This window comes from Lithobates pipiens, unplaced genomic scaffold (assembly GCF_037356315.1).
Source record: "Lithobates pipiens isolate NorthernLeopardFrog02 unplaced genomic scaffold, aLitPip1_a1.2 Scaffold_28, whole genome shotgun sequence".
NCBI lineage: Eukaryota > Metazoa > Chordata > Amphibia > Anura > Ranidae > Lithobates > Lithobates pipiens.
In genome coordinates, this window is record NW_027507789.1 from 3,293,442 (window position 1) to 3,407,447 (window position 114,006).

At 49.8% G+C, this 114,006-nt stretch overlaps 1 protein-coding gene across 7 annotated transcripts; it reads left to right on the forward strand.

Annotated features, from left to right (window-relative positions):
• Positions 1 to 22,749: 22,749 nt before the first annotated feature.
• On the forward strand, positions 22,750 to 96,929 carry NDEL1 (nudE neurodevelopment protein 1 like 1). Of its 7 annotated transcripts, none has more exons than XM_077458566.1 (11): positions 22,750 to 22,835; positions 65,605 to 65,702; positions 67,322 to 67,475; positions 68,536 to 68,684; positions 72,555 to 72,691; positions 76,520 to 76,690; positions 78,856 to 78,947; positions 80,872 to 81,038; positions 83,341 to 83,375; positions 85,595 to 85,713; positions 96,335 to 96,929. In XM_077458566.1, the coding sequence occupies exons 2-10, from the start codon at positions 65,617 to 65,619 to the stop codon at positions 85,705 to 85,707; spliced, it is 1,104 nt and encodes a 367-aa protein (XP_077314692.1). In that variant the 5' UTR covers positions 22,750 to 22,835; positions 65,605 to 65,616; the 3' UTR covers positions 85,708 to 85,713; positions 96,335 to 96,929. The 7 variants fall into 7 exon arrangements, with proteins under 7 accessions (XP_077314692.1, XP_077314695.1, XP_077314691.1 ...); XM_077458569.1 differs by having other exon boundaries at positions 22,774 to 22,830; XM_077458565.1 differs by lacking the exon at positions 22,750 to 22,835 and adding an exon at positions 31,446 to 31,556.
• The last annotated feature ends 17,077 nt before the right edge of the window (positions 96,930 to 114,006 follow it).

The window sequence follows — 114,006 nt, forward strand, 5'->3', positions numbered from 1 at the left end:
ACTAGCTCATTATGCCATTTGTCTTACAGGTGTATAAAAAAAAAGGGGGGGTATACAACCGCTTTAATGGACAGTCCACCAATGGTGGCACCCCCCCCCCCCCCCCCCATGTGCCTGCATGTGAGCCAGAAACAGCCAAAAAAACATGAGTAACTCTAGAGCAGATGCATTTCCAGCATATTGCCACAAGATGGCAGTATTGTACACGTAACCAGCAAGAGAGCTGAGCTTCAGTAAGGGGCCCTGCTATGTAGACTGGGGGGCCCTCATCAATTATTACAAAACCTTCCATGGTCCAACAGAATTTATTTTTTATACCCACCCAAAACCTCATACACACCGGGCTTAAAAAAAAAAAGGCTTTTTCTTTTTACGAGCGTTCGCCATTTTTTTTCCAGCCTGTAAACGCACCTCTATGTTAGGCGATGTGTCCACACACATAGGAGTATACGGGAGTATACATGGGAGTATACAGGTATATTAGAAGAGGAGCGTTTACATGCTAAAAAATGCAATACGCAGCTTTAGGCACCTTTTTTTTTTTTGCAGCTTTTCTCCTTCTTTTTTGGTCTTTCGTGTGCGCTGTACTGCGTTGCAGTTGATTTTTTTGCGCATTTAGACGCATATGCGGTGTGGAAAAAATGCAGCTTGCTGTCCTTCTTTTTTTTTTTTTTCACTGCACTGCCGGCATTTTAAAGCCCTTAAAGGGCCAGCAGACACTGTCTCTTAGACCACTTTCACACCGAAGTGCTTTTCGGGCGCTTTCACGCTAAAAAAAAAAGCGTCTGAAACGCTTGCGAAAACTTATTTCCATTAAAATCAATGAAGGCGTTCACACTGGGGCAGTGCGCTGGCAGGGCGGTGAAGAAACGCCCCTCTCCATTGGAATGAATGGAAAGCTCGTCAAAAGCGCCTGAAAAGCTCTTCAAACGCGATCTGTGTTTCTACTGGCAGTTTAGAAGCGCCTCCGTGTTAAAGGGGCCTAAGGGGGTTAAGTGCCCATTCACAGCAGTGCGACTTCGAAGTCATGCTACTTCAGTGCGATTTCATTGAGGCTTCATTTAGCAGAGGTCAATGCAAGTCGCTGTGAAGTCGTACGGAAATAGCGCAGAAATAGCGCAGGGAGGTTTCTTTTTTCAAAGTCGCTGAGCTTCGAATGGTTCCACTGCCGCAAATGGGGTGCGACTTTGAGCTGTCAAGTCGCATGACGAGTCCCACTGATGTGAACCATGGTGAACGGTGTGATCTGTGCCCCATAGGATATGATCTGTGCCCCATAGGATAACCTGGATGGTGGGCTGTCTATACAGTCTAAACTGGTGTGAATGGGCCCTTAACCCCTTAGAGACAGCGCCTGTCGGCCCTTTAAGGACTTTAGAATGCCGGTGTGGGGCGGGGCTTATGGTCATATGACCGCCGTGATTGGCTGTCGTGGTGGTCACGTGATTGGAAAGCTCACAAGCAGCCGCCGGTGACTATCGGGATCACGCAGGAGGCCAAGAAAAAGGCACTCGTCAGCGCAGGATTCCAGCGCTGTCGTTACCAGGGGCGGTTCTTCGCTGCGATGTCCGACTGTGATCAGATTGTACATTGTAACTTTGTAAAATAGACTTTGCCCAGGCTGAGATGATGTCATCAGTCTGCTGCAGGTAGAAGGAAGCATTTCCTCAGTCTCCCCTCCCCCCCAGTGATCAGTCTGTACATTACAAGTTTATAAAAAAGACTTTGATTAGGCTGAAATCATGTTATCAGGCTGCTGCAGGCAGGAGGAAGCATTTCCTCAGTCTCCCCTCCCCCCACCAGAATGTGCATTGTAACTTCTAAAATAGACTTTGCCTAGGCTGAAATCATGTTATCAGTCTGCTGCAGATGGGGGCATTTCCTCAATCTCACCCGGTGACCAGACTGTACATTGTAACTTTATAGAAGGCAAGAAGAAGCATTTCCTCAGTCGCCCCCCCCCCTCCCACAAGTGATCAGACTGTACATTGTAACTTTGTAAAATACACTGCCTAGGCTGGGATGATGTCATCACTCTGCTGCAGTTGGGAGGAAGCATTTCCTCAGTCTCCCTTCCCTTAGTGATCAGACTGTACATTGTAACTTTGTAACAAGTCACAAGGTGAGAGTCCGGAGCAAGGGGCTGATCTGTGTCAGACAGAAAGCAAACATGGATGTCAGAATAAAGTAATCTAATTGCAATGAAGCTTTCATCATCGACTTTATTGTAGACGTTGGAAGAGTTAAATGTTTTCATCCTATAAATATATATATTTTTTGCAGTTGCCTTGTGATGGCGGATAATGACCCGGGGGGAGGGGGTGTCAGACGGATCTGCAGCATTGTTTGGGTTCCGATGTCTCTCACACCTCCAAATCACTACAATTAGGGTGTCTGTCCGCCCCTCCCCCCTCCTCGGGAACTCCCAGCAGATTTCCCCGTCTGCCAAACAGCAGCCGAGAAGGAAGAGGAAAGATACAAAATACAGAGCCTGGAAAAAGTATTCACACCCCTTGAAATTCCCCACATTTTGTCACCTTCCCTACCCCCGCCCAACAACTGTATTTTCATCTTCGGCACCAGCCCCCCCCCCAGTTATTACCTTTTGTTTCCACTTGACCCTTCCTTCTAGATTGTAAGCTCCTCTGATCCTTTCTGTATTGATTCGTATTGTAAGTGTACCATCTGCCCTCTTGTTGTAAAGCGCTGTGCAAACTGTTGGCGCTATATAAATCATATATATTATAAAATATATAATAATAATAATGATGTAATAACCGAAAATATAAATGTATTTTATTGGGATTTTATGTGAGAGACCAACACAAAGTGTCACATAATTGTGAAGTGGAAGGAAAATGATAAATGATACAAATAAATATGTGAAAAGTGTGGGGGGGGGGGGAGGGGCATTTGTATGGCGCCCCCTTTACTCCGATACCCCCAACTAAAATCTAGTGGAACCAATTGCCTTCAGAAGTCACCTAATTAGTAAATAGAGCCCACCTGTGTGTCATTTAATCTCCGTATAAATACAGCTGTTCTGTGAAGCCCTCAGAGGTTTGTTAGAGAACCTTAGTGAACAAACAGCATCATGAAGGCCAAGGAACACACCAGACAGGTCAGGGATAAAGTTGTGGAGAAGTATAAAGCAGGGTTCGGTTATAATAAAATCTCCCAAGCTTTGTTCATCTACCGGAGCTCTGTTCAATCTTTAATTGGAAAATGGAAAGAGTATGGGCACAACCGCAAACCTACCGAGACATGGCCGTCCACCTAAACTGACCGGGCCGGGCAAGGAGAGCATTCATCAGAGAAGAGCCAAGAGGTCCATGGTAACTCTGGAGGAGCTGCAGAGATCCACAGCTCAGGGGGGAGAATCTGTCCACAGGACAACTATTAGTCGTCTCTCCACAAATCTGCCCTTTATGGAAGAGTGACAAGAAGAAAGACATTGGAGAAAGAAAGTCATAAGAAGTCCTGTTTGTAGTTTGTGAGAAGCCATGTGGGGGAGGGGGCAGCAAACATGTGGAAGAAGGTGATCTGGTCAGAGGAGACCAAAATTCTACTTTATGTCCTAAAAGCAAAACGCTATGTGTGGGGGAAACTAACACCGCCCATCCCCCAAACACACCATCCCCACCGTGAGACATGGTGGTGGCAGCATCATGTGGTGGGGATGGTTTTCTTCAGCAGGGACAGGGAAGCTGGTCAGAGTTGATGGGAAGATGGATGGAGACAAATACAGGACAATCTTAGAAGAAAACCTGTTAGAGTCGGCAGAAGACTTGAGACCGGGGCGGAGGTTCAATGCCCTCTCCTGCCCCCTTCACTTCAGTAATGTACACCTCTGCCCCCTTCATCTCTCCCCCCCCCCACATTCATGCCCTCCTCTGCTCCCCTCACATCAATGTACTGCTACTGTCCCCCAGCTCTCTGCTGTGACGATTACTGCCTTCCATTCAAAATCAGCGCCAGACAGCGCCAATACACCACCGCGCACGCGCCCACCCGGCCGAAAATGGCCAATCATGTACGAGCTTTGTAGGCTTCGGCATGGCGCATGCGCGGTAACGGGAACAGCGTTCCGGCTGTGGAACAAGTACAGGAACGGCGTTCCCATGCGTTTCCGCAGGACTCGTGCCCGGATGGTAACGCAATGCTATAAACTACAAAAAAGAATCACACGCATCGATTTTTTTATTGTAATATTATTATTCCATTTTCAGCAACACAAATCTTTAACAGATTTGAACACATTGTAACAAAATACAATAAAAACAACGTTACAAAGATGAGATCCGGATTCCTGCAGTCACCGGCGTTCTGCCGATCGGCGACTGTCATTCAATGATGGAAGAACCTCGCAGATAGACGCAGCATTCCAATGAATGGGCGGCGCTAACGCAACGCACTGCAACGCACTAAACGCACCGCGATAGCGTCAGCCCCGCCTGAGTGTGGGGGGGGGGGGGAGGGGTACTTGGGGTGAAACAAAATAACATCAGCAGCTGGAATGTGAAGATCAGACGTGACGGAATGACACCTCGGCGGGAGATTTGCTGAGCCGAATTTACCTTGTAATTCTGGGAATTTTTTGGTTGCCATGGAAACAAACGCAGCGAGACCTTTCCTTCACCGAGGGCGACGCGCGGAATTTTTCTCCCTGGGAAGAAATGATGGATGATATCGCCTGACATTAAATATTACTACAAGAATATAATATAATGTACAGTATATACACACACATATATATATATATCTATCTGTATATATTAGAAACACTCACATGAGTATTCCTTCAAAAGTCAGGAAATTGTCAGTTCAGCAGTCAATGTGTTTGCCTGGAATAGGCCTTTATATTGCCAGCTGAAATTTGAAGTTAGGCTTGCAGCGGAAGTGGGGGCCCTGTAACAGGAATGAAGGAGCTCGCTGGATTTCTGGTGGATCGGGAGGATTTTTTTCTCTGTGCTTGCAATGTTTTTTTTTTTAAAGTGATAAAATGAAGACCAACTGTATCCTGGACTATAGAGACAGGCCAGGGAATAGCCGGTGTCCCTGGTTGCTAGGACGTTGTCAGCTACACAGTATCACTGGTTGCTAGAATGCTGTCAGGTACACGGAGTCACTGGTTGCTAGGATGTTGTCAACTACACAGTATTATTGGCTGCTAGGATGCTTTCAGGTACACAGTATCACTGGTTGCTAGAATGCTCTCACTTACCCAGACTTACTGGTTGCTAGGATACTGTCAGTTACACAGTGTCGCTGGTTGCTAAGATGCTTTCACCTACACAATGTCACTGGTTGCTATTACGTTTACGGCTGCACAGTGTTGCTGGTTGCCCGGATGCTGTTGGCTACAGGGCATTATTGATTGCTAGGAAGCTGTCAGCTGATTCTCATTAATGTTTGCTAGGATACTGCTGTCAGCTACAAGTGGCTCTGTGTAGCTGACAGTGTCATAACAACCAGTGATGATGCATAGCCAACTGCGCCCTAGCAACCAGTGATGATGTATAGCTGACTGCGTCTTAGCAACCAATGATGATGTATAGCCAGCTGCGTCTTAGCAACCAGTGATGATGTATAACCGACTGCGTCTTAGCAAACAGTGATGATGTATAACCAACTGCGTCATAGCAACCAGTGATGATGTATAGCCGACTGCGTCATAGCAACCAATGATGATGTATAGCTGACTGTGTCTTAGCAAACAGTGATTATGTATAGCCGACTGCGTCTTAGCAAACAGTGATTATGTATAGCCGACTGTGTCTTAGCAACCAGTGATGATGTATAACCAACTGCGTCTTAGCAACCAGTGATGATGTATAATCGACTGCGTCTTAGCAACCAGTGATGATGTAAAGCCGACTGCGTCTTAGCAACCAGTGATGCTGTGTGGCCTGGGGGGATGGAGTGAACACTACAGCCTCAGTGCTGCCCCCTAACATGCCTCCATGCAATAAATTCCAGTCCCTGTTTCCGACAGGTCCACAAATCTGTCGCTGACATTTATCATACATAGGAAGCCCACAATTCTAAAGAACGTCTACGGCTCTCTGTATGAATTCCAGGGATTATTTTGTATTAAACGAGAGTCCCGTAGTTGTCCGGCTCTGTACCGTACACAGGGGGTTTGGAGAACGGTTTCTGCCTTGTGTGCGGGTGGGATGGACAGCGCTGTCTGGTGCAGAGCGGTAAAGACGGGTGAGAACTCTCTTTTGACTGTGACAACTGCGGTGTCTCTTGTTTGGGGCGGTAGGAAAGCCGGCGGGCCGTTGTATTGAAGCGCCCCATGTAGGCACACACAGCCCCCGTCTGCCCTGAATGGTGCTATTATAAGACTTTTGTTGTACCAGCCCTGAGAACTGAGCCGGAGAACAAAGCATTCTGGGAGCGGCTCAGCCGTGGGAAACCATTTCTGCAGGCAGCGCCCGGGTGGAGCGGCCTTCTCCCCGGACAGCTTCTCATTCCTGGAATATCATAGAAAGATATTGATGATCCGGCAACAATGTCCATCTGTAGTATGAAGAGCAGCCAATTGGATCTCTTCATCACCTAACCGGGCTTCCCACCCGTGTACTGTACACATGCGCGGTACATTTGGGCAGTCCATTCATTTAAATGTTCACCAATCACACCAAGAACCCTATATTGTCAAAAGTATTGGGACGCCTGCCTTTACACACACATAAACTTTAATGGCCCCCCAGTCTTAGTCCGGAGGGTTCAATATTGAGTTGGCCCTTTGCAGCTATAACAGCTTCACCTCTTCTGGGAAGGCCGTCCACAAGGTTTAGGAGGGTGTCTATGGGAATGTTTGACCATTCTTCCAGAAGAGCATTTGTGAGGTCAGGCACTGATGTCGGACGAGAAGACCTGGCTCGCAGTAATTCATCCTAAAGGTGTTCTATGGGGCTGAGGTCAGGACTTTGTGCAGGCCAGTCAAGTTCCCCCACCCCAAACTCTCTCATCCATGTCTTTATGGACCTTGCAAGCTAGGCCTTCTCATCCAACGTAGTGTCAGTGGGGGGAATAGTGCCCCATCATTGGTGTCAGTGGGAGGAATAGTGCCCCATCATTGGTGTCAGTGGGAGGAATAGTGCCCTATCATTGGTGTCAGTGGGAGGAATAGTGCCCCATCATTGGTGTCAGTGGGAGGAATAGTGCCCCATTGTTGGTGTTAGTGGGAGGAATAGTGCCCCATCATTGGTGTCAGTGGGAGGAATAGTGTCCTATCTTGGGGTCAGTGGGAGGAATAGTGCCCCATCATTGGTGTCAGTGGGAGGAATAGTGCCCCATTGTTGGTGTTAGTGGGAGGAATAGTGCCCCATCATTGGTGTCAGTGGGAGGAATAGTGTCCCATCATTGGTGTCAGTGGGAGGAATAGTGCCCCATCATTGGTGTCAGTGGGAGGAATAGTGCCCCATCATTGGTGTCAGCGGGAGGAATAGTGCCCCATCATTGGTGTCAGTGGGAGGAATAGTGCCCCATCATTGGTGTCAGTGGGAGGAATAATGCCCCATCATTGGTGTCAGTGGGAGGAATAGTGCCCCATCATTGGTGTCAGTGGGAGGAATAGTGCCCCATCATTGGTGTCAGTGGGAGGAATAGTGCCCCATCATTGGTGTCAGTGGGAGGAATAGTGAACCATTGTTGGTGTTAGTGGAAAGAATAGTGCCCCATCATTGGTGTCATTGGTGGTAATAGCACCCAATCCTTGGTGACAGTGGTAGGAATAGTGCCCTATCATTGGTGTCATTGGGAGGAATTGTGCCCTTACTTTGGTGTCAATAGGAGGACACATGCCCAATAGTTGGTGTCAGTAGATGGAAGAGTACCCCATTGTTGGTGTCAGGGGGAGGAATAGTGCCCTGTTGTTGGTGTCATTGGGTGAAATAGTGCCCCAGCATTGGTGTCAATATCAAGAATTATGCCCCAATGTTGTTGGTGTCAGTGGGAGGAATTGTGCCCTTACTTTGGTGTCAGTGGGTGGACATATGCCCAATAGTTTGTGTTAATAGGAGGACTCATGCCCAATTGTTGGTGTCAGTAGATGGAGAAAGCAAGTGAAGGGCCACAGCCGGCCCCTGGGCCACAGTTTGGAGACCACTGCCGAAAAGCGATCTGAACATGGAACGCTCTTCAGAGACCAAAGCGCAGCTCAACCACCTGTTGTCACCCCCCGTGTCATTTAAACGAGTCCATCTAAAATGACTTGATCCATCTCATACTTCCCTGTCCACAGGGTGACAACGCTGTTGTGTGATTTCCAGGCAGAACAAACAACGTTGTCACCCCGTTACAGGAAGAGGAAAAATAACATGAACTGGCAGGATCAACAGCTAATACAAATTTGCTATGGGGGTGTGTTGGGTGGGCGGAGGAGGGGAACAGAAAACAAATATTGTGTTCTGCCTGTACTTTGCCATGCAAACTCTGAAAATGCTTCTATATTCAGGGGCACCAAGAAGAGCAATCCCGGGGTCTAGCCATGCACATATCGTCTTCTGTCACCGCCCTGCAGCCATTCATTTGGGTCACAGCCCCCCCCCCGTGTTGTATAGGAATTAACATTTCACAGGGAAGTCTTTTGTTTCCGCCTTCATGTTCAAGTATGAGGAGCGCGGTGGGAATGTGTTCAAATAATGAGACGTTCTCAATGCAAACGTCTTCTCTGGAAATTGTTTGTTTTCTGGCTGAGAATCATTTTGCTGATCTGGTAATCCCATTAACACCATTAAGACCAAACTGCGATGCTGGTGGACACCACACTTTCTCCGATCTTCTCCCTTCTTCTCCCATCTTCTTCCATCTTCTCCCTTCTTCTGCCATCTTCTTCCATCTTCTCCCAACTTCTCCGATCTTCTCCCACCTTCTCCCATCTTCTCCCATCTTCTCCCATCTTCTCCCATCTTCTCCTATCTTCTCCCAACTTCTCCGATCTTCTCCCATCTTCTCCCATCTTCTCCGATCTTCTCCCTTCTTCTCCCACCTTCTCCCATCTTCTCCGATCTTCTCCCACCTTCTCCCATCTTCTCCTATCTTCTTCCATCTTCTCCCATTTTCTCCCACCTTCTCCCATCTTCTCCGATCTTCTCCCACCTTCTCCCATCTTCTCCCATCTTCTCCCTTCTTCTCCCATCTTCTCCCTTCTTCTCCCATCTTCTCCCATCTTCTCCCATCTTCTCCCTTCTTCTCCCATCTTCTCCCTTCTTCTCCCATCTTCTGCCATCTTCTCTGATCTTCTCCCACCTTCTCCGATCTTCTCCTATCTTCTCCGATCTTCTCCCACCTTCTCCTATCTTCTCCCATCTTCTCCCACCTTCTCCCATCTTCTCCGATCTTCTCCCACCTTCTCCCATCTTCTCCCACCTTCTCCTATCTTCTCCCACCTTCTCCGACCTTCTCCGATCTTCTCCCACCTTCTCCTATCTTCTCCCATCTTCTCCGATCTTCTCCCTTCTTCTCCCATCTTCTGCCATCTTCTCCGATCTTCTCCCACCTTCTCTGATCTTCTCCCATCTTCTCCTATCTTCTCCGATCTTCTCCCATCTTCTCCTATCTCCTCCCATCTTCTCTCATCTTCTCCGATCTTCTCCCACCTTCTCCCACCTTCTCCGATCTTCTCCCATCTTCTCCTATTTTCTCCGATCTTCTCCCACCTTCTCTCATCTTCTCCGATCTTCTCCCATCTTCTCCGATCTTCTCCCACCTTCTCCGATCTTCTCCCATCTTCTCCTATCTTCTCTGATCTTCTCCTATCTTCTCCCACCTTCTCCCATCTTCTCCCACCTTCTACCATCTTCTCCTATCTTCTCCGATCTTCTCCCACCTTCTCCCATCTTCTCCGATCTTCTCCCACCTTCTCCTATCTTCTCCCACCTTCTCCGATCTTCTCCTATCTCCTCCCATCTTCTCTCATCTTCTCCCATCTTCTCCCACCTTCTCCGATCTTCTCCCATCTTCTCCTATCTTCTCCGATATTCTCCCACCTTCTCCCATCTTCTCCGATCTTCTCCCTTCTTCTCCCACCTTCTCCTATCTTCTCCCATCTTCTCCGATCTTCTCCCATCTTCTTCTATCTTCTCCCATCTTCTCCTATCTTCTCCCACCTTCTCCCATCTTCTCCCACCTTCTACCATCTTCTCCCATCTTCTCCCATCTTCTCCCACCTTCTCCGATCTTCTCCCATCTTCTCCTATCTTCTCCCATCTTCTCCTATCTTCTCCCACCTTCTCCCATCTTCTCCCACCTTCTCCCATCTTCTCCGATCTTCTCCCACCTTCTCCCATCTTCTCCCACCTTCTCCCACCTTCTACCATCTTCTCCCATCTTCTCCCATCTTCTCCCACCTTCTCCCACCTTCTCCCATCTTCTCCGATCTTCTCCCTTCTTCTCCCATCTTATCCCATCTTCTCCCACCTTCTCCGATCTTCTCCTATCTCCTCCCATCTTCTCTCATCTTCTCCGATCTTCTCCTATCTCCTCCCATCTTCTCCCACCTTCTCCGATCTTCTCCTATCTCCTCCCATCTTCTCTCATCTTCTCCGATCTTCTCCCACCTTCTCCCACCTTCTCCGATCTTCTCCCATCTTCTCCTATCTTCTCCGATCTTCTCCCACCTTCTCCGATCTTCTCCCTTCTTCTCCCATCTTCTCCCACCTTCTCCGATCTTCTCCTATCTCCTCCCATCTTCTCTCATCTTCTCCGATCTTCTCCCACCTTCTCCCACCTTCTCCGATCTTCTCCCATCTTCTCCTATCTTCTCCGATCTTCTCCCACCTTCTCCGATCTTCTCCCTTCTTCTCCCTTCTTCTCCCACCTTCTCCCACCTTCTCCGATCTTCTCCCATCTTCTCCTATCTTCTCCGATCTTCTCCCACCTTCTCCGATCTTCTCCCATCTTCTCCCACCTTCTCCCATCTTCTACCATCTTCTCCGATCTTCTCCCACCTTCTCCCATCTTCTCCCACCTTCTCCCATCTTCTCCCACCTTCTCCCATCTTCTCCCATCTTCTCCCTTCTTCTCCCATCTTCTCCCATCTTCTCCCACCTTCTCCGATCTTCTTCCATCTTCTCCTATCTTCTCCCTTCTTCTCCCACCTTCTTCCACCTTCTCCGATCTTCTCCCACCTTCTCCGATCTTCTCCCTTCTTCTCCCATCTTCTCCCATCTTCTCCCACCTTCTCCGATCTTCTCCCATCTTCTCCCATCTTCTCCCATCTTCTCCCATCTTCTCCCACCTTCTCCCACCTTCTCCCTTCTTCTCCTATCTTCTCCATCTTCTCCCACCTTCTCCCATCTTCTCCCATCTTCTCCCACCTTCTCCCATCTTCTCCCACCTTCTCCCATCTTCTCCCACCTTCTCCCATCTTCTCCCATCTTCTCCCAAGACTGGGATGCCGTTAACCCCTTCAATACCCGGGCACTTTCACCCCCTTCCTGCCCAGACCATTTTTCAGTTTTCAGCGCGGTCGCACTTTGAATGACATTTGTGGGGTCATGAAACACTGTACACATATGAATTTTGAATCCCTTTTTTTCCACACAAATAGAGTTTTCTTTTGGTGGTATTTAATCACTGCTGGGTTTTCTATTTTTACAAAAAAAAAAAAGAAAAAGACCAAAAATTTTGAAGGAAAAAAAAAGTTTTCTTAGTTTCTTAGTTTCTGTCAGTAAATTTAGTAAATAAGTAATTTTTCTCCTTTACTAATGAGCGCTGATGAGGCTGCACTGATTGACACTGATGAGGAGGCACTAATATGCAACACTGATGGGCACTGATATGCGGCACTAATGAGCACTGATAGGCAGCACTGGTGGGAACCGATGGGCAGCACTGATGGGCACTGATAGGCAGCACAGATGGGCACTAATGGGCAGCGCTGATGGCCACTGATGGGCACTAATGGGCACCGCTGATGGCCACTGATGGGCAGTGGCATTGATGGGTGGCATTGATGGGCAATGACGCTGATAGGCACTGATGGGTGGCACTGAGGGGCACTGATGGGCTCTGATGGGCGGCACTGATGGGCATTGAACGAGATAGAATGCAAGCCGCACTGCTCTCCTCTGTCATTTGACGGTGGACAGGCGGCAAGTGGTTAAAGCTCATGTGCCCTTAGATTGTAAGCTCCATGAGCAGGGCCCTCCTATTCCTTCTGTATTGAACTGTATTGTAATTGCTCTGTCCCCCTTTTTACTGTAAAGCACTGCGTAAACTGTTGGCGCTATATAAAACCTGTATAATAATAATAAAAATAATAACGTGTGTGTAAAGGCAGGCGTCCCAATACTTTTGGTAATATAGTGTAGGTTCAATTCAGAAATCCTTCAGACCAGAATAAGGATCCTTTTTTTTTTTTTTTTTTTTTTTGAGTGACAGTTGAAAGTGACAGTTGTGTGGCTGAAAATAAAGATCCTCCTAATTTTATGAACTGGTGAAGTAAGACATCACTTTTTTTTTTTTTTTTTTACTACAAAATATTGTCAAGCGGTGATAAATCATTTTCTCTACAAATTTTTTTAAACATAGCAGGATGTCAGTTGTAATCACACATCAGACAGACAAAGGAAGTTTGAGCTATTAAAGAAAATCTGACTTCATCGACTTCCTGTCTTCATCGCGTTTCCTGACATTCACCCGCAAAGCAGCTTTAACTCCTTCCTGCGAAATCCAAGCTGCCCCCCCCCCCCCCCCTTCTTCTTATGTCCTTTACAAACTTCCATCGTCCTTCATAGGAGAAATTTCACTCTGTTGTAGAAGTCTTGGGGGCCGCTTAGAAAAAAAATGTAAAATATAAATGAATAAAAAATCATATTAAAAAATTGAAATTGAAACGTTGGAAATTCACTTTGAAAAATGAAAATGAAAAAAAAAAGAAAAAGAAAACTAACTTAACAAAATGAAAATAAAAAAAATCTGTTAAGGATTGAAATGAAGACAAGTTTGAAAACTAACTAAAAATAAAAAATAAAATTATTAGAAAATAAAAATATAAATTAGAAAAATAAATAAAAAAACTAAACAAAGAAAAATGAAAGTGTTGCTAAACCCAGGAGCCTGCACTCACTATATCTGCTCTCCCCAGCAGCCTGCACTCCCTATATCTGATCTCCCCAGGAGCCTGCATTCACTATATCTGCTCCCCCCAGGAGCCTGCACTCACTATATCTGATCTCCCCAGCAGCCTGCACTCACTATATCTGCTCTCCCCAGCAGCCTGCACTCCCTATATCTGATCTCCCCAGGAGCCTGCACTCACTATATCTGCTCCCCCCAGGAGCCTGCATTCACTATATCTGATCTCCCAGGAGCCTGCACTCACTATATCTGCTCTCCCCAGGAGCCTGCACTCACTATATCTGATCTCCCAGGAGCCTGCACTCACTATATCTGATCTCCCAGGAGCCTGCATTCACTATATCTGATCTCCCCAGGAGCCTGCACTCACTATATCTGATCTCCCCAGGAGCCTGCACTCACTATATCTGATCTCCCCAGGAGCCTGCATTCACTCTATCTGGTCTCTCCAGGAGCCTGCACTCACTATATCTGATCTCCCCAGGAGCCTGCATTCACTATATCTGATCTCCCCAGGAGCCTGCATTCACTATATCTGCTCTCCCCAGGAGCCTGCATTCACTATATCTGCTCTCCCCAAGAGCCTGCATTCACTATATCTGCTCTCCCCAGGAGCCTGCACTCACTATATCTGATCTCCCCAGGAGCCTCCACTCACTATATCTGATCTCCCCAGGAGCCTGCATTCACTATATCTGCTCTCCCCAAGAGCCTGCATTCACTATATCTGCTCTCCCCAGGACTCTGCATTCACTATATCTGATCTCCCCAGGACTCTGCACTCACTATATCTGATCTCCCCAGGAGCCTGCACTCACTATATCTGATCTCCCCAGGACTCTGCATTCACTATATCTGATCTCCCAGGAGCCTGCATTCACTATATCTGATCTCCCCAGGAGCCTGCACTCACTATATCTGATCTCCCCAGGAGCCTGCATTCACTATATCTGGTCTCTCCAGGAGCCTGCACTCACTATATCTGATCTCCCCAGGAGCCTGCATTCACTATATCTGATCTCCCCAGGAGCCTGCATTCACTATATCTGATCTCCCCAGGAGCCTGCATTCACTATATCTGCTCTCCCCAAGAGCCTGCATTCACTATATCTGCTCTCCCCAGGAGCCTGCATTCACTATATCTGATCTCCCCAGGAGCCTGCATTCACTATATCTGATCTCCCCAGGAGCCTGCATTCACTATATCTGCTCTCCCCAAGAGCCTGCATTCACTATATCTGCTCTCCCCAGGACTCTGCATTCACTATATCTGATCTCCCCAGGAGCCTGCATTCACTATATCTGATCTCCCCAGGAGCCTGCATTCACTATATCTGCTCTCCCCAAGAGCCTGCATTCACTATATCTGGTCTCCCCAGGAGCCTGCATTCACTATATCTGCTCTCCCCAGGACTCTGCATTCACTATATCTGATCTCCCCAGGAGCCTGCATTCACTATATCTGATCTCCCCAAGAGCCTGCATTCACTATATCTGCTCTCCCCAGGACTCTGCATTCACTATATCTGCTCTCCCCAGGAGCCTGCACTCACTATATCTGATCTCCCCAGCAGCCTGCATTCACTATATCTGATCTCCCCAGGAGCCTGCATTCACTATATCTGATCTCCCCAGGACTCTGCACTCACTATATCTGATCTCCCCAGCAGCCTGCATTCACTATATCTGATCTCCCCAGGAGCCTGCACTCACTATATCTGATCTCCCCAGGACTCTGCATTCACTATATCTGATCTCCCCAGGAGCCTGCATTCACTATATCTGATCTCCCCAGGAGCCTGCATTCACTATATCTGATCTCCCCAGGAGCCTGCATTCACTATATCTGATCTCCCCAAGAGCCTGCATTCACTATATCTGCTCTCCCCAGGAGCCTGCATTCACTATATCTGATCTCTCCAGGAGCCTGCACTCACTATATCCAATTCATCTCAAAGGTGTTCTATGGGGGTTGAGGTCAGGACTCTGTGCTGGCCAGTCAAGTTCCTCCACCCCAACTCGCTCATCCATGTCTTTATGGACCTTTCTTTGTGCACTGGTCCAAATCATTTGGTGGAAAGGGGGGGTTATGGTGTGTGGGGGGAGGGGGGTTATGGTGTGGGTTTTTTTTTTTCAGGGGTTAGTCTTGGCCCCTTAGTTCCAGTGAAGGGAATTGTTAAGGCGTCAGCATACCAAGACATTTTGGACAATTTCATGCTCCCAACTTTGTGGGAACAGTTTGGGGACGGCCTCTTCCTGTTCCAACATGACTGCTCACCAGTGCACAAAGCAAGGTCCATAAAGACATGGATGAGCGAGTTTGCAGTGGAGGAACTTGACTGGCCTGCACAGAGTCCTGACCTCAACCCCCATAGAACGCCTTTGGGATGAATTAGAGCGGAGACTGCGAGCCAGGCCTTCTCATCCAGCATCAGTACCTGACCTCACAAAATGCTCTTCTGGAAGAACGGTCAAACATTCCCATAGACACCCTCCTAAACCTTGTGGACGGCCTTCCCAGAAGAAGTGAAGCTGTTATAGCTGCAAAGGGCGGCCAACTCAATATTGAACCCTCCGGACTAAGACTGGGGGGGGGGGGGGGGGTCATTAAAGTTCATGTAAAGGCAGGCGTCCCAATACTTTTGGTAATATAGTGTATATCTTGTTTAGTTAGCACCTTCGATATTACAGAACGGTATTGCCACATTTGTTTAGGTTGAATATTGCGTTGCACGCGGCTGCACTTCCCCTTTTTGCCGGCTTCCTCTTTTTCTTTTTTTTTTCCTTTTCTCCGGACAACAAGCATCATATGACATGCCGAGCGACGATAAAATTTCACCCGCCATGACTCACCCCCTTGTTAGGCTGCCAGGCAGATCAGACTACACAGCAGTCAGCAACAAAAGATGCCGGCAAAAATGTTTTATTCATCTCGCCGTGTGTGTGTGCTAATATATTCCTCTCCTGACACTATTCTCCGGGGACGGGAATAAAACACCGCACTGTACAAAAAGAGCAAATTGTACACCCCGGACAGAGCCTTCTATTATTGGACGCTTCTTTTGTGCTATGCTGACTGTAAGCGGCACCCCCCCCCCCCCCCCCGGGATCTCAATCCCTCCACATGGGATCGGCTCTGAGAACTTTCTGTGAAAGAGGACCTGTCATGTACAGATATTGGAAGGGCTAAGGCCATACATGTTATATATCATCCATGCTAAACGGTATAGAATACCCAACTGACTGGCTGCAGTCAGGGCCAAGCTGCCAATGGGAATAATTGAGGAGGCCCCTTAGAAAGCACTGGGGGGGGGGGGGGGGGACTGAGGCCAGAATTTCCATACCAGTGTATGTTCAGCCCCTGGGCCGGCAGCACTCCAGCAACCAATGATGCTGGACAGTCTAGTTGGCCAGTGTCCAAGCAACCAATGACGCTTTACAGCCTGGGCTGCTAGAATGCTAGCAACCAATGACACTGTAAGTTCTGGTTGTCCAGAACCAATGATGCTGGACAGTCTGGGCTGCCAGTGCCCTGGCAACCAATGAAGACATGGGGCCTGGGACTCCAGAAACCAATAGTGCTGTAGAACCTAGACTGCTGGTGTTCTAGCAAACAATGGCACTGTATGGTCTGGGCTGCCAGTGCCCTGGCAACCAATGAAGACATGAGGCCTGGGACTCCAGAAACCAATAGTGCTGTAGAGCCTGGGCTGCTAGTGTTCTAGCAACCAATTAGGCTTTGCTGCTTGGGCTGCCAGCATCCTAGCAACCAATTATGCTGTATGGTCTGGGCTGCCAGTGTCCTGCCAACCAAGGAAGACGAGGTGCCAATGGTGGTCTACAGCCTGGGCTGCATGTGTTCTAACAACCAATGATGCTTTGCTGCTTGGGCTTCCAGCATCCTAGCAACCAAGGATGCTGTATGGTCTGGGCTGTCAGTGTCCTAGCAACCAATGATGCTGTACAGTCTGGGCTGCCAGTTTCCTGGCAACCAAGGAAGATGTGGAGCATGGGACTCCAGAAACCAATGATGCTGTAGGGCCTGGACTGCTAGTGTTCTAGCAACCAATGAGGCTTTGCTGCTTGGTCTGCCAGCATCCTAGCAACTAACCAATGATGTTGTACAGTTTGGGCTGTCAGTGTCCTGGCAACCAAGGAAGATGGGGGACCTGGGACTCCAGAAACCAATTGTGGTCTACGGCCTGGGCTGCATGTGTTCTAGCAACCAATGATGCTTTGCTGCTTGGGCTGCCAACGCCCTAGCAACCAATGATGTTTTACAGTCTGAGCTGTCAGTGTCCTGGCAACCAAGGAAGACCAGGGACCTAGGACTCCAGAAACCAACGGTGGTCTACGGCCTGGGCTGCATGTGTTCTAGCAACCAATGATGCTTTGCTGTTTGGGCTGCCAGCGTCCTAGCAACCAAGGATGCTGTATGGTCTGGTCTGCTATGGTATGGTCTTCCAGCATCCTAGCAACTAGTTACACTGTCCCGCCTCAACTGCCAGCCTCCTAGATACCAAGATGGCATCCACCTCCGACACAACCCATTCCGCAGTTGCTGTTAGGGCAATATATTTTCATCCAGCTACTTTGATTTTCAAACAGAATTTGGTCAAGCCAGTTGCCATCAGGGCCACCCATAGCTTAAATTTAAGGCCCGGCGCATGCTGGGGCTGTGACATCATAAGGGACGGGGTCACCGGGTGACATCACCCGGTGACCACGTCCCATGCTCATATAAGTCGTTGCGCACCGCTCACATGGCATTACAGCGGGGGAGAGAGCACTGTGTCAACATCGGAGGAAGAGAAGAGGGAAGAAGACAACTCAGAAGACCGGGCCACAGCTACCAAAAGGGCTGGAAGAAGATAGCGGAGGAGCCCGGCAGAAGAACTGGAGAGCGGGAGAAGAACCGGACATCGGTAGAAGAGGCCGAAGAGAGCGGAGAAGTCGGAAGAGACCCCCCAGAGCTGCCTAATAAATTTCTTTAAAAAAACTGTGTAGTGTGTTTTTTTTATTGACAATTTTTTCCCCTCAGGTAAATGGGTAGGGGTACGATGTACCACATACTCATTCACATACGGTGGGGGGGGGGCGGGATCTGGGGGCCCCCTTATTAAAGGGGGCTCCCGGATTCCGATGAGCCTCCCGTCCGCAGACCCCGACAACCAATGGCCAGGGTTGTCGGGAAGAGGCCCTTGTCCTCATCAACATGGGGACAAGGTGCTTTGGTGTTCAGGAGGGGGGGGGGGGGGGGTGCTCGCTCGTCCCCATCCCCTTTCCTGACCGGCCGGGCTGCGTGCTCGGATAGGGGTCTGGTATGGATTTTGGGGGGACCCCCACGCCGGAACCCATGCTGGTTTTTATCATTAGAGAGGCAACTTTTCCTGTAAAGTCACTTCAATATAGATAGAGATCCGACTTCCATTGAATTCTATGGGTACAAGTCACCTAGAAGTCGGATTGAAGTAGTTCAGGAACCTTTTCTGAAGTCGGAGCGACTGCTGTAGTGTGCATTAAGACGGATCCATTCACTTACATCGATTTTTTCATGTAGCGCGACTTGAGGCGACTTGAAGTCGGGTCCAAAGTTTCCCCTGTGTGAATGGACTCTTACTATGTTGTGTGTTCATAAAATGCTACAATGTTGTTGAATTGTGACAACCTACATGAGACATGTAGGTTGTCCAACAGACATGAGAAGAACTTTGACTCGGTCCTGCCATTGACGTTCCTGGCTCTGTAGGACTTCTCCATGTCTCTTGGTCAAACCTGTTTTAGAAAGAATGAATTGGCCAGACTGGATTTTTCCAATCATCGTTGTATCCCTGAGACAAGAAAATGCCTGCAACTGTCTTCCTCCTCTCTGTCGCCACAAACAACCAAGTTCACAACGTTCTCTTTGATGTGATTGGACGGTCATTCTGCTGCAGGGCCCCTCCAGACATAGTTACACCCCTGACTGTAAACGCACTAGACAAAAAGCCTGTTGTGTTTGTTGGTAACACCTGGGGCAAAAATTAAACCGTCACCCACCCTACTCTACATACAAACAACCCTAAAATGCTACGCCAGTGTACATAGAACTATGAACTGAGATCTTCTTTTAAGTAGTGGAAATTTCATTAGATGGAAAGGGCAACGGGGCTCAATTAGGGCTTCTGCCATCATCAAAGGGCCACACAAAGTATTCAGTTAATGCAATGCCACAGGAGATGGTCAGAGATTTAAGGCATGATACAGGAGATGGTCAGAGAATGCAGACATGTTGCAGATGGTAAGAGACGTCAGACATGCTACAGGAGATGGTCAGAGACTGCAGGCTTGTTACAGGAGATGGTCAGAGACTGCAGGCTTGTTACAGGAGATGGTCAGAGACTGCAGGCATGTTGCAGGAGATGGTCAGAAACTGCAGACATAGTAAAGGAGATGATCAGAGACTGCAGACATGATACAGGAGATGGTCAGAGACTGCAGACATGTCACAGGAGATGGTCAGAGACTGCAGACAAAGTACAAGAGATGATCAGAGACTGCAGGCATGTCACAGGAGATGGTCAGAGACTGCAGACATGTCACAGGAGATGGTCAGAGACTGCAGACATGTCACAGGAGATGGTCAGAGACTGGGGACATGCTACAGAAGATAGTCAGAGACTGCAGGCATGCTACAGGAGATAGAAACTGCATGCATATTGAAGAAGACTTTACAAGTCAGTATGCCTAGAAAATAGTTTTCAGATTTAGGGTTCCCCACAGCCAGATCCATAATAGCTAAACTATTATTAGCAGATACGGATGTAATAAATATTCTGATTCGTCCTAAATTCTGGTTCTGGCAGTGCAGGTGTTGTAGCACCATCTGGCAGTGCGGGTACCATTGTGCAGTTCTGGCAGTGCGGGTACCATTGTGCAGTTCTGGCAGTGCGGGTGCTGTTGCTGTAGTACCATCTGCCGGTTCTGGTGGATATTTGCATTGCAGAGCAACAATCCAGGGACACTTCCCTTCATACTGCTCCAGGTCATCATCTGATCAGGTCTGAGGGGCGCCTCTTGGATCCTAGGAGGCCAGGGGGTGCTTTGGGCACACAGATTAAAATGTTGAGGGTCTGCTCGGACATTATGGGACATTAATACGACCACTTTGAATTTAAAACTAATAAAATCTTTTTATATGAACAAAAATGATTTGGTCCAAAAGTATAATGTCACATTATGATAACAATATCATTTATAAAGTGATTACAAAATAAATAAACGCTTCAGTACAATGTAAGACCAGGGACCCTCAGTAGAAGACTTGGATCACTCAGTAGAAGACCCAGGCTACTCAGGGGAAAATCTGGAGCAATCAGTAGAAGAGCTGAAGTACTCAGTAGAAGAAAAAAGGGCAGTCAGTAGAAGACCAGGGACACTGAGAAGAAGACCCGAAGCGCTCAGTAGAAGACTTGGAGCAATCAGTAGAAGACCTGGGGAGCTCAGAAGACTTGGGGCACTCAGTAGAAGACATGAAGCACTTGGTAGAAGACTCGGGGCAGTCAGTAGAAGACCCGGATCACTCAGTAGAAGATTAGGGTCACTGTGTAGAAGACCTGGAGCACTCAGTAGAAGACCCGGGCTACTCAGTAGAAGACCTGGGGAGCGCAGAAGACTTGGGGCACTTAGTAGAAGACCTGAAGCACTTGGTAGAAGACCCGGGGCAGTCAGTAGAAGACCTGGATCACTCAGTAGGAGACCCGGATTCAGTAGAAGACCCGGAGCACTCAGTAGAAGACCCAGGCTACTCAGCAGAAGACCTGGGGAGCGCAGAAGACTTGGGGCACTTAGTAGAAGACCTGAAGCACTTGGTAGAAGACCCGGGGCAGTCAGTAGAAGACCTGGATCACTCAGTAGGAGACCCAGAGTACTCAGTAGAAGACCTGGATCACTCTGTAGAAGACCCGGAGTACACAGTAGAAGACCCGGAGTACACAGTAGAAGACTAGGGACACTGGGTAGAAGACCTGGAGCACTCAGAAGACCCAAGGTACCCAGCAGAATATCTGGAGCAATCAGTAGAAGACCTGTAGAACTAAGCAGAAGACCCAGGCACTCAGTAGAAAACTCAGAGCACTCAGTAGGAAAGCTGGGGCACTAAATAAAAGACCTGGGATATTCAGTAGAAGACGGGTGTAATTCTCGATATCTGTTCCTAATCTGCTAGTCCATCTAACACTCCCCTCCCCCCCCTCAACCTGACAATGCTGCTGTCCAAAGGTGTCCCCTGCCCTCCTTCATCCAGAGTGAGGGGCGCTCTCTAATACAAGAGGTGTGTTACTGGTCAGATCACCAGGTGAAAATAGAGGCGGAAAAAAAGAAAACGAATGCAGCCACCACATCTAATGATTGATAAGCTGCAATATATACAATTTTTGGTTTTGGGTTTAATATCGCTTTAATAATTATAATAAAAATGTATTAATATTTATAATAACAATAATATTCATATCAGAAATAATAATTAAAATAATAAAATATTTTGATGTAACTATTGTTATTACTGATTGTCATCGTCTATTTTTGTTGTGTATTAGTGAAAACTCATTAAAAAATTTGATAAAGTTGAAAAAAAAAAAAAAGTAAAATATTTAAGTAGAGTGATAAAAGTAAAAAGTTGTACTAATAATAATAACAATGTAATTTATTGCAATTAAATTACCTAAAAGGATCTGTTAAGTTCACCTACTTTCGAAATGGTCTATACTGATGTGTCTAATTTAATAATAGGAAAAAAATAATAAGAGTACATAATAAAAAATATAAATAATAGCAAATTAATATTTACAGGAGTAATTTTAAGAGTATAATAATTAACTAAGAATGAATAATACATTATAATAAATAAGCAAAAAATTATAATAAAATAGTCATAATAGTAGAATACTACTACCAAAACGAATAATATTAAATATTATTAAATTAATAACAACAGCACAATAATATTAATAATACTAATAATAATAAAAAAAACAATAGAACTAATAATACATTAAAAATATATATAGATTATTAGATCATTTAAAAACTAGTAATAATAATTCAATGATAACAATGGAAAAATAATAATAATAATAAAACACACATTTATTAATAATAAAATAACAGCAATAAATAATAATAATAATAATAATAATAATATGTGTACTTAGATTTATTTATAAATAATCATCATCGTCAATTTAATAATAGGTAAATAATAAAAGTTATAATAATGATAATACTAATAAATAGTTTAAAAAGACTAATAGTAAATATTAACAATAGGTATTAATAAAATATTAATAACAATAATTGCAACAAAAAAAAAAATTATAACAATTCTAATAATAAAAATGATTTATATCAATATATATTTTTTTTAATTCATCTTATTTTTTCTGGTTAAAAAATGTCCACACAAAGAATATTAAACCCTGACATCGAGATAAGATCTCCCATTATCATTATACTGCATGTGGTTGTATTCTGTCTCATAGTATACCTTCTCTCCTCCAGACTCTATGTCCGGGGGTTTCGCAGGCTCTGGAGGTCTCAGGCTCTATGATAGGAATTAGGGGCGGGGTAAGAGGACGCCGGTCCCGGCCCCGCCCCTCGCTCGTGTCAGGTGGGCGGTGACGCCGTTGATGACGTAGGACGTTGCGTGTGTGACGAACGGCTGACAGGAGTGGACAGCCGGGAACGTCCGCCGTCTGGGTGAGGTGAGAGGAATCCGGGGACGGGGATGACAGACCAAGGAGGCCTCTGTGTGAGGGGAGGAGGGGCATACCGGGAATAGACTGGTATCAGACTGGGGCGGGTGTCATACTGGGAATAGACTGGTATCAGACTGGGGCGGGTGTCATACTGGGAATAGACTGGTATCAGACTGGGGGGGGGGGTCATACTGGGAATAGACTGGTATCAGACTGGGGGGGGGTCATACTGGGAATAGACTGGTATCAGACTGGGGGGGGGGTCATACTGGGAATAGACTGGTATCAGACTGGGGGGGGGGGGTGTCATACTGGGAATAGACTGGTATCAGACTGGGGGGGGGTCATACTGGGAATAGACTGGTATCAGACTGGGGGGGGGGGGTCATACTGGGAATAGACTGGTATCAGACTGGGGGGGGGGGGTCATACTGGGAATAGACTGGTATCAGACTGGGGGGGGGGTCATACTGGGAATAGACTGGTATCAGACTGGGGGGGGGGGGTCATACTGGGAATAGACTGGTATCAGACTGGGGGGGGGGGGTCATACTGGGAATAGACTGGTATCAGACTGGGGGGGTCATACTGGGAATAGACTGGTATCAGACTGGGGGGGGTGTCATACTGGGAATAGACTGGTATCAGACTGGGGGGGGGGAGGGTCATACTGGGAATAGACTGGTATCAGACTGGGGGGGGGGTCATACTGGGAATAGACTGGTATCAGACTGGGGGGGGGGTGTCATACCGGGAATAGACTGGTATCAGACTGGGGGGGGGGGGTGTCATACTGGGAATAGACTGGTATCAGACTGGGGGGGGTGTCATACTGGGAATAGACTGGTATCAGACTGGGGGGGGGGGTCATACTGGGAATAGACTGGTATCAGACTGGGGGGGGGGGTCATACTGGGAATAGACTGGTATCAGACTGGGGGGGGGGGTCATACTGGGAATAGACTGGTATCAGACTGGGGGGGGGGTCATACTGGGAATAGACTGGCATCAGACTGGGGGGGGGGGGGGGTGTCATACTGGGAATAGACTGGTATAAGACTGGGGGGGGGGGTCATACTGGGAATAGACTGGTATAAGACTGGGGGGGGGGGTCATACTGGGAATAGACTGGTATCAGACTGGGGGGGGGGGTCATACTGGGAATAGACTGGTATCAGACTGGGGGGGGGGGGGTCATACTGGGAATAGACTGGTATCAGACTGGGGGGGGGGGGGTCATACTGGGAATAGACTGGTATCAGACTGGGGGGGGGGGTCATACTGGGAATAGACTGGTATCAGACTGGGGGGGGGGGGGTCATACCGGGAATAGACTGGTATCAGACTGGGGGGGGTGTCATACCGGGAATAGACTGGTATCAGACTGGGGGGGGGGGTGTCATACTGGGAATAGACTGGTATCAGACTGGGGGGGGGGTCATACTGGGAATAGACTGGTATCAGACTGGGGGGGGGGTCATACTGGGAATAGACTGGTATCAGACTGGGGGGGGGGGGGTCATGCTGGGAGTAGACTGGGGGGTTGTGCTGGGAGTAGACTGGTATCTGATTGGGGGGGACAGACCTGAGATTTTGGGTGACATGATGGAGTTTGGCATGGAAGTGTGGAGCAGTTTGTGGGGTGACATGATGGATATTGGGGGAGGTGAAGAGTTTGGGGGTGACAAGGCAGAGTCTGGACCCCGGAATGTGTGTGGGGGAGGGGGGTTTGGACCCCGGAATGTGTGTGGGGGAGGGGGGTTTGGACCCCGGAATGTGTGTGGGGGAGGGGGGTTTGGACCCCGGAATGTGTGTGGGGGAGGGGGGTTTGGACCCCGGAATGTGTGTGTGGGGGGGGGGGGGTTTGGAACCGGAATGTGTGTGTGGGGGGGGGGGGGGGTTTGGACCCCGGAATGTGTGTGGGGGGGGTTTGGACCCCGGAATGTGTGTGGGGGGGGTTTGGACCCCGGAATGTGTGTGTGGGGGGTTTGGACCCCGGAATGTGTGTGGGGGTTTGGACCCCGGAATGTGTGTGGGGGAGGGGGGTTTGGACCCCGGAATGTGTGTGGGGGAGGGGGGTTTGGACCCCGGAATGTGTGTGGGGGAGGGGGGTTTGGACCCCGGAATGTGTGTGGGGGAGGGGGGTTTGGACCCCGGAATGTGTGTGGGGGAGGGGGTTTGGACCCCGGAATGTGTGTGTGGGGGGGGGGGGGGTTTGGAACCGGAATGTGTGTGTGGGGGGGCGGGGTTTGGACCCCGGAATGTGTGTGTGGGGGGGGGGGGGTTTGGACCCCGGAATGTGTGTGTGTGTGGGGGGGGGGGTTTGGACCCCGGAATGTGTGTGTGGGGGGGGTTTGGACCCCGGAATGTGTGGGGGGGGGGGTTTGGACCCCGGTGTGTGTGTGTGTGTGTGTGTGTGTGGGGGGGGGGGGGGGGTTTGGACCCCGGAATGTGTGTGTGTGTGGGGGGGGGGGGGGGTTTGGACCCCGGAATGTGTGTGTGTGTGGGGGGGGGTTTGGACCCCGGAATGTGTGTGGGGGGGGGGTTTGGACCCCGGAATGTATGTGTGTGTGTGTGTGTGTGGGGGGGGGGGGGTTTGGACCCCGGAATGTGTGTGTGTGTGGGGGGGGGGGGTTGGACCCCAGAATGTGTGTGGGGGGGGGGGGGGGGTTGGACCCCGGAATGTGTGTGTGTGTGTGTGGGGGGGGGTTTGGACCCCGGAATGTGTGTGTGTGTGTGTGTGTGTGGGGGGGGGGGGGGTTTGTACCCCGGAATGTGTGTGTGGGGGGGGGGGTTGTACCCCGGAATGTGTGTGTGTGGGGGGGGGGCTTTGGACCCCGGAATGTGTGTGTGTGGGGGGGGGGCTTTGGACCCCGGAATGTGTAGAGGGGGAGGGTTTGGACCCTGGAATGTTTAGGGGGAGGGTTTGGACCCCGGAATGTGTGTGTGTGTGTGTGTGTGTGTGTGTGTGTGTGTGTGTGTGTGTGTGTGTGTGTGTGTGTGTGTAGGGGGGGGGGGGGTTTGGACCCTGGAATGTGTAGGGGGGGGGGGTTTGGACCCTGGAATGTGTAGGGGGGGGTTTGGACCCTGGAATGTGTAGGGGGGGGGGGCGTTTGGACCCTGGAATGTGTAGGGGGGGGTTTGGACCCTGGAATGTGTAGGGGGGGGGTTTGGACCCTGGAATGTGTAGGGGGGGGGTTTGGACCCTGGAATGTGTAGGGGGGGGGTTTGGACCCTGGAATGTGTAGGGGGGGGTTTGGACCCTGGAATGTGTAGGGGGGGGGTTTGGACCCTGGAATGTGTAGGGGGGGGGTTTGGACCCTGGAATGTGTAGGGGGGGGTTTGGACCCTGGAATGTGTAGGGGGGGGGGGTTGGACCCTGGAATGTGTAGGGGGGGGGGTTGGACCCCGGAATGTGTAGGGGGGGGTTTGGACCCCGGAATGTGTAGGGGGGGTTCGGTATTTTAGAGGGGTGTCGGATCAGTTACATGAAGAGTATGATGAAGTGAGATGTGGGAACGTGGAATCGGACTATATAGGAGGACACACACACAACCAATAATCCATAGCAATCAGTGTGCGGATAGGAGGACGGGGGGGTGATGCAGACATCGGCGAGCGTCTGATTTAATCTGAGATGACAACATTGCGGAGATCTTCATCGTACGATCCTCAGACCGGCTACAATGTGTCAGAATTTATAATGCGTATTTGAATGCCTGGGATGGGACGGGGGGATGTTTGCCGTGTCATCGGAGGACGGTGCTGAATCACGGGGGATGCCGATCGGCTTTTCCTGGCTCTGATCCCGGTGCCTGATAGGCCGGGCACGTCTGAGTTGGCATTGTTGTGTGTGATTGTAAACTTTGTGGCATCGCAAAAATCTTCGGTACTTTAAAGTAGGCACGAGGAGGATGTGCTGAAGGACCGTCTATACCGGGGGCTGTCATACTGGCGGCCCTCCAGCTGTTGCAGAACTACAAGTCCCATCATGCCTCTGCCTGTGGGAGTCGGGCTTGTAACTGTCAGCCTTGCAATGCCTCATGGGACTTGTAGTTCCGCAGCAACAGGAGGGCCACCAGTTGGACACCTGTGGTCATGGAGGCCTTTCAGAGCGGCTGTTTATACGACATGCTGGCACTTGTAGTTCTTCAGATGGAAGGTCAGCATACAGTTATGTAAGATTGGCATAGAGTGGAAATGCTGATCGCCTGGCTGCTGAGGTGCCATCCCTGTATGCTGACCTTGCGTGTTATTCATTCATTTATTTTATTTTTTTCCCAAGTCCGTTCTAATTCTTGATGATCAATAATCTTTTAGTTCGGTGATCAGATAAAAAATAAATAAAAGATTATTCCAGAATTATAATAATGCCGCTGCTCTGTGCCGACATGCCAGTTTCAACAGTTTGTAGCCAGCGGCACCTCTGCTGATTACCCCCGTGCTGCCACACCCCGACCCACCCCCACCCCCACCGGTGTGCACAGGGAGACGCCGTGCCAATTGGACACAGCTCTGCGCTTTTTTTTTTTCCTTTTTTTTAAAAAAAAAAAACTTTAATAAAATATTAGAAGTACGGTTTGATTCGGGGCCGTAGTGTTGTGATGCAATGGTTCACTTCGCTACCCGCTGTGCTGAATTAAAGTAGCGCACGCAAAACAACGCTACAATGTGAGCTGAAAGGGAAACAACGCTTTTTTGCCTTGTCCACTCCTTGGGGATACGCTGGAAACATCCCCAACGTCTTTGGTGTGAACGGCCCCCGAGGGCCAACATCAGGTGTGTGTGTGTGTGTGTGTGTGTGTGTGATCAGTGGCGGATGCCGTCCACACAGTGTTGATGTTGACAAGTCAGCAGCCAATCAGATGCATCGACGCTGTAGCATAAACATTGATTCCTGCAGATGTATTTCAAAAAAATAATATAACAAAGTGGAACTCTAATTGTGCCTCGGAGGAGTACAAAAAATTGAAAGACAATATAATTATACAAAAATAAATTTTTATTTTCTAAAAAAAAAAAAAAAAAAAAAGTCTTAAAGGGGTTGTAAAGGTTAGTTTTTTATTTTCTAAATAGGTTCCTTTAAGTTAGTGCATTGTTGGTTCACTTACTTTTTCCTTTGATTTCCCTTCTAAATGTTTTTTTTTCTTTGTCTGAATTTCTCACTTCCTGTTCCTCCTCAGTAAGCTGTTCTGGCTGACTAAACACCGCTCAGATGATGGTGTGAAGTTTACTGAGGAGAAACAGGAAGTGAGAAATTCAGACAAAGAAAAAAAAACATTTTAGAAGGGAAATCTAAAGAAAAAGTAAGTGAACCAACAATGCACTAACTTAAAGGAACCTATTTAGAATATAGAAAATGAAGCTTTGTGAAGTGGGTGTTTTTTTTATTTTTTTTATATTTTTTATTTTTTTTGTTGTTGACTAAAATAGTATTTAATTTCATCAACTAAATTAACACTTCCACATGCAGATCGCAAACACGTTGGGGGTTATTTACTAAACGCAAATCCACTTTACACTGCAAGTGCACTTAGAAGTGCAGTCGCTGTAAATCTGAGGGGGACATGCAAGGGAGAAAAAAACCTAGCATTTTAGCTTGCACATGATTGGATGATAGAAATCAGCAGAGCTTCCCCTCATTTCAGATCTTCCCCTTCTTCCGCCCAGATCTACAGCCACTGCACTTCCAAGTGCACTTGCAGTAACGAGTGGATTTGCCTTCAGTAAATCAACCCCAGCGTGTTCATGTGAACCAAATTGCACGGTACCGCGATGCCACTTGGTGTCTGCAAACGCACTGTGTTTGGGATCTGCGATCCGCAGTACCATGTGATTTGGTTCCTGCAAACGCACGGTGTTTGCGCTCTGCAGTGCTATGTGGGTTGGTGCCTGCAAACAGTGTTTGTGGTCTGCAGTACCGTGCAATTTGGTGCCTGAAAGCGCACTGTTTGTGATCTGCAGTACAATGCAACTCAGTGCCTGCAAATGCACTGGGTTTGCGGTCTGTAGTACTGTGCGATTTGGTTCCTGCAAACACACTGCGTTTGTGATCTGCGATCCGCAGTGCCATGTGGGTTGTTGCCTGCAAATGCACTATGTTTTCAATCTGCAGTACCATGAGATTCGGTGCCTGAAAGTGCACTGCGTTTGTGATTTGCAGTACAATGCAACTCGGTGCCTGCAAATGCACTGGGTTTTGCGATCTGCAGTACTGTGCGATTTGATGCCTGCAAACGTACTGTTTGCGACCTGCAATCCGCAGTGCCATTGGATTTGGTGCCCGCAAGTGCTTTGCATCTGCGATCTGCAGTACCATGTGATTTGGTGCCTGAAAACGCACTGTCTTTGCGACCTGCAGTACCATGTGATGTGGTGCTTCTTTAAAATGAGTACATTTACTACTTTTTTTTTCATGTTGAGGTGCAATTTTCAGCCTATTCAACTGAATGGACCACACGGTGGATCTGTACGGGAGGGGCGGGAATTGAACCTGTGCGATTCCCGGTATGAATCAGAATCTCCCGCATTCACATTCAGTAATTACGGCACTCGTCTGACCTCAGATCCGCGCTAATAATTAAGTGTAATTATAAGAATCGCTTTAAATGGAGGAATGTCGGATTGTTACATGCGTGGGATTCATTTCATCACTTGGGCAGATGTTCTGTGATTGGTTCCTGCGTTCGTGGTTGTGACTCATTGGCTAAATTGTTACACTTGCAAAACAGGCGGCTTATTCACAATGTATCCAGTTTGTGTGTTTTACTTCCTGATAATGAGTTTTAGCATTATACCGGAGATATCGTGTGTAATATATATCTGTATTATATACACGTCTGTATATATTCTCTCTCTCTCTCTCTCTATATCTCTCTCTCGCCCTCTCTCTCTATATCTCTCTCTCGCCCTCTCTCTCTATATTTCTCTCTCGCCCTCTCTCTCTATATTTCTCTCTCGCCCTCTCTCTCTATATATCTCTCTCTCTTGCGCTCTCTCTCTATATTTCTCTCTCGCCCTCTCTCTCTATATTTCTCTCTCGCCCTCTCTCTCTATATTTCTCTCTCGCCCTCTCTCTCTATATTTCTCTCTCGCCCTCTCTCTCTATTTCTCTCTCGCCCTCTCTCTCTATTTCTCTCTCGCCCTCTCTCTCTATTTCTCTCTCGCCCTCTCTCTCTATATTTCTCTCTCGCCCTCTCTCTATATTTCTCTCTCGCCCTCTCTCTCTATATTTCTCTCTCGCCCTCTCTCTCTATATATCTCTCTCGCCCTCTCTCTCTCTATATATCTCTCTCGCCCTCTCTCTCTCTCTATATATCTCTCTCTTGCGCTCTCTCTCTATATATCTCTCTCTTGCGCTCTCTCTCTATATATCTCTCTCTTGCGCTCTCTCTCTATATATCTCTCTTGCGCTCTCTCTATATATCTCTCTCTTGCGCTCTCTCTATATATCTCTCTCTCTCTCTATATATATCTCTCTCTCTCTATATATCTCTCTTGCGCTCTCTCCCTCTCTGTCTATATTTCTCTCTCGCCCTCTCTGTCTATATTTCTCTCTCGCCCTCTCTGTCTATATTTCTCTCTCGCCCTCTCTGTCTATATTTCTCTCTCGCCCTCTCTGTCTATATATCTCTCTCTTGCGCTCTCTCTCTATATATCTCTCTCTCTCTCTCTCTCTCTCTCTCTCTCTCTCTCTCTCTCTCTCTCTATATATCTCTCTTGCGCTCTCTCCCTCTCTGTCTATATTTCTCTCTCGCCCTCTCTGTCTATATTTCTCTCTCGCCCTCTCTGTCTATATTTCTCTCTCGCCCTCTCTGTCTATATTTCTCTCTCGCCCTCTCTGTCTATATTTCTCTCTCGCCCTCTCTGTCTATATTTCTCTCTCGCCCTCTCTGTCTATATTTCTCTCTCGCCCTCTCTGTCTATATTTCTCTCTCGCCCTCTCTGTCTATATTTCTCTCTCGCCCTCTCTGTCTATATTTCTCTCTCGCCCTCTCTGTCTATATTTCTCTCTCGCCCTCTCTGTCTATATTTCTCTCTCGCCCTCTCTGTCTATATTTCTCTCTCGCCCTCTCTGTCTATATTTCTCTCTCGCCCTCTCTGTCTATATTTCTCTCTCGCCCTCTCTGTCTATATTTCTCTCTCGCCCTCTCTGTCTATATTTCTCTCTCGCCCTCTCTGTCTATATTTCTCTCTCGCCCTCTCTCTCTATATTTCTCTCTCGCCCTCTCTCTCGCCCTCTCTCTCTATATTTCTCTCTCGCCCGCGCTCTCTATATTTCTCTATATCTCGCGCTCTCGCTCTATATCTCGCGCTCTCTATATTTCTCTATATCTCGCGCTCTCGCTCTATATCTCTTTCGCTCTCGCGCTCTCTCGCTCATATAACGCTCCTGCAATCTGGCTTTGTGCTGAGGGCTGGCGGTTGAGTGTCGGTTACCTAATGGCTCTCATTGTCACCTGTGCGGTGTGATTGTACCCGTCCCCACCAGGGAAAGTGGAGGGTGAGCCTATGTGACACTGTCACACCAGAACTGCCCACCTACCCCCTTCCGATTGGTGGCATGTTGGAAGAGGAGGGTCTTTTCCCTCAGCAGCGATTGGCTGTTTCTGGGATCTCTGTGTTGTGTCTGTGACCATAGCTATGAGCTGACACGTCTGAGCCTCATCCCTTTTTTGCCTTCTGTCCCCGGGGGAGGGGTGTGTTTGCATTCTCTTGGATAACATGGTAAGCGGAGGATGTGATCTGGCAGCTCTGAGTCCTTCCCTTCCAGCGCATGGAGGTGTTTTTTTGTTTTGTTTTACGATTTGTGCGTTTTATCGTGTTACAAATGCCGCCTTCAGAATTAGAATAGGTGTAGGATCCCTTTAAATTTCTTTACAAGTTCCCGGAAATAGGACTTGGCGTTCGGCGTTGACACATCGTGATCTCATATCGCTGGTAACATCCGTGTATTGGAGACGGGCATCGCCGTGCCGCCTCTACAGGACGCCACCCTGGAGTTTTTGTTTTGGTGGGATTTGTGAGTATTTGGGATTAACGCTCCTAATTAAAAGCCTCTTTATTTCCTCGCCGGTTTGTGAAATGTGCCGAATCCTCAGGAAGTGCCGGGAGACGGACTTCTCGGCACCCTCCGGGAGACGGACTTCTCGGCACCCTCCGGGAGACGGACTTCTCGGCACCCTCCGGGAGACGGACTTCTCGGCACCCTCAGCTGTTGTTTTTGTCTGATCTGTTCAGATTCATTATCAGGTTTGATATTTGTGCCGCATAAATTAGCAGGTTTCTTGTATCCGGCAATCTGTTTGGGGGTTAATTATTATACAGGGTTTATATAGCGCCGACAGTTTGCTCAGCCCTTTTACAACACGAGGACGGTACTGTACAGCCGCAATACAATTCAATACAGGAGGAATCGCAGGGTCAACGATTGGATTTCTATCCACTTGACCTCCGGAAAAGATTTGCCCGCCCCCCAATTCAATTCAATCCTAAATTCATAAATTTGGGCCAATCTGTATTCTTGTACATATTTTTTGGTGGAAAAAAAAACAAAAAAAATCCAGATAAGTGTATATTAATTGGTGTGTACAAAAGTTATAGCGACCACAAACTATGGGATATATTTATTTTACTAGTAATGGCGGCAAATCAGCAACTTATTGCGGGACTGTGATATTGCGAAGGACTATCGGACGCTGACACTTTTTTTATTTTTATTTTTTTTTTATTTTTTTTTTGGGGACCAGTGACACTAATAGAGTGATCAGTGCTAAAAATATGCACTGTCACTGTGCGAATGACTCTGGCTGGGAAGAGGTGAAAATTAAGGTTGATCAAAGGATTAAATGTTTGCCTAGTTGGTGTTTTCTTACTGTGGGGGGGAGGTGCTTTCACTAAGGGAAGGAATGGATCCTAGTCTCTTCTTTGCAGGCATACAGGAGCCATGCCTTCCCTACTGACAGCACGGCGATCTGCCTTGTTTACGTAGGCAGACCGCCATTCTCCCTCTTGGTGGGTGCCGAGTTCGGGGTACCCACCAATCGGCAGCTGCCGCGGATGACGCATATGCACACCCCAGACTCGGAAAGGGTTGGATCGCGTACTAGGTACATGGTCTGGCGTAGCCATGCCACTTTTCCGCACTATATATAAGTCATACAGTCAGTAAGTGGCTAGGGTTCCTCTAGAGGTTGGGATGAATTGGATCTCTAGGGTTCCTCTAGAGGTTGGGATGAATTGGATCTCTAGGGTTCCTCTAGAGGTTGGGATGAATTGGATCTCTAGGGTTCCTCTAGAGGTTGGGATGAATTGGATCTCCTAGGGTTCTTCTAGAGCAGTGATGGTGAACCTTGGCACCCCAGATGTTTTGGAACTACATTTCCCATGATGCTCAACTGCACTGCAAAATGTATTACCATTATGGGAAATGTTCCAAAACATCTGGGGTGCCAAGGTTAGTCATCACTGCTCTGGCGGTTGGGGTGAATTGGATCTCTAGGGTTCCTCTAGAGGTTGTGGTGAATTGGATCTCTTGGGTTCCTCCAGATGTTGGGGTGAATTGGATCCCTAGGGTTTCTCCAGATGTTGGAATGAATCGGATCTCTTGGGTTTCTCCAGATGTTGGGATGATTTGGACCCCTAGGGTTCCTCCAGATGTTAGGATGAATTGGACCCCTAGAGTTCCTCCAGAGGTTGGGGTGAATTGGATCCCTAGTATTCCTCCAGAGGTTGGGGTGAATTGGATCCCTAGTATTCCTCCAGAGGTTGGGGTGAATTGGATCCCTAGGGTTTCTCCAGATGTTGGGGTCAATCGGATCTCTTGGGTTTCTCCAGATGTTGGGATGAATTGGATCCCTAGAGTTCCTCCAGAGGTTGGGGTGAATTGGATCTCTAGAGTTCCTCCAGAGGTTGGGGTGAATTGGATCCCTAGGGTTTCTCCAGATGTTGGGGTGAATTGGATCCCTAGGGTTTCTCCAGATGTTGGGGTGAATTGGATCCCTAGGGTTTCTCCAGAGGTTGGGGTGAATCGGATCCCTAGGGTTTCTCCAGAGGTTGGGGTGAATTGGATCCCTAGGGTTTCTCCAGAGGTTGGGGTGAATTGGATCCCTAGGGTTTCTCCAGAGGTTGGGGTGAATTGGATCTCTTGGGTTTCTCCAGATGTTGGGATGAATCGGACCCCTAGGGTTCCTCCAGAGGTTGGGATGAATCGGACCCCCTAGGGTTCCTCCAGAGGTTGGGATGAATCGGACCCCCTAGGGTTCCTCCAGAGGTTGGGATGAATCGGACCCCCTAGGGTTCCTCCAGAGGTTGGGATGAATCGGACCCCCTAGGGTTCCTCCAGAGGTTGCTAGGTGTTCCTTGAGCAATGAGCGATTTCCCACTGGCACCATTGATCTTTTTAGCTATGGTATCTGTAAGGGGGGAGGGGGGGGGGTAATTCTTCCTGGTGACCACGAGTGTAAGCGGCATTCTTCCTACTGACCATCAGACGAATGTATCATGAGTTGTAGATCTAGTAATATTCAGCGGGGGGTTCCCTGGGACCGGAAAATTATTTTAATGGTTCCTCTGTTGCGAAGTAATGAATTGCTATTATGTTGCCTTTATATATGTGGAGTTTTGTAATATGGAACTGAAACCTTTTTTTTTGTGCTGTTTGGTGCTTTTTTGTTGTAGAAAAAACCTTGTATGATATGTGGAATGCAGATCACTGTAGTGTTACATCATGAAGGGAACTTTACTAAAGGTCATTGGATGGGATAAGTACCCGGTAGCTTGTCACATGGTGGACTTCAGGATATCTCTATTTACATTCTGCAGTATTAAACCCAAAAGCAAACATTTCTGATATTGCAGTTTACCAATTCCTAGATGTGACGGCTGCATTTGTTTCCTTTTTAAAGGCTCCTTTCACACCTGAGCGCAGAAAAAGCTGCAACCGCTCATATTTTTTATAGCTTTATTATTATTTATTTTTTGTGTGTGTGGGCGTTTTTACAGCAGCACCGCTCCAAAGAAGCTCATCAAATCTTAGCATAGAGCCAGGAGCATTTGCGGTCACGATTTTTTGCCACGATTGTAGCACGTTTTGTCACTCGACAGTCGCAGCAAATTCGCACTGCGTTTGGGGTGTCATTAAGAAATAACGGCATTGCAAATGCGCTTCGTGTTTTGCTGCGTTTCTGGAATGACGGTGATTATGACCCCCGTGATCCAGAATGCTAAGGTGTGAATGGAGCCTAAAGTGAAGCTCCCCTTCGGATGTATCAGTTAGAGGGATGCAACAAACCCTTTTTAAAACTAGTAGGGGAGCTTTACAATGATCAGCTTTTTATTTGTGTTTTTACCTTTATCCCAAAAAAATAACTGTTTGTTGTAACCGATTATAAAGTTATTAGCTGGAGTTTGGCTTCAATTTGTTAGTGTATTTAAAATCTGCTAATACATCTTACACTGCGTTACTTTAACTGACAATTTTGCGGTCGTGCGACCCTGTACCCAAATAAAATGTAAGGTTGTTTTTTTTTTTTTTTTGTTTCCCACAAATAGAGCTTTCTTTTGGTGGTATTTGATCACCTCTGCGTTTTTTTTTTTTTTTTGCACTACAAGTGCTCATGCACACGGACGTTTTAAAAAACTGGCTGCAAAGCTAGCTCCGATGCCTGGAAAAATCGGCGTTAAAAACGTGATTTTTACCGCGTTTTGCATTGGCGTTTTTGCGCGTTTTTTAGCGTTAAGTAGCGTTTTTAAAGAAACGCATCTCTTGGCTATAGCACTCAGAAAACAAAGAAAATATGTTGCGCGTTTTTGCGCGTTTTCCCGCTATTCGCGTTTTTACAGCTCTAGCTCCACGCCAGGGAACGCACTGGTCCTGGGTTTTTTTTACAGCTTAAAAACGCCTATGCCATTTGCAGCTCAAAAACGCCTAGGTGGGCATGAAGCCATAGACTAACATGGACAGGCCTTTTTAAGCTGCAAAAAACGCTCAAAAAAGCGGCTGTAAAAACGTCCGTGTGCATGAGGCCTAAACAAAAAAAAAAAAAAAAAATGCAAATTTAGGAAACAAAAATGTTTTCCTTTCTGCCATAAAACATATACAATAAAGAAAAAAAAAAAAAAAAATTAATTTCTTCATCGATTTAAAGCGGGAGTCCGCCGGGACTCCGCGTTTTTTTTATTTTTTTATTTTTTTATTTTTTAAGTCAGCAGCTACAAATACTGCAGCTGCTGACTTTTAAAATAGTGACACTTACCCGTCCAGCGCGCCCGCGATGTCGGCACCCGAAGCCGATCTCTAGATCGACACTCGAGTGCTGCCGCCGCCATCTTGGGTATGGGAATCAGGAAATGGAGCCTTTCGGCTTCATTTCCCGGTTCCCTACTGCGCATGCGCGAGCCGCGCTGCGCAATGAGGACGGTCCCCGCTGCCTCTGGGATCTGTGTGTTTCCCAGCAGGCAGCGGGGCACTTGCGGAAGGGGGCGGGCACTTGCGGAAAGGGGCGTAATGTACGCCCCTTTCCGCAGAGAGCTAGCCCGGAAGTGGGTGCAGTTACCTGGATTATCCAGGTAACTGCACCCCCCTCCCCCCTGAAAGGTGCCAATTGTGGCGCCGGAGGGGGGGAGGAATCCGATGAGTGGAAGGCCCATTTTAGGGTGGACCTCCGCTTTAAGCCAATATGTATTCTGCTACATGTTTTTGGTTTAAAAAAAAAAAAAAATCCCCAAAAACGTGTGTGTATATATGTTTGCATAAAGTTATAACATCTAAAAACTATAGGATAGATTTAGGAACTTTAAAAAAATAAAATAAAAAAAAAGTCATATTTTTTACTAGTAATGGCGGCGATCGATGAGTGGGATTGTGGTGGACAAATCTGATGCTACTGCCGCGTACACACGATCGGAATTCCGTCCAGAAAAAGACAGATGAGAGCTTTTCATCGGAAAATGCGACGGTGTGTGCGCTCCATCAGAATTTTAGCTGTCCGAATTTCCGCCAGCCAAAAATTGATAGCATGTTCTCAAAAAACTTTCTATCGGTAATTCCGATCGTGTGTATGCAATTCCGACACGCCAAAAATCACGCAATGCTCAGATTCAACTACGAGACGGAAGCTATTGGCTACTGGGTAATGAACTTCCTTTTTCTAGTCCCGTTGTACGTCACCGCGTTATAAACGATCGGAATTTGGTGTGATCTTGTGTAGGCAAGACAGCTTGAGCCGAATTCCGTCGGAATTCCCTTGGGAAAAACCATCAGAGCTTTTTCCGACGAGAATTCCGATCGTGTGTACGCGGCATAAGCCCTGGTTCACACTGGAGCATTTTGACACGTCAAATCGGCGGCACTTGCTGTTAATGGCACCGTCCTAATTGGCGCTGCACCAATTTCAAAAAAGTAATTTCTGTACTACCGTTTGCGATTTTCGGGCTGCGTTTTTTTTTTTTTTTTACATTGAAACCTGCACAGATGTCTCTGAAATCGTGGCCAAAATTGGAACTGACATGTGGGAGTGAAATTGAGCTGCGGGGGAATGAAGCCCGCGCAGTGTGGACCTGGGCTAAGTGACCGTTTTTGTGGGACTGGTAACACTAATACAGTGATCAGTGCTAAAAAAAAAAAAAAAAAAAAAATGCACTGTCACTGTACTAATGCATCCGCCGCAGAGACCGCTTTTATCTGAAAGCGGGCCGCTCACTGAAGAGGAGGATACTGGAGTTATGGTAGCTGCTGCCATAACGATATCCCTCTTGAAAGTGATGATGTCTAACGACGTGAGCCGGGCTCCAGACGTGGTTAAGCAGTTAATCAGTAACAAAAATACAATAAAAATACATGACTTCACTTCTGAATTTGTTTTTCTGTCGTATAAATTTTCATAACTTTAGTAACCCATTCAAGTTTTAAAAAGTAGACGGTCTGTGGTCCGATTTTCAGATCGCCATTAGCCGGCCATACATGGGTCAACTTCCTTGTGGAAATATTTTCTAAGAATTTTCGTTTTTGAATTTTGCCCCGTTGGTGGACGCAGCGACGCCTGATTTTCGTGCATCCATCAAATTCGAATCTGGCAGGTTGGCATTTAGAAATATTATTTTTTATATTTTTTTTTATATCAATGATGGGAGAATTGTGAGAAGTATACCTAAAAAAAAAAAAAAAAAAAGAGCGTGAGAAAATTCCCAGGAAGAAAAGATTCCCCAGACACGAGAATTTTTTTTCTGTAGCAACACGAGGGGGAATGTGAAGGGCTCGGTTGGTCGAATTTCTAAATCAATGGTGGCGCCCATTGGATCGCAAAACGTACAAAATCTCAGATTTTTTCCTTTTGGCATTTGACCCGTTTTATGGCCTGCATTAAAAATATAATCAGGCATTTTTATTTTTATTTTTTTTTGGATCGAGTGGAGTGGTTAGATCCATGTTTCTAAAACTGTTTTTTTTTTTTTTTTTTTTTGTTCATCTTGCGGCGCACCAAAAAGATCTAAAAATTTTCACGGCACACCTGAAAAGATTTTACTTTTTTTTTATGTATTTTTTTTCCCCAAACATTTTTTTTTCTTTTGGTGGTATTTAATAGCCTCCAGAGTTTTTTTTTTTTTTTTTTTGTTTGTTTTTTTGCACTATAAATGAAAAACACAGCATACATTTTGAAAAACCCAAACCATATTTTTTACTTTGTTATAAAACGCATCCAATCAAAGAATAAGATTAAGTGCCCGTTCACACTACCGCGACTTGTCAGGCGACTTAGCCGCCTGACAAGTCGCGCTCCGTTCTGTACTATGGAACCGCTCTAATAGGAGCGACTCAAGTCGCTTCGACTTAGAAAATTGTTTCGGGGCGACTTCAGGCGACTTGCATTGACTTCTATACAGAAGTCATTTTGCAAGTCGCCGCTGAAGTCGTGTGCAGGTCGCGTCTGTGAGTCGCGCTGCAAGTCGCGTCGCCCCGGTGTGAACGGGCACTTAAAATCCTATTTCTTCACCAACTTAGGCCAATGTGTATTCAGCTACATATGTTTGGTAAAAAATAAAATCCCATTAAGTGTATGTTGATTGGTTTGTGGGAAAGTTATTGTGTCTACAAACTATGGGATATATACTGTGTGTGTGTTTTATTTATTTTTTGATATATATATATATATATATATATATATATATAATAATTTTTTTTGTATAAATGCTAGTTATGGCGGTGATCAGCAATTTTATAGCCGAACAATCTGACAAATCAGAGTTCATTTATCAAAGCTGGAGAGTGCAGAATCTGGTGCAGTTCTGCATAGAAACCTTCATTTTATTTTTTTAAATTTTTTTTCTCTATGTCCAATCACAGCTGATCACGATGTAAACAGGAAGAGCTGTGTATCGGCTTTTCCTCACTCCTGTCTGACAGATGCAAGGTATAGGAGAGCCAATCTCCTGACAGGGAGGGTCTTTGCTGATTATCAGCGCAGCCACCTTGAGGATGCCCACTTCAGACCACTGATGACCAACGGGGGGTTGCCACCGCTGATGACCAACGGGGGGTTGCCACCGCTGATGACCAACGGGGGGTTGCCACCGCTGATGACCAACGGGGGGTTGCCACCGCTGATGACCAACGGGGGGTTGCCACTGCTGATGACCAACGGGGGGTTGCCACTGCTGATGACCAACGGGGGGTTGCCACTGCTGATGACCAACGGGGGGTTGCCACCGCTGATGACCAACGGGGGGTTGCCACCGCTGATGACCAGCAATGGTGCCAGTCAGTGCCCAGTAATGCCTGCTAGTGCCTCCTTATCAGTGATGCCCATCAGTTAAGGAGAAAACTTGCTTATTTACAACATTTTATAACTAAAACAAATTTTTTATTTTATGTATTTATTTTTGATTGTGATCAAATGCCACCAAAATAAAGCTCTATTTGTGGGAACAAAATGATACAAAAATGTAGTTTGTGTACAGTGTCACATGACCGCACAACTGTCATTCAAAGTGCGACATCGCTGAAAGCTGAAAATTGTCCTGGGCAGCAAGGGGGGTGAAAGTGCCCGGTATTGAAGGGGTTAAACACCTTAAGAGGCCTGACCCGTGTTGATCCCTGACGGGAGCCCCACCTGGGTGCTTATTACATACACTCTGCACCTGAGATTCCCCGGATCAGGTTTGGATTGAGGTTTAATGCCGTCCTTTTGTTGTAGGATTTCAGTGAGCCGCATTCTTACCTTTTCATACCTGGACAGTCTATTCCTCTGAATACGGCCTCTTGCATGCAGCTAGTGTGCAGCGCACTGATCTGTCCACCTTTGTGCTGGTTCTTTTGTCTGTTAGAAGAGGTGAGACTTCTTTTGGCATTTTGTGGTTCCTCCTGCGTGAAGTTCGGATCGGGTTTTACAATCGCCAACCCCAGTCTAAACCTTTTAGTAGTTTCCTATGAAGGATTACATTACTTGTCTTTTGTTTTGTCTCCATTGAGAAGATTCCCCCCCCCCCCCCCTAACTTCCTGTACGGGGGATGGGATGTGAGAAGTACAAGGCGTGACGAGATACCTCCTGAGGCTGCATTCGCACTACAGCGTTTTTGAATCGCAGGCGGTTCTGCCCGCGATTTGAGAGCGCCCCAGATGTGAATGACGAAACGCTGAACTTGCATTTGAGATGCCATTCATTTGAATGACGCCTCAAATCGCGGATGCGGCTCTGCCGCAAGATAAAACGCGCTGCAAACGCGGCAAACGGCATCGCGGAGGACCCCTTCGTCATCACATGCCTGACGAAGGGTCCTGCACAGCTTTCGAAACGTTTCACTTTTCCTTTGTGATGTGATTCTCTGCATTGAAGGGGTTGTAAAGGTTCGTTTTTTATTTTCTAAATAGGTTCCTTTAAGCTAGTGCATTGTTGGTTCACTTACCTTTTCCTTCGATTTCCCTTCTAAATGTTTTTTTTCTTTGTCTGAATTTCTCACTTCCTGTTTCTCCTCAGTAAACTTCACACCATCATCCGAGCGGTGTTTAGTCAGCCAGAACAGCTTACTGAGGAGGAACAGGAAGTGAGAAATTCAGACAAAGGAAAAAAACATTTATAAGGGATAACATTTAGACAGTGGCTCACAGGGCAAGCCACAGATCGCGGCGATATGCCACGAGTGTCGGCTCGCATGCGCGGGAGTGACGTCATCACTGCTCCGGTGAATCACAGCGCCGGAGCAGCGAGACCCACCAAGAAGATGGACGCTCGGAACTACAGGGGACAGCGGTGACTTCGCTGGCTCCTGTGTCAGGTAAGTGACACGTAATGGACTACGATGCGATGCGATGCATAGTAGTCCATTATGCTTTACCTTTGCAGGGAATCAAAGAGGAAGTAACACTCATCAGGGTTTACTTCCTCTTTAAAGGGGTTGTAAAGCTTTGTTTTTTTTTATTTTCTAAATAGGTTCCTTTAAGCTAGTGCATTGTTGATTCACATACCCTTTCCTTCGATTTCCCTTCTAAATGTTATTTTTCTTTGTCTGAATTTCTCACTTCCTGTTTCTCCTCGGTAAACTTCACACCATCATCCGAGCGGTGTTTAGTCAGCCAGAACAGCTTACTGAGGAGGAACAGGAAGTGAGAAATTCAGACAAAAAGGAAAAAAAAAACATTTAGAAGGGAAATCGAAGGAAAAGGTAAGTGAACCAACAATGCACTAGCTTAAAGGAACCTATTAAAAAAATTAAAAAAACGAACCTTTACAACCCCTTTAAACCTTTTTAGGACGAAAATTTGTTGTCCGTGGTGTGCCGGCGAATATGTATGCTTGTTTGATGCCTCCAGGACCCAACTGGTAATCGCTGCAGCGCCCGCTACTTTATGAGCCACAGATACCAGGAACGTGTGCGATAGGAATATCGGTTTAACCCGCATCACGGGGCGCATGTTGGGCAAAAATAATTCAGCAACTGCTTTGGGGGGGGGGGCCACATGCATCCCGCGATTGTAGCACGTTTTATCGCACGGCCGCGATTTGAGGCATCATTCAAATGAATGGCATCTCAAATGGAAGTTGCGAGGTTTGTCATTCACACCTCGGCGCTGGCAGATCTGCCCGCCATTCACAGCGCTGTAGTGTGAATGCAGCCCCATGGGGAGGATATTTTGATGCATGATAAAAGGAGAACTCGGTGTTGCGTGCAACGACCAATTGGCTCCTTCCTTTCAGATTTCTGATTCAGGTGAGAAAAGCGCTTTAATTTTGTGTTGTTACAAATCTTCTGAGCTGATAAAACATCTGTGCTTGGTTGCTTCTACTGGCTGCTGTAGACTACAGAACACCTCCCTCTATATTAATCCACCATGGATCACTTTTCTGAGGGCTGCCACACATGTGAACGAATCCTTAAAGCAACACTAAGCTCTGGTTTAAAAAAAAAAAACGAAATACCCGTTCCATTCCAGTGTGTATTCTTAAAGTTTTATGAAACCTTAGTTTTTTTTTTTTTTTTTTATTAAAATAACAAACCTGTTTATACTTGCCTGCTCTGTGCAACGCTTTTACACAGAGCAGCCCCGATCCTCCTCTTCTGGGGGTCCCCCATTGGCTCTCCAGGTCCCTCCCTCTTTGGGTGGCCCAGCGGAAAGCCGCTTTCAATGGGGGCACCCGTGCATGCTCGCTCCTGAGCCCCCTTATCTGTTGTCCCTATTGACACAGCAGGTGGCTCGGCCCTGGGATGTGTAGTGTGCATAGAACTAATGTGACCCGCTCGTTTGTGTCAAGTGAGGGGGGGGGGGGGGGGGGGAGGAGAGTTTCAGGAGCTGGCAGAGGAAGTTACAAGGAGGCAGAAAAACCACAGTAATGCCGCGTACACACGACCGGACTTTCCGGGCAGAAAAGGTCCGACTGTCTTTGCGACGGACTTCCGACTTGCCTACACACGAACGGACTAAAGTTCATTCGAAACGTTCATTTTGAATGTGATGACGTACGACCGACTAGAAAAGGAAGTTGTTCTTCTTCCCTCCTCCCTCCTCCTCCCTCCTCCTCCTCTCCTCTCCCTCCCTCCTCCCTCCTCCTCTCCTCCTCCTCCCTCCCAGCCTCCCTCCTCCTCCTCCCTCCCTCCCTCCTCCCCTCCTCCTCCCTCCTCCCCTCCTCCTCCCTCCTCCTCCTCCCTCCTCCTCCCTCCTCCTCCCTCTCCTCCCTCCTCCCTCTTCTCCTCCTTCTTCTCTTTCTTCTTTCTTCTTTCTTCATCCTTCTTCTTCCTTTCTTTCTTCTTTTCTTCTTCTTCTTCTTCCTTCCTTCTTCTTCTTCTCTTCTTCTTCTTCTTCTCCTTCCTTCTTCTTCTTCTTCTTCTTCTTCTTCTTCCTTCTTCTTTCTTCTTCTTCTTCTTCTTCTTCTTCTTCTTCTCCTTCCTTCTTCTTCTTCTTCTTCTTCTTCTTCTTCTTCTCCTTCCTTCTTCTTCTTCTTCTTCTTCTTCTTCTCCTTCCTTCTTCTTCTTCTTCTTCTCCTTCCTTCTTCTCCTTCCTTCTTCTTCTTCTTCTTCTTCTTCTTCTCCTTTCTTCTTCTTCTTCTTCTTCTTCTTCTTCTTCTTCTTCTTCTTCTTCTTCTTCTTCTTCTTCTTCTTCTTCTTCTTCTTCTTCTTCTTCTTCTTCTTCTTCTTCTTCTTCTTCTTCTTCTTCTTCTTCTTCTTCTTCTTCTTCTTCTCCTTCTCCTTCTTCTTCTTCTTCTTCTCCTTCCTTCTTCTTCTTCTTCTTCTCCTTCCTTCTTCTTCTTCTTCTTCTTCTTCTTCTTCTTCTTCTTCTTCTTCTTCTTCTTCTTCTCCTTCCTTCTTCTTCTTCTTCTTCTTCTCCTTCCTTCTTCTTCTTCTTCTTCTTCTTCTTCTTCTTCTTCTCCTTCCTTCTTCTTCTTCTTCTTCTTCTTCTTCTTCTTCTTCTCCTTCCTTCTTCTTCTTCTTCTTCTTCTTCTCCTTCCTTCTTCTTCTCCTTCCTTCTTCTTCTTCTTCTTCTTCTTCTTCTCCTTCCTTCTTCTTCTTCTTCTTCTTCTCCTTCCTTCTTCTTCTTCTTCTTCTTCTTCTTCTTCTCCTTCCTTCTTCTTCTTCTTCTTCTTCTTCTTCTTCTTCTTCTTCTTCTTCTTCTTCTTCTTCTCCTTCCTTCTTCTTCTTCTTCTTCTTCTCCTTCCTTCTTCTTCTTCTTCTTCTTCTCCTTCCTTCTTCCTCCTTCCTCCTTCCTCCTTCCTCCTTGCTGAGCCGGGGCTCAGCAGAACCAGGGGTTAGTATTGAGCGGAGGACCAGCTGAGCTGGGGCGTTACTACTGAGTGGGGAGGTGGGGGGGGGGGTGAATCTGCTGAACAGGGGTATTTAATGAGCTGAGGATCTGCTAAGTGGGGTTACTGAGCCCATTTAAAACGCATAGAAAATCTACACACAGAGCATTTGCAAAGCTTTATTAAAGCATTAAAAAAAAATCCATGTTGACTCCTGTAGTCGCTTTAATGTATGTTTAAAGTCGCAGCGATTGTTAATGAGCCCTCAGGTTATCATTTAGTGTGCGTGCGACTGTGCATCAGATAGAAGTTTGCTTTCATACTTTGCATTCCATCCTCCATCTTTATAGTGATTTGTTTTATGATGAGTCTCGTTATAAACGCACAGATCTTCATACAGAAGAATCCGCATAGCTCTGAGGCCCAGGAAAGGTCGGGTCTCTTCTACAGATCAGGAAGCCCGAGCCCCTCACGGGCTGTATATTCATTGCAGTCCCATCCCACCCCGAGGAACTCTCCTGTGCCCCCCCTCCCTTCCCCGAGGAACTCTCCTGTGCCCCCCCTCCCTTCCCAGAGGAACTCTCCTGTGCCCCCCCTCCCTTCCCCGAGGAACTCTCCTGTGCCCCCCCTCCCTTCCCAGAGGAACTCTCCTGTGCCCCCCCTCCCTTCCCAGAGGAACTCTCCTGTGCCCCCCCTCCCTTCCCCGAGGAACTCTCCTGTGCCCCCCCTCCCTTCCCCGAGGAACTCTCCTGTGCCCCCCCTCCCTTCCCCGAGGAACTCTCCTGTGCCCCCCCTCCCTTCCCCGAGGAACTCTCCTGTGCCCCCCCTCCCTTCCCCGAGGAACTCTCCTGTGCCCCCCCTCCCTTCCCGAGGAGCTCTCCTGTCTATTTTTCACAATAGTGGTCCTTTTTAAGGATGTATACTTGGATTTCTTCGGGGCTCGTCCATACAGCCTTGAATTGTTACAACTGTTTGCTTTTTTTTTTTTCTAAACTTTATTGAAATGTTACAAAATTATATCTTGTACATCTGTATCCATTGCAGCTCCGTTGGGATGTGAGTTCCCGGTGTGGAAAACGTGTAGCGTGTCTATTTTCGCACCTTACGTGACCCACCTCAGTGCAGCATTGTGGTGTGAGTAGGGCACATGCACCAACTTTTTTGATTTGTGTCAGGCTTTGGTCTATCCAGGTCAGGTGTGCGCAATGAATGTCCTAGTACGGGGGTGTCCAACCTTTTTGACCTTCCGGGGGGCCGCATTGGAAGAAGAGGAATGATCTTGGGCCGCACATAAAATACACCAATAATGAGGATAGCCAATGAGCGGTTCCTCCTGCAGCTCTCAGTGGGGTAGGCCGCATCTGCCGGCCCCAATCACTAGAATTGCAGGTCGCCAGCAGCCGCACCTATTCGCGGTTCTCAGTGGGGTAGGCCGCATCTGCCGGCCCCAATCACTAGAATTGCAGGTCGCCAGCAGCCGCACCTATTCGCAGCTCTCAGTGGGGTATGTCGCATCTACCGGCCCCAATCACTAGAATTGCAGGTCGCCAGCAGCCGCACCTATTCGCGGTTCTCAGTGGGGTAGGCCGCATCTGCCGGCCCCAATCACTAGAATTGCAGGTCGCCAGCAGCCGCACCTATTCGCAGCTCTCAGTGGGGTATGTCGCATCTGCTGGCCCCAATCACTAGAATTGCAGGTCGCCAGCGGCCACACCTATTCGCAGCTCACAGTGGGGTACGCCGCATCTGCCGGCCCCAATCACTAGAATTGCAGGTCGCCAGCGGCCACACCTATTCGCAGCTCACAGTGGGGTACGCCGCATCTGCCGGCCCCAATCACTAGAATTGCAGGTCGCCAGCGGCCGCACCTATTCGTGGCTCTCAGTGGGGTACGCCGCATCTGCCGGCCCCAATCGCTAGAATTGCAGGTCGCCAGCGGCCGCACTTATTCGCGGTTCTCAGTGGGGTAGGCCGCATCTGCCTGCCCCAATCACTAGAATTGCAGGTCGCCAGCGGCCGCACCTATTTGCAGCTCTCTGCACAGCCAGCGATTGCTTGTGGTGATTGCTGCTGGATGCAGGCAAAGTGTGTCCAGCGGTGATCGCCGCAGTAGAGAGTAGAGCTGCACGATTCTGGCTAAAATGAGAATCACGTTTTTTGCTTAGACGATGGATCACGATTCTCGCGGGGTAACATCTTTCACATTAAAACAAAAAAAAAATTGGGCTAAATTTATTTTATATTTTATTAATTGAAGTGTATTTTTTCCCCAAAAATTGCATTTGAAAGACCGCTGGGCAAATATAGTGTGGCATAAAATATTGCAGCAATTTACATTTTATTCCCTAGGCCAGTGATGGAGAACCTCGGCACCCCAGATGTTTTGGAACTACATTTCCCATGATGCTCAACTACACTGCAGAGTGCATGATGAGCATCATGGGAAATGTAGTTCCAAAACATCTGGGGTGCCAAGGTTCGCCATCACTGCCCTAGGGTCTCTGCTAAAATATATATAATGTTTGGGGGTTCCAAGTAATTTTCTAGCAAAAAAATAAAGATTTTATCTTAAAGGGGTTGTAAAGGTTTGTTTTTTTATTTTCTAAATCGGTTCCTTTAAGCTAGTGCATTTTTGGTTCACTTACCTTTTCCTTCCATTTCCCTTCTAAATGTTTTTCTTCTTTGTCTGAATTTCTCACTTCCCGTTTCTCCTCAGTAAACTTCACACCATCATCCGAGCCGTGTTTAGTCAGCCAGGATGATGGTGTGAAGTTTACTGAGGAGAAACGTGAAGTGAGAAATTCAGACAAAGAAGAAAAACATTTTAGAAGGGAAATCGAAGGAAAAGGTAAGTGAACCAAAAATGCACTAGCTTAACCACTTGGCGCCCACACTACGTCTATTGACGTCATGGGCTTTCAGTGGTTATATCTGAATGATGCTTGAGGCCACAGACATCATTCAGATATTGGCGTTTTCAGCCGGCGATTCCCTGCACCATAAGAACGATCATAGCGGCTGTTCCGCCGCTTGATCGTTCTTACGGGCGGCGGGAGGGGACGCCGCCCCCACCGCCCTCCGGGGCTTCTACCGACTCACCTTTTCCTTCGATTTCTCTTCTAAAATGTTTTTCTTTGTCTGAATTGCTCACTTCCCGTTTCTCCTCGGTCACAGGATCCGCCTGCCCCGCCAGTTACCATAGAGATTTTCGGTGGACCAGATCGTCCCCGGAGTCGCTATGATCGTTCGGAGGCTGGGTGCGATGTTATGACATCACGCCCGGCCTTGTTGCCCCCCATATCTCACTGTAACTAGGTCCGATCGTGCCATATTACTATTACAAAGGAAGTTTACATTCTTTGTAATAGGAATAAAAGTCATCAATTTTTTTTTTTGTGTGTCAAACTAAAAGAATAAAATTAACAATAAAAAAAAAAAATGTAAAGCGCCCCTGTTCCCGTGAGCTCGCACACAGAAGCGAACGCATACGTAAATCCCGCCCACATATAAAAACAATGTTCAAACCACACATGTGAGGTATCGCCACGAACGTTGGAGCGAGAGCAATAATTCTAGCTCTAGACCTCCTCTGTAACCCAAAACATGTAACCAGTAAAAAAAATTTAAAGCGTCGCCTATGGGGATTTTTAAATACCAAAGTTTGGTGCCATTCCACGAGCGCGTGCAATTTTGAAGCGTGACATGTTGGGTTTCTATTTACTCGGCGTATCCTCTTTCACATTATGCAAAAAAATTGGGCTAACTTTACTGTTTTTTTTTTTTTTTTTGCATGAAACAGTTTTTTTTCTGAAAAAAGCGTGTTCAAAAAATTGCTGCGCAAATACCGTGCGAGATAAAAAGTTGCAACCACTTTAAGAAACAAGTGTCAGAAAAAGATTTAGACTTTAAGTGGTTAAACCTCCTGCATTTACAGGTTGTTTATAAACTTGACAGACTGCCTGGATTTTTTTCTTTACACACAGAAGTTTCCCTTTGATCTAAGAAGGAAGTTGGTTACAATGTTTTATTTTTAAAAACTTGGCAGACTGCCCAGATGTTTTCTTTTGACAGCTGAGTGAGCAGATAAGTCTCTCCATGTGTTAAATGAAAGAATCTCCAAACTCTGCAATAGAGATGTGGGAGGGGTTGAATGGAGATCACGATTTTTTAACGATTAATTGTGCAGCTCTAGTAGAGAGCCACCAATAGGTGCCGGGCCGCTGGTGACCTGTCATTATAGTGAACGGGGCCAGCAGCCGCACCTACCCCAGGAGGAACTGCTGCTACAATTTGCATTGGTGCTAGTCGCCGCTGTGAATGTATCCTAGGTATGTAGTGTGTCTGTGCGTGTGGGGGGGGGGCGAATGTTGGCACAGAGCCCACCCCAGCATGCCCTGTAGATCCAGATATGCAGCATTTACTGATTCTTTTGGAAATGTTGCAGCCCCAGCATTCCTCTAGAGCAGGGATCTCCAAACGACGGCCCTCCAGCTGTTGCGGAACTACATTTCCCATGAGGCATTGTAAAACTCTGACATTCACAGACATGATGGGAATTGTAGTTTCTGAACAACTGGAGGGCCGTAGTTTGGAGACCACCCTGCTGTAGACATGCATTTGCCTGGCTTGTCGATGTAGGCTGTCTGCAGCTGTTTGCACGGCATCCCCAGTGTCCCTGCAGCCGTGCATGCAGCGGGCTTGTCTGTAATGACCTCTTTCGGCTGCTGTGCTTGCCTGGCATCCTTGGCGTCCCTCCAGCCAGGCCTGGGCCACTTGAAGGCTGCCGGTTAGACAACCCCCGCCCTCGCATGCAGAGGGCAGACATTGGCTCATGCGAGTTATGGTCTATTGGACCCACCTCGATCTTCTTCCCAGTGGAGCTCACAGATGCACAAAGAAACTTTGTTTCTTTTTTATTTCCCTTTTTGAAAGTCAAAAATCGGGTATAGGTTTGATTTGAATTTTTCTATCATTGTTCTAAATTCTCATTGTGTTGTGTCGGTCATCTCTGACCAGTGGGTTGTGCAGCAATCTCTGAATTGTCTCAAGCATTTGATGCACGCCATGATGGGATGATGGGGGTTCATAATTCTGGGTCCACCGTAAAGATTCTAGCCTGGCCCAGTCACTGGTTTTCCAATGGTCATCACCATCCCCCGTGGGCTGGATGGGTTCGTCTTCTGTCCAGGCACCTGAACCGCACTTTGCCAGCCGTCCCGGATTACATTCCACTTGTGCTATAAAAAAAAACGTATGACGTGAAAGAGATTAGAGGACAAAGTACAGAGCTCTGTTCTTGCAGATTCATCCTTCGTCTTCATTGATCGTGTGGTGTGATAGAGTGGAACAAAGTGCGGAGGGATGAGGGGTATTTTTGGCTGTGTAGATGCAGCATTAAGTGCTGGAAAGCTCGGCTCTAGAGGAACTTATTGCGAGATTGTGGAAGCGAGGCCTAGGAAAGGAGAAGAAGGCGGTGGATGGAGGACATCCGGGAAATGACGGGCAGCCATGAGGCAGAGCAGAACATTAACCTGGCAAAAGACGAGGCCAAATGGAGAGCGATTAATGGAAGTGTGGTGGGGATGGTAATTGCATACAGCTTAGGGAACCCGAACTCTGCATGTCCTGAGGACACGGAGGAGCAACAGTATTCTAAATTGTCTGTCTCCCCAGAAAAGTACAGAAAAGTGGGCTTGAGGTAGAATTCTCTTTATTTTGCTGGTGATCTGATGTCCAGTGCGCTCAGGATAGGATCTGGCCGTACAGGGATACCCTAGAGCCCAGGTGCACAACCTGTGGCCCTTGGGGCCCCTGCAGACACTAATCTGTGCTTCACTGTTTTCCCAGCAGCCTTATGAATTATGTTTCCAGTCTGTCTCCTGAAGCTGCATATACACCAACTCCTATAGTCATGGCTTGTAACCGTCTCCTGCTGCTGTCTACAGTCTCTGACCATGTGTCATGTCTGCAGTCTCTGGCCGTCTCTTGGGTCGTGCCTGCAGCCTCTGGCCGTCTCTTGGGTCGTGCCTGCAGCCTCTGGCCGTCTCTTGGGTCGTGCCTGCAGCCTCTGGCCGTCTCTTGGGTCGTGCCTGCAGCCTCTGGCCGTCTCTTGGGTCGTGCCTGCAGCCTCTGGCCGTCTCTTGGGTCGTGCCTGCAGCCTCTGGCCGTCTCTTGGGTCGTGCCTGCAGCCTCTGGCCGTCTCTTGGGTCGTGCCTGCAGCCTCTGGCCGTCTCTTGGGTCGTGCCTGCAGCCTCTGGCCGTCTCTTGGGTCGTGCCTGCAGCCTCTGGCCGTCTCTTGGGTCGTGCCTGCAGCCTCTGGCCGTCTCTTGGGTCGTGCCTGCAGCCTCTGGCCGTCTCTTGGGTCGTGCCTGCAGCCTCTGACCATACATGCATCCATATACTAGTTTGGACAGGAGGAATGTCTTTGGAGTGTGGGAGGAAATTGTAGTACACGGAAGAAACGCGCATAACGAGAACATGCAAACTCCATGCAGATAGTGTGCTGATTGGGATTCAAACCAAGTACACCAGTGCTAACCATAAAACCTGCATAGGTGTGATCAGAGCCCAATCCTGCCTGTCACTCTTTGGGGACATGGCGGTGGAACTCCGTCTATGGCCAGCCTATGAGAGCATTCCACATGAGATCACCTTTCATCTGTATTCTTGCTCACATTGGAGGTGTCCTTGGTGAGGACCACCCGAGGGTTTTTTCAGGATCTCTGCAGTACAAGGTCACTGGTTGCCCTCCGCTGAGGGCTCTTTCATCCCGTCGGCCCTCAGGCCCCATTGTTGGTCGCTCTCGGAGGCCTCTGATGGTGGTAACCTCGTCTCATTATGCTAAGTCCTTGTGAAAGCTTCTTTCTTACGTTTGTTCCTGGGAGGTTTATCCCTTTTATGTAACAAGTAGTTGCAAGTTATAAAACTTAAAAGAACATTCCATGTAGAAGTGCATGTGTCAGCTTTATTCCGCTGTCTTCATCAGCAGTTAGAAGGTATCTGTCAAATGTGATGGCTTATAAATGGTAAAGGTTCGACCTCCACCCTACGGTTCTGCTTTAATCTTCAGTGTGTGAGAGGTTAGTCATGGATCGAGCAATCTCCTTCCTTCTCCGTGTGGCTTGGCTTCATCCTGCCAGCTATTTACACCATTCCTTCATCTAAGGGTGTGCTTGGCAGCCATGGGTGATGCCAGCTGGGCACCCCATGTTAGTGCTTATTATTACCGTTCTTGTCATTTCGTTTTTTTTTTTCTTTTACCTAGCGGATTTCTAATTTAACCACTTAAAGACCAAGCTTCTTCTGGCACTGTGTGTGTCTGTGTGTGTGTTCGGGGCTGTGTGTGTGTCTGTGTGTGTGTTCGGGGCTGTGTGTGTGTGTGTGTGTGTGTTCGGGGCTGTGTGTGTGTTCGGGGCTGTGTGTGTGTGTTCGGGGCTGTGTGTGTGTCTGTGTGTGTGTTCGGGGCTGTGTGTGTGTGTGTGTGTGTGTTCGGGGCTGTGTGTGTGTTCGGGGCTGTGTGTGTGTGTTCGGGGCTGTGTGTGTGTGTTCGGGGCTGTGTGTGTTCGGGGCTGTGTGTGTGTGTGTGTGTTCGGGGCTGTGTGTGTGTGTGTTCGGGGCTGTGTGTGTGTGTGTGTGTGTTCGGGGCTGTGTGTGTGTGTGTGTTCGGGGCTGTGTGTGTGTGTGTTCGGGGCTGTGTGTGTGTGTGTTCGGGGCTGTGTGTGTGTGTGTTCGGGGCTGTGTGTGTGTGTGTTCGGGGCTGTGTGTGTGTGTGTTCGGGGCTGTGTGTGTGTGTGTGTGTGTGTGTTCGGGGCTGTGTGTGTGTGTGTGTGTGTGTGTTCGGGGCTGTGTGTGTGTGTGTGTGTGTGTGTGTGTTCGGGGCTGTGTGTGTGTGTGTGTGTTCGGGGCTGTGTGTGTGTCTGTGTGTGTGTCTGTGTGTGTCTGTGTGTGTTCGGGGCTGTGTGTGTGTGTGTGTGTGTGTTCGGGGCTGTGTGTGTGTGTGTGTGTGTTCGGGGCTGTGTGTGTGTGTGTGTGTGTGTGTGTGTGTGTGTGTGTGTGTGTGTGTGTGTTCGGGGCTGTGTGTGTGTGTGTGTGTGTGTTCGGGGCTGTGTGTGTGTGTGTGTTCGGGGCTGTGTGTGTGTGTGTGTTCGGGGCTGTGTGTGTGTGTGTGTGTGTGTGTGTGTGTGTGTTCGGGGCTGTGTGTGTGTGTTCGTGTGTGTGTGTGTGTGTGTTCGGGGCTGTGTGTGTGTGTTGGGGGCTGTGTGTGTGTGTGTGTGTGTGTTCGGGGCTGTGTGTGTGTGTGTGTGTGTGTGTGTTCGGTGCTGTGTGTGTGTGTGTGTGTGTTCGGGGCTGTGTGTGTGTGTGTGTTCGGGGCTGTGTGTGTGTGTGTGTGTGTGTGTGTGTGTGTGTGTTCGGGGCTGTGTGTGTGTGTGTGTTCGGGGCTGTGTGTGTGTGTGTGTTCGGGGCTGTGTGTGTGTGTGTGTTCGGGGCTGTGTGTGTGTGTGTTCGGGGCTGTGTGTGTGTGTGTGTGTTCGGGGCTGTGTGTGTGTGTGTGTTCGGGGCTGTGTGTGTGTGTGTGTTCGGGGCTGTGTGTGTGTGTGTGTTCGGGGCTGTGTGTGTGTGTGTGTTCGGGGCTGTGTGTGTGTGTGTGTGTTCGGGGCTGTGTGTGTGTGTGTGTGTTCGGGGCTGTGTGTGTGTGTGTGTTCGGGGCTGTGTGTGTGTGTGTGTGTGTTCGGGGCTGTGTGTGTGTGTGTGTGTTCGGGGCTGTGTGTGTGTGTGTGTGTTCGGGGCTGTGTGTGTGTGTGTGTGTGTTCGGGGCTGTGTGTGTGTGTGTGTGTGTGTGTTCGGGGCTGTGTGTGTGTGTGTGTTCGGGGCTGTGTGTGTGTGTGTGTTCGGGGCTGTGTGTGTGTGTGTTCGGGGCTGTGTGTGTGTGTGTTCGGGGCTGTGTGTGTGTGTGTTCGGGGCTGTGTGTGTGTGTGTTCGGGGCTGTGTGTGTGTGTCTGTGTGTGTTCGGGGCTGTGTGTGTGTGTCTGTGTGTGTTCGGGGCTGTGTGTGTGTGTGTGTGTGTGTGTGTGTGTGTGTGTGTGTGTTCGGGGCTGTGTGTGTGTGTGTGTGTGTGTGTTCGGGGCTGTGTGTGTGTGTTCGGGGCTGTGTGTGTGTGTGTTCGGGGCTGTGTGTGTGTGTGTTCGGGGCTGTGTGTGTGTGTGTTCGGGGCTGTGTGTGTGTGTGTTCGGGGCTGTGTGTGTGTGTGTTCGGGGCTGTGTGTGTGTGTGTTCGGGGCTGTGTGTGTGTGTGTTCGGGGCTGTGTGTGTGTGTTCGGGGCTGTGTGTGTGTGTGTTCGGGGCTGTGTGTGTGTGTGTGTGTTCGGGGCTGTGTGTGTGTGTGTGTTCGGGGCTGTGTGTGTGTGTGTTCGGGGCTGTGTGTGTGTGTGTTCGGGGCTGTGTGTGTGTGTGTGTGTGTGTGTGTGTGTGTGTTCGGGGCTGTGTGTGTGTCTGTGTGTGTCTGTGTGTGTGTGTGTGTGTCTGTGTGTGTTCGGGGCTGTGTGTGTGTGTGTGTGTGTGTTCGGGGCTGTGTGTGTGTGTGTGTGTGTTCGGGGCTGTGTGTGTGTGTTCGGGGCTGTGTGTGTGTGTTCGGGGCTGTGTTCGGGGCTGTGTGTGTGTGTGTTCGGGGCTGTGTGTGTGTGTGTTCGGGGCTGTGTGTGTGTGTGTGTGTTCGGGGCTGTGTGTGTGTGTGTGTGTGTGTTCGGGGCTGTGTGTGTGTGTGTGTTCGGGGCTGTGTGTGTGTGTGTTCGGGGCTGTGTGTGTGTGTGTTCGGGGCTGTGTGTGTGTGTGTTCGGGGCTGTGTGTGTGTGTGTGTGTGTGTGTGTGTGTTCGGGGCTGTGTGTGTGTGTGTGTGTGTGTTCGGGGCTGTGTGTGTGTCTGTGTGTGTGTCTGTGTGTGTGTGTGTCTGTGTGTGTTCGGGGCTGTGTGTGTGTGTGTGTGTGTCTGTGTGTGTTCGGGGCTGTGTGTGTGTGTGTGTGTGTGTGTGTGTTCGGGGCTGTGTGTGTGTGTGTGTGTGTGTGTGTGTTCGGGGCTGTGTGTGTGTGTGTGTGTGTGTGTGTGTTCGGGGCTGTGTGTGTGTGTGTGTGTGTGTTCGGGGCTGTGTGTGTGTGTGTGTTCGGGGCTGTGTGTGTGTGTGTGTGTTCGGGGCTGTGTGTGTGTGTGTGTTCGGGGCTGTGTGTGTGTGTGTGTGTGTTCGGGGCTGTGTGTGTGTGTGTGTGTTCGGGGCTGTGTGTGTGTGTGTTCGGGGCTGTGTGTGTGTGTGTGTTCGGGGCTGTGTGTGTGTGTTCGGGGCTGTGTGTGTGTGTGTGTGTTCGGGGCTGTGTGTGTGTGTGTGTGTTCGGGGCTGTGTGTGTGTGTGTGTGTTCGGGGCTGTGTGTGTGTTCGGGGCTGTGTGTGTGTGTGTTCGGGGCTGTGTGTGTGTGTGTGTGTTCGGGGCTGTGTGTGTGTGTGTGTGTTCGGGGCTGTGTGTGTGTGTGTGTGTTCGGGGCTGTGTGTGTGTGTGTGTTCGGGGCTGTGTGTGTGTGTGTGTGTGTTCGGGGCTGTGTGTGTGTGTGTGTGTGTGTGTGTGTGTGTTCGGTGCTGTGTGTGTGTGTGTTCGGGGCTGTGTGTGTGTGTGTTCGGGGCTGTGTGTGTGTGTGTTCGGGGCTGTGTGTGTGTGTGTTCGGGGCTGTGTGTGTGTGTGTCTGTGTGTGTTCGGGGCTGTGTGTGTGTGTGTGTGTGTGTGTGTGTGTTCGGGGCTGTGTGTGTGTGTGTGTGTGTGTGTGTGTGTGTGTGTGTGTTCGGGGCTGTGTGTGTGTGTGTGTGTGTGTGTGTGTGTGTGTGTGTTCGGGGCTGTGTGTGTGTGTGTGTTCGGGGCTGTGTGTGTGTGTGTTCGGGGCTGTGTGTGTGTGTGTGTGTTCGGGGCTGTGTGTGTGTGTGTTCGGGGCTGTGTGTGTGTGTGTGTGTTCGGGGCTGTGTGTGTGTGTGTGTTCGGGGCTGTGTGTGTGTGTGTTCGGGGCTGTGTGTGTGTGTGTTCGGGGCTGTGTGTGTGTGTGTTCGGGGCTGTGTGTGTGTGTGTTCGGGGCTGTGTGTGTGTGTGTGTGTGTGTGTGTGTTCGGGGCTGTGTGTGTGTGTGTGTGTGTGTGTTCGGGGCTGTGTGTGTGTGTGTGTGTTCGGGGCTGTGTGTGTGTCTGTGTGTGTGTCTGTGTGTGTCTGTGTGTGTGTGTGTGTGTGTGTGTGTGTTCGGGGCTGTGTGTGTGTGTGTGTGTGTTCGGGGCTGTGTGTGTGTGTGTGTGTGTGTGTGTGTGTGTGTGTGTGTGTGTGTGTGTTCGGGGCTGTGTGTGTGTGTGTGTGTGTGTTCGGGGCTGTGTGTGTGTGTGTGTTCGGGGCTGTGTGTGTGTGTGTGTTCGGGGCTGTGTGTGTGTGTGTGTGTGTGTGTGTGTGTGTGTTCGGGGCTGTGTGTGTGTGTTCGGGGCTGTGTGTGTGTGTGTGTGTGTGTTCGGGGCTGTGTGTGTGTGTTGGGGGCTGTGTGTGTGTGTGTGTGTGTGTTCGGGGCTGTGTGTGTGTGTGTGTGTGTGTGTGTTCGGGGCTGTGTGTGTGTGTGTGTGTGTTCGGGGCTGTGTGTGTGTGTGTGTGTGTGTGTGTGTGTGTGTGTGTTCGGGGCTGTGTGTGTGTGTGTGTTCGGGGCTGTGTGTGTGTGTGTGTTCGGGGCTGTGTGTGTGTGTGTGTTCGGGGCTGTGTGTGTGTGTGTTCGGGGCTGTGTGTGTGTGTGTGTGTTCGGGGCTGTGTGTGTGTGTGTGTTCGGGGCTGTGTGTGTGTGTGTGTTCGGGGCTGTGTGTGTGTGTGTGTTCGGGGCTGTGTGTGTGTGTGTGTTCGGGGCTGTGTGTGTGTGTGTGTGTTCGGGGCTGTGTGTGTGTGTGTGTGTTCGGGGCTGTGTGTGTGTGTGTGTTCGGGGCTGTGTGTGTGTGTGTGTGTGTTCGGGGCTGTGTGTGTGTGTGTGTGTTCGGGGCTGTGTGTGTGTGTGTGTGTTCGGGGCTGTGTGTGTGTGTGTGTGTGTTCGGGGCTGTGTGTGTGTGTGTGTGTGTGTGTTCGGGGCTGTGTGTGTGTGTGTGTTCGGGGCTGTGTGTGTGTGTGTGTTCGGGGCTGTGTGTGTGTGTGTTCGGGGCTGTGTGTGTGTGTGTTCGGGGCTGTGTGTGTGTGTGTTCGGGGCTGTGTGTGTGTGTCTGTGTGTGTTCGGGGCTGTGTGTGTGTGTCTGTGTGTGTTCGGGGCTGTGTGTGTGTGTGTGTTCGGGGCTGTGTGTGTGTGTCTGTGTGTGTTCGGGGCTGTGTGTGTGTGTGTGTGTGTGTGTGTGTGTGTGTGTTCGGGGCTGTGTGTGTGTGTGTGTGTTCGGGGCTGTGTGTGTGTGTTCGGGGCTGTGTGTGTGTGTGTTCGGGGCTGTGTGTGTGTGTGTTCGGGGCTGTGTGTGTGTGTGTTCGGGGCTGTGTGTGTGTGTGTGTTCGGGGCTGTGTGTGTGTGTGTTCGGGGCTGTGTGTGTGTGTGTTCGGGGCTGTGTGTGTGTGTGTTCGGGGCTGTGTGTGTGTGTGTTCGGGGCTGTGTGTGTGTGTGTTCGGGGCTGTGTGTGTGTGTGTGTGTTCGGGGCTGTGTGTGTGTGTGTGTTCGGGGCTGTGTGTGTGTGTGTTCGGGGCTGTGTGTGTGTGTGTTCGGGGCTGTGTGTGTGTGTGTGTGTGTGTGTGTGTGTGTGTTCGGGGCTGTGTGTGTGTCTGTGTGTGTCTGTGTGTGTGTGTGTGTGTCTGTGTGTGTTCGGGGCTGTGTGTGTGTGTGTGTGTGTGTGTGTTCGGGGCTGTGTGTGTGTGTGTGTGTGTGTGTGTGTGTTCGGGGCTGTGTGTGTGTGTGTGTGTGTTCGGGGCTGTGTGTGTGTGTTCGGGGCTGTGTGTGTGTGTTCGGGGCTGTGTGTGTGTGTGTTCGGGGCTGTGTGTGTGTGTGTGTGTTCGGGGCTGTGTGTGTGTGTGTGTGTGTTCGGGGCTGTGTGTGTGTGTGTGTTCGGGGCTGTGTGTGTGTGTGTTCGGGGCTGTGTGTGTGTGTGTTCGGGGCTGTGTGTGTGTGTGTTCGGGGCTGTGTGTGTGTGTGTGTGTGTGTGTTCGGGGCTGTGTGTGTGTGTGTGTGTGTGTGTTCGGGGCTGTGTGTGTGTCTGTGTGTGTGTCTGTGTGTGTGTGTCTGTGTGTGTTCGGGGCTGTGTGTGTGTGTGTGTGTGTCTGTGTGTGTTCGGGGCTGTGTGTGTGTGTGTGTGTGTGTGTGTGTTCGGGGCTGTGTGTGTGTGTGTGTGTGTGTGTGTGTGTTCGGGGCTGTGTGTGTGTGTGTGTGTGTGTGTGTGTTCGGGGCTGTGTGTGTGTGTGTGTGTGTGTGTTCGGGGCTGTGTGTGTGTGTGTGTTCGGGGCTGTGTGTGTGTGTGTGTGTTCGGGGCTGTGTGTGTGTGTGTGTGTGTTCGGGGCTGTGTGTGTGTGTGTGTGTGTTCGGGGCTGTGTGTGTGTGTGTGTGTTCGGGGCTGTGTGTGTGTGTGTTCGGGGCTGTGTGTGTGTGTGTGTTCGGGGCTGTGTGTGTGTGTTCGGGGCTGTGTGTGTGTGTGTGTGTTCGGGGCTGTGTGTGTGTGTGTGTGTTCGGGGCTGTGTGTGTGTGTGTGTGTTCGGGGCTGTGTGTGTGTGTGTGTGTTCGGGGCTGTGTGTGTGTGTGTTCGGGGCTGTGTGTGTGTGTGTGTTCGGGGCTGTGTGTGTGTGTGTGTGTTCGGGGCTGTGTGTGTGTGTGTGTGTTCGGGGCTGTGTGTGTGTGTGTGTGTTCGGGGCTGTGTGTGTGTGTGTGTTCGGGGCTGTGTGTGTGTGTGTGTGTGTTCGGGGCTGTGTGTGTGTGTGTGTGTGTGTGTGTGTGTGTTCGGGGCTGTGTGTGTGTGTGTGTGTGTGTTCGGGGCTGTGTGTGTGTGTGTGTGTGTGTTCGGGGCTGTGTGTGTGTGTGTGTTCGGGGCTGTGTGTGTGTGTGTGTGTTCGGGGCTGTGTGTGTGTGTGTGTGTTCGGGGCTGTGTGTGTGTGTGTGTTCGGGGCTGTGTGTGTGTGTGTTCGGGGCTGTGTGTGTGTGTGTTCGGGGCTGTGTGTGTGTGTGTTCGGGGCTGTGTGTGTGTGTGTGTGTGTTCGGGGCTGTGTGTGTGTGTGTGTGTTCGGGGCTGTGTGTGTGTGTGTGTGTTCGGGGCTGTGTGTGTGTGTGTGTGTTCGGGGCTGTGTGTGTGTGTGTGTTCGGGGCTGTGTGTGTGTGTGTTCGGGGCTGTGTGTGTGTGTGTTCGGGGCTGTGTGTGTGTGTGTGTGTGTGTTCGGGGCTGTGTGTGTGTGTGTGTGTGTGTGTTCGGGGCTGTGTGTGTGTGTGTGTTCGGGGCTGTGTGTGTGTGTGTGTTCGGGGCTGTGTGTGTGTGTGTTCGGGGCTGTGTGTGTGTGTGTGTGTTCGGGGCTGTGTGTGTGTGTGTGTGTTCGGGGCTGTGTGTGTGTGTGTGTGTGTGTGTGTGTGTGTGTGTAAAGTCAGATTTAGGACAGTAAACTTGGGCAGTTGAGCTCCAGTTTTACCCCCCAGCTGAAAGAGGGCATGCAACCGCTGAACACAACCCATTTACATAAACAGAGGGGGGGTCACACCACACCTGCATGCAATGTGAGTGCGGCGCGGTAGGTTGGAATTTTGAGGGTTAAGAGATGGTGAGGAGGCTGGCCGGCCAAACTCCTCTGAAAAGCAATGGATTATTTTTCAGAGAAGTGGAAAGGCCTCACACCTGTGTGCACGCGCAGTCCTCCAGGTCTTGTATGTTATATATATATTATGTGTGTGTGTGTGTATATAGGAGGAGAGTTCTGCCTGTGATCCGGACATTCGCAGATTTGCTGGTTTCATCGTCTTTCACATACAAGTGATGTGATCTCGTGGTGAATAGTCGTCCTTGTGTCGGGCTTGTGTCGTGCTTGTGTCGGGCTTCTCTCGGGTGACGTCATCACGTCACAGAACACTCAGCATTGTGTGAGACTTTCCTTACAGCACATTCCAGTCCTCTGAGGTCACCGCACCGCAAATCTTTACCAAGAGGAAGTGGATGGACTAGAAATAAGACCCGGGATTGTCCGGGTTTTAAAAAAAAAAAAAAACAATCCTCTTTCCTTTCAGGAAATGAGTCTTTTATCATCATCATCATCGGCCCGATTCCCACCCCGACCCGACTCATTGTTTTCAGGAATCGCTGGACAGATCTTTACTAATTAGTATGTATACTATGGGCACATCTGTACTGTATACTGTGTGTATACTATGGGCACATCTGTACTGTATACTGTGTGTATACTATGGGCACATCTGTACTGTATACTGTGTGTATACTATGGGCACATCTGTACTGTATACTGTGTGTATACTATGGGCACATCTGTACTGTATACAGTGTGTATACTATGGGCACATCTGTACTGTATACTGTGTGTATACTATGGGCAGATCTGTACTGTATACAGTGTGTATACTATGGGCACATCTGTACTGTATACAGTGTGTATACTATGGGCACATCTGTACTGTATACAGTGTGTATACTATGGGCACATCTGTACTCTATACAGTGTGTATACTATGGGCACATCTGTACTGTATACAGTGTGTATACTATGGGCACATCTGTACTCTATACAGTGTGTATACTATGGGCACATCTGTACTGTATACAGTGTGTATACTATGGGCACATCTGTACTCTATACAGTGTGTATACTATGGGCACATCTGTACTCTATACAGTGTGTATACTATGGGCACATCTGTACTCTATACAGTGTGTATACTATGGGCACATCTGTACTCTATACAGTGTGTATACTATGGGCACATCTGTACCGTATACAGTGTGTATACAATGGGCACATCTGTACCGTATACAGTGTGTATACAATGGGCAGATCTGTACCGTATACAGTGTGGGTATACAATGGGCAGATCTGTACCGTATACAGTGTGGGTATACTATGGGCAGATCTGTACCGTATACAGTGTGGGTATACTATGGGCAGATCTGTACCGTATACAGTGTGGGTAAACTATGGGCAGATCTGTACCGTATACAGTGTGGGTATACTATGGGCAGATCTGTACCGTATACAGTGTGGGTATACTATGGGCAGATCTGTACTGTATACAGTGTGGGTATACTATGGGCAGATCTGTACTGTATACAGTGTGGGTATACTATGGGCAGATCTGTACTGTATACAGTGTGGGTATACTATGGGCAGATCTGTACTGTATACAGTGTGGGTATACTATGGGCAGATCTGTACTGTATACAGTGTGGGTATACTATGGGCAGATCTGTACTGTATACAGTGTGGGTATACTATGGGCAGATCTGTACTGTATACAGTGTGGGTATACTATGGGCAGATCTGTACTGTATACAGTGTGGGTATACTATGGGCAGATCTGTACTGTATACAGTGTGTGTGCACTATGGGCAGATCTGTACTGTATACAGTGTGGGTATACAATGGGCAGATCTGTACTGTATACAGTGTGGGTATACAATGGGCAGATCTGTACTGTATACAGTGTGGGTATACAATGGGCAGATCTGTACCGTATACAGTGTGGGTATACAATGGGCAGATCTGTACCGTATACAGTGTGGGTATACAATGGGCAGATCTGTACTGTATACAGTGTGGGTATACTATGGGCAGATCTGTACTGTATACAGTGTGGGTATACAATGGGCAGATCTGTACTGTATACAGTGTGGGTATACAATGGGCAGATCTGTACTGTATACAGTGTGGGTATACAATGGGCAGATCTGTACTGTATACAGTGTGGGTATACAATGGGCAGATCTGTACTGTATACAGTGTGGGTATACAATGGGCAGATCTGTACTGTATACAGTGTGGGTATACAATGGGCAGATCTGTACTGTATACAGTGTGGGTATACAATGGGCAGATCTGTACTGTATACAGTGTGGGTATACTATGGGCAGATCTGTACCGTATACAGTGTGGGTATACTATGGGCAGATCTGTACTGTATACAGTGTGTGTGCACTATGGGCAGATCTGTACTGTATACAGTGTGGGTATACTATGGGCAGATCTGTACTGTATACAGTGTGGGTATACTATGGGCAGATCTGTACTGTATACAGTGTGGGTATACTATGGGCAGATCTGTACTGTATACAGTGTGTGTGCACTATGGGCAGATCTGTACTGTATACAGTGTGGGTATACTATGGGCAGATCTGTACTGTATACAGTGTGGGTATACTATGGGCAGATCTGTACTGTATACAGTGTGGGTATACTATGGGCAGATCTGTACTGTATACAGTGTGTGTGCACTATGGGCAGATCTGTACTGTATACAGTGTGGGTATACTATGGGCAGATCTGTACTGTATACAGTGTGTGTGCACTATGGGCAGATCTGTACTGTATACAGTGTGGGTATACTATGGGCAGATCTGTACTGTATACAGTGTGTGTGCACTATGGGCAGATCTGTACTGTATACAGTGTGGGTATACTATGGGCAGATCTGTACTGTATACAGTGTGTGTGCACTATGGGCAGATCTGTACTGTATACAGTGTGGGTATACTATGGGCAGATCTGTACTGTATACAGTGTGTGTGCACTATGGGCAGATCTGTACTGTATACAGTGTGGGTATACTATGGGCAGATCTGTACTGTATACAGTGTGTGTGCACTATGGGCAGATCTGTACTGTATACAGTGTGGGTATACTATGGGCAGATCTGTACTGTATACAGTGTGTGTGCACTATGGGCAGATCTGTACTGTATACAGTGTGGGTATACTATGGGCAGATCTGTACTGTATACAGTGTGTGTGCACTATGGGCAGATCTGTACTGTATACAGTGTGGGTATACTATGGGCAGATCTGTACTGTATACAGTGTGGGTATACTATGGGCAGATCTGTACTGTATACAGTGTGTGTGCACTATGGGCAGATCTGTACTGTATACAGTGTGTGTGCACTATGGGCAGATCTGTACTGTATACAGTGTGTGTGCACTATGGGCAGATCTGTACTGTATACAGTGTGTGTGCACTATGGGCAGATCTGTACTGTATACAGTGTGGGTATACTATGGGCAGATCTGTACTGTATACAGTGTGGGTGCTGACAGCTGTCACCCATCATGGACTCTGTGATGATCCACTTTAGCCCCGGGAAGGATTTTCCTGGCTCTCTGCGGAGTGGTGGTGGGTGGCGGGTGGTGGGTGGCGGGTGGGCTTCGCATCGGCTGTGACTGCACGCCCCCATCGCTCTTAAAGCGGTGAATGGACACCTACCGCCATGCGTGCAGCTGTGCCAACCTACCGCAGTGTAATGATGGCGGCTCTTCGACAAGCGGATAAAGTGGTTGTAAACCTCAGACATGAAATATGAACAAAGCACATCCCTGTATAGTGTGCACTTGTCTCATTCCAGAGCACTAAGTGGTATTTCTGTCTGCTGCCTCCTTCCTCTGTTACCGGCACCAGTCGCTTCTCACAAGTTTTCTTGACACCAAAATAAAAAAGGTGCCAGGGAGGGTGAGCTCCAGCACACAGCCTGCCATTGACAGCCCTATCTCTGTTGCTGTGTGAAGGTAGGTGTGTCTTCCCTCCAATCGGCGCTCAGAGCTCTCCTCGCTGAGCTCTGCTGTGTGTCATTTCAGCTCTCCGCTCCGTCTTCTGAACTCTCAGACACGCTTTATAAATTCAGCATAGAGAAGACTGCAGATAAACGGGTACAACTTTATAGAGGAGGAATTGTTCCATTTCTGTGAGGTCAGTCCCTTCGCTGGCTATGTGGGGTGGGGGGAGGGGGGGGGGTTGCAGCCACATTCTTCTGCAGCCTTCCATGTCATAGATGGCAGTTTTTGCAATTCTAAAGAGATTCTGACGCGTTTTGGACCTTTGCGTCCTGAAGTACAGCCGGTTGCAGATGCCGCTCGTGTTCTCTCTTCTCAGAAATAGTTTGCTGTGAGCCTCCGATGATTGCATCACATTGTTTTGGTGAACGGTCTCCGCCGCCGTAACAGAACTGTGTGTGCCGGCAGAGCTGGGGGGGGAGGGGAGGGTATGTCATCTGTGTGCCACATGTTCACACAAGTCTCCCATGACGTCCCGTGTAATGGAAGGGCCTGAGAGTGGCAAATCTTCAATGCGTTGTGGTGTGTGTGTGTGTGTGTGTGTATATATATATATTATACACACACACTCAAAAAAAATATATATGTATGATATACACAATATATTGGTATACATATCTAAATATATAGATATTGTGTGTGTGTTTTTGTGTGTGTGTGTATATATATATACACACACACACAAATAATTTTTTATTTTTTGTTTTTATTATCATTTTTGACATGACCATAAACCCCGCCCCACCATCCTAAACCCCCTTAAAGCGGAGGTCCACCCTAAAGTGGACCTTCCGCACATCGGAATCCTCCCCCCCTCCGGTGCCACAATCGGCACCTTTCAGGGGGGAGGGGGGTGCAGTTACCTGGATAATACAGGTAACTGCACCCACTTCCGGGATAGCTCTCTGCGGAAAGGGGTGTAACTTACGCCCCTTTCCGCAACTGCCCGCCCCTTCCCGCAAGTGCCCCGCTGCCTGCTGGGAAACACACAGATCCCAGAGGCAGCGGGGTCCGTCCTTATTGCGCCGCGCGATTTGCGCATGCGCAGTAGGGAACCGGGAAATGAAGCCGAAAGGCTCCATTTCCTGATTCCCATACCCAAGATGGCGGCGGCAGGACCCGACAGATGACCGAGCGATCGGCTTCGGGTGCCGACATCGCGGGCGCGCTGGGCGGGTAAGTGTCACTATTTTAAAAGTCAGCAGCTGCAGTATTTGTAGCTGCTGGCTTTTAAAAAAAAAAAAAAAACGCGGAGTCCCGGCGGACTCCCGCTTTAACTTAAGGACCGCCGACCACATATACACTGCAGCAGGGCGATGACCCTATTGCGTGAAACAATGTACCTGTATGTCGTTTTTGTGCACGAGTCACTGTAGGCGCGCGCGCGTCCCCGCTGTACAGCTGGGGGGGGGGGCGGGAACCGATGTGCAGGTCCTGCGGCCATGATGGCCACCCGCGATCGCATCTCAGAGAGGCAGACCGGGGAATCTGCCTTTTTGTAAACAAAGCAGATCCCCGGTTTTGACAGGAGAGTACAGCGCGATCGTCTTCCCAGTGATCTCTCTTTACTCCTAATCAGTCCCCATCCCCCCCCATACAGTTAGAAACACCTCCCAGGGAACGCATTTAATCCCTTGACCCCCCCCCGTGTTAACACCTTCCCTGGCAGTGACATTTATAAAGTAATCGGCGTGTCTGCCGCAATGTTGCAGTCCCGCTAAAAGTCATCTCCGCCATTACTAGTACAAAAAAAAAAAAAAAAATGGCATAAACCTATCCCATAGATTTTAGACAAAATAACTTTTGCGCAAACCAGTCCAATATACGTTTATTGCAATACTTTATTTTTTTTTGCCAAAAATACATAGCAGAACACATATTGGCCTAAATTGATGACTTTTTTTTTTTTTTTTTGGATATGTTTTATAGCAGAAAGTAAAAAAAAAAAATATATATATATTTATAATTTTTTATTTAATTTTTTCCAAAATTGTTGGGCTATTGGAAGCCGCTGTCGTTGTGCATATGAATGAGCAGGTGTGACGGCACCTCTTTAAAAACCAGCTCTGTAGAAGTGGTCACGTGACTTGTCGCCGCCTCCCTCATACTCTGGCTTCCAGCAGTAGACCACGGGGGAGGGGTAAAGCGGCACACAGCCAGGTTGACCTGGTAATGACGTCTCCTGCTCTTGGGCTGCGTACCTCTCAAAATGCATTGCTTCTGCACAACACACTGGGAGGCTGCTGACTCCTGCCTGTGGGGCGGGACACGTGTCAGGTAGTCCAAAGGAGGCGTGTCCTTGACTCCCAGGCGGAGGGGAGAGGAAGTGGTTTAGTAATGGGCGTCATTCAGTCTGCAAATGAGGCACAAACTTTGGACTGAAGCCTCTTTATCACTATAATGCACAACACAATGTGGATGTTCAGGGAAATAAATAACTGCGGTCGGAGTTGGGCTTTAATCCTTTATTCTTTTTGTATGAACTTGCTGAAGGCGCAGCGTGCAGTAAAGGCGATCCGGCACACCAGGCTCCCCCCCCCCCCCCCCCCCCCCCCCAATGCATTTTTGTAACCTGCACAGTCTGGAGAAGCAGGAGGCCTTCATAATTGGGTTTGACTTTGTGGTTTTCTTGTGCCGGCACAAAGGAACAATCACCGCCGCCCTTCTCATTAGGAAGAGAGGACAAGTTTATGACCCAAGAAACCAGCCGGCTCCTTTCCTTCCTATAATCCCGACCTGTCTGTGTGATTCACCCGGGGAAAGAGGATTGTACTCATTACTCGTCTTTTATTCTCTCTCCAGATTTCCCTTAACATGGACAATGAAGACGTCCCGGAGTTCCTGAGCCCGAAGGAGGAAATATTGTATTGGAAGAAACTGTCACAGACGTATAAACAGAGGTGAGGCGCTGTGTGTGTGTGTGTGATCCTGTGTGTGATCCTGTGTGCTGTGTGCAAAAGGATTCCACTGGAGGGAATTTTGTTTTGTGTGTTTTTTTGTTTGTTTTGTTTTGTTTTTTTGTTTTGTTTAAGACCAGGAATATTTTAAAGTAGAAGTCCATGTGATCAGCGGTGTCCAATCAGTGTAAATGGGAAATGCCAGTTATCAACATTCCTCTCCTCACAGTGCATGAGTAGAGCCGATGAGCGGCATTCCTCACAAGAGATCTGCATTAAGCCTGTCATTGCAGCCTCATCAGTGCTGCATATTGGTGCAGCCTATCAGTGCAGCCTCATCAGTGCTGCATATTGGTGCAGCCTATCCGTGCCAGTCAGTGCAGCCTCACCAGTGCTGCATATTGGTGCAGCCTATCCGTGCCCGTCAGTGAAGCCTCATCAGTGCTGCATATTGGTGCAGCCTATCCGTGCCAGTCAGTGCAGCCTCATCAGTGCTGCATATTGGTGCAGCCTATCCGTGCCCGTCAGTGAAGCCTCATCAGTGCTGCATATTGGTGCAGCCTATCCGTGCCCATCAGTGCAGCCTCATCAGTGCTGAATGTTGGTGCAGCCTGTCAGTGCAGCCTCATCAGTGCTGCATATTGGTGCAGACTATCAGTGCCCGTGAGTGCAGCCTCATCAGTGCGGCCCGTCAGTGCAGCCTTATCACTAATGCATATCAGTGCTGCATATTGGTGCAGCCTATCAGTGGCCGTCAGTGCAGCCTCATCAGTAGGGATGAGCTCAGGCGTGTTTGAATGGAACACGTGTTGAGCCCGCCAGGAAGTCGGCAGGGTGCTGCCCTAATCACAGGCAGTGAGACATTGCCCCGATGTGCGGCTGCAGAGATCGGGCAATGTCTCATTGCCTGTGATTAGCGCAGAGCTGCACCGACTTCCTGCCGGGCTCTGCACGTGTTCCATTCGAACGCGCCTGAGCTCATCCCTACTCATCAGTGCTGCATATTAGTGCAGCCTATCAGTGCCCATCAGTGAAGGAGAAAAACTACTGATTTACAAAATTTTATAACAGAAACTGAGTTTTTTTTTTTTCATTTTCAACATTTTTGCTCTTCTTTCCATTTGATTAGCAAAAAAATAAAACCCCTCAGTAGTTATTAAATACCACCAAAAGAAATCTCTATTTGTGTGTTATGTGTACAGTGTTACATGATGGTGCAATTGTCATTCAAAGTGTGACAGCGCTGAAAGTTGGCCTGGGGGGGGGGGGGGGGGGGGGCAGGGTGGTGCCCGGTATTGAAGCGTTTTATTTATATATGTGTGTGTGTGTCGGAAAGGTCAGTAAAAATTTTTTCCGGGAGATCTTCGCACTGATGTCCAAGCGATGAAGGCAATCTTCTTCTAGACCTACTACTTGTACCCACTGAAAGCTTGAACACCGGTCATGGGCTGGGTTGGCTTGTAACAAAAAAAAAAAAGTGTGTTGGAGTTGCAACCAGTCAGATGTTTCATTCGCTCTCTGCCTTTTGTGAAGAACTGAAAGAATGTGTCTTTTATGAGATACTAAATATCCGTCATTCCATTAAGTAACTTTTTTTTTTTTTTTCCTTTTTTCTGTTTTAGTTTCCAGGAAGCGCGGGACGAGTTGGTGGAGTTTCAGGAAGGAAGCCGGGAATTGGAAGCAGAGCTGGAGACTCAACTTGTGCAGGCAGAGCAAAGGAACCGCGATTTGTTAGCGGACAACCAAAGGCTGAAATACGAGGTGGAAAGTTTAAAAGTAAGACGCCCCTTTTGTCTAATAAATATGTATACCTTCCTGTAACCTTGGCATACCTACACTGTTTGCGTTCCTGATTTAGTTATGACAAGGGAGTGGTAAATTGTAACATAATGCACTAATCAGACGGGACTTCACTGAAGTCTTTATTCAAACAATTTTCTGTTTATTCTTGCTACACCTTGGTCTTTGGGGGGTTGCTGTGCCGCCATAAATTCAGATTCTATAAATTTAATCACAGATTTGCTTTCCTTTTTTCAACTTGCATCCCCTTACATCCGCTAACCTAGTTCCCAGTGATCAATTCTGATCCATCTGAACAGACTTTCATCTGTTAGGGTTTTATCTAACATTATGCACAGAAACTGCACCTGTGCCCCACTTTAGGTTTAAAACGAGCCCTCAATCATCTCGCTACATATACTGTAAAGTAATTTGTCCTCAATAATTCTTAAAGACCACCACAGTCAGCACTCTAAAGAAGTGGTGGTCAACTTTGTTGAAATAGGGGGCCTCAAGTATGGTCCCCGACTTCTCACAGAGACTGTTAGCTTGCCGCCTGGGCTGGCCAGAGGCTGCGGGCTTGCCGCCTGGGCTGGCCAGAGGCTGCGGGCTTGCCGCCCGGGCTGGCCAGAGGCTGCGGGCCTGCCGCAGGCTTGCATGTAAAGCCACATCTGCATGTCTTACCAATACTGTATCTTGTGGTCCTTCTCTAATCTATGGGGGTACTTAGACTGGGAGAGGGTTAGGGCAGCAGTAGAAGGCAACCAGACATTCTCCATGCATATCTGCTGACAGGATGAGAGAGCAGAAGGATGAGCTCATCAGTCTGCTGCTGCTTCCTTCACTGTGCACTCAGACAGGGGGTGGGTTGGTGACAAGTTGCATGACTCTAGTAAAGAAAAATAAGGTCTCCTGCGTCATTTTCAGGACTGGATGGACAAATCCTTTTTGACAAGTAAAATCTCTCATGTACATGCATTTAACAACTGTACATCGATTTTTTTTTTTTTTGCCTTGAGTTCAGCTTTGAGACTTTTTGATGTTTTTCAAATTTCAGGAGAAGCTCGAGCATCATTACTCGCAGAGCTACAAGCAGGTGTCCCTCCTGGAGGACGAGCTGAGCCGCGCTCGCAATATCAAGGACCAGCTTCACAAGTATGTGAGGGAGCTGGAACAGGCCAACGATGACCTGGAAAGAGCCAAACGGTGAGCCGTGCAAAGATTTCTTGTGGGTTTTCATTGCAAAGTGATTGTAAACACTAAATTCATTTTTTTTCTATCATGTTAATTACTTCCATACCAGGCGAATTCCGGCATTCCTCTCCTACATGTAAAAATCATGATAGTCTTGTGGACTACCAATGTACTGCAGACGGTTGGCCCGTGCAGGCAAAGCCACATATTGGTACCCCCGGGTTTAGGGCAGCAGGTCCCGCCAATTATTCACGGCTGCGACCTGCTGATTGGCTGTGTCTAATCACCGCCCAGAGCTCTTTGTTGACAATCAACACAGGGCTCTGTACAGAGGGAATGAACTTTCTTATCCTTGATTTCCTAAGATGTTAACCCCTTTCTTGCCAATGTCATTAGTACAATGAGAGTATATAGCAGTGATGGTGAACCTTGCCCCCCCCCCCCCCCTGATTTTGGGAACTTCATTTCCCATGATGCTCATGCACTCTGCAGTGGGGAAATGTAGTCCCAAAACATCTGAGGTGCCCAGGTTCATATACATATGTAGTATGATCACTGTAGTAGTGTTGCTGGTGATATTGGCATCAGTTAGTTCCCACTCAGTGTCCGTGTCAGTTTGACCGCCACACTATCGCAGTCACATTATAAGCCGCTGATCACCGGCATTAGCAGTATTTAAAAAAATAAAATAAAAATCAGTATATATATCATAGTTATAACTTTCACGCACTTATTGGGATATTGTTTTATTTTCTTAATCAAAAACATGACAGCAAAATACATTTTGGACTACATTTATGAATGTGTTTTTTTTTTTTTTTTTTTTTTTTTTTTGGATATTTTTTATAGCAAAAAGATAGCAGAGCTAGCTATATATTTTTATGCTAAAAACAAAACAAAAAACAAAAAGATAGCAAAGAGCTGTCCTATCTATCTATCTATCTATCGCCATATAGTCATAGTCAGGTTGAATAAAGACACCAGTCTATCGGCGTGTCTATCTATCTATCTATCGGCGTATCTATCTGTCTATCGGCGTATCTATATCCAGTGGCGATCAAATACCATCAAAAGAAAGCTCTATTTGTGCATAAAGTGGGTTTTGGTACTGCGTTGCATGGTGGCACAATTGCCAGTTAAAGTAGCGCAGCGCAGTGCAGAATAGCAAAAAAAAAAGGCCTGGTCACAAAGAGGGTAAAATCTTCTGGGGATGAGGTGGTTAGTTAAGCTTCATCTACACTGCTGTAAATGGCCATATAGCGTACAATGCGACTGTATTTTCTCTCTGCTGGGGGTGACATACGGGGTATAACTGTGAGCCTGTAACACACACACACACACACACACACACACACACACACACACACACACACACACACACACACACACACACACACACACCGACGATAATCACATAGAATGCCATACTGTAATACCATTATAAATGGGTACACCCAAAACCCCTGATGCCAAAAACGCCACACCCAGATATCTGCCCCTAGGGCTAAAGATTTGCTAAAGACAGAAGCAAGAATCAGTCTGGTGAAAAAAATAAAGCGCACAACAAATGCTTAAAGTAGACGTACCTTCTATAAACATACCGGCACCACAACTATGTAGATAGAAGAAATATGCAATACACCACACCTTTCCCAGGAGACACCACTCCTATTATATTATACGGGTGTTTTGTATATTTAGGAGCTGTAAATGTTCAGTATGTTGTGTTCTATTTGTGTCGTTTTGTTGCAGTGCTGCCCCCTATATGATTATGCAACTAGGATGTGTGATCGCCCCCTGGTCAGTACAGCACAGGACTCCTAGTGAATCCTTGGGCAGCTGCAATATATATATGCACTTAGTTTTAGTAAATCCTCCTCCAAGCTGGATCAATGTAACTGTAAAATGTGACCATGCCTGCAATTCTTTTTTATTTATTTATTTTTTTAATCGCTTAAAAAAAAACACACACATTTTTTTAATTAATATATATATAATTTAAATTTAAAAAATAAAAATAATAAATAATAAAATAATTTAAAAAAATTGTGTGGTTTTATTTTTTTTTTTTTTTTTTTTTTTGCGATAAAAAAAAAAAAATTGCAGGCATGGTCACATTTTACAGTTACATTTATCCAGCTTGGAGGAGGATTTACTAAAACTAAGTGCAAAATCTGGTGCAGCTGTGCATGGGAGCCAATTGTGCTTCCAACTTCAGCTTGTTCAATTGAGCTTTGACCAGAAGCCCCCCGTTCACATTGGCACGGTTTGACGTGCAATTTGACAGGTCAAATCGCTTTTGCAATTAGAGCCTATTGCCGGCAATAGGAGTGTCCCAATTGGTCCGACGATTTTTCAAAAGTAGTTCCTGCACTAGTTTTGGTGACTTTGGTGATTTTTCAATAGACATCTGTGCATGAAGATTTCTTTCAAGTCGCCCCCAAAGTCAGACTGAAATGCGGCTTTGAAATCATGCGAGTTCAGATGAATTCACACAATTTCAAAGCCGTGTTCAATGTGAACGGGGGCCTTAAGGTTTGACAATAAAACCCGGATAAATCAAACCCACTGTACTCTATACCATACCTGGCTGATGCTCCTGAAAGCTGGTGTTCTGTCAGAATCGGCGACCCGTCGGATTAGGTAATGGAAGTGTGTTCCACCGCTGACAGAACCTCACTTTTGTTACCTAATCAGATGAGTCGCTGATTCTGACAAAACACCGGACAATCGCTGCTACTTCATTGAACGCAACTTGCTTCCGAGTCCTGTGTTGAGCATTCGGCCTGATGCATTGTGAACACAGGGGGTCGGCTGCTTGGAAAGGGCACCATTTAGAGAATGCTTTGTATACCCTAAATCGACACAAGGCATTTTCTGATTGGATGAGGTGGGGCAGTGATACGTTTTTGCGATCAGAGAACGCTTTGTATCCATTCAGAAAAATGCTTTCTCTGCGTGTTGACAGTGATGGGAGGCCAACCTCCTTTGTTGGGAGTGCATAAAACTGACTGCTCAGCACAAGACCCAGAAGCTAGTGGAGATCACTGGAGTAGCGATGTAGCAGTGATTTCCAGCTCCCAGATCCAAGCTTGACCAGTGTAACGATTGTAAAAATTTACCATACCTGGAATTATTCATTAACCACCTGCTGACCAATCATAGTAATACTGCGAGTGGATGGCAGGTGTAGGGCATGATCACATACCTGTGTGTAAAACCTGTCTTCCGGGTTGGGCGGCGCACTTGCGCGCTCCCCTTGTCCGACCTGTGCTGTGTTTGGAGAGCGGCCGAGTTTGGCAGCTGATTTTAGCCAATGATTTTGGCTGAACTCAGCTGATCATCTGTGAATGAATGAATGAAATACTTGTATAGCGCACAATGCGAACTGAATCGCCTCTAGGCACTGTGGCGAGCTTTGATCATCTGCTAAAAGAGGAAGGTCTTGAGTTTTTTTCCTAAAAGCCAGGTGATTTTCTTCCAGGCGGATGTTGATTGGTAGAGCATCTGTTTACAAACGCACAGCTCGGCGTTTACAAATGCACAGCAATCTGCGCATAAGAACAGTGATCTGGCTGTTTCTTCTCCCTGCAATGCAGGGGAAAAAACAGCCAGATACAAAACATGATATTTAAAAAAAAAAAATCTTTTTTCTTTTTTTATTGTGCTTCATCATGTGACAGTATTACTCTCTCATAAATGTATTTATATTTAGTATATCCACATGAAAGTGGTGCGGATATGTTTATAGAGGGTATCCGGTATGGTAAAGAAATCTCATAGCGGGCAGAGGAATGGCTTTGCTCACAATGTAATCTCATTCTTTTGTATAAAATGTTTTGTAAATTGCTAAGGTAACATTCGATCTCCTCCTTTTCTCAGGGCGACAATCGTGTCTCTGGAAGACTTTGAGCAGAGGCTGAACCAGGCCATCGAGAGGAACGCTTTCCTGGAGAGCGAGCTCGACGAAAAAGAGTCTTTGTTGGTGTCTGTACAAAGATTAAAGGACGAGGCGCGAGGTAGGATCTCTACTTGTCTCGCAATATTTATTCTCTTGCCGTGGACACAATGGTTTATTCAACACGTTCATATTTTATTTTCCCGCACACACCCAAAGGTGTCACCTGAGATTAACTTCTTCGCGTGCTTCTAAAAATACACTTTTGGAAACGCTTTAAAGAAAAAAAAAAAAATTTAAAAATAACACAAGAACAACAAGACTAAGAAAAGACGAGGAGATGGTGCAATTCATTTCCCTAAAGGAGGGGCAAATCTCCGGCATTAACCCTCCATTGTTTAAAGCCCAGCTGAACTTTTGTTCAAATCCATGTAATACATTCCGGGTGCATCAAAACAAAAGACTTTCCTTTAGAAAGCCGCCACATGTCTCCTGCCAGCATACGGCAATGAAGGGGGGGGGGCTCTGCTTCTTGTGGGTCCAAAAGCCCCCCCGCAACGTCAAACTTTTATAATTCTGCTGACAGCAAAAGTCATACTCCGTGCTTATTGGAGAACTTGGTGCATGGCACTCAATGTACTTATGCCATGAGTGCCAATGTCATAAATCCAACATCGCTCTCTGCAACATAAACCCTTTCACTGCCAAGGCTGTTTTTGCAGGGTTTTTTTCTTTTTGTTTGTTTTGCGCACGTGCTTAAAAAATCATTTTAGGCATTAAGCCCCTCCCGCCCCCCAAAATATATATTTTCTGATAACAGGCACTATAGAGAATAAAATGGTGCTGGTTCAAATGTTATAGGTTGTGTCACAATCAGTGGCGGCTCGTGGTTTCCACATAGCCCATCTAGGCGGTGGGGATCGGGCAGACATCGGGCAGACATCGGGGATCGGGCAGACATCGGGGATCGGGCAGACATCGGGGAGCGGGCAGACATCGGGGAGCGGGCAGACATCGGGGAGCGGGCAGACATCGGGGAGCGGGCAGACATCGGGGAGCGGGCAGACATCGGGGAGCGGGCAGACATCGGGGAGCGGGCAGACATCGGGCAGACATCGGGGAGCGGGCAGACATCGGGGATCGGGCAGACATCGGGCAGACATCGGGGATCGGGCAGACATCGGGGAGACATCGGGGATCGGGCAGACATCGGGGATCGGGCAGACATCGGGGATCGGGCAGACATCGGGGAGCGGGCAGACATCGGGGATCGGGCAGACATCGGGGATCGGGCAGACATCGGGCAGACATCGGGGAGCGGGCAGACATCGGGCAGACATCGGGGAGCGGGCAGACATCGGGCAGACATCGGGGAGCGGGCAGACATCGGGCAGACATCGGGGAGCGGGCAGACATCGGGCAGACATCGGGGAGCGGGCAGACATCGGGCAGACATCGGGGAGCGGGCAGACATCGGGCAGCCGGCGCGCAGCGGTCAGGCGGCGGGGAGCGGGCAGACATCGGGGATCGGGCAGCCGGCGCGCAGCGGTCAGGCGGCGGGGAGCGGGCAGACATCGGGGATCGGGCAGCCGGCGCGCAGCGGTCAGGCGGCGGGGAGCGGCGGGCATCAGGTAGTGGTTCCTGTGTCTTCTACTCCTCCTCCTTGCTTCCGCCGCGCATCTCCTCTCCTCCTCCTAGGCATCCAATAGGATCGCCTGTCCTTTCAGTCAATCGGGTGATGGGTATCAGACCCGCTTCTCTATTGGCCGGGAGGAAGGTCAGTGTTGCAACAGCGAATATTCATTCGCTATTATAACACCTGGATAGGCTCGTAGTGCAATTCACTGCACCACGAGCCCACCCTATTTTGAAGCCTATTAGAGCTCTAATCAGGTGCTTCAAAGAAAACACCCCCCGTCGCAGTAATCCATAAGCCTGGTGTCCTGAAAGGAGCCGGACGCATGAATAGGGAGGTGACAGCGGTGATGGATAAAGCATGAATAGGGGACGGCTCTCGGGCACCCCTAATGGACGGGGCCGCCAGTGGTCCTGTACATTTTTCAATACCTAATCAATATCCAGCTGTCACATGACCCGGCTCTGTTCCAGCCTGTCTGAAGGGAAACGTAAGCAGGAGGAGCTCTGCTGCTGGTCACATGATCAAAAAAAGCCTATTAAAGTGATTGTAAACCCTTACAACACACTTTGACCTACAGGTAAGCCTAGATTAAGGCTTACCTGTAGGTCCAAGAAATATCTCCTAAACCTACACGGTTTAGGAGATATTTGCTGAAAGACAGGCACCGCTGTCTACGGCGCGCAGGTGCACTGAGCACGGCACCCGTCAACGGCGATATGCCGCGTGTGGAGGCTCCCATGTGCATGCGCGGGAGTGACGTCCTCGCGGCTTTGCCGAATGACAGCGGCGGAGCGGCGAGACCCACCGAGAAGATGGATGCGCCGGACTACAGGGGACAGTGGTGACTTCGCTGGCTCCTGTGTCAGGTAAGTGACACATAATGGGCTACTATGCGATGCGATGCATAGTAGTCCATTATGCTTTGCCTTTGCAGGGAATGAAAGAGGAAGTAACACCCATCAGGATTTACTTCCTCTTTTTAAAGCTCGCTTTTGTGTTTTTTACCTACAGGTAAGCCTATATATAACAAAGCTTACCTGTAATTAAAGTGAAAATCTCATAAACGTTCGCCATTTAGGAGATGTTCACCATGGATGCAGCCGGTGACATCACTGGTGCATGGCGTTCTGAAGGTATGCCGGACCTTCAGAGCTTCCTGCCGGAACCGAGTGATGTCCTTGCTGCTCCGGCCAGTCACACAGCAATGCATACTAGGCACAATATGCAGTTGCCTTACAGCTGAGGCACGGTTTACTTGCTGTGCTTTAATTACTGTTAATAAGCTGTTTTAAATTGTCCCACAAATATATATTTGAAATCAAATCTTTATTATTTTTTGGCAATAACACAATGTGGGCGGATTTCTTCCCGTCACAGGCTGTGTCACGCCACCTCCATCCTGTGTCTTGGAATAAGAGGGATGTGAAGCCATCATTAATCCACATGTAATATCCCCCCCCCCCCCCCCCCATTGTGTTTATCTGATTAGTGGGCATGGAGGGGGGGGGGGGGGGAGAGTGGGCTGTCATTGTGTATACGCCCACACGTGTGACTCTGTAGTCACATGGGCTGCTCAGATGTGATAGGGGGGAAATGCTCAGCATAGAAACTCACTGAGAACTGAGCATGTGCAGAGCTGCCAACACCACTCTGTAAAATCCCTAGCTGAATTGGGGACATGCACAGGAGGGGGCGATAGAGAGCAACAGGATCAACCAGGATTTTTGCAGAGTACAGAAAAGGAATCTCATAGTGATGAGTGTGTATGACCAGCATGGAATACAGCAGAGATGGGTAATTGGCGGACCTCCAGCTGTTGCAAAACTACAAGTCCCATCATGCCTCTGCCTGTGGGTGTCATGCTTGTGGCAGTCAGTCTTGCTATGCGTCATGGGACTTGTAGTTCTGCAACAGCTGGTGGTCTGCTAATGGCATATCCCTGGAATACACCATTTATTCATCGTTTTCTATGATGCAAAAGATCTTTAGCGTTGAGAATCTCATAAGCAGTGATTGTGATATAGAAGCAGAGAGTGTCTGTGATCATCCCCATGCCTGACGATCTGTTGCCCTTCTCTCTGGCGCTCCCGTTGATCACATTGCTGTCACATTCGCCGCCTCGGCTCACGCTGGGCCGCTGTCCAGACAAAGAGGATTATTTGTGTTTTCAGGAAAGTTTTAACAGATGGCTCTTTCATCATCTAAGACTCTTCAGAGAAAGCCTTCCATGTAATTACACAAGGGGGCAAGTTGTGGATCCTTTTTATTTATTTATTTATTTTTATTTTTTTTTATTTTTTTCCCCGGCAGATTTAAGGCAGGAATTAGCCGTACGTGAAAGACAGACGGACGGGAGAAAATCGGCTCCGAGTTCTCCGACTTTGGATTGCGAGAAGACTGACTCGGCCGTCCAGGCGTCCCTGTCTTTACCCGCCACTCCCGTGGGCAAAATCTCAGACAACAGTTTTACCTCTCCGAAAGGTCAGTGTACGCCGCCACCGTTGCGTAATGTCCTCTCTTCATCGCAAGGCCGAAGGACAAACACGTGAAGCAGATTTTTTATTTTTTTTGCCATCCCTTCCCCCCCCCCCCCTTAACATGTAAATAAATGTTTAAATCTTTGTTTTTGTAACCTACCTTATTTGGGACCCAGTGAGTGATGTCATCACTGGGTCTCTATGCTTTTCTATGCATATCAAAGCTAGTGGGAGGAGCCGGCAGGGTTCTGTACATAACTTCCTGAGAACATCACAGCACAGCGGCCCAGTATTCATCTCAAGAGACCTCAGCGTGATGCTGAGCTTCCATGATTGAATGAACGAAAATCCAAGAATGAAAGGGGCGGGGCCAGGGACAGTCAGGCTGGGCAGGAAAGGCTAGATGATGCCGGACTTCTTCCAGCCAGAAAAAGAGGCTTATTTTGTAAAATCTTTATTTTTAAAGGAAAAAATAAAAATGTTCTACTTGTACCTGCTCTGTTGCAGTAGATTTGCACAGACCAGCCCGGATCCTCTGCTTTTTGAGAGGTAATCTAGGTCGAGAGCCTGAGCTGGCTGCTCTTACCCCCTCCACGGCCCAGCGCTCTAGTGAGCCTGGAGTGGGGGGGCGGGAGAGCAGAGAGCCTGAGCCAGCCCCTCCCGCCACCTCCACAGCCCAGCTCTCCAGTAAGCATGAGGGGTGGGGAAAGCAGAGAACCTGGGCTCCCGCCCCCTCCACAGCCCAGTGCTCCAGTGAGCATCGGCGAGGGGATCAAGGCAGAGCCATCCGCACCCACCACCTCCACAGCCCAGCGCTCCAGTGAGCATGGGCGAGGGGATCAGGGCAGAGCCTGAGCCAGCCGCTCCCACCACCTCCACAGCCCAGCGCTCCAGTGATCATGGGCGAGGGGATCAGGGCAGAGCCTGGGCCAGCCGCTCCCACCACCTCCACAGCCCAGCGCTCCAGTGAGCATGGGCGAGGGGATCAGGGCAGAGCCTGAGCCAGCCGCTCCCACCACCTCCACAGCCCAGCGTTCCAGTGAGCATTGGCGAGGGGATCAGGGCAGAGCCTGAGCCAGCCGCTCCCACCACCTCCACAGCCCAGCGCTCCAGTGAGCATGGGCGAGGGGATCAAGGCAGAGCCATCCGCACCCACCACCTCCACAGCCCAGCGCTCCAGTGAGCATTGGCGAGGGGATCAGGGCAGAGCCTGGGCCAGCCGCTCCCACCACCTCCACAGCCCAGCGCTCCAGTGAGCATGGGCGAGGGGATCGGGCAGAGCTGGAGCCAGCCGCTCCCGCCACCTCCACAGCCCAGCGCTCCAATGGGCATGGGGGGGGGGGGGAGAGAGCAGAGAGCCTCAGCCGGCCGCTTCCGCCCCTTCCACAGCCCAGCACTCTAGTGAGCATGGGGGAGAGCAGAGAGCCTGAGCCGGCTGCTCCTGCCACCTCCATAGGCCAGCACTCTAGTGAGCTTAGGGGGGAGCAGAGAGCCTGAGCCAGCAGCTTCCGCCACCTCCATAGGCCATCGCTCCAGTGAGCATGGGGGGAGGGGTTGGGGACAGGGCCAGAGCCAGCCGCTCCCACCACTTCCACTGCCCAGCGCTCTAGTGAGCATGGGGCGGTGGGAAGCAGAGAGCCTGAGCCCACTGCTCCTGCCCCCAACACTCTAGTGAATTTGGGAGGGGCAGAGCGGAGAGCCTGTGACTGATGGTCACCAGCTCTCTACTCAGGGAGCTCCATTAATATTTCCATGCATTTAAGTTTTGACAAGGTGTGCACCAGTTTTAGTAAACCCCCCCCCCCCCCTATAATTGTTGGGGGAGGGGGCCTTCCTATACTCTGGCTTTCAGACATTAGGTAGTTCTGTAGGTTTTAGGAGTTCTGAGCAATGAAATGTTGGTCGTGTGGCTCCTTATTCACTTTAAATGATCCGGACACCTGAGATCTGCTGCGTTTATGAACATGACATATTTCCGCGTGGTTATCAGTGTGAGGTCACCCGGCTCATTGGGAATAGAAGATTCTCAGAACTCCCAGCAGGAAACCACAGATCTGAGATCTTATTTAGTGCCGGTTCCCGGAGTTCATGGCAGAGTCGGGATCTTCCCTTCCTTCCTGAGCAAAGTCCGGACTTTACTGTAAGATTGACATTTTCTTCTTCTCTTAGGTATACCCAACGGATTTGGTACCACCCCCCTGACTCCGTCCGCCAGGATATCTGCACTTAACATTGTGGGGGATCTCTTGAGGAAAGTTGGTGTGAGTATAGACCTGTCATGTCCCGGACCTTCCTCAGATAAACCGCTGACCATTTACAGTGATTGTACGCTGCTCGGTATTCTGTGCACTCTACGTCTAATGCCTGTAATGGCTTTTATGACACAAGAATGTATTTGGATTAAAAAAAGTATTTCTAAAGGATACAATTTTATTTAAAAAAAATGAAGTCCTATTTACCTTCTCTGTGTAATGGCTTTGCAAAGAGTAGCTCTGATCCTCCTCTTCTGGGATCCCTGTTGTCACTCCTGGTCCTTCCCCCCCCCCCCCCCCCCCCCTGCGATACGTGACCCCCCATATCAAGCTGCTTGTTATGAGACCACTCCTCATGTATGCTCACTCCCAAACCCCGCTTCTGTCTCTGAGCCAATGAGAAGAAAGAGAGCTGAGAGACCCTCTGCTCTTGTGCACATTGCTTGATCGAGACAAGGCTCTGGTAAGTATTTAGGGGGGACTGGGGACTGCTTGCAGAAGCTTTCTTACCTTAATGATTTCAAAAAGTGATAGCGGGTGTGGGGAGAGGATGCCCTGGCCTGCTGTCACAGAGAAGGAAGGGCAGCAGCAGGGGAAGAGCTGCAGATGCTGGAATGTGATGCATTTTCCACCCTAAAAATAGGTGGAACATGTTCCAAAAGTGAACTCTCCTTTAACCCTTTCACTGCCAGGTCGTAAGGGACCCGACAGTGGGGGGGGTTCACATAAGGGGGAACGTTTTTTGTTTCTTAACAAAAGTGGAGTTAGACCCTTTTCACACAGGCTTTCCGATCAGAAAGTCAGTCTTTCAGGCAATCCTGATGGGACGCCCCACCATTGCCCATCAATGCAGCCTGATCAATGTCATCTGCCGCCTCACAATTGCCCATCAATGCCGCCTCACAATTGCCCATCAATGCCGCCTCACAATTGCCCATCAATGCCGCCTCACAATTGCCCATCAATGCCGCCTCACAATTGCCCATCATTGCAGCTTGATAATTGCCCATCTGCAGCCTCACAATTGCCCATCTGCAGCCTCACAATTGCCCATCAATGCTGCCTCACAATTGCCCATCAATGCTGCCTCACAATTGCCCATCAATGCTGCCTCACAATTGCCCATCAATGCCGCCTCACAATTGCCCATCAATGCCGCCTCACAATTGCCCATCAATGCCGCCTCACAATTGCCCATCAATGCCGCCTCACAATTGCCCATCAATGCCGCCTCACAATTGCCCATCTGCAGCCTCACAATTGCCCATCTGCAGCCTCACAATTGCCCATCTGCAGCCTCACAATTGCCCATCTGCAGCCTCACAATTGCCCATCTGCAGCCTCACAATTGCCCATCTGCAGCCTCACAATTGCCCATCTGCAGCCTCACAATTGCCCATCTGCAGCCTCACAATTGCCCATCTGCAGCCTCACAATTGCCCATCTGCAGCCTCACAATTGCCCATCTTTGCAGCTTGATCAATGCCCATATGCAGCCTCACCATTGCCATGGATGCTGCCTCACCTCAGTTTACTGCTGCCTCGGAGGGGACAGGGAGGGGGGCGGGGCGAGCACAGTCAGATTACATACAGCGAGGATCTCCTGTTTACGTGGCGTTCTCTTTAGTACAAAGTTCTATGATAGACAGAACAGTGGTCCAATGCCTGCCCAGGAGACGGGACTTCCTATTACAGAGGCCGCTGAGTAAACAGGAGATTCTCACTGTATGTAATCTGACGGCGCTCGTCCTGCCCCCTCCCCGTTCCCTCCTAGGCAGCCCAAATTGCAGTATCGGCGTATAACACACCCACGCCATTTGCGTGTTATACGCCTATAAATCCAGTAATAATAATAATTACGCCTAATTAAAATCTGTGGAAACGTGGATCCTATGTTTTGCTGGTAACCTGCTTGCTTCTCCCTTCCCCGCAGGCCTTAGAATCCAAGCTTGCTGCATGCAGGAACTTTGCCAAGGACCAGGCCTCCCGCAAGTCCTACGTCCCCGGGAGCCTGAACAGCAGTAACAGCAGCACAAGCAGCATAGTAAACAGCGGAACAAAGTACTCCCACCCCGGGCACACATCCTTCTTCGATAAAGGGTGAGTGGAAACGTGGGGGTGTCTGCCCGCTCGGTATAATGTAAATAGAAGGTGTTCTATGATCACTGCTTCACTTGTCGGCCGGTTACCTTTCTGTCGTTAATATTGTGATTTAAAACGACTTTTCTCTGCTTCTGGATTGGCGATCACCGGCTTGGGACAAGCAATGTGTCGCAGCGGTCGCTTCAAATAAGTATTTAAACAAGTATTTCAAGAGGAACTAAACCTAAAGTTGTAGTCTGGACCACGGCAGGGCACAACTCATGTGTAGCCAATATCCTTCAACCCAAAGACGTGCATTCTCAAGGTTTCCTTCTATACTTTGCCGTTCTTCTGTATGGTGTGTATGGATTTAGGCCGGCAATAGACAGAGCGACTTTCTTTCCTTCAACTGAAAGAAAATCGTTTGATTTCTCCAACACAGTAAGTGTTTATGGGGGGAGGAGGGGGTCCCTCACTCGGAGCCATTGTGGAGGTGGGGGAAGCCGCCCCCACCAGAAGAACACAGTGATTACTGTCTACAGTAACAATCTGACATGCTGGTTGTACCCAAGCTGATCGATCAACTTGGGTACATTCAGCCTGTCCATACATGATTCGAATCTCGGCCAGTCCTTGCTGAACGGAGCCAAGATTCAAACCGTCTGGCCAGCTTTTAGAGATTTAGGGCCCATTCACGCTAGGAACTGCATGTGATTCGCACAGGGACGCCGTGTGGTTCTTGTGTGATTTCATATGCAGTTCTGTGCAGTGCGATTCTAGCCCCATTCATTTTGAATAGGCTGAAATTGCACTGAACCGCACCAAAAGTAGTGCGTGCAGTACTCTTAGAAACACACTGCAACTGGGTTGTGTAGATACTTTTTGCAACCATGTGATCTGGTGCGGGCAAATGCACTGCGTTTGCGACCTGCGTTTTGGGCTGGTGTTAACTTTGCACTGACACCCGCCGCAGATTGCAAGGGCAGTGCGATTTGGAATGCGGTGCGGGAAACTGGCACGGAGCGCAGATCGCCTGCATGGCATTCTAGTGCGAATGGGTCCTTTAAAGCGGAGATCCGCCCACCCCTGCAAAAATTAAAAGCCAGCAGCTACACACACTGCAGCCTCTGACTTTTAATATTGGGACACTTGCCTGTCCTGGAGTCCAGCGGTGTTGGCACCACAGCTGATTTTTTTTTTTTCCAGCAGCTGGTCGGGTGCTGCTGCCGCCACCATTGTTAGTAAGGGAACCTTGGCAGTGAAGCATTACGGCTTTACGCCAGGTCCCTACTACACATGCGCGAGGCACCAGGAAGGGATTAACACACAGGGGGTGCGTTTTTTTTTTTTTTTTTTATCTGCCTCTTCCTCCTCCGCAGTGATCTTCGGTCTTCTCTCCTCCGTGTGGCGTCTTCTGGGTAATGGGGCGCTGTGTGTTCTGGGAACTGTGTGTCCCAGAACACAGCGCGCCCCATTCACAAAGCGATGCGCGACTGGCGTATGCGCAGTAGGAAACGGGCAGTGAAGCCGCAAGGCTCCACTGCCTGTTTCCCTTAGTTAAAATGGCGGTGCCGGGACCCAAGAGCCAAGGGACGGGTCAGCCTCGGGGGGCCGACATCGCGGGCGCCCTGGACAGGTAAGTCTGCTTATTAAAAGTCAGCAGCTGCAAACACTGTAATTTTTTTTTTAAAGCTGGCTCTCCTCTTTAAGAACTGAAAGTTGAAATCCAGCTGCTGTAGGTAAAATATCTCCCCTTCTTTCTATAAAGAGACCACCCCCCCCCCCCCCACCCCCACCCCCATCACCTAGCCCATTCAGGGCAACATTAAAGGTTCTCTTTAAAGCGGAGTTCCACCCAAAAGTGGAACTTCTGATCATTTGTCCCCCCCCCCTCCAGTGCCATACCCCCCCCCTTTGTTTAAACAGAACCTGTAATGGGGGGTCTCTTTATAGAAAGAAGGGGATATTTTGCCTACAGCAGCCGGATTTCAACTTTCAGTTCCTAAGAAGCTCCCAAAAATCGCACCGCTGTGTGCCAATCACTTCCCGGGGCTAGTTGCCCCCCCCCCCCCCCCCATTTTTATAGTATTTTCACCTTTTTGGTTTAGTTTCTCTCTTAAATATTGTGGATTTTTATTTTATTGAAAGACACTTGTATGCACTTTTCTATGTGTCCTCGGGCAGATTTATCACTGGCTGGTGTCTTTTGGATAAGCTTTTATTTCCCTTTCAGCCTCCCTCCCTCATGATCAGGTAAGTGATGGTCGGCTGGAGGTCCAGGTGGGCCGGAATAATGTTTTCTCTCTTTTCCCCCCACTAGGCAGGAAAAGGTCATTTTCCCCACGTTGTTTATGGGTAATTGAACATAGCGATAAGGTTGCATGCTGGTGTTCTGCCTCTGGGTGACTTAACGTGAATCCCTCCTTTCTCCACATCGGCCACACTAACTGCATGGCGGGGGGAGGGTGGTGCGCCTCTCTGCCGCTTATCCTGTCCAAACTCCAGGGCATTTTTTTCTTTTTCTGTGGGGTCGGCATCTTGTGGGCATCGGGCTTTCATGGCGATGTTCAGGATGCTGAGACGACTATTAAAGGAAGTTGGAAAGTCACTAACGCGTTTCACTGTTGCGTTGTAATACTGATGTCTTTGATCGCTCGTGTAAATTTATGGCCGCAAAAGATTAAAGCCTAACCCAACGTTCAGATTAGGGGCCGGTTCGAACCACAATTTCTGTTTTACGGATGCATTTGCATTTCTACATGCATTTTTGATGTGTTTGAGGTGCAATTTATTTTTTTCAGCCCTTTTTTTTTTTTTTTTTATCTCAGTTCAGGGCGTGCACTTCTGGTGGATTTACACACCTTCTGCTATTTTCCCAATTGCCTTCCATGCAAAAAAAGCAGCATGTTTTTTTTACTTTTGTTTAACTGCACTGGAACGCCCTGCATTGGTATGAACAAGGGCCACTGGAATGCATGGAAAACGCTGTGCATGCATTTTTGAAAACGCATCTGGTGTGAACCAACCCTAAATCCATTAAACAAGTTCCAGGTGTGCAAAGTCTCACAGCTGGAGTAGAAAAGCCTTTCCCCTTCCAGCTTGATACAGAGAAGGTCATTTGCTGTGTGTGTGGAAGCAGTGTACCCTCTGCAGGATGGACTTTTTTTTTACACTGCAATCAGCATAGTTCATGCACCCTGCTGTTTGCTGAGCCCTAGCTATAACTCAGCGGGGGGGGGTGTCAGACCTGCGGGAAGACTGGGCGCGGGGGGGGGGGGGTCTGATCAGCAGGGAGACTGGGCAGAGGTGTGTGTCAGACCAGCAGGGAGACTGGGCAGAGGGGTGTGTCAGACCAGCAGGGAGACTGGGCAGAGGGGTGTGTCAGACCAGCAGGGAGACTGGGCAGAGGGGTGTGTCAGACCAGCAGGGAGACTGGGCGGGGGGAGGTGTGTCAGACCTGCAGGAGGACTGGGCATGGGGGGGGGGGGGTGTCTGACCAGCAGGGAGACTGGGCAGAGGGGTGTGTCAGACCTACAGGGAGACTGGGCAGAGGGGTGTGTCAGACCTACAGGGAGACTGGGCAGGGAGTGTGTCAGACCTGCAGGGAGACTGGGCTGGGGGGGGGGGGGTGTCAGACCTGCAGGGAGACTGGGCTGGGGGGGGGGGTGTCAGACCTGCAGGGAGACTAGGCAGGGGGTGTGTCAGATCTGCAGAGTGACTCAGGGGTGGGGGGTGTCAGACCTGCAAAATGACTTGGCAGGGGAAGAGCAGACCAGCAGAGTGACTCGGCGGGCGGCCAGATCTGCAGAGTGACTACTGCTTCCACAGAGAGCAAGTATGCATTACGACATGCTGGCAAGGGGCAGGCTTATCTACTTATGCCGTGGCTGACTTTGAAATAAAAAAAGTTTTACTGCTACAGGGTGGCACCTGTGCACCGGTTTACGTACGCGTGTATATCTGTGATCCGGGTTGGGGGCGTACATGCATGCCGGCCTCGCTCCCGCGAGTGCGCTGTGATCACACACAGCGCACGCGCAGATGATACAGCAGAACGGTGGTCTGCCTATGTAAACAAGGCAGATTTTCATTCTGACGAAGGGGAAGGAATGAATCCAGGGACTAGTTTCCATGCATTCTCCTAGTAAAAGCACCTCTCCCACTGTAATAAAACACTGGCTAGGCACAGTCAACCCTTGGATCGCCCCTAATGTTAACCCCTTCCCAGCCAGTGTCATTTCGTACAGTGACGGGTTGCGGTACCAAATCCGCTGTGGATTTGCTGTGAATTCGCACCGCATCTAACCCAGAATTAATCTGGAAAATAAAAACGTTTCTGTCCGTGTTTAATTTGCTGTCTGATCTTCCTGTGTCGTCTTTGTTGGGCAGGTGGAGGATGTGTCTTAACATTTTGCAAGTTGCAAAGGTTCTCGGCAGCCCTGTATAATACACGGGTGACGCATGTGAGGCGGCGGTGGTGGTGACGGGGATGCCTTATTGTTGGCATTTGGGTCGGCGTGTCAGTTATATAAAGTGACACAGATTTTCCCTTCTCTCTCACACGTGTGATGTAGTGGATTGTTACAGGTGGGATGCTGTGCGGTCGCTGGAGCAGCAGCACTTTCCAGGAGCTCTACCTTACCCCTATCACCCCAGACTGATAAGCGGGACGTATATGACATTGTAGGAAAGGGTAGGTCTCCGTAGTCACTTCCTTGCCACCTTCCGGCTGATGTCAAGACCCTCATTCATCTCATATGTTTTTTGTTTCTCGAGCAATAGCTGGAAGTGCAGGGTAAGCGGAGTGTTGGCTCTGCAGGGTCCAGTCTGTCTTGTGGTGTCTGGATAAATTACACGCCAACGTCTTTGTTAGAGTGCCGGGTTAGCCGCATAGCTATGTGAAGATTGTGTGCGATTTTCTTTTTTTTTTTTCTTGTGCAGTCTGCTCAGCATTAAGAATGCACAACTGACAGCTCATGCATTACCGGTCTGCTCTGCTGGACTCCTTGTGGTTGAGGAAAAGATGATCTGCACACCGGTGATTGCTCTTAAAAAATGTTACATTTATTAACAAGCCGCAGTGACCAAACGCAAATAGGAAAGGTTGGCGCGTTTCAGCCTATAAGGCCTTAGTCGTAACTACGTCACAGCGTTATGACTAAGGCCTTATAAGCTGAAACGCGCCAACCTCTCGTATTTGCGTTTGGTCACTGTGGCTTGGTAATAAATGCAACATTTTTTTAAGAGCAATCACCGGAGTGCGGATTATCTTTTCCTCATTTCTCTACTCGGCCAACGACTGTGGATCGAGCACCCGGGAGCTCTGCTTTCTATGTGATGTGTGGGGTAGTAGCACTGACTTTGTTTATACTCATTGGGGTTGATTTACTGGAAAGTGCAGAATCTGATGCAGCTCTGCATAGAAACCCAATCGGCTTCCATTTTTTATTTTTTTTTCCTTTGAAAAAGCTGAAGTTTAGAAGCTGATTGGTTTCTCTGCAGAGTTGCGCCAGCTTTTACACTCTCCAGTTTTAGTAAATCAACCTCACTGTATGTGATCAAATATGTAAGAAAAAAGTGAGAGCGCCTCGCCAATGGTCATACAGCCCAGGGAGGGACCCCTTTCACGCTGAAGCGCTGCTAAAGCCCTGGTTGTTTTTGCAGTGCTTTTCAGGTTCTTTTTTTGAGGTCGCGTGACAGTGACCTTAAAAAAAAAAAAAAAAAAAAAAAAAAAGACCCGTTTTGTGGCGCTTTTAAAGAGGAAGTAAACCCTGATGGGTTTACTTCCTCTTTCATTCCCTGCAAAGGTAAAGCATAATGGACTACTATGCATCGCATCGCATAGTAGTCCATTATGTGTCACTTACCTGACACAGGAGCCAGCGAAGTCACCGCATCTTCTCGGTGGGTCTCGCTGCTCCGCCACTGTCATTCGGCGAAGCCACGATGACGTCACTCCCGCGCATGCGCACGGGAGCCGCCACTCGCAGCATATCGCCGTTGACCGCGGCACACTCAGTGCACCTGCGCGCCGCTGTCTACGCCTCATGCGCCGTAGACAGCGGTGCCTGTCTTTCGGCAAATATCTCCTAAACCGTGTAGGTTTAGGAGATGTTTCTCGGACCTACAGGTAAGCCTTAATCTAGGCTTACCTGTAGGTCAAAGTGTGTTGTAAGGGTTTACAACCACTTTAAGGCACTTTGGAAGTGCTGCCCATTCATTTCAATGGACAGGGACGTTTTTTTACAGCGCTCCAAACATGCCCCAAAGATTCTGCTTGCAGGGCTTTTTCTACCGTCCCACAATCGCACTGCCCCGGTGTGAAAGCACCCATTCAAATGGCCTTGGCTTCCGAGGGTAATAGAGATGGCCGGGAACAATCTGGTCCACAGTCAGCTCTATGGTAAACTGCCACCATCGGCGGTTTCATTCTCTCGCCCTCCGTTCGCACAGGCGAGCCGGGAGAAATACCGGAAGGCGGCGGGAGGGGTGGAACACCTCCCACCACCTGTAAAAGCAGTCAAGTGGCTAAACGCCTGCTGAAGAAAAACCGATATCTGGATGATGCCTGCATCCACCCCTCTCGTTCACATATCGCAAAGTCCAGGACGTCATATGACTGCCTACAGAATGGAAGTGGTTTAAGAATCATACTTGCATACTAGATGGATGCATCATCAGTCCAATGCTACATCTGTAACACACCTATAACAATGAGAATCGAGCGATCGAACAGCGCCGAGTGCTTGGTTTTCACAGTTCCCAGAGCAGAGACAGCAGCTTTGTGCTCTGCGTGCACGCACACGCACACACACAGTTGCACAAAGCAAGTATGTATGAGGCCTGGTTCACACGTATGCATTTTTTTTTTAGTGCGTCTTTCAGTTTTTGCAGAAACGCACTGCAGTCCATTTAACATGGTTTCCTATGGATGTAGTTCACATCTGTGCATTTTATGGAAAGGGCCAGGGGATTTGTCTCTGGTTCCATAGACTTCAATAGATCAAAAAAAAAAAAAACGCAATATGCACCTGCGATATGCAAACTGCAACCTGCATAGGTGTGAATCAGGCCTAAGAGAGCAAAAATGTTACCTTTTTTGTTAATTATAATATATATTTTTTTTTTTATAAGGCTGGGTATAAACGGATAGTTTTTGTTCGCTCAGCTGGCAGCCTCAATAAAAGAACAAAAAAAATGAGCAGGAAAAAAAAAAGCAGGGACCTTTTTGTACCCCCCCCCCCCCCCACATCCCTTTAGAATGTAAGCTCTATGAGCCGGGCCTTCCTGTACCTTTTTATATTGAACTGTACTGTAATTGTGTCTCCCCTATACACTGTAAAGCACTGCGTAAACTGTTGGCGCTATATAAATCGTGTATAATGATAATAAAAACAAAAAGTGAGGTGGATGGAGGAATCCTTCCTGCTGTGTCATTGCATTCTGACTGCTATGCTGTCAGAATACGCTGATCAGCAGCTGCCGCTGATCAAATGAAAGTTTTCGTTCAACAACAGAAGTCGATCTACACATGGAGATCAAAATTCGGCCGGTCCGTGCCGAACCAGCCAAATTGTGATTGGTCCGTACCCACCTTAGATTTTTATTTAGATGCCGTGAGTGCAACACAAAAATGTTTTTTTTTTTTTTTTCTTAACTCCAGAATACACTCTGCACAGGAAATACAAGCCATGTAAAGGGTGTATACAGTAGCGCTAACAACGCTGGTGTGTAACTTCATACGAAATGTGATGTTATCTGCAGAGATGATTTCTCTGCAATAATAACTCGAGAATCTCTTTTATACGGCCTCGCTCCTGCGTATGAGCGCCATGTGAATAAGTCTGGGGGGGGCGGAGCGGGCCATTAATAGGATTAGCAAGTTATAACAAGGCCCGACTATGCAGGCGGCGGAGTACCGTCAACGTGACCAGCCTGTAACTTTTCTCTTTTTTTTTTTTTTTTTTTTATAATTCCAGCCGAAGTGTTTGTCACGCTCGGTCTTATTTCCACCAGGGAACAGCTGGCCTTCTATCCAGAAGCGCAGGCAGGGAGCCTTACATGTCTGATCCCATTAAAGTTATGTCATTGCCTGCAAGAAGCTCACGGGGCTATAAAAGGGCCAATGGGGGGGGGGGGAATCGCATAGCTTAAAGCAGGGCTAAATCCAATCACTAAAATCGCAGGGAAGCTTTCACATGTTTGTGCCGTTTGTTTCCAGTCTTTTAAATCTGCAGCTTTTCAAATATTTCATAAAGTTCCTTTTGTTCAGGGGGTGATTAGGGGTTGCTGTCAGAAACCATGAGACGGAAGTACAGTTTAATCACACTTGTTTAATAATAAAAAAAATAAATAGAACAAACGTAGTCAAAACATAGCCAGAGTTCAGGAACCGGAACGGATAGTCAGACAAGCCAACACGTCAGGGAGCCGGAGATGAGCGTAGTAAAACAGCAAGCAGGATCTGGAGCCAGAAGGGGATGTCGGCCAAGCAAGTCTTTTAACAGGAATGCAGGAGAAAGTCTCTGTGATGTTGACCAAGGCAAAGGCAGAGCTGCTCTGCACTGGATGGCTTAAAGCGGGAGTCTGCCGGGACTCCGCGTTTTTATTTTTATTTTTTTATTTTTTTTAAAGTCAGCAGCTACAAATACTGCAGCTGCTGACTTTAAAATAGTGACACTTACCTGTCCAGCGCGCCCGCGATGTCGGCACCCGAAGCCGATCTCTAGATCGACACTCGGGTGCTGCCGCCGCCATCTTGGGTATGGGAATCAGGAAGTGGAGCCTTTCGGCTTCATTTCCCGGGTTCCCTACTGCGCATGCGCGAGCCGCGCGGCGCAATCCGGACGGTCCCCGCTGCCTCTGAGAACTGTGTGTTTCCCAGCAGGCAGCGGGGCACTTGCGCAAAGGGGCGGGCAGTTGCGGAAAGGGGCGTAATCTACGCCCCTTTCCGCAGACAGCTATCCCGGAAGTGGGTGCAGTTACCTGGATTATCCAGGTAACTGCACCCCCCTCCCCCCTGAAAGGTGCCAATTGTGGCGCCGGAGGGGGGGGGGATTCCGATGAGCGGAGGTCCATTTTAGGGTGGACCTCCGCTTTAAGTAGGCAGGACTGACTAGCAGGATATCATCAACAGGCGAGTCACTGTGGAGAGATAGGAGCTGGCAATTAGGGGCTGAGTCCAGCCCCGACTAATGCATCAATGCCCTTTTTTTATATTTTTATTTTTTTATTTTTTTATTTTGTTGTTTTTATTTTTTATCGGCGAGTATGAGAACCTATACTACAGATCAAGTACTGGCCGTTACTTTGTGGTGCAATTTGCGTCTAATTCGCACTGCAGAGAATTGCATATGATTTTTGAACATGCGTGCAGTGCGGTTCCTATGCGAATCGCATGCAGTTTCCCGCACCGCTCCTGTGTGAACCCGGGCTTGTCGCAGGGATTTTGGAGTTCACACAGAAGCAGTGCGGGGGGGGGGGGGAACCTCCCTGGATGACGGGTTTGTTCTCCTCCTCCTCTCTCTCCAGTGGCGCTCTCTCCACCCAGGCTCCAGCGATTCCAACTATCCTCTGGACCCCCGTCTCATAACCTCCCCCGGCCCCCTGTACCAGATTGTGACCTGGGAAATGTGTGCGTGTGACACTCACGCTCGAATGTAAGGAATAAATGCTTCCGCTGTACCAGATTGCCGCATGGCGCCGCTGTCGGATGCCAAAAAGCCGCCTCACCGGTCCGGAGGGGATTTGAAATCCCTGCAGCTTTTCTCTCCTTTCCTTGCAGTGCTGACAGTATGGTCTAGAGGACTTCCGAATGGTCTGCAACGTCCATGTGATGGTGCCGGCCAATCAGAATCCCTGTTGTCTGTACTGTCACGGTTGAGGGAGCTGCTGGATATGTGGGGAACAAAGCCATAGGAGAGGCAGGAGGAGCCCAATCTGCAGATGTCGGGAGCACGAGCTGGTGGAACCCATCGTGCAGGGAGCTTTCCTCTCACTTCCTGTTTTCGCTACGGGACAGGAAGTGAAGGGAAATTTCCCCCAAGGGGACTCAGATGGCAAAAAAGAAAACGGAGAGGTGTTTTATAACCCTCCTTTTTACTCCATCGCATTCACTATAAAAAATAACCTTTCTTACTTTCGTAAGTCATAAATGCCTTCAGTCTAGAAGGGGTTAAAACCCCGCTGTAAAAACATTTGCGGCTGTAGAAGCGTCTGCAGAAAGTATGACGTCTGAAGTTCTTTCCTTCGATAATTGGCTGAGTGTTGTCCTCGTCTGTCCCTATTCTAAGCTCTGTGACCTTGCTGCTTGCTCTGTTTATTGCATGCAGCAAGGCTGAGTTGCCGAGAATAAAAGTGTAGCCGGGATTGCGGGCTTTTTTTATGCTTGTTTATTTCAACAAGTTCCTGTACTTTGTGCAGATTTGTTTTAAAAAAGGCCCTTTTCACGTAAAAAGAGTGTCTGACCTACTCCAATGCAAGGGGCGCCCCATACTTTATAAATAAAGATGGCCGGTTTATCGGGGGGCTATGGAGACCTATAGAGGAGGGGTAATGGAAGACAATTTTAGCAACTGGACCACCTTGAATTTTAATTAAACAAGGTCCAAATCTCAGCCCCTTACGTCGGCGATTGCGCCGGAGTGGTGCCCCCCCCCTTACGTCGTCGATTGCGCCGGTGTGCCGCCCCCCTCCCCCTTACGTCGTCAATTGCACCGGTGTGCCACCCCCCCCTTACGTCGTAGATTGCGCCGGTGTGCCGCCCCCCCCCCTTACGTCGTAGATTGCGCCGGTGTGCCGCCCCCCCCTTACGTCGTAGATTGCGCCGGTGTGCCGCCCCCCCTTACGTCGTAGATTGCGCCGGTGTGCCGCCCCCCCCCTTACGTCGTAGATTGCGCCGGTGTGCCGCCCCCCCTTACGTCGTAGATTGCGCCGGTGTGCCGCCCCCCCCCTTACGTCATCGATTGCGCCGGTGTGCCGCCCCCCCCTTACGTCGTCGATTGCGCCGGTGTGCCGCCCCCCCCTTACGTCGTCGATTGCGCCAGTGTGCCGCCCCCCCTTACGTCGTCGATTGCGCCGGTGTGCCGCCCCCTTACATCGTCGATTGCGCCGGTGTGCCGCCCCCCTCTTACGTCGTCGATTGCGCCGCCCCCCCCTTACGTCGTCGATTGCGCCGCCCCCCCCTTACGTCGTCAATTGCGCCGCCCCCCCCCTTACCTCGTCGATTGCGCCGCCCCCCCCCTTACCTCGTCGATTGCGCCGCCCCCCCTTACCTCGTCGATTGCGCCGGTGTGTCCCCCCCCTTGCGTCGTCGCCGGCGTGTCCCCCCCTTACGTCGTCGCCTGCGCCGGTGTGTCCCCCCCCCTTACGTCGTCGCCTGCGCCGGCGTGTCCCCCCCCCCCTTACGTCGTCGCCTGCGCCGGCGTGTCCCCCCCCTTACGTCGTCGCCTGCGCCGGCGTGTCCCCCCCTCCTTACATCGTTGCGCCGGCGTGTCCCCCCTCCCCCGTCGTTGCTTGCGCCGGCATGGCCCCCTCCCCCTTGCGCCGGCGTGTCCCCCCTCCCCCCTTACGTCGGCATCCCCCCTCCCCCTTGCGCCGGCATGGCCCCCCTCCTTACATCAGTGCCCGCGTTTTCCTATATCTGTTTAAGAAGTGCAAAAAATGACTTGTTGATCCTGTCAGAAAATCAGTGAGTTTGCAGTTTCCTCTGTGCTCTGCAGCATATTTCTCTAGCCCTGCCCAGTTCATCTGTCAACTACAGAACACCTTCCTCCATCACAGGGTCAGGGAAAGGTGTTCTGTAGTCCTAGCACACTTGCTGGCCTGGGGTGACAACGCAGTTCCTCCTTAGTAAACTGAGCGTTGTCATTCTAGCACAGAAAATGTCTTGCTGGTTGGACTAGCAAGCGAAACTATAGGAAAACTAATGCAGTCAGCACATCTAAGGACTGGTTATTGCCAATATATTCTCGTTCTTGGCTTTAGATACGTCTGTGAAAGATGAAGATGAAAGATGAATTCTGATTGGCTTTGCTGGGTACTGTGCTTCACTGAATAGACCCATTTGGTGTGGGGGAGGGGAGGGTTATAATGAGAAATTTCTGATGAATCTGAACTCTCTGCTCTCTGTGATAATTTGCATTTGTCTGCTACTTCATTCTAACAGAGCTCCTCCCCCCCCCCCCGTGTTTAGATTAAGCAGACCCCGCCCCTGAGGATGCAGCAATGAGCACAGCTTCTTCCTGCGATGTCACTGCTCCCTCCCATCCTATAAATGGTTGTATGACACCGGCCATTTATTCTGCATCCTCGTCCCTTCCATTCTTCCCTCATCCAGATACAAGATTTTATGTCTGTTTATAACGCTGTGTTAGAATGAAATTGCAGAATATTTGAACCTCTCCTTTTAGTTGGTGATCATAAGATTGGCTGTGTGGTGATTTGTTGGTGGTGTGGATAAGCACCTCCTATTCATCCTCCTCCAGTAACGGGATCGATGCCTCTCTGAAAGGTTGGGAAGAACGTTTATCGGTTCTTAGTCATCTCCCTTTTGCAGGGACACGGCTAGGGAAGTTGACCAAGGCCCATGGGGGGTGGGGGGCGGCACCACTGCCCCTCCTGTAGGGGGCCTGAGAGGGTTTGGAGCTGCGGAAGAGGTGGTGTAGTTGCATTTACAAAAAAATGTGCTGTGTGTCTCTCTCCCTGCAGCAGCTCAAAGCCAGTTTCTCCCTCCCACTGGCTTTCAACTGCTGTAGGGAGAGAGACGGACACAGGGCATCGTTCTGCTGGCTGCTGCAGGTACACGGGAATGTGACAGGATGGAGAGCTCTGGTAGGAGCCAGTAAATGTAATTTACCCGCCCCTTCCTTTTTCTGAATGGACACATTGAGTGATTGGTACTGATCACTCCTCTGACCATTCACAACTGAAAAATTGTAAAAAAAATATTTATTGTAATTGACATTAATGATGGGGCACTATTCCTCCCACTGACACCAATGACGGGGCACTATTCCTCCCACTGACACCAATGACGGGGCACTATTCCTCCCACTGACACCAGTGACGGGGCACTATTCCTCCCTTTGACGCCAATGATATGGGGCACTATTCCCCCCCCACACTGACGCCAATGATGGGGGGCACTATTCCCACCCCACTGACGCCAATGATGGGGGGCACTATTCCCATCCCACTGACGCCAATGATGGGGGGCACTATTCCCACCCCACTGACGCCAATGATGGGGGGCACTATTCCCCCCCCCCACTGACGCCAATGATGGGGGCACTATTCCCCCCCCCCCACTGACGCCAATGATGGGGGCACTATTCCCCCCCCCACTGACGCCAATGATGGGGGCACTATTCCCCCCCCCACTGACGCCAATGATGGGGGCACTATTCCCCCCCCCACTGACGCCAATGATGGGGGCACTATTCCCCCCCCCACTGACGCCAATGATGGGGGCACTATTCCCCCCCCACTGACGCCAATGATGGGGGCACTATTCCCCCCCCCCCACTGACGCCAATGATGGGGGCACTATTCCCCCCCCCCCACTGACGCCAATGATGGGGGCACTATTCCCCCCCCCCCCACTGACGCCAATGATGGGGGCACTATTCCCCCCCCCCCACTGACGCCAATGATGGGGGCACTATTCCCCCCCCCCCACTGACGCCAATGATGGGGGCACTATTCCCCCCCCCCCCCCACTGACGCCAATGATGGGGGCACTATTCCCCCCCCCTCCCCGATGCCAATGATGGGGGCACTATTCCCCCCAGCCCCCCCCCGACGCCAATGATGGGGGCACTATTCCCCCCAGCCCCCCCCGATGCCAATGATGGGGGCACTATTCCCCCCAGCCCCCCCCGATGCCAATGATGGGGGCACTATTCCCCCCCCCCCCCCGACGCCAATGATGGGGGTACTATTCCCCCCAGCCCCCCCCCCGACGCCAATGATGGGGGCACTATTCCCCCCAGCCCCCCCCGATGCCAATGATGGGGGCACTATTCCCCCCAGCCCCCCCCCCCGATGCCAATGATGGGGGCACTATTCCCCCCCCCCCCCGACGCCAATGATGGGGGCACTATTCCCCCCCCCCCCCCGACGCCAATGATGGGGGCACTATTCCCCCCCCCCCCCCGACGCCAATGATGGGGGCACTATTCCCCCCCCCCCCGACGCCAATGATGGGGGCACTATTCCCCCCCCCCCCCCCCCCGACGCCAATGATGGGGGCACTATTCCCCCCCCCCCCCCGACGCCAATGATGGGGGCACTATTCCCCCCCCTGACGCCTCTGATGGGGGCACTATTCCCCCCCCACTGACGCCACTGATGGGGGCACTATTCCCCCCCCACTGACGCCACTGATGGGGGCACTATTCCCCCCCCCCCACTGACGCCACTGATGGGGGCACTATTCCCCCCCCCCCACTGACGCCACTGATGGGGGCACTATTCCCCCCCCCACTGACGCCACTGATGGGGGCACTATTCCCCCCCCCCCACTGACGCCACTGATGGGGGCACTATTCCCCCCCCCCACTGACGCCACTGATGGGGGCACTATTCCCCCCCCCCCCACTGACGCCACTGATGGGGGCACTATTCCCCCCCCCCCCCCACTGACGCCACTGATGGGGGCACTATTCCCCCCCCCACTGACGCCACTGATGGGGGCACTATTCCCCCCCCCACTGACGCCACTGATGGGGGCACTATTCCCCCCCCCCACTGACGCCACTGATGGGGGCACTATTCCCCCCCCCACTGACGCCACTGATGGGGGCACTATTCCCCCCCCCACTGACGCCACTGATGGGGGCACTATTCCCCCCCCCCCCCCACTGACGCCACTGATGGGGGCACTATTCCCCCCCCCCCCCCCCCCACTGACGCCAATGATGGGGGCACTATTCCCCCCACTTCCTACTCCCAATGTCCGGCCCCCTCAGTCTGAAGGACAATAAATTGGCCCCTTGTTTTAGAAAGTATGGAGACCCCTGCTCTGGACTGACGGAACATCAGAGCATTTAACCCTTGCAGTGTGTGTGTGGGGGGTGGGGGGGTTAATCACATTCCCGGAGTTCAGCTTTAACTCTCCAGCATTTGTCAGATTTTTGGGGAATTGACACTTTTTAATATAAAAATGTTTTTTTCTTTTTATTGAGTCATTTGATATTTATGGGTGGATTTGCGCCGTGTCCGCTCCCCCGGTTTGTGGTTGGCGTTTCTCACCCTGTCGATTTGAGTAGTTGTGAATTCTCGGTGTAGTGACCCCCGTCTTTTTCTGTCCGCAGGGCAATGAACGGCTACGACCCTCCAGGCATCCACGGATCGCGGCCCCCGTCCCCGCCCGGGATGCTCCCGCTCAGTGTATGAACCGCAGGAGGCAGAGAGCAGACTTGCTGAACTTTTTTATTCGTTGTCGTTTCTCTGCTGAAAGTTACAAAAAGAACAAAAAAAAAGTCGCTTCGTTTTAACCTGTTCACTGCCTGAGAGAAGGGGGCGTGGCCTCCACGCAGGAAAAAAAAAAAAGAAGAGGGTTCATCTCTGTTTACTTGAGCTGAAAACCTGAGGATGCGCAATATAATCTCTGGCTGCCACCATCTTGGATGCTTCGTGACGCCGCGGACGCCGCTTTACTTACCCCCCACTCCCCCCCCCCCCCCCCCCACCTCTTCTCGTGTCCTGGTTTGCTGTTTGTGCTGTGGACTGGCTGTGGCAATCGTCTCAAAAGACAAGGGCACAATCATCATCGTTCCAAAAGCGTCCACACCTCACTGCTCCTCACGCTACGCCCGCGAGGGGGGGCTTCCGACGCAGCAGGCGGATCACGGGGACGGCGACGTGCGCCTCTCGCCTGCCAAGAAATGCAAGCAAGCTTTGGGCGGGGGGGGCGGGGTTTGGGCTTTACCAGTCCCCCCCCCCCCCCCCTTCAAAAAATATTCTTTCTATTCCTCTGGTTTCTCTTACAGGGTTCAATTTCACATCATACGAATGTGTGTTGGTTGTTTGCTTTCCCTTCCCCCTCTTCACCACCCTTTCTTTCTTTTTTTTTTTAAGGTTAAAGGCCAACTCCAACCAAAAGTGATTTTTTTTTTTTTTTTTTTTTCCCCATTTGCTGCAAATCGCACAGTTATAGTGTTGGGATCACCCAGTAGAATTCCATAGCATTGCAGCAATATATACATAGCCAAGTAATGGTGTCACCCGGGGCTGCAAGACTTACCCGCCTCTGGATGTTTATAAGAAACCCAGAGGCTCCCCCTACAGGTGGGCTCTTAAAATGTGTAAAAAATATATATATATATATATTGCTTTTGGATGGAGATGGCTCCGCCCGATACGGTTTCGTCAGTATAAGTTCTAAGGTGCCATTGATGTTTTCATGGCATATAATTATTTTGCAAGACTTACCCGCCTCTGGATGTTTATAAGAAATCCAGAGGCTCCCCCTACAGGTGGGCTCTTAAAATGTGTAAAAAAAAACAAATATCGCTTTTGGATGGAGGTGGCTCCCCCCCTCATACGGTTTCGTCAGTATAAGTTCTAAGTTGCCATTGATGTCTTCATGGCATATAATTATTCTTTAAAAGCTATTTGTTTGTGTTCTGTCCTTTTACCTCGTACTTGACACCCCTTGCTATCCCCCCCCCCTTTTCTGTGTAATTCCCATCCTAGTGACAACAAATTATTATTATTTTTTTTTTTAGTGTGCACAATCCTCAAGATTGATACTGGTGGCTGTTCTATGGGCATTCTCACACAGTGATAGCTTGCTCCACTATATATCAATTAACATATAGGGTTGCACGGATCCTGTTTTTTTAATTTATTTTTTGTTTGTTTTTTATCAGCGAATACAAGTACCGATACTTTCAGTCAAGTAATCGGCGATAATGAGTACCAATACTGTGCGGTGCAATCTGCGTCGCTGCAAAAAAAAATAATTATGCAAATTGCACTGCAAAGAATCGCTTGCGATTTTCCTCCACCGCCCCTCTGTGTGTACAAAGGGATTAAAGCGCCATCTAGTGGGCAGTTAAAAGATTAGAACTCGCGGTACATATCTGGTGGAAAATCGGGGCTGCTGGAGAAGTCCTGGGGCCCCCTGTCGGTATAGGCGCAGTGATGGTGAACCTTGGCACCCCAAGTGCTTTGGAACTACATTTCCCATGATGCTCAACTACACTGCATAGTGCATGAGCACCATGGAAAATGTAGTTCTAAAACATCTGGGGTGCCTAGGTTTGCCATCACAGCACCTATACCCACGGGGTCCCAGGACTTCTCCAGTGACCCTGATTTGCTGTGCCTAGGTTCGCCATCACAGCGCCTATACCCACGGGGTCCCAGGACTCCTCCAGTGACCCTGATTTGCTGTGCCAACGTTCGCCATCACAGCACCTATACCCACGGGGTCCCAGGACTCCTCCAGTGACCCTGATTTGCTGTGCCAAGGTTCGCCATCACAGCACCTATACCCACTGGGTCCCAGGACTCCTCCAGTGGTCCTGATTTGCTGTGCCTAGGTTCGCCATCACAGCGCCTATACCCACGCGGTCCCAGGACTCCTCCAGTGACCCTGATTTGCTGTGCCAAGGTTCGCCATCACAGCACCTATACCCAGGGGTCCCAGGACTCCTCCAGTGACCCTGATTTGCTGTGCCTAGGTTTGCTATCACAGCACCTATACCCACAGGGTCCCAGGACTCCTCCAGTGGCCCTGATTTGCTGTGCCTAGGTTTGCCATCACAGCACCTATACCCACAGGGTCCCAGGACTCCTCCAGTGGCCCTGATTTGCTGTGCCAAGGTTCGTCAGCGCTGGATAGGGCAAAAGTGATGTCGCCTTTTGGTGGTGGGACCGCCTCTACATCTCCAGCGGCCCGGATTTGCTATCAGATATGTGCTGTGGGTTCTAAAAAATAAATATGTTTTAACTGCCCACTAGATGGCGCTTTAATCCCTTTCTATACACACAGGAATGGTGGGGGAAATCGCATGCAATTCTTTGCAGTGCGATTTGTGGGCATTCATTTTGTACAGACGCAAAGCATCGGGAGCATTTGGGCCCGTACCGATACTAGCCCAAATGCTTGGTACGTCCCCTAGTCATTAATATTCATTGCTTGTTCCCTTATGCCTGTGCAGGCTCTTGAAGTATATTATGGATCCAGGTATGCATGGCTATTGCCATGAATGAACGAGTGAGGGAGAGGGAATGCTGCGTCTATGGAAGGACCCTGTAGGTGAATTAGGAGGACTAAGGCCCTTTTTTTCATACGGGTGGAGGGATCGGGTCCGCCGGTCAGTTTTTCAGGCTGAACCCGATCAGACCCTCCATTATCTCCTATGGAGCGGCAGATGTAAACGGACATGTGTCTTTTTAGACCTGCCAACATCCAATCCGCTAAAAACAGATGGATGGGGATCTGTGCCCAATCAGTCGATTGGATCGGAGTGAATGTAAGCAGACAGGCGGTTCGTTTACATCTGTCCGCCCATAGAGGAGAGCGCCCCGTGTCTGTGTCTGCTCAGCATAAGCTTAGTGGAGTTCCGTCCCGTGTGGGAGGGGCCTAAGGCTACTGTTTTCTGATGGTAATGAGGAGCAATGTTGTCATTGGACGCAGCAAATACTTCAACTCAAGAATTCCACATATGGTTACATTGGCCCAGCTTTAAAAAAAATGTAACTATGCATATAGGATACCTTTGGAAGCTGGAAAACGCACTGCTACTACTCCGCTACTACAGTGATCTCCACTAATTTCTGGGACCAGTACCAAGCGGCTGCCCTGCTGCATGGTGAACACAGGAGGTCTGTTGCCACCAGGCGCCGTTCAGAGATTGCGTTACATTTTCTGAGTGAATGCAAAGCTTTCTCTGATTGGACTAGGCAGAGAGGCGGGCCAGTGATGTCGCACTCGCCACCTCGTCCATTTTGCATTCAGAAATATTCGGTGAATGGCGTCTACGGCGCTCAGCCGTCCTCCTATGCTTAGAATGCAGCTGGCCGGCTGCTCGGCACAAACGCCATTCAGAGAATATATTTGCGTTCTCTGCATGTGTAATGGACGAAGTGGAGAGGCGTGACATCACTGCCCTCACCTCTCCACCTGGTCCAATCATTGAAAAGCTTTGCAAAGCATTCTCTGAATGGCACCCGTGCCAAGTGGCCAACCTCCTGTGCTCGCCCCTGAACCAAGCAAGTGGAGATGACTGTACTAGCGGTATCTACGTTGGTGATTTCCAACTGCTACGGGCAGGGCCGCTGATAAGGCAGTACAACCGACCCTGTTGTACTGGGCCCAGGCCCCATCCGCTAAACAGGGGCGCACAGGGCAGCTTTATTGTTTATTTCTGCCTAAATTAATAAATGGATTGTTCTAGACCACACCCCCCCCCCCCCCCCCACTTAAAGTAAACCCTCTCTAAAAAAAAAAAAAAAAAAAGACCTGCAAGACAAAGTCACAATGAGCTAGTATGCATAGCATACTAGCTCATTATGAATTACTTACCTGATATCGAAGCCCCCGCAGCGGTCCTCTGTCGCCGCCGTGTTACCCAGAGTGACTTTAGTGTATCGCGGCTCTGGTGCTGTGACTGGCCGGAGCCGTGATTACGTCACCCCCGCACATGCGCGCAGGATCCGTCAGTAACGGCATACTCAGTGCGCCTGCGTCTACGGCGCATGCACACCGTAGATATCGGTGCCATCTTTCTAGCAAATATCTCCTTAACCGTGTAGGTTAAATTCACCTTTACAGATTTTCTGTGAAGGTGAACTTATACTTTAAGTTGCACTTCACTGGGCCCCATCCAATCAACAGAGGGGCCCAGGAGGCGGGAACTGAAGAGCCTTTTTTTTTTTTTTCCGGGGGGGGGGGGGGGGGGGCAGAGGTGGATAAAATCAGTGCTGTTCCACTGCACCCCAGTCGGGGGCCCCTGTCAGGAAGGTAGTACGGGGCCCCCATGCTTTCTAATAGTGTATACATACCCTGTTTCACCAAAAATAAGACCTAGCTTGATTGTTGGTGATGGCTGCAATATAAGCCCTACCCTGAAAATAAGACCTACAAGGACTTTAACTAGGGCTTATTTGCGGGGGGGAGGGCTTATATTGCAGCCATCACCGACAATCGCGCTAGGTCTTATTTTCAGGGAAACAGGGTAGTTCCATTGTATAGAATAGACATATCTGGAATTCTTCTTTGAACTTGCACAGATTTAAAGGAATAGCAGAAGAAAAGAATATTAATGGCCGAGCTCATTATTCAGCATCCTGGCATTTCGTCAGCAACCAATCAGATACTGTATTCTAGAAGCTGATTGCAATGCAAACAACTCAGTATTTGCCATCCCCCATCCCCCCACCATTTGAGTACGGTTACCCAAACGAGGATTCCTTATATATTGGGACCATGGGTGAGGGGCAAGCTCGCTGTTATCTCTGTAGGCCGTCTGCACTTTTTAGGGGGAAAGCCTCATCCTCCACCTTTTTGGTAAATACGAGGGGTCTTCAAAAAGTTTCCGCACTTTTTGTTTTTCTATTTAATGAAGAACCCTCGTATAAAGAGACTCTCTAGATGAGGGTCACTCACACAGAGTCACAAAACGCAGCCCACTTCTAGCGTCCTCTACGTTTTTTAGGGGCTAATTGGGTCCAGACTACGGCCTGGTCAGTGATTTTACAGCCCACGACGTCCACGTGAGGCCACGGGACCTTATCTGAAATCAAATGCTGAGACAGACAGTTGGGGGAGGGGGGAGGGGTGAGAAGCGGTTATGGATATTTATTAACTCCCATTAGGGAAGGGGCCGGTTTGGTTGCACCATGGAGCGATGACTGACATATTGGCACCTTTAACAAGTCGAGGGCTGTAAATGACCTGGAATCTGGATGATCTCTACTAGTGAGGATTGGTTTAAAAATAAGGACACGTTCCTTAAAACCACGGGGGGCTGAAATGATTTGAAGGGTAACTCCAGGATTTAGACTCCCTTCACCCCACCCACTGAACCACCCTTCCCTCCTCTACATACCTTCTTGCCGGTCTGTTGATGTCATCCCTGACTCTTTTCCATATTCCAGTGGCGGCGTAGGGGAGTAAGGTGTTCCGGTGGCAGCGCAGGGGCGCGAGGTGTTTCCGGTGGCAGCGCAGGGGCGCGAGGTGTTCCGGTGGCAGCTCAGGGGCGCGAGGTGTTTCCGGTGGCAGCGCAGGGGCGCGAGGTGTTTCCGGTGGCAGCGCAGGGGCGCGAGGTGTTTCCGGTGGCAGCTCAGGGGCGCGAGGTGTTTCCGGTGGCAGTTTAGGGGCGCGAGGTGTTTCCGGTGGCAGTTTAGGGGCGCGAGGTGTTCCGGTGGCAGCGCAGGGGCGCGAGGTGTTTTCCGGTGGCAGCGCAGGGGCGCGAGGTGTTTTCCGGTGGCAGCGCAGGGGCGCGAGGTGTTTTCCGGTGGCAGCGCAGGGGCGCGAGGTGTTTTCCGGTGGCAGCGCAGGGGCGCGAGGTGTTTTCCGGTGGCAGCGCAGGGGCGCGAGGTGTTTTCCGGTGGCAGCGCAGGGACGCGAGGTGTTTTGCGGTGGCAGCGCAGGGGCGCGAGGTGTTTTGCGGTGGCAGCGCAGGGGCGCGAGGTGTTTTGCGGTGGCAGCGCAGGGGCGCGAGGTGTTTTGCGGTGGCAGCGCAGGGGCGCGAGGTGTTTTCTGGTGGTAGCGCAGGGGCGCGAGGTGTTTTCCTGAAGCAGCGTAGGGGCGCGAGGTGTATTAGTGGTAGCACAGGGGCGTGAGGTGTTCCGGTGGCGGCGCAGGGTATTCCAGGGGCAGTGCAGGGGTGGGCATTCTTCCCGGACTGGGCAGTGCCTAGTCCTGGAATATTGTGATGTGCCCCCTAGATGGGGGTGCGTGTGTAAACAGGCTGGGCTAACAGGAAATGGGCAAAATGAGAGCCTTGTGCTGGTTTAGGAAGTCGGGGACAGAGCCGGAATATGGGGGGAAGACTGGCACCATTAGAGGGACCTAATAAAAAAAATATTCTGTAGTTACCCTTTAAACCGTAGGCCAAGGCACTCCTTTTTTGGTTTTGCATGGGAGGGGTGAGGGCTAGAACCTGAATTTTTACTGCTCTCCGGGACTCCTTTGGAGAGATTTGCCCTCGCTCTCCTGGTGACAACAGATTTTGCCTCACTTCCTGTTTGGTCAACCTGTCATCAGCAGGACAGGAAGTGAGAGAATATCTCTCTACCGGAGCCCTGGACAGCATTAAAAACCAGACAGGGGTTCTAACCCTTCTCCCCCCCCCCCCCCCCCCCCCCCACTATCCAACTAGAAAGAGAGAAGTTTTGGCTGAACATGCCCTTCAACACGGGTGCACAACATGTGCGGCCCGCCAGCTGTTGCTGAACTACAATTCCCATCATGCCTCAGCCTTTGGGAGTCGTGCTTGTCACTGTCAGCGGCTTGCAATGCCTCATGGGACTTGTAGTTCTGCAACAGCTGGAGGACCGCAGGCTGAGCCCCCCCCCCCTTCTTACCACATATTAGAAATATGAAATCTTCCTGCACATTATTTTTAAAGCACACTTAATTTTTAACACGTTGATCCTCCTCCCCCCCATCACCCACCTCCTACCAGATCTATATATTCCCATCCCCCCCCCCCCCATTGTTCTTATTGTTGAAGTTGTGATATGACTGTTTACATTTTTTTTTTTTTTTTCCTGTTCGATTTTATTGTATATAGATTTGTAAACATAATATTTTTTTGCCTAAGATGTTTGTATATAACTTGGGCTGTGTAGCTATATATTTATTGAAGATTCTATAAGGCATGTTTCAAAAGAAAAAGGGGCGGAATGTTTCCGAGACGCCGCGGAGCGCAACAAAAACATCAACTCCTCTGCGTGACGATCATTGTTGGCGAGTGTCTGTCTGGAACAGTTGCAATTTTAGTACGGAATAAAAGCCTACGTTCAAAAAAGACAAAAAAAAGAAAGTTTGTTTCATTGAGAATCTTGTATGTTGTTGAAGCGAAGCAGCAGGCTGTCCTGCTAATCACACCCCCAACACCCCCCCCAACACACAGATACCCAGACACACCCCCCAACACACAGATACACAGACACACCCCCCAACACAGACACACCCCCCAACACACAGATACCCACCCCCCCCCCCCAACACACAGATACCCAACCCCCTAACGCACAGATACCCAACCCCCAACACAGACACACCCCCCCCAACACACCCCCCCCCAACACACAGATACCCACCCCCCAACACAGACACACCCCCCCCCCCAACACACAGATACCCACCCCCCAACACAGACACACCCCCCCCCCCCCAACACACAGATACCCACCCCCCAACACAGACACACCCCCCAACACAGACACACCCCCCAACACAGACACACCCCCCAACACACAGATACCCACCCCCCAACACACAGATACCCAACCCCCTAACGCACAGATACCCAACCCCCAACACAGACACACCCCCCCCAACACACAGATACCCACCCCCAACACACAGATACCCACCCCCCAACACAGACACACCCCCCCAACACACAGATACCCACCCCCAACACACAGATACCCACCCCCCAACACAGACACACCCCCCCAACACACAGATACCCACCCCCCAACACACAGATACCCAACCCCCTAACGCACAGATACCCAACCCCCAACACAGACACACCCCCCCAACACACCCCCCCCAACACACAGATACACACCCCCCAACACACAGATACCCACCCCCCAACACACAGATACCCACCCCCCAACACAGACACACCCCCCAACACACAGATACCCACCCCCCAACACACAGATACCCAACCCCCAACACAGACACACCCCCCCAACACACAGATACCCACCCCCCAACACACAGATACCCAACCCCCTAACGCACAGATACCCAACCCCCAACACAGACACACCCCCCCAACACAGACACACCCCCCAACACAGACACACCCCCCAACGCGCACACACCCTCCAACACACAGATACCCACCCCCCAACACAGACACACCCCCCAACACACAGATACCCAACACACAGATACCCAACCCCCTAACGCACAGATACCCAACCCCCAACACAGACACACCCCCCCAACACAGACACACCCCCCAACGCGCACACACCCTCCAACACACAGATACCCACCCCCCAACACAGACACACCCCCCAACACACAGATACCCAACCCCCTAACGCACAGATACCCACCCCCCCCAACACACAGATACCCACCCCCCCAACACACAGATACCCACCCCCAACGCGCACACACCCTCCAACACACAGACACACCCACCCCCAACGCGCACACACCCTCCAACACACAGATACCCACCCCCCAACACAGACACACCCCCAACACACAGATACCCAACCCCCTAACGCACAGATACCCACCCCCCAACACACAGACACCCCCCAACACACAGATACCCCCCAACGCGCACACACCCTCCAACACACAAACACCCCCCCAACACACAGATACCCACCCCCCCCCCAACACACAGATACCCAACCCCCAACACACAGATACCCAACCCCCTAACGCACAGATACCCAACCCCCAACACAGACACACCCCCCAACACAGACACACCCCCCAACACACAGATACCCAACCCCCTAACGCACAGATACCCACCCCCCCCCCCAACACACAGACACCCCCCAACGCGCACACACCCTCCAACACACAGACACCCCCCAACGCGCACACACCCTCCAACACACAAACACCCCCCAGCACACACCCTCCAACACACAAACACCCCCCCCAACACACACCCCCAACACACAGATACCCACCCCCCCCAACACACAGATACCCCCCAACGCGCACACACCCTCCAACACACAGACACCCCCCCAACACACACCCCCAACACACAGATACCCACCCCCCCAACACACAGATACCCCCCAACGCGCACACACCCCCCAACACACAGATACCCACCCCCCCCAACACACAGATACCCACCCCCCCCCAACACACAGATACCCCCCAACGCGCACACACCCTCCAACACACAGACACCCCCCAACGCGCACACACCCTCCAACACACAGACACACCCCTAACACAGACACCCCCCAATGCGCACACACCCTCCAACACACAGACACACCCCTAACACAGACACCCCCCAATGCGCACACACCCTCCAACACATAGACACCCCCCAACGCACACACACCCCAACACACAGACACCCCCCAACGCGCACACACCCCAACACACAGACACCCCCCAACGCGCACACACCCCCATCGACACACAGACACCCCCCCAACGCACAGACACCCCCCAATGCGCACACACCCTCCAACACACACACACACCCCTAACACACACAGGCACCCCCCAACACACAGACATCCCCCCAACACACAGACACCCCCCCACGCGCACATACCCTCCAACACACACCCCCCCCCTCCAAGACACACGCATCAAATTCGGAATTAAACTAATTACACACACCAACCATCCATTCTGTCAGTTTGCTGTTGTGGATAAGCCCTCAAACTCTACATGTTGCTGGATAACGACTGAAAACTTGGGGAGCAGAGAACAGATACACAAGCACAGCCGCCTTCTCATTGTATCTTCAGTTGGTGGAGACCAGCCAGATACGACTCCCACCATCCACACACAGTGCTGTTGTGTTTTTCTGTATAAAGTTGTTTTTGTTCTAGACGTTGATTGATTCTTAAGGGTCTGAGAGTGTCTTGGCAGTGACATCACAATGAGCCCGTGTGTGCAGAGCGGTCCTGTCTGTATTCATGTGTGGCAGATGCAGGCAGTGTGAGAATTCCGTGTCCTGGGGGGGGACGGGGGGGGGGGGGGGGGGGTCTCTGAGATCTCACAGAGAGACCAATTGTCCCCATACAGAGAGAGACATGGCCGCCCTGTCATGTGACCTAATTCTTTATGTTGAATGACAAAAGCTTGGGAATGTGCATCCAACCAGCAAACCCCCCCGACTTCCAGACCGGGATTGTAGATTTGCCCCACATCCAGGCCCCGTCCTGAGAGACGTTTTAATCTTCAGATTAATATTTTGGAGCAGATACAGTGGTGACAAAACTCGTCTCCCCTGCAGATGGGGTAAGTTTTGCCCCCTTACATAGAAATTAAGGATCTATAATTTTTATCATTGGTGTATTTTATATGATGGAGACGGAATATCAACCAAAACTCCAGAAAAATACAAATGTTATAAATGGAGTTCCAGTTCAGTGAGTAAAATAAGTATTTGATCCCCTTAGTAGTTGGTGGAGAAACCCTTGTTGGTGATCACAGAGGTCAGACGTTTCTTGTAGGTGGTGATGAGGTTTTCACATCTCAGGAGGGATTTTCTCCTCTCTTCTCTACAGATCTTCTCTAAATCCTTAAGGTTTCTTGGCAACTTGAAGTTTCAGCTCCTCCATTTATTTTCTACAGGATTAAGGTCTGGAGACTGACTAGGTCACTCCATGACCTCAATGTGCTTCTTCTTGAGCCACTGATTTGTTGCCTTGGCGGTATATTTTGGGTCATTGTCATGCTGGAAGACCCGTCCATGACCCATCTTCCGTGTTCTGGATGCGGGAAAAAGGTTCTCATCCAAGATCTTACAATACATGGTCCCGTCCATTGGCCCCTCAATGGGGCAAAGTCAGCCAGGACCTTTATCAGAGAAACTGCCCCAAAGCTTCATGTTTCCACCTCCGTGTGTGACTGTAGGGATGGTGTTCATGTTCCCCCCTCCGTGTGTGACTGTAGGGATGGTGTTCGTGTTCCCCCCTCCGTGTGTGACTGTAGGGATGGTGTTCGTGTTCCCCCCTCCGTGTGTGACTGTAGGGATGGTGTTCGTGTTCCCACCTCCGTGTGTGACTGTAGGGATGGTGTTCGTGTTCCCCCCTCCGTGTGTGACTGTAGGGATGGTGTTCGTGTTCCCCCCTCCGTGTGTGACTGTAGGGATGGTGTTCGTGTTCCCACCTCCGTGTGTGACTGTAGGGATGGTGTTCGTGTTCCCCCCTCCGTGTGTGACTGTAGGGATGGTGTTCGTGTTCCCCCCTCCGTGTGTGACTGTAGGGATGGTGTTCGTGTTCCCCCCTCCGTGTGTGACTGTAGGGATGGTGTTCGTGTTCCCCCCTCCTTGTGTGACTGTAGGGATGGTGTTCATGTTTCCACCTCCGTGTGTGACTGTAGGGATGGTGTTCATGTTCCCCCCTCCGTGTGTGACTGTAGGGATGGTGTTCATGTTCCCCCCTCCGTGTGTGACTGTAGGGATGGTGTTCATGTTCCCCCCTCCGTGTGTGACTGTAGGGATGGTGTTCATGTTCCCCCCTCCGTGTGTGACTGTAGGGATGGTGTTCGTGTTCCCCCCTCCGTGTGTGACTGTAGGGATGGTGTTCGTGTTCCCCCCTCCGTGTGTGACTGTAGGGATGGTGTTCGTGTTCCCCCCTCCGTGTGTGACTGTAGGGATGGTGTTCGTGTTCCCCCCTCCGTGTGTGACTGTAGGGATGGTGTTCGTGTTCCCCCCTCCGTGTGTGACTGTAGGGATGGTGTTCGTGTTCCCCCCTCCGTGTGTGACTGTAGGGATGGTGTTCGTGTTCCCCCCTCCGTGTGTGACTGTAGGGATGGTGTTCGTGTTCCCCCCTCCGTGTGTGACTGTAGGGATGGTGTTCGTGTTCCCCCCTCCGTGTGTGACTGTAGGGATGGTGTTCGTGTTCCCCCCTCCGTGTGTGACTGTAGGGATGGTGTTCGTGTTCCCCCCTCCTTGTGTGACTGTAGGGATGGTGTTCGTGTTCCCCCCTCCGTGTGTGACTGTAGGGATGGTGTTCATGTTCCCCCCTCCGTGTGTGACTGTAGGGATGGTGTTCATGTTCCCCCCTCCGTGTGTGACTGTAGGGATGGTGTTCATGTTCCCCCCTCCGTGTGTGACTGTAGGGATGGTGTTCATGTTCCCCCCTCCGTGTGTGACTGTAGGGATGGTGTTCATGTTCCCCCCTCCGTGTGTGACTGTAGGGATGGTGTTCATGTTCCCACCTCCGTGTGTGACTGTAGGGATGGTGTTCATGTTCCCACCTCTGTGTGTGACTGTAGGGATGGTGTTCATGTTCCCCCCTCTGTGTGTGACTGTAGGGATGGTGTTCATGTTCCCCCCTCTGTGTGTGACTGTAGGGATGGTGTTCTTAGGGTCATAGTGTATTTTAAATAGAGACAGAATATCAACCAAAAATCCAGAAAAACACGAATGTTATAAATGGAGTTGCAGTTCAGTGAGTAAAATAAGTATTTGATCCCCAACCAACCAACAATAATTCTGCCCCCACAGACTGGCTCCAGTAGGGGCTCATGTGGTACACAGATTAATCAATGTAAGAAGGTTCTCCTAACGACAACTCGTTATGTGTATAGAAGACGCCCGTCCACAGAATCCCTTCCCTCCAATCCTCACCATCATGGGGAAGAGCAAAGATCTGTCAGAGGAGGTCGGGGAGAAGATCGGAGACCTGCACAAGGCTGGAATGGGCTACAAGACCATCAGCAAGAAGCTTGGTGAGAGGAGACGAGTGCTGGAGAGATTATTGGCAAATGGAAGAGACACAAAATAACCATCAATGGTCCTCAGTCTGGAGCTCCATGGAAGATTTCTCCTCATGGGGTGAGGATGGTCATGAGAAAAGTGAGGGATCCGCCCAGAACTACATGGGAGGAGCTTGTGAAGGATCTCAAGGCCAATGGGACCCCAGTCACCAAACACACCATTGGTGACACAATACACCGCCATGGACTGAAATCCTGCAGCCCCCGCAAGGTCCTCCTCCTCAGGAAGACACGTGTACAGGTCCCCCTCCTCAGGAAGACACGTGTACAGGTCCCCCTCCTCAGGAAGACACGTGTACAGGTCCCCCTCCTCAGGAAGACACGTGTACAGGTCCCCCTCCTCAGGAAGACACGTGTACAGGTCCCCCTCCTCAGGAAGACACGTGTACAGGTCCCCCTCCTCAGGAAGACACGTGTACAGGTCCCCCTCCTCAGGAAGACACGTGTACAGGTCCCCCTCCTCAGGAAGACACGTGTACAGGTCCCCCTCCTCAGGAAGACACGTGTACAGGTCCCCCTCCTCAGGAAGACACGTGTACAGGTCCCCCTCCTCAGGAAGACACGTGTACAGGTCCCCCTCCTCAGGAAGACACATGTACAGGTCCCCCTCCTCAGGAAGACACATGTACAGGTCCCCCTCCTCAGGAAGACACATGTACAGGTCCCCCTCCTCAGGAAGACACATGGACAGGTCCCCCTCCTCAGGAAGACACATGGACAGGTCCCCCTCCTCAGGAAGACACGTGTACAGGTCCCCCTCCTCAGGAAGACACGTGTACAGGTCCCCCTCCTCAGGAAGACACGTGTACAGGTCCCCCTCCTCAGGAAGACACGTGTACAGGTCCCCCTCCTCAGGAAGACACGTGTACAGGTCCCCCTCCTCAGGAAGACACGTGTACAGGTCCCCCTCCTCAGGAAGACACGTGTACAGGTCCCCCTCCTCAGGAAGACACGTGTACAGGTCCCCCTCCTCAGGAAGACACATGTACAGGTCCTCCTCCTCAGGAAGACACATGTACAGGTCCTCCTCCTCAGGAAGACACATGTACAGGTCCTCCTCCTCAGGAAGACACATGTACAGGTCCCCCTCCTCAGGAAGACACATGTACAGGTCCCCCTCCTCAGGAAGACACATGTACAGGTCCCCCTCCTCAGGAAGACACATGTACAGGTCCCCCTCCTCAGGAAGACACATATACAGGTCCCCATCCTCAGGAAGACGCATGTACAGAGGTCCTCCTCAGGAAGACGCATGGACAGGTCCTCCTCCTCAGGAAGACACATGTACAGGTCCCCCTCCTCAGGAAGACACATGTACAGGTCCCCCTCCTCAGGAAGACACATGTACAGGTCCCCCTCCTCAGGAAGACACATGTACAGGTCCCCCTCCTCAGGAAGACACATGTACAGGTCCTCTCCTCAGGAAGACACATGTACAGGTCCTCCTCCTCAGGAAGACACATGTACAGGTCCTCCTCCTCAGGAAGACACATGTACAGGTCCTCCTCCTCAGGAAGACACATGTACAGGTCCTCCTCCTCAGGAAGACACATGTACAGGTCCCCATCCTCAGGAAGACACATGTACAGGTCCTCCTCCTCAGGAAGACACATGTACAGGTCCTCCTCCTCAGGAAGACACATGTACAGGTCCTCCTCCTCAGGAAGACACATGTACAGGTCCCCATCCTCAGGAAGACACATGTACAGGTCCTCCTCCTCAGGAAGACACATGTACAGGTCCTCCTCCTCAGGAAGACACATGTACAGGTCCCCATCCTCAGGAAGACACATATACAGGTCCCCATCCTCAGGAAGACACATGTACAGAGGTCCTCCTCAGGAAGACGCATGGACAGGTCCTCCTCCTCAGGAAGACACATGTACAGGTCCTCTCCTCAGGAAGACACGTGTACAGGTCCCCCTCCTCAGGAAGACACATGTACAGGTCCCCATCCTCAGGAAGACACATGTACAGGTCCTCTCCTCAGGAAGACACGTGTACAGGTCCCCCTCCTCAGGAAGACACATGTACAGGTCCCCATCCTCAGGAAGACACATGTACAGGTCCTCTCCTCAGGAAGACACATGTACAGGTCCTCTCCTCAGGAAGACACGTGTACAGGTCCCCCTCCTCAGGAAGACACATGTACAGGTCCTCCTCCTCAGGAAAACACATGTACAGGTCCTCTCCTCAGGAAGACACATGTACAGGTCCCCCTCCTCAGGAAGACACATGTACAGGTCCCCCTCCTCAGGAAGACACATGTACAGGTCCCCCTCCTCAGGAAGACACATGTACAGGTCCCCCTCCTCAGGAAGACACATGTACAGGTACCCCTCCTCAGGAAGACACATGTACAGGTCCCCCTCCTCAGGAAGACACATGTACAGGTCCCCCTCCTCAGGAAGACACATGTACAGGTCCCCCTCCTCAGGAAAACACATGTACAGGTCCCCCTCCTCAGGAAGACACATGTACAGGTCCTCTCCTCAGGAAGACACATGTACAGGTCCTCCTCCTCAGGAAGACACATGTACAGGTCCTCCTCCTCAGGAAGACACATGTACAGGTCCTCCTCCTCAGGAAGACACATGTACAGGTCCTCCTCCTCAGGAAGACACATGTACAGGTCCCCATCCTCAGGAAGACACATGTACAGGTCCTCCTCCTCAGGAAGACACATGTACAGGTCCTCCTCCTCAGGAAGACACATGTACAGGTCCTCCTCCTCAGGAAGACACATGTACAGGTCCCCATCCTCAGGAAGACACATGTACAGGTCCTCCTCCTCAGGAAGACACATGTACAGGTCCTCCTCCTCAGGAAGACACATGTACAGGTCCCCATCCTCAGGAAGACACATATACAGGTCCCCATCCTCAGGAAGACACATGTACAGAGGTCCTCCTCAGGAAGACGCATGGACAGGTCCTCCTCCTCAGGAAGACACATGTACAGGTCCTCTCCTCAGGAAGACACGTGTACAGGTCCCCCTCCTCAGGAAGACACATGTACAGGTCCCCATCCTCAGGAAGACACATGTACAGGTCCTCTCCTCAGGAAGACACGTGTACAGGTCCCCCTCCTCAGGAAGACACATGTACAGGTCCCCATCCTCAGGAAGACACGTGTACAGGTCCTCTCCTCAGGAAGACACGTGTACAGGTCCTCTCCTCAGGAAGACACATGTACAGGTCCTCCTCCTCAGGAAGACACATGTACAGGTCCTCCTCCTCAGGAAGACACATGTACAGGTCCCCCTCCTCAGGAAGACACATGTACAGGTCCCCCTCCTCAGGAAAACACATGTACAGGTCCTCTCCTCAGGAAGACACATGTACAGGTCCCCCTCCTCAGGAAGACACATGTACAGGTCCCCCTCCTCAGGAAAACACATGTACAGGTCCCCCTCCTCAGGAAGACACATGTACAGGTCCCCATCCTCAGGAAGACACATGTACAGGTCCTCTCCTCAGGAAGACACATGTACAGGTCCCCCTCCTCAGGAAAACACATGTACAGGTCCCCCTCCTCAGGAAGACACATGTACAGGTCCCCCTCCTCAGGAAAACACATGTACAGGTCCCCCTCCTCAGGAAGACACATGTACAGGTCCCCCTCCTCAGGAAGACACATGTACAGGTCCCCCTCCTCAGGAAGACACGTGTACAGGTCCCCCTCCTCAGGAAGACACATGTACAGGTCCCCCTCCTCAGGAAGACACATGTACAGGTCCTGTCCTCAGGAAGACACATGTACAGGTCCCCCTCCTCAGGAAGACACATGTACAGGTCCTCCTCCTCAGGAAGACACATGTACAGGTCCCCATCCTCAGGAAGACACATGTACAGGTCCCCCTCCTCAGGAAGACACATGTACAGGTCCCCCTCCTCAGGAAGACACATGTACAGGTCCCCCTCCTCAGGAAGACACATGTACAGGTCCCCCTCCTCAGGAAGACACATGTACAGGTCCCCCTCCTCAGGAAGACACATGTACAGGTCCCCCTCCTCAGGAAGACACATGTACAGGTCCCCCTCCTCAGGAAGACACATGTACAGGTCCCCCTCCTCAGGAAGACACATGTACAGGAACGTCTGAAGTTTGCCCATGAACATCTTAATGATTCAGAGAAGGATCGGGGAGAAAGTGCTGTGGTCCTATAAGACCAAAATTGAGCTCTTTGGTATTAACTCAACTCGCCGTGTTTGTAAGAAGAAAAATGGTGACTATGACCCCAAGAACACCATCCCTACACTCACACACGGAGGGGGGAACATGAACACCATCCCTACAGTCACACACGGAGGGGGGAACATGAAC

What these genes read in the sequence shown, in the direction of transcription:
- NDEL1 (XM_077458565.1), top strand. An exon ending in CAGTTTTACCTCTCCGAAAG is followed by an intron (nt 76,691 to 78,855) that starts GTCAGTGTACGC and finishes TTCTTCTCTTAG; the next exon opens with GTATACCCAACGGATTTGGT. An exon ending in ATCTCTTGAGGAAAGTTGGT is followed by an intron (nt 78,948 to 80,871) that starts GTGAGTATAGAC and finishes CCTTCCCCGCAG; the next exon opens with GCCTTAGAATCCAAGCTTGC.